This window comes from Miniopterus schreibersii (assembly GCF_964146895.1).
Source record: "Miniopterus schreibersii genome assembly, chromosome: 8".
Classification (NCBI taxonomy): domain Eukaryota; kingdom Metazoa; phylum Chordata; class Mammalia; order Chiroptera; family Miniopteridae; genus Miniopterus; species Miniopterus schreibersii.
Genome location: NC_138109.1, coordinates 8,652,911 through 8,768,029, shown reverse-complemented (window position 1 = coordinate 8,768,029; position 115,119 = coordinate 8,652,911). Strand labels below are relative to the sequence as shown.

At 50.9% G+C, this 115,119-nt stretch overlaps 3 protein-coding genes across 11 annotated transcripts; all 3 read right to left on the bottom strand.

Annotated features, from left to right (window-relative positions):
* Window positions 1–5,068: 5,068 nt before the first annotated feature.
* On the bottom strand, window positions 5,069–36,591 carry TCEA3 (transcription elongation factor A3). Its single transcript, XM_081146049.1, has 11 exons — window positions 36,360–36,591; window positions 31,350–31,412; window positions 30,534–30,639; window positions 29,924–30,068; window positions 26,706–26,771; window positions 17,755–17,921; window positions 17,527–17,583; window positions 14,484–14,638; window positions 10,791–10,937; window positions 9,047–9,118; window positions 5,069–6,834 (listed from the first exon to the last, which is right to left on the bottom strand). The coding sequence occupies exons 1-11, from the start codon at window positions 36,426–36,428 to the stop codon at window positions 6,826–6,828; spliced, it is 1,056 nt and encodes a 351-aa protein (XP_081002175.1). The 5' UTR covers window positions 36,429–36,591; the 3' UTR covers window positions 5,069–6,825.
* A 3,233-nt stretch (window positions 36,592–39,824) lies between these two features.
* Window positions 39,825–82,875, bottom strand: ASAP3 (ArfGAP with SH3 domain, ankyrin repeat and PH domain 3). Of its 9 annotated transcripts, none has more exons than XM_081143976.1 (27): window positions 82,799–82,875; window positions 81,991–82,146; window positions 60,898–60,970; window positions 60,658–60,803; window positions 58,546–58,620; window positions 57,115–57,164; window positions 51,641–51,799; window positions 51,282–51,393; window positions 50,969–51,054; window positions 50,452–50,527; window positions 50,185–50,271; window positions 49,907–50,016; window positions 48,936–49,005; window positions 48,524–48,611; window positions 47,365–47,413; window positions 47,062–47,252; window positions 46,840–46,973; window positions 46,521–46,615; window positions 46,113–46,290; window positions 45,115–45,200; window positions 44,840–44,955; window positions 44,186–44,253; window positions 43,992–44,099; window positions 43,669–43,867; window positions 42,670–42,895; window positions 42,041–42,132; window positions 39,825–41,158 (listed from the first exon to the last, which is right to left on the bottom strand). In XM_081143976.1, exons 2-27 carry the CDS (start codon window positions 82,117–82,119, stop codon window positions 41,154–41,156), a joined length of 2,808 nt encoding a protein of 935 aa, XP_081000102.1. In that variant the 5' UTR covers window positions 82,120–82,146; window positions 82,799–82,875; the 3' UTR covers window positions 39,825–41,153. The 9 variants fall into 9 exon arrangements, with proteins under 9 accessions (XP_081000102.1, XP_081000101.1, XP_081000103.1 ...); XM_081143975.1 differs by lacking the exon at window positions 82,799–82,875 and adding an exon at window positions 82,283–82,356; XM_081143977.1 differs by lacking the exon at window positions 82,799–82,875 and adding an exon at window positions 82,324–82,342.
* Window positions 82,876–91,900: 9,025 nt separating this feature from the next.
* On the bottom strand, window positions 91,901–113,247 carry E2F2 (E2F transcription factor 2). The gene is made up of 7 exons (XM_081145134.1): window positions 112,569–113,247; window positions 107,097–107,202; window positions 104,830–105,049; window positions 103,890–104,048; window positions 102,451–102,565; window positions 100,323–100,515; window positions 91,901–95,442 (listed from the first exon to the last, which is right to left on the bottom strand). Exons 1-7 carry the CDS (start codon window positions 112,818–112,820, stop codon window positions 95,177–95,179), a joined length of 1,311 nt encoding a protein of 436 aa, XP_081001260.1. The 5' UTR covers window positions 112,821–113,247; the 3' UTR covers window positions 91,901–95,176.
* Window positions 113,248–115,119: the final 1,872 nt, after the last annotated feature.

Below are 115,119 nucleotides of genomic sequence, written 5' to 3'. Positions count from 1 at the left end.
TAGGACTCAACCCAGCCATGAGGCAAACTCTCCCACTCCTCACCCCCAACTGTGCGGCTAGGAATTCTTTTAGATATCACAGAATTGTACCATCTTATTCCACCTAAAATTGATATCGGTACCACACACACAAAAAAAAATGGAATCACCGTGGGTCACCAAAAGGCAGTCAAGTTAAACAGACCTGGTTTGAAATCAGGCTGTGTATCCTTTGGAAAGTCATTTAATCTCTCTGGGCCGGTTTCCCTTTCTGTAAAATGGGGTAATCACACCTGAGACAGTGGTGAGCACTAAGTGAGATGACTTAAAGTGACCACCCAGATGATAGCTGTTATTAATCCTGCCTTGGGTGGCTGGGAAGACTTTCAGAAAGGCCTGAGGATATTTTCAGTGGCTCAGAAAATCTGGGAAGTCAGAGTGGCTCCATAGCTGTGCGGATCTGCTGGTGACCTTATCCTCACATAATGTTTCTGCTGGAAATCCAGAGGGAACTGGAAGTTGGACCAGTTTGGTGGGTTCAATCAACTTGGTGAATTGAGCCCAGTAGAGCAGAGGTATCTGGAGCTGCCAAGAACCCAGCAAGTTAAGGCCTCTCCCTTAGAAAACCTCTGGGACAGGAGGAGGGAGATCGGTTCATACTTGGGCTGAATAATTGCAGGTTTCTAACTGGGCCTAATGCGAAGTGAGCTGAGCGCCCAAGCCCTTCAGCCCAGCAGGGCTCCCTTTTCACCCCTGCCCTGACAGATTGCTTTGTAAACTTTCTTAGGCTTTTTCTTCCCCCTGCTCCAGCGCTTTAAACCCTTCTTTGTCCTCTGCTGTTTCTTTTATTCCTAGGCCTGGCTGGGGGCAGGGCGACTCTCTCAGCCCAGCTTGGCTGCTTGCCTCCTGTGAGTAAGTGCTTTTCTCTTTCTTCACCTGGGACCTCCAGAGGGTGGAGAAGAGGCTGAGAGAACTGGGAAGCACCACTGCGTTTGGTGCCCCTGGGGGTGGGGTGGGGGTGGGGAGTGGAAGACCGGAGGAAAGAAAGTGGCTGAGGGGCTTCCTGTTGCACCCTTCAGCTGGACTCTCAGGGCTGGGTCACTGGAGTAGGAGGTGGCTTCCTGCCTCATTGTTCAGGACTTCATTGTTTCTCAGGAATGCTTATAGTGTGTGGGTTTTCAATAACCAATTTGGAAAACTGTATTTGTCCCATCATTCAGCAAACAATGAGCACCTACTGTGTGCAGAGCCAGCAGCACAGCCTATCCCTGGGGAAAGGGGCCAGGAGAACCATTTGTCCAGGGTCTCCAGATGGAGTTATAGGTTATGTCAGATACACTAACCAATTTGATTAAAGACCCTCCTTGTATATCCTTAAGCTTGTTTCTTATTAATAGACCACAGTACTGCCCGGCCAGCGTGGCTCAGCGGTTGAGTGTCGACCTAGGATTCAGGGGACGAAGGTTCGACTTCCGGTCAGGGCAATGCCTGGGTTTTGGGCTCCATTCCCAGTAGGGGGTGTGCAGGATGCAGCCGATCAGTGACTCTCTCATCATTGATGTTTCTATCTCATCTCTCCCTCTCTCCCTTCCTCTCTCTGAAATCAATAAAGACATATTAAAAAAAAATAGACCACAGTGCCTATGGAGCACTGTAAATTATTATGTTTTAATAAATCTATAATTACCTTGTGAGCCGCACAATTATGCTGCAATTTTTTTGTATTAGAAACATTAATTTGTTAAACATTTAAAAATATGCCTCAATATTTGTGATCTTGATTTGCCATCTCTTCCAGAATGGTCAGGATTGGGTATGGCTAGAGGGAAGAGTATGGGGGTGGAGTGGCAGGGGGAGGAAGCATAGCAGGGACAGTCTTATGTCCCCTTGCCTGCCTGCCTGTTTGTCTTTGCCTTTGGCTGTGGATCAGCAAAAGCCAGTGATGAAGTGCAGATGGGGGGCAGATGGGGGCTGGCCTGGGGTGAGAAGAGCAGATTGACCCTGCAGGAAGGGGGGGGAGTGGAGAGGATTGGGAAGCTCTTTATGACCTTCATGCATTTCAGGTGTTTTTCTCCTGAGAGAATCGACATTTTCAAAAAAATATGAACAATTGCATTAAAAATGTACAACAAACTTATTTAGTTTGGTTAGCCTACTTAAAGGGATCAAATAGGCCCATACACACCAAACATGTTTACTGTGTCTATTCTATACCAGACACTGGGCTGGGAGATAGGACACCACCCCCTACAATGACTGCAGGGCTGCTGTGAAGATTAAACGTGAGAGACCCTGGCCAGGTCGCTCAGTCGGTTAGAGCAGGTTTGATCTCAGGCCAGGGCACATACAGGCAGCCGCCAATGAATGCATAAGTAAGTGGAACGACAAATCGATCTCTTTCTTTCCCCCCTTCCTCTCTCTCTAAAGTCAATAATTTTTTTAAAAAGATTAAATGTGAGAATGGCTGCAAAACACATGGGCACAGGCACAGAGGAGGGCCTGGGTACACAGCGGCCATCAGTGTCATGGGGGAAGTAAAATGCGTCATGCGCTGTGCGGTGAAGCCATGTCTCAAAGTGGTATGAATAGGGGCCTGGGTTCAAGTTCAGGTTCTGTCTCCTAAAAGCAGATTACTCTCTGAACCTTGGTTTTCTCAATCTGTAAAAAGTGTATAGTAATGCAATTCATAGAGACAGAAAGTAGAATGGTGCTTGCCAGGGGCTGGGGGAGGGGGAAATGGGGAATTGTTGTTTAATAGGTATAGAGGTTCAGTTTTGCAGGATGGAAAGAGTTCTGGAAATTGCCTGGACAACAATGTGAATGTACTTAACACTACTGAACTGTATGTGCCCTTAAAAATGGTTAAGATAGTAAATTTTATGTATATTTTACAATAAAGAAGTAGTATAATAATAGTAACCTAGCTCATGGGGTCTGAGGGCTGGTTGAGCAATATAAAGGACTCCCCTGTACTCAGAGTAATAACAGCGAATACTTTGTGTCAGGCGTGATTCTAATGAATCCTAAGGAGTCCCCATAACACTCCTTTGAGTTATGTGCTATTACACCATTTTACAGGTGACAAAAGGAGGCATGGAGAAGCTACATATGGTGTCCGAGATACCCAGCTAGCAAATGCTTAAAAACTAATCGATTATCAACAGATACCATCATACAAAGAAACCATCATTGCCATCCTCATGGTAGACTGCAGTGTGATTATTAGAGTTTCACAGAGCTATTGGAGTTCTGAGGAACCATCTCTCGTGGCCAGAAGACTTCATAGATGTGCAGTACACCTGCGACGAGCCTGGGAGGATGGGGAAGATTTGGACAAGGTTTGGGAGAGAGAATCAGAAGACGCAGTCACATTTGGGAAGGTCCATCAGGTTTTCAAGAACAGGGCAATGTCTCCCTTAGGCTGGAGCACATGGGCAGCAGGGGCGGAAGATAAGCCACCAAGGACGGGCAGAGGGCAGGTGGAGGGGAGCTTTGAAGGCCAAGCCAAGGAGTTTGAATTTTCTTTGCTAGCTGGTGGGAATCCACTGAAGGTGATTAGGGAAGTGATGCTCAGAGCCATGCAGGGAAGATGCAGGGACGGCAGGGAGTGCTTTGGATTGGGAGACGAGTAGAAGGTCTTTGTGTAAGTCCAAGAGAAAAGAAAACCTGAAAGACAATGTTGATAGTGATGGCAATGGACAGAAGGGTTGGACAAGTGAGAGACTCTACAATTGGTAGCTGATAAAGTGAAAGGGGCAGGGGAAAGGGTCAAAGATGGTCCTCAGTAATGAGCTAGTAGTTGACAAAGAGGAAAACAAGCAGAAGATGGGACTTAAGAAAGAGTAGATGTGAGCACAATTTCAGATTAATTGTATTGGGAGGGCCAGGGTAGGGATGTGGGGGAGATATCCAGATAGGCACTTGGTGACTTAAGTCTTGAGCTCAAGAAAACTCAGGGCTAAAATTAGAGATTTGGTCGTCTGGATGAGACTAAGAAAGACTTCTCATTCCATATAGTATTTCAGGTTCCTGTAACCTTTGGAAACATCTTCTAAATTTGTCATGGGATCTTGACTATACTGTCTTCAAGGTCTTTTGGCCATAACATTCCTGCTGAGACCCTCGCTCCTCCATCCCAAGCTCGTTGCCTGTTTCACCTCGCCTGACCTGGTCTTTTTCCTCCTGCGAGGCAGCAATCTCCCCTCCCTCAGGAAGCCCTCCTGGGTTGCCCAAGTTAATGCTAACTCCCTTACAGCTCACACCCTCTTCATTTTTTTTTTTTTTTAATATGTCTTTATTGATTTCAGAGAGAGGAAAGGAGGGGGAGAGAGAGAGAGAGAAACATCAATGATGAGAGAGTCATTGATTAGCTGCCTAGCCCGCAACCCTGGCATGTGCCCTGACCCAGAATCGAACCGTGATCTCCTAGATCCTAGGTCGATGCTCAACCGCTGAGCCCCGCCTGGCTGGGCCGCCCTTGTCATCTTTGAGATCGGGCTACTGCGGGATGGTCTAACTCCCTGGAGGCGGCTTCTCGTCATCTTTGAGATGGTGAAGATGGGGTTAAATCGTGTGCTTCAATGAACAGCGTGTGCAAAGACTGTAGGACAAGGGGAGCACAGCATGGCCAGTGTGGCTGGAGCACAGAGTGTGGGCCAAGAGCAGTGGGGGGAAATGGAAGGTTTTAAATGGGGGTGGTAGAGTGAGGGGCTGTAACACGACCAGCTTTGCAATTCTGAAATGTCTATTCTGGCCTGCGCCCTGGAGAGCACGAACCCAAGTGGGTCCGGGGGGATAGAGGAAGACCAGTTGGGAGGGTGTAGACGCCTGCTGGTGAACAGAGTCTGGGGCCTGTTCAGGCTTTTCTGTGTCCTTAGTGAACGTAGATGTGTCCTGTGGAGATGTGCAGACTGGAGCCGACCTGTTCTTTTGCTGTTTAATCTGACTCATCTCCTCTGTAAACAGCAAGGTTATTGAGGGTGGAGATTCAGTTCTGTATTTTCCCCTAGGTTGTAAATCCCTATGACACCAGGAGCACAGTGAATATTTAGACAGTGACTATTGAAAATCGCTTCAGGGTACCACCTTTAAAAAGCCTGAAAGGAACATTTATTGACATCCTTAAATTAAGAGTACTTGCTATTTTGTTCTACTTTTATTTTCTAGACATTTAGATGGAGGATTAGATGATGCAGAAACAAATCTGGGTATCTCAACCCTTATTGCTCAGTGAGGACCAGCAGCATGGGCATCACCTGGGAGCCTGTTGGAAATGAAAAATCTCAGGTCCCACCCCAGACAGGATCCCCAGGGGATTCCCACTCAGATTAAAGCTTAAGGGGCTCCTGGGTGTCTAAGCAACATCCCTCCACACTTCTGTGGGTAATATTCGTACCTCGGGCATGTATTACATCCTGCCTGGTATGGAAGCCTGTGCCTGTGGTTTCTTTCCAGGCTGGGAATTCCTGGAAGGTACACGCCAAGCACTGTGTATGGCCCTGGACCTCTCATTGCATCAGGCACAATGACAGGAGGGACACCTGGGTTTCGGTCCTGGTTCTGCCACTTACAGGCTGTGTGCTGTACCTTCTGTGAGAGGATTCTCAAGCCTTCCAAAGGACCCGCCCCGAATCTGACTTGAAAAATGGAAGATGGTGGCAGATTTCTGTACCCAGTTTACTCACAGGCTTCATCTAGGAGGAGGCACTTGGCGGGTAGGAGGGAGGTGACAACCAAGTCCGAGTGGATGATGCCCGGGGCATATGAAGAACCTGGGCTGATGTTACTCTGAATAGCTGCCCTAAGGGTGCATCAAGGCAGATGGAGGCCCAGCGGCCTCTGCACAGTCACCCTATGAGACAGGCGCTAGTGACACTCCTTTTACAGGTAAGGAAACAGCTCAGAGAGGGTAAGTGACATGCTCTGGCTCCCAAGAGTTCATAGGCTCTTGCATGCTAGCCATTTCAGGAAACAAAGAGCCCAGGAGGCTCAGGCTGGGGCTGCCAGAGGCCAGGGACAATCAGGGACTGAGACTCAGGACAGGCCCACCAGACCTGCTCCCAAGGCTTTTCCAGAAGATTCCAGCTTTGCCTAAAGTTCCTATCAGCTTAAAAAGCAAGCCAATGTCATCATGGGAGAAGCATGACAAGGACTCTCCCTGCAGACATCCTATGAAGCTTGGGCCACAGATGGAGCTGTGAGGACCTCATGGCCAGGGCCCTGGCAGCTTCCGAGACTCAGCACCTTCCGGGGGCCATGGAACTGCGGGGCCACCACCATACCCTTCAGGCAAAAAGACTCAGTTCAAGATAATCTGTTCCCTGGCTCAAAGGCCCCCAAAGGCAGCTATGAACAGGGAAGAGAGTTTGGGAAAAGATGCGGAGTAGGGAAGAAATCTTTCTACGTGGTGTGGAAGTCATATATGCCTGAGCCAAATTGTACGCCAAGTATCCTGCGTGTGTGACTCTGGGTGGGGTAAGATTTGCAACAGTCTGTTATTTTTCAGTCCAGAAAAGGCTGAGAGGTTCGGATGTGGGGGAAGGGACTCAAAGCAAAGGTCTGCCACCTACTGTCAAAGATTTAACACCCGAGTCTCTGAGTTTCTACAAGGTTTGTCAACACAGACTCTTAGCACCGTAGCCCACTTAGGCTCCCTCAGTTAGCCAGTCGTTATTACCAACTGGTGATTAATTTGCAAAAGGATTCTCCCTCTGACCCCTATACCCCAGTCAGAGTTCAGCACTTTTCTTCAGTTGAATTTTTATTTTTTTCTCCAGTTACGGTGGCTTAGTGCTTTCTCTTTGTTCTTCCTCAACTTGTTCACTGAAATCCTGGCTGGCAGTTATATCAGCAGAACTACAAAACCAAAAAGGCAACAGAATTTTAGTGCTGTTTCTGTGTCACCCGAGGAGACTAGGGGCAGGGGGAGGGGACATGGAAAAGAAGGGTCTGGAGCCACATGGAGCAGAGTCCAAATCCCAGCTCTGTCATTGTTAGCTGTGTGACTTTGAACGAATCACTCATCTGTAAAATGGGATCATAATGTCAGCCAATGTGAGGATACTGGGTAATAAATGAATGGAAATTTGATGCCAGACATCCGGTGTGCTCTTAGCTCATGGTCAAAATATCATGATTATCACGAATCACTTGATTAGACTTTAGGCCTTCCACATGGCAGGGGACACTACCCGAAAAAGTGGTCAGAGGCCATGTAGCTGCCACCTCTAAGGGAGGAGGGGCTGGGTTTGCAGCAGGCAGAATGTCCTTTCCCCCACAGTAACAATGACAAGAGCTATCTTTTATTGAGCACTTACTTATTGGGGGCTAGGAGGTATTAACACGTATTAACTCGCTCATCCTCACACCCTACGAGGTAGGCACTGTCACTCCCATTTTCACAGGTAAAGAAGCATCTCGGAGAGGTTAAGTGACTTGCCTAAGCTCTCATAATACTAGTGGGCGACAAACTCGGAATAACGAGAATGGTGGTTCCTAGGCACCAGGAACATACGTGCCCAGGGCTTTTTTGGAGGGTTGTACAGGCTGCTCACTGCACGAGAGAGCCTGGCAGAAGGGGCGAGCTGAGGCTCAAATTCAGCCTCTGCTCTGTTTGCCAAGCTCTGTACCCTGGCGCAAGGCTGTGTCTACTCGGGGGCAGGGACACCATTTCCTAATTTGACAAAGACACCATATGAGCCATCGGAAGCCCTATTAATGCTTCATGTGAATCACCTCTCCTAATTCCCACAGCAGGTCTGTGGGCTAGATAGTAATATCCCCATTTTATAGAGGAGGAAATCCAGGCCTGGAGAGTTCAGGGCACTTCGCTAAGTCATTTTGTGAGCGATAAAACGAGGATTTGAACTTGATGCCGAAGCCCATACTCGAAACCACGAGGCTGCTGTCCTGGCCCGATCCCTAAGTGCTCAACAGATGAATGAAGGGAAAAGACACAATCGTCTGCCTTTCACATTTAAAACTAGGGCAGATCTAACGAGGCCCCAGGGCTATCGAGGCCCCCAGTCAGGTCCAGAAACTCGATGGATCAGGAACTTGGAGCACTGCCTTTCATGCTCCAGACTGTGTGACCTTAAGCCTGGCCGCACTTCGGAAGCTCAGTTTCCTCGTCAGAAAGCGAGAGCAGTAGCATAAAGGAACATTTCTCTAGCTGTTTGCAAAGTGTGGGTGCGTACATAGTCCCCTTCACGTCAGTCACCGGGGAAAGGCATCGACGCTCTTGCTCAGGGAGGGAGTGCGACACTCAGGGTCACCCAGCGAGTGGGGCAGAGCAGAGACCCGAAACCAGGGCTGCTGACTCCCGGCCCCACGCTCAGCCTGGGGCTCCTTGCAAAGAACTTGTGGAGAAGCCGCAGCCTGCCTGGTGGCCCGGACGTCACACGGTGCACGTGCAAGTCCTGTGGGACTGGAAATTGGCCTTAACCACATGCCTGAGCTCCTTCAGAAGACATGGCAGGAAGGAGCACTCTGGACGAGTCTCTGCTTGGCTCCCATGTCTGGAAAGAAAACCTCTGCGTTCGCAGGAGCTGGGGCAGCCCAGGTGACAGCCTTGGGTAATGTAAGCGTTTCCAGAGCTGCCTTGGGAAGGGAGGGTGGCCTGGGAGCCCCTGAGGGCGAGGCCCCTCTGCCGGGCTCAGCCTTCCTCATCGGTGGCTGAGGCCAGGTTCAAAGGAAATAACATCTGTGAAAGCACTTTGTAGAGAGGTGTGGTCCAAGTGCAGTGTATTGTTTTTCCTCTGTGGATCTGGGGGATGGGGTGGGAGTGACTGATTCCCTCTGTGCTCAAATGACGGACTTTCCCAAACTCTGACAAAATGGGGGCCGCTGCTCCCATCCCAGCCGGGTGCCTTCCAAACAAAAACATGCATGCACTCTCCCTGCCTCACCACCACCAACCCGCCACGATCTCCAGCTCTGCTGGCCCACTCTGCACAGGCTGGGGAGCCCTCTGGTGCACGAGACCCCTTCTTGGCTGTGGGCACACTACTCCTTATGTGGGGCAGCACCTGTGGATGACGGGGCGGGGGTAAGGGAGAAAGATACAGACCTTCCAGCGATTGCCACACTCATTGCATAAGACAAAGGTAGTCATGGGCTCATCAGCACTGCGTGTCTGCACCTGAGACAGAAAGACCACTCAGGAAGTCATTCCTCCTGCTCTAGGACCTCCCATAGCTCCCACTGTCTGCAAGAGGAGGTCCAAATCCCAATAGCTTAGCACGGCTTTTCCCACCCCACGCTGGGAATTCCCTTATCGCTGAGAACCCTGTCATGTATACCTTCTCCTCTTGCAGGCCCATCAGCTCACTTCCAGCATCTCACGGCTCAGCCTGGCCTTTGCACTTTCACTCTTGTTGATCTTTCTGAACTGATCTTTCTTTTCTTGCCTCAAGACTCATCTCCTACACCAAGTATTCCCTGACTCACCTCTGAACATGCCCTGTTGGGTGAGCTGGAAGCACCTCTAGAGATCACTTAGTTCATTCTTTATTTTACAGGTAGAAGAACAGAGGCCCGGAGAGGAAAAGAGATTTGAGGATCACTGGGACTATTTAATGTTATGTTTTCTAGTTTCTCATCCCCTTACCCAAACCATTCAGGGGCAGGAACCGGGTTTTCCACAGCAAATCCCGGGCATTTCCAGATCTAACAGTCGCTGTTCTGATTTTCTATAGATGGCCATGACATATAGCGCGTAGTCCCTTTGCTGACACTCAGCTGTGAATGATGTCAGCTGGGAGTCTATGGGGTGGGAGGTAGTCCCGGGCTCATGAGGGAGCCCAGCAGTCGACCAGGAGGACACAGCTTGGTGCAGCCTTGTCACTGGAGAGCAATGACAACTGGAGGAAGGATAACACTGGGGTCCCTCTGTGAGACAAACCTCGCTAGTGGGTGGTTACTTCCAGTGGGAGGAGAGGCACACGAAGCACACCTTCCACACAGAAAGTGCTTGGAGGAGCAGGAGCTTGCACAAGCATCTTAGAATTTATTCCTGAACTGGGATTCTCTGAGGATGCTTCCTGAATCGCAAGGCTGACTATTGTGGCTGCAGCCACAGACCCCCACAAGCAAGGTGCTCTTGACAAACCTTGCTTTCAGAGCAGACGGGAGAATGAACAGAGTTCCAGGATGACTAGGTACCAATCAGAATCCAAGAACACTGGTGCCCCAAGGGCATAATATGTGCCACCCAGAAACAGGAGGTGGTTCTCTGGTTTAAAGTCTTCCAGAGAGGGGCCTGCACAGCCTCGTGTGGCTCCCCAGACAGGGGCAATGGTCTTCTCCCTTAGGACTAGGGATAAACAACCCCTTAGGCTTTACACGCCAAGGTGGCTGGGAGGCAGGCAGGAAGGTCCAGATCTAGATTTATTACTACCTCTGCCACTGACTATCTTTGCCATCCTGGACAAAGCTGCAAAGTTAGTCCCCTGTCTGGGCCTCAGTTTCCCTGTGTGTGAAGTGAGAGAGCTGAGTTTTATATTGCCACGTTCCCTTCGAACCATCTGTGACTCTACAGTTCTGTGCTCTGTGTCTGGTTCCTCTCAGTCCTGCTGCAGGCCCAGCCAGAACATGCCGGCCCAGCCTCACAGACACAAATCTGGGTAATTGTACATGCAGAAGGTTTTCTAGAAGCCACGGGCACATATTGGTGTATCAAGATGTGCCCTTTTCTCTGCAGCCTGGAGTTTTAACCCTGTCCCCCTCTGGCTCTTCCCTGAGCTCTCTCTGGTTCTCCATCTCTCTGCCCCTGTAGCTTCCTCCACCAGGGGCCCCTCCCCTCTTCACCTTACCTGGTTATAGGTACAATTCTTCTTCTTGCATTTCTTGCACTGGAAGAGGCCAGTGGTGGTGCCGCCCGTTTTGGCCATCTGGTGCTCACGGATAGCCTCCTGGGTCATGGCGTTCCTCAATTCCCGAAGCTCGTCACTGGCCATTTCCTGGAGAGAAACAGGTCTGCTCTTCAGGGCGGGCCTTCCCATTCGTTCATTCAAAATCTACTGGACGCCAATTTAGTGGATGCCTTTAACTGCATTGGTATGCTGGTAAACCGATTTTGACCGTAGGGGTGGTTGATTTGTAGTATTTACCACTTTCCATGGTGTAAATATTTCCATCATGGCCAATTTCAAGCTACTAATGTGATATAACTGAATACAGAGTTGGGAATAGCTACACGGAACCATCTCTCTTGAGCTGGTAGGAGCTGGTTTCAGTCTACCGCTGCCTCTAAGCCCTCAGGATTCAGATAAGATTTGGTTCCTGTCCCCCAGGTAATGCTAATCTGGTGTATGAGCCAAGCATTTACACAAGATAGTGCCATAGCCTATGAAGTAGTAAAACAAAGGCATACAAAGTTCAGGGAAAGCCCCCCCTCCAGTGTGGGGCTCCTCACTACTTAGGGGCAGGAAAGGCTCATTAAAGAAGCTGACATTTGAACTGGACTTCAGGGTCCATTCTAGGCACAGAGAATAGTCCATGCAAAAGATCAGAGGACAAGAAAAACATGTTTGGGGAAGGGTAACTGGAGTGGGGCTCAGGGTGAGGAGTGAGGGAGGCATGGCTGGGGGTCAGACTGTGGAAAGATGGCCTTACGTGCTACCTAAGAAATAAAAATAGAACAAAAAATCTATCCACTCACCCACCAACCCATTTATCTATCTCTGCCCTGACTCATTTAGAAGGCGGCAGCACCAGAGACACACGTAGTAAGTGTGGTGATATAGAAAATAAGCTAGAGCCCGGGCGGGCGTGGCTCAGTGGTTGAGCGTCGACCTAGGATCCTAGGCGATCGGGGTTCGATTCCCGGTCAGGGCACATGCCCGGGTTGCGGGCTGCAGCCGATCAATGACTCTCTCATCATTGGTGTTTCTATCTCTCTCTCCCTCTCCTTTCCTCTCTCTGAAATCAATAAAGATATATTTTAAAAAAAGAAGAAGAAAAAAAAGAAAATAAGCTAGAAAAGTGAGGGAGATTAAGGTAGAGAGACACTCCTCACACTGTACACACTGCTAGGGAAGGGCCCAAATATGAATTTGATAAATATTTGTTGAGCACTTATGATGCACCAGGCACTGGTCTCAATGCCGGGTGAACAGTGAGCAGAGAAAATCCCTCTCCGAGGGCGGACAGGACGTCCACTCACCAGCTCTAATGGGTATCTCGGAACCCACTCCATTCTTTGATATGTCTTGGTAGACAGGAAAAGAGAGGAGGAATGAGGGAATCAAGTGGGCAAGGAAAGACACAAAAAGGGAGTTAGGGGACACACAGGGACGCAGAGAGGGATGTCCATCTACATGGGCACCCACTGTCCCAGACCTTCCCTGACAGCAGCCCCTGTCCTCTGAGCCTCACGCAGCAAGCAGCCCAACACAAAGCTGTTATTTTTCTTATTGGAGCAAAAATGGTCCTAAAAGATGACCCCAGGAAGAAAACCTCCTTGACACCCATGTTGACTGGGTTGCTGGCAGGAGCGGTCCTTGGCGGCTGGCCCTGGCAGTCCCTTGTCAAGGGCCTGCTGGATTCCTGGCCTGCTCCCCTCGGCCTGGCCAGCCTCTTCCTGGGCAGGGATTGATCATCCAATTCGCTTGCCCTGTTCTAGCGATCAGTCCTTGGGTGGGGCCCGACTTCATCCACATGTCTGTCTTGGCCAGTTGCTTTGCTGGGACTTCTGGGGCCTGTCTCTGTCCTAATCCAGACACTCAGCTCTGTTCTGACCTCCGGCTTCTGGGAACTTGCTGGGTTTGGCTCAAACCTGTGCCAAGTCTTGCTTCTGGTTCCCCTGGGCTTGGTTTCCCAACATGGCTCTGGAATTGCCTGTAAGACAGTCTCTCAATAGCATTCCCACAGCACACACATAAAGGGAAGCAGAGGGACCCCAGAGCCCCGCAGTGAGGGACAGAGAGAAATAAACACAAGGCTGGCTTTCCATAAAGGTCACAGCTTCACCTTGCAGGGAGGGAGCATACGCTGTAAAGCCAAGCTGCAATGTGTAACTCTGGGCACACACTGCTATTTGCCTAAAAAGATCAGATATTTTAAATTAGGCAGAAAGATAACCCTGATCCACCTGCGCCAAGTTCCCTGTTTTATCCAAAAGCCAAGGATATTATCCTTTTTATTTTGGGTAGTTGAGGAAGTCAGTGAACACTCTCTTCAGAAAAACATACAATACACACACACACACACCACACTTACATACACCACACATACATAGGCTAAACACACACACCACACACACAGAGGCCCACTCTCACCAACAGTTTCAGAGGATTCCCAGACGCCCTGAGGCACACCCAGCCTCCAGATGTCGGGCATTTCCCTTCCCCTTCTCCGGGCCACTTCCCTTTCCCAGTGCTTAGTGGCGCCATCTCCAGATGCTTGCGGGGAATCCCTCCGTCAGCTCTGGCAGCAAAGAGCCCTCATGCCTGAGGGCATGCACAAGGTCTCCCCAAGATGTAGACTCTGAAATAAACAGCTCTGGGTTCACATCCTCCATCTGTCACTTATGAGTTGTATGTGGCCTCAGTTTTCTCATCCACAGAATGGGGATAACATTTCCTCTTTCATCGCATTGTGCTGAGGGTTACATGAAATGGTTGGTGAATGGGCCTATCATTTACTAATTCTGGGGAGGGCTTTTCATATGTTAACCTTCTCAACTCATTTAATGCTTAGGAGATAGGTATTATTGTTGTTCCCATTTTACACATAGGAAAACTGAGGCCCAGAGAGGTTGAGTGGCTTGTCTAAGATCGCACAGCTAAGTGGCAGAGACCGAATTCAAACTCAGGCAGTTTGGCACAGCCCCCCCCCCCCCCGTTTGTAACTTCCTCGAACAGGCTTGACCCCTTTTCCTTCCCTTACTGACCCTCTCAAGCTGGAGGAAGTCTTCCTTCATATAAGTTCCCACGGTGGCTCTATTATGGCACTTATCACCTGTCTTATGCATACTTGTAAAATATACATACTTGTAAGTACATCAGTCTCCCGACCTTGGCCTGTGCTCCATGGAGGCAGAGACTCCTGACCTGGCTGGGGCCCAGAGCTGGGTAATGGGCTATGGGACTGAACAAGGCAGGAGCGGGAGGCTGGGAACAGAGCAGTGAAGAGGGGGTGGTCTGAGAGCCGACAGCTTGCCTCCTGGTTTGAGTATTTTCTAGCTGTGTGATAGGCAAATCAGTTCATTCCTCTGAGCCTCAGTCTCCTCATCTGTAAAATGAGTATAATAAACATTCCCACCTCAGTTGGTGTGAAGACAGAACTGGCCAGTGTGTCTCAAGTGCTCAGCACAGTCCTAATATGTATTAGACGAGTTCACTATCCTGATGGCCCAGAGCCTTCAGAGACAGCGAGTCCAAGATGGTCTGACTGTGAGCCCCCTGGCTCATCCTCACGGAGTCACAAGCCACCGCCTCTCAGACCTGGACAGGGCTGGAGGGGCCTGGCCTCCCAGCCCACCGTGCAGAGGCCCCGGCCCTCACCTCTGCTGTCATCCTGGCTATGAGGCTGGTGGAGATGGCCCCACTGAGCACGTTCCGCCGCAGGCCAGGGTTCCTGGGGTCCTTGAGGTTGCTGATCCGGCTGCGCACGCGATTCCGGTACTTCATATCTGTGCCCTTGAGCTCCTGGTAGATATGTGACATGGTCAAGGGCCAGCCAGCCACTCGAGGAGGGGCCCAGGAGGATGGGGAGCCTCCCTGAAGCCTGAGGAGACCCAGGGCTGACTCTTCCTCAACTTGGACTTGTACAGGGGTCGGGCACTTCTGTGGCACTTGAGGGGATTTCAGTTGGGCATACGGGGTTAGCCACGGATCAGGGACAGGAACAGCCTCCATGGTGAGGTCAGGTCATAGCAAGCTCTGTGGTGTCCGAGGCGCCAGGAATGGGCACCCAGGGTTAGGCTGAGCCTTCTGTATGACCTCGGGTGAGTCACCTGACCTCTTCGTGCCTCAGTTTCCTTGTTTATAAATACAGGGCTGTTGTGAGGATTCTGTGAGCTAAGCTGCATAATGAACTAGTGTGGTGTCTGGGACATAGCAAGAGCTCAGCATTTAGGGGCTAAGATGAAAAGGTGAAGATCACCTCTAGCTACCTAGGGGCTGTGAGTCCAGCTGGCAGAGAAAAACAAGACTGGGAGCCACATGTTTAAGGCTCTAAGAAGTGCTGCAATAAAGACATTGCTGCCCTGGCTGCTGGGCCCAGTGGTTAGAGTATTGGCCCTCCCACCGAAGGATCTCAGGTTCGATTCCCGGCCAAGGGCATGTTCGGGAGACAACCAATCCAGAGACGCATCGATGTTTCTCCCTCCCTCCCTTTCTCCCTCCTTCCCTTCCTCTCTCTCTAAAAATCAATGGAAAGAACATTCTCCAGTGAGGATTGAAAAGAAATGGCTGAGCTCTGTTCAGCCTGGTGCCCCAGTTCTGCAGTGAGAGTCCCCTTTCTCTAGTAACCCTATTACCGTCCCCGGCACCTACTTCGGGACTGGCTGGTCAGAGTTAGGTGTCTCATTAGTAGGTGAGGAAGCTGAGGCTTAGGAGGGGTGCAGGCCCTCGCTCAAGGTCACGGCAAATTCCCGGCAGAGACAGGGCTGGGAGCCAGAGCCCCCCCCCATGCTCTCCGCTCAGGAAGCTGCCCCTGGCTGCGGCCCACAGTGACGTCTGTCCCTGCAGATGCTGCAGCCCCGACGGGCCCCCTCTGCAGGAGCCCCGGGGACAGCATTTGCTCGTCTCCTAAGAGCAAGATGCAGCCCTTGCTGGGAAAAGCCCCAGAGGAGGGAGAGGCTGCGGGCAACGTGGAGAAAGGGAAACAGCTGACTTGCTAGAAGCTGTGGGAAGGGTGGTGGTATAATTTGTTTTTGTTGTTTGTACAATAAAAAAATGTAAAAAGGAAGAATATGCCATAATGCATCTGAAAGCCAAACCACTTGCTTAAAAACCCGTGCTTGGGGTCCCCGGAGGCACCTGCTCACGTGGGGACAGGAGGGCCCGCAGCACTTCCACCAGCTCCTTCCCGGCTCTGTCCCGAGGCCGCAGGGGAAGAGCAGGTGGAGCAGGCCCTGGGTGCCAAGGGCCCCTCAAAGGACACACGCACGCCCCACGGCTGCCAGCCAGTCAGGGCCGCCCTGAAGAGCACAGAGCTGTCGGCCGACAGACACGCAGGCCTCGGCCCGACCTCCCACCCCCAGGAACAGAGCCCAAGGGGCGGCGCAGCTCGGACTCCCCCCTTCAGCGGGGGCAGGAGGCACAGAGAGGCCGCGAGTGGGACGAGGCCCTGGACCACGCGCCTTTGCTTCAAATGGGCTTGAAGGTGGAAGGGACCTGCTTGGAGGGACAGCTGCTCGGGGGAAGACAAAGAGGAAGCCCGGGCTCTGTGTTCGGAATTCGTTAGACATTATGAACCTGTACGTGGTGAGATGCTGGACAGCTCAAGACGTGCTGTTAACAACGGGGTGATGATGCAGACGAACCCCCAGATGTGCTGGAGTGTATTAGAGCGGCCTCAGGCAGCAGCTCGCCCCAACCCCAGCTGAGCTCCCCAGGTAAAGCCCAAGAGGTCACAAAAGGGTCACCTCAGTGTGACACCAGACGCCCTCTCCCCTGGGTGTTCTGTCCCCCTCCCTCCACAGCTCCCTGACATGCAAAGCTTTGCCTCCAGTAAAAGAAACTCCAGCATTCACTCAATGGGGCACAGCGCTGAGGGATTTTTGCCTCCAGGACAAATCTTTTGGGGCCCATATCATGCAGGTGGTCACCTCCTCTGCCCACACCAGGCCCCTTTCAGAGAGTGAGAAAATGGGGCATATGGAGAGAGCTCAGGACGTGGAATCCAAAGACCAAGGTTTTTAGTCTAGCTCTGCCACCAGTAGTTCCTAAGCCTCAGTTTTCTCATCTGTGAAATGGGAACAACAGCCCCTGCCTCACAGAGATTGTTGTGAGAATTAACAGAGGTAGGAAGTGTCAGTTGCCCATCACAGTGCTTGGTACATATCGGGCAATAAAAAAATGGGAGCTGTTATCTTCAGAGGTTGGAAGAAGGGGGAAGGCTGGGCATGAGAAATGATGTCCTCACTGTCTACTCAACTACTTGACGTCGCAAACTAGATATGTTATGACACAGTCCGTCTGGCACAGTGGTTGGGTCTTCAGCCTCGGGAATCCCATTTCCTGGGTTCCAATCCCAGCTATGCCACTACTATTTGCTGCGTGAGCTTTGGCAAGTGACTTAATCTCTCTGAGCCTCAGTTACGTCGCCTGTGAAACGGGATTAATGAGGAAACCTACCTTGTGGGTTGTTCTCAACACTGAATGAGGTACTGTTCATAAAGAGCCTAGCATGAGGCCAGCAGGTACAAGACTTAATAAATGTTAGCTAGAATGAAGAACTCTGGTTCAGAGGCAGAGCCAGAGCAGGGAGCTGTCCCTGGAGCCCTTTTCCTCCCTGCTCACTGTCCTGGGTCCCTTGCACTTGGGAGACCTGCTGCTGGACAGTCCAGGCACCAACAGCCTTGGCAAAGCTCAAGGATATGATCTTCAATTTCTGATGCCATCTTGTCACAGTTGACTCCATAGTCCTTGTAATCATCTAAAAGAGATTGGGAAACACAGGCATCAGCCAGACATGACCTTGGCAGTGAGGCTTGCTGGTACTGGGGGCTGTACAGTGTCCTGTTCCCCCATGGCCCTGAGAAAGACCACGTCTCATCTGCCCTTGGGAAGCCCTTCCCTCCCCCATCCCTGGCCCAGGGCCTCTCACCATCCGCCTTCAGGGCTGCAGAGAGCATCTCTACACACTTGTCCCGGACAGAGTCCCCTGTGAGATAGCAGGGTGCCAGGAGGCAGACGGAGGGGGCAAAGGTGGGGCTCGAGGGGCTGCTGGGTGTTCTGGGGGAGGTCTCCGCTTTCGATTTGCTGCTGTTTGATCTGAGGATGACAATCAGTAATTGACATTCTGACATCAAGCAAACAAAGCAGTTAATGAGCAATGATCTCCTTTAAACTCCTAACAACCCCACGAGGTTGCTACCATTCTTATCTCCAGTTTAGAGTTGTATTTTAAAGTGCATTTTGGAGACAGATGCATTCAAAGATGCATTTTAAATAATGTTACTGAGGTCACATACCTGGAAATCCATAGAACCAGAATCCCAAGCAGTTGAACTCGGGTACCCAGGCTCTTAACCCATCACTGTGCTCTACTGGTTACAGAACAGTGTAACAACGCCCAAAACTATCCACGAGGCGCTGTTTGGTTTCACATGAGGGTTCTCCTTCGTGGTTTGTAGACGGCACCTTCTCACGGTATCCTCACACGGTGGGGAGAGAGCGAGCGAGCTCTCAGCTGTCTCCTCTTATAAGGACACTACTCCTATTGGGCCAGGCTCCACCCATATGACCTCTCCTAACTTTACCTCCATAAAGGCTCTACTTCCAAATTCAGTCACACTGGGAGCCGGGGCTTCAGCATATGAATTTTGGGAGGGAGGGATCAATAACATTCAGACCGGAACACCATAGTAATAGCAATGATCTCTCAGAGATGGGATTATATAGGAGATTTTAATTTTCTTCTGCTTATACATATTTTCTAAATCTTCTATGAAAAAGATATCTACTTTTGTAATGAGGGGCACTTTTTTTTTTTAAACATTTGACAGTTATGAGTGGTAATTGTGTGCTGATGGCTCAGACAGGCTTCCTGTCTTCCCAGTGTCAAGGAGCTGCCAGCAAACAGTGGAAGAAGCCTGACTGTCCACGGATAGATGGATGATATATGAACAAAATGCAGGATATGCATACAGAGGATTATCATTCAGCCACGAAAGGGAATGAAATCCTGAAACACACTACAACATGGATGAACCCTGAAGATACTATAAGTAAATAAGCCAGATACAAAAGGACAAATATTGCATAATTTCACTTATATGAAGCACCTAGAATAGTCAAATTTATAGGGACAGAAAGAACGGTGGTTGCCAGGAGCAGAGGGAGGGGGTGTGGGACGAGGGTTTGATGGGCCCAAAGTTTCAGTCGGGGACGATGGAAGGGTTCTGGAGCTGGATGGGGTGACAGTTGCACAACAATGCGAATGTGCTTGATGCCACTGAACTGTGCACTTAAAACGGTTCAAATGAGAAAATGTTGTTATGTTTATTTCACCACAGTAACAAAACCTATACAGTAACCTCAATGACTGAGAGTAGCCAGAAAACCTGAAACATGCAGTGAAAACCTGTTTTAAATATTTGGTAAATCTTAGTCCCTTTGAAATGATAAAATATCTCTTTTTTTCTCATGTTAAAGAAAAGTTAAATTGGCAAGTTTTGTTACGTATATTTTATCAAAATACTTTTTTTAAAAAAAAGAATGAAGTCCTGATAAATGCAGCCAAAACAAACAAACGAAACAAAAACGCGAAAAAACAGGCCAAGGTTCAGATTCTCAGCTCCGCGCTGGTCCCTTTCGGGTCCTTGCAAAGAGGATGCTGGATGACGCTGGTGGTGGCCGGTGACAATCAGCGTCACGATGCCCGACCTCACCACATGGCTTAAGAAAGGTCACACAGGTCCCAGCGCCATGCAATCTGGTCCAAGAAATTCAGCAAGAGATGGGGAGTAGGGCTGGCCACTGGGGGGCAGGACAAGGCGTTCCTGGCAGAAGCGCAGGGAAGGGCGAAGGGGCACAGTCTGCAGGGGCTGCGCTGAGGGCACAGGGCGGCTGCAGCGCCAGGGGGCGGGGGCTGGAGGGACAGGATCTGGTCAAACCCTTGGGCTTACGGATGGTAACAGCTAAAGCCACCATTTACTGCCTTTTGTTTCCTATTCCTCTCCACGAGCCTGAGAGTCACAGTTACTGGCCCCACTTCACAGATGAGAGGATGGAGTGATAGCTGTCCAACGGCTCCCTTTCAGGCAGGTTTCTGCACTACTCTTGGGAGGGGACAGGCAGGCCGCATGTCTATGCCGTCACCTCTTGGCTCTTCCCATTCTCCTCTTTCGTCACCCATCAGGGGTGCTAGCCAGCCCCCTGCCTCCCAGGGAGAGCTGACTCATCAGAGTTGAAGAAATTAGGGGCCCCTCCTTCCTCCACTCTGGGTTCTGGCTGCACTGAGCCGCGGTGGCCGGTTCTGGAGGGCAGCTGTGTCTCCTACCTCCAGGGGGCGCCATTTACACTGGCGCCCGGGTGCCTCTTGGAGTTGCCCAGGCCACAGCCCTGGAGCTATGGGTGCAGGTTTTCCCTTCGGGAAGATGCTGCTGGGCTTCTGAAAAGTGAGGCCCAAGGAGTTGTGTCTGACAGTGAGGCCGACTGAGTGGCCCAGGCTTCCCCTCGTTAAAAATCTGGGGTTACGAGAGAATCTCATCCAACATCCCGCCAAGCACTGTTCAAGGTGAGTTCTGCCAGCGACCTTTCCGTCCCCTAGACCTTGCTGTTTGGCCTGGTCTTGGACCACTGGGACTGATGTGCTCTCTGGAGCCTTGAGTTCCTCCAGGGTGTCTCAGTGGGGTGTGCTGGGGAGGGAAGGCTCTGTTCTCATAAGGTTTATATTTTAACTTCCCAAAAATGTTGTCCAAAGGGATTTCTAGCTTTTATATTTTTAAAAATGCCGTTTGAACCTTACTGTTTTATGACTAACTTATCCTGGACTCTACCCAGCCCTGCCTGACAACCCGGTGGCCTGGCAGCGGGGCACAGGGATGGGGGAGCTGGGATCCAACCAGCTCTCTCCTGGAGTCAGATTTCAGCAGCAGGGAAAGGTGTGGGTGACAGACAGCTGGGAGGGGTATGAACTGGAGAGTCTAGGGGCTGCCTTCTACCAAAATGAATCTCCCTGCACCCAATTCTGGCCCCAACCACTGGGCTCTCCCCCGCACAGCCACAAGAGCCCCGAAGCCAGTCTCCCTGCATCGTCTTGACCCCCTTACAAAAGTCTACTTGCTATACAACAGCTGGGCAGGGGCGAGGGGGCTTTTAAAAACTCACACCTGACCCCATTACTCCCCTGCTTCTGACATTCTAATGGCTTCTAATTATTTTCAGCATAAAGTCAAACTCCTCACTGTGGCCTCCCATCCCCCCTCATCTGGCCCCTGACCATCCTCTGACATGATCTCATGCTGCACCCCCCTCACCATTCACTGAGGCCTTTACTGCCCTCCAGCTTTCTGTTCCCTAAACACACCTGTCCTCCCACCACAGTGCCTTTGCACAGGTGGCCCCTACTCCCAAAAGGCTCTTCCTCCTCCAGATTCTCCTATGACTGGTTGTTTCCCACCAATCAGGCCTCTGCTCAGATATCACATTCTCAGGGAGGCCTTCCCTCCCCATCCCAGCCCTGCCCTGCAACTCTCTAGCACATGACCTAATTTCTTGCATTCATAGCACTTATCCAAGTCTATAATTAACTTGTTTATGTGTTTACAAACATTGCCTCCATCTCCAGATTACAGGTTCCACAGTATAGGAACCCCACTGGCCTGTTCACCACTGTCTTCCAGCAGCTGTAACAGTGCTCTGGGTAGGAACTCAGTGAACCTTTGTTGATGAATGAATACAGAATGAGTTGAGGGAGCTGAACACAGAGAGTTGAAAGGTACATCCAAGGGCTCTGGACATAGATGAGCTGGGTTGGGGGACAGGCCCTCTTTGGAAGGCCAGTGACTTAAGAGAAGGATCTCTCTCAGCCAGTGTCTGTCAACTCCTATGATCTGGACAACCCATCTCCGACAACTGTGACGGCGCTCTAGATCCTTCCTGGTGCTGCCTCTCACTGACCTGTGTGCCCCATCACCACATCCTCAATGTCTAGGGCTCAGCAGTGGGGAACCACCAGGGGGAGCCTGAGGATGCTGCTTGGGAGAAGATAGCATAGCAAAGAACAGTAATAACATTGTCATTTAGGGAATGCCTACACGGAGGTGCTATAGTTATTAAGAGCCCAGGCTCCAAAGCCAAACTCCCAGGTTCAAGGCCTGACACCACCACTTTGTAGCTATGTGACTTTGGGTGAGTACCTTCTCCTCCAGGTGCCTCAGTTTTGGGGATCATAATAGTACCCATCTTATAGAGTTAGCAGGATTAAAGCACCTAAGAGAATTCTACAAAGTGTTAGGCAATTTGCATAGGTTACCACATTAAGTGTATTATTACTAAGCATTATGTGCTTATTGAGCACTTACATGGGTTGGAACAGTGCTAAACATTTCATGACCTCATTTGATCCTCACAAAAACCTTCAAGGGGGTCATTATCCCCATTTTATAGGTCAGTAGACTGAGGCTCAGAGAGCTGAACTGACTTGTCCAAGGTCAGACTACAAATCTAGGTCTGCCTGCCTTCCAATCCCTTTTAATACTTTTCACTGTGTATCTAAAGGGCAGAGTTTTCCAGAATCCCCTTACCTGGGCGAGACTAGGCTGCTGGCTGCATTTTTTCCCCACCTTCCTGGCAACGCACTCCCAGTCCCAGTGCCTCCTCTTGGCTAGGAGCCCTGGTTGGCTGGAATTCGTTTCTAGGTGGCATTTCAGGCAGCCACCCTCATTTTGCTTTCAATTCACAGAACCGGGAACTGAGTCCAATTGCAGAGAGGGTGGAGGTGGGGGAATGGATTGATCACAGCTTCCTTCTGCTTCCCGGATGTGTCAGCGACAGCACCGGCCTGCGGTCTGATGCCACTAAGCGCTTAGACAACCCTCCCACCCCAGGAGGCCTGCTCGCTGCCCCCGCGCGCCATCTGGAGGGCACTTCAGTTACTGCACCGCCGAGCCCCGAATCTGCTCAGGTGCGAACAGGACCAGTTTCCACAGCTGGGGCCTCGGGCCGCTGAAAAGGGACAACCGTCTTCCCTGACACAGCGGCGCCCTTCGTCTGTCCCTGGTACTCCAGCTACAGTTCGCAGAGCGCCATACTCACTCACACTGCCACACCTCTGCATGAGCCATTCCCTCTGCCTGGGATGCTCTCGGGTTGTCTACCAGGCAAACGCCTGCTCATTCAGCTGTTAATTTTCAGCACAAATACCCTCTTCCATGAAGTCTCCTCTGACTTCTCAGATCATAATGAAACACTCCTCCGATGTTCCCATTGTGTGTTGTATCTTAAAAAAAACACACAAGTATTTTGGTGTCTGTCTCTACACTGGTAATTAGCTATACGAAGGCAGAGATCTGGAGTTTCAATCTTTGCCTGTCTTAGAGGTTGCAAACTGGAGGGCTACAAATATATTTTGTTTGCCTTACTGTGTCCTAGAAAAAGACAAATATGCTGCCAGTGTTTAAATTGGGGGTCTCATATTAAAATCTAGATGTCCAGTTTCTCTTAAAAAGCTGGGAGCCCGGCCGGGCGTGGCTCAGCGGTTGAGCATCGACCTAGGATCCAGGCAATTGGGGTTCGATTCCCGGTCAGGGCACGTGCCCGGGTTGCGGGCTAGGCAGCCGATCAGTGACTCTCATCATTGATGTTTCTCTCTCTCTTTCTCCCTCTCCTTTCCTCTCTCTGAAATCAATAAAGATTAAAAAAAAAAAAAAAGCTGGGAGACATGAAACACTGGGCCTGCATGTCCATAAAGCAACCACCAGCTGGGGTTAGGCAGTGGGCGCCCCCTACAGGTGGGCAGGTACTCCCCCTTTTGCCATAGTCCCCACGAGTCACCCAGGTTGTGCACGTCTTTGACCCCTGAAGGATGTTGCTTGCAAGGAGGTGCTCAACAAATGTGTACACCAGATGTACGGATGGATAGGTGGGTGGGTGGCAGAGAAAAATGAGGCAGAGGTAGAGAGTGCAGGAAACAGTCTGGGTAGTGGATAAAGTGAATTTATAAGACTTGCTCCTGTCCCTTTGGGTTGCCTGCCTGAACCAGCAGGAAATGGCACAACTGCTGAAAGGACAAACATATTCTGATTGACCATCAGAAAAAGAGTTCATTATGCGGAGGAGCCAGGAGACTTTGAGGCCACAGGCAAAGTCAAGAGAGGAGCCTGAAGGTATAAATCCTTCCACAAATGTTGAATGTTTATATTATAGCATCAAATCCAGAACTGGATTAGTGGTGTTTCATTTTGGGATAGGACAATCCTTCACTACGCAGGGCTGCCCTTCACATGCCAGGGTGTTTAGCATCTCTGACCCCTGCCTACTAAATGCCGGAGTGCTCCTCCCCTACTCCTATTAGAGACAGAATATTTGTGTCCTACCAAATCCATATGTTGAAATCCTAACCGCCAATGTGAAAGTATTTGGAGGCAAGGCCTTTGAGAGATAATTAGGTTTAGATGAGGGTGGGGCCCATGATGGGATTATAGTCCTTATAAGAGGAGGAAGAGAGACCAGAGTGTTCTCCCCTCCCCCAGTCATGTGCAGACAGAGCAAGAAACAAGAAGGTGGCCGTCTGCAAGCCAGCAGGAGGGCCCTTCCCAGGAACAGAATCGACTGCACCTTGATCTTGGACTCCCTGCCTCCAGAACTGTGAGAAATAAATGTCTGTTGTTTAAGCCTCGCAGTCCATGGTATTTTGTTATAGCAGCCTGAGCTAAGATACCCCTCAAGTCAACAGTGACAACCAAAAATGCTCCCACAAATTTCTAAATGACCCTCCGTTGAGAACCACTGGTTCAGGACCAGGATGACACTGGGGCCTCCTAGGGCTCCCTCATGGCAGACATTGCTCATGGACCACAGAGCTCTCTTCTTCAGAGACAGGATGAGCCTGACTCCCTCTCCAAGCAGCACTCTGAGAGCCTCCACTCATCAGCTGCCATGTGCGAATCAGGCAAGACGGCCCGTCAACATCTCAGGCCTGTTCCATCCTCATAAAGCCTTCAACGACCTAACTGTTGTGCCTCTTCTTTTCTTTCCAGTGGAAGTCTTATTGGTACATTAGGCCTAAAATAGCTGTACACCTCCCACTCGTACTCGCCTAGAAGCCAACCTACTGTCCTACCTGGTTGTCCCAGCATCCGATATGGCCCCTGGGCCCTTATCCTTTGCCCCGACCCACCTCCAAGCCACTTCCCGGCCTGTGCCTCTCCCTTGGCGCTGCTTCTCCTGCTCTGATCTCTGAGCTCCCTCCTGGACTCCAATTCACACTCACTCCATACCCACAACCTCTCTGCAGTGATCTCATCCAGCTTCAAACGCTAGCCACACGCTAACGACTCTGAAACGTATATTCCCGGCCCTGACTTTCTTCCAGAATTCCAGCCTGGTATAACCTAACTGCCCATTCAGCTTCTCCACCGGAATGACTGGTACACGGCTCAAAGCCCACATATCCAAACCTGGACTCTGGGTCTCCCGCCGCAGCCTGATTCACTCAGTCCTCCCCCCCACCAAACAACGGCAACTCCATCCCTGCAGGTAGATAAAAGACGCTCAGCCGAAAAGTCTTGGAGTCATCCTGACCCTTCCTTTGCTCCTGTGCCCCACATCCAATCTGTCAGGAAGTCCAGTGAGCTCTGCCTTCAAAATCTATCTGGAGAGGAGTCCACCGCTCTCCCCACCTGCTGCCACCTGGAGCCACCGTCACATCTTGAGTCTGAATTATGGAGTCTCCCGGTCTCTCTGCTTCTGCCCTGACAATCCACTCTCGGCACAGCAGCCCAAGGGAGCCTGACAAGCCTGATCATATAATTTACATGCTTAATACCCTCCAGTGGCTCCTGTTTCACTCCACCCTCCAACTGTACCGCCCCCCCCCACTATTCACTTTAGCCCCACTGGCCACCTCACAGCTCCTTAGGTTGGGAATGACCCCAACGTCTCCATGGCTAATTCCCTCATCTGTTTAAGTTTTTGCTCAAAGGTCATGTCCTCAACGAGGGCTCTTCTGACCGCCCAATGACTATGTTTTCCCAGTCCTCTCACCCTGCTGTTTTCCACAGCACGTGTCACCTTCTAAACCGTTGTATAATTTACTGATTATATGTATTTTTGTGTCCCATTAGAATACAGGCCTCGTGGCTGCAGTAATTTTTGTTTCTTTTGTTCACTGCTGTATCCTTAGCACCTAGGGCAGTTCCTGGCACATAGTAGGCCCTCAATAACTATTTGATGAATGAAAGACTTGATGACATATGCTATTCTGAGCTAGATATCCTAACCAGTTCAGCCCCAAACCAGAGTTCCCACTCCAGGCATAGGCTCTCTGTCTTCACTGGGTTCAGCTTGACTTCAAGAATGTTCCCCAGACAGTGATGGGGCAACAGTGACTAGTGAGCCACCCCAGTGAAGGAGCCACACCTCTGATTTAGGGGTCCCCTTAGTTTTTTTTTTTAAATATTTGTTTATTAAAAAAATTTTTTTTCAATTATAGTTTACATTCAATACTATTTTATATTAGTTTCAGGCGTATAGCATATGTAGTGTATGGCATATGTAGTGGTTAGACAATCATATACTTTACAAAGTGTCCCCCTGATATTTCCAGTACCCACCTGGCACCATACATAGATATTACAATATTATTGACTATATTCCCTATGCTGTGCTTTACATCCCCGTGACTGTTTTGTAACTGCCAACCTGCACTTCTGATCTCTTCACCTTTTTCACCAAGGCCCCCAACTTAGTCTCCCTGTGTGGATCCTAGATTTCAGAGGCAACTTATGAGGTTTCCTCCTTCCCCAGCCTCAGGCGTCCTACATTAAAGCAGAGAGGGGTACACATGCTGAACGGGACCTCTGGGGCGGAGAAGTCCACGGCTCCCCTTACCTTTCCATCGATGGTCTTCTTGGAGAGGAGGTGGCCGAAGAAGACTTGGAATCCACAGAGTCTCTCCTGAAAGACGAGAAATCAGAGGTGAGACTCTCCCAGGCCAGCATCAGTACTGATCTAGAGAGAGCAGAGGCGGGGGGAGGCATCCTGGAGCCGGGCCTGCTGGCCTGAGGGTGATCGAGCCCACCTGGGCCATGGCCGCGGGAGAGGAAGCTCCAGGTGGTGCTGGCGGGGCCCCCCGCCTACCCTCGATCCCACGGGTCAGATATGGTACAGGTGTTGTGTCATGTGTTTCTCATTATAAATAACTACTTCTTGGCAGGCCCCTCTCCCGTAAGGCAGGCCTTGGCTAGCTGGAGTCCACAGAGATTGGAATTCCTGGGATTGCCTTGCCTCCCCTGCAGGCACCTTAGGGGGAGGGGAGGAGAAGCACATGGGCCTTGGAGAGAGAAGAGCTGCATTAAAATGACAACTGAAAAATCAGGATACAAAATTAGATGTATACTCTGTCTAAAGCCTTGCAAGAAAATGCCTACGAGGAAGTAAGATCGAAAGACAATACATCCAAATGCTAACTATGGTCATATTAGGATGGTGGGGTTAGAGGTGAAGTTTTTCCCCATTTTCCAAAGTGCATGTAGCTACCTTTTCTTATGGAATATAATTTTCCTTCTTATTGGTTTGATAAAATTAATCAGTTTGTAAATTGCAACCGCCACTCCCTATCTCACTTACTTAGCTCCGCTTTGAATTCAGCACAGGTGTCACCTTCTAACAGACTATGATTTTCTTATTATATGTATTGTCCAACCCCCCCCCCACGTAAATTCCACAAGGGCCGAGTTCGGTGGGTTTTGTTCACTGTGGTGGACACTGTCCTTGCTGAGCCCATATCATCTCCTCGGGCACGCATTTCCCCAGGGCGCTGGGACCCAGGGACTTTCTCCTGCAAGCTCCCCAGGGCTCCAGTTGGGCCGGGCAGCCGGGAGGCTGGAGGCGCCAGGTGGATGGGGGTGTGCCCCACCTTCCTCGGCCCTCAAGTGGGTCAAGCCAGCTGTGCCCTCCACTGTCACACAGAGTTCCCGAGCAGGATTTAAGCCCTGGTCGCCCGCAGCAGTAACCGGCTCACCAACACACCTGCCCTGGCTTCCTTCCCTTCCCTGTCTCACTTCCTCGCTGTCTCTCGGCATTTCCTGAGGTCATTTCCTAAATAGACCCGCTGCACCCGAACCCAAGTCTCAGGGTCTGCTCCCGGGGGAGGCGATCTAATATATTCAGTGACGCATCCAAACAGAGAGGCTAGTGCCCGGCTGGCACAGGGTTGCTGCTCTGTGAATATTTGTTGCTGAATGCTATAAAGTCAAACAGTATAGAAATATAAAAACGAACAAAGTGGGAAAGCAAACCTCCCCAGAGGTAGCAACTATTTAAGTTTAACGTCCTTCCTTCCAGAGCTTTTCTACAGGCACACAAACATACATAACGTTTAGCATTCTAAAAAGGGAGGCCGTGACATGAGTTGTATTCCCAGCTCTGCCCCAGGGCAGGTCATTTTCTCTGAGCCTCCGGTTTCCTCACCTGTCAAATGAGAAGAAAAGAACCTATGTCCTGGGGCTGTCTGGGAGGAAGACATGAGATCATTCATGTCCCTACAGCGGTGCCCAGCACAAATAAGTCCTTATGCTCCATAATCCAGGGCATCTGATTTCTTGTTTTCCAGCCTGTGCAATGTTCCTGAATGGATCTCCAGCCCCCAACTCCCCTGCGAGTGGTCTGGTAGACGGTGGGCGAGGCCGCTTTAGGGGCCAGGCCTAAGTACCCTGGCGACCAGGCCCCTCAGGCTCTGGCCCTTCACTCCAGCTGGAACGAAGGGGAGGCAGAGGGGAAGCTACCAGAAATATTCTGCAGTTACTGTAAATGATCATTATGGGAAGTATTCAGAAACAAGAAAAAATACCTAGAATACAACAGGAAGAGGAGTGAACGGGAACATAGTTGTCAGTACACCCCACGCACAGGAGGGGCAAATTCCCTACGCGAGCAGCCCAGGGCCCGAGGGAAGGCGGAAAATAAAAACCGCTTCATCTGTCAGAGGTGGCACACTGCGGACAAATATTTTCAATCCTTATTTTATTTTTATTTTTTTAATTGATTGGAGAGAGAGAGAGAGACATCAATGCGAGAGAAACACCGATCGGCTGTCTCCCCTAAGCGCCCCGACCACCTTTTGGTGTATGAGATGAAGCTCCAACCAACTACGCCACACCGGCCAGAGTTTAATTCTTATTTTAAATTTCACTAATGTGGTTATAGTGTTTATATAATAAATAATGATAATAAATTATCATTAAGAAAACTGAAAACAAGGGAGGTTCACCAATTTAGCTGAAATGGGACCCTTGCCAACTTGATTCACCCAGCAAGGTGGGGAGACAACCGCCCCAACCCTCTGCTCAGCCACGGTGACATAATGTCTGTGTGATCCTGGGAAAGTCCTGCTCCCCAACCTTCAGTCTCCTTGTCACTAAGTGGGAATTTTGAATAAAGAGCCAGCAAAACACTTCCCTCTCAAGGGGCAAGTAAGTTCCCAGCGCCATTTTCCTGCAGCCCTGACAAAGGTGGAATGTCAGCTGCATTTCCAGGCAACTTGCTCCTAGGACAATGGGCCTTGATTGGTAAATGGTGTCTAGGCAGGAAGGCTGTGAGTGAACTCTAAGTAATTAGTGAAAATCCACAGCTTTTGGGCTGTCCCAAGTGCAGGGAATCTTGTCACTGGTCAGTGCCCTTGTCGGGATCCTGGAAGTTTTGTCTATGGGACTGTTACAAGCTTTGGGACATAGGATGCCTAAGACAGGGAGTTCCCACCCATTGTGGTCGCATTTCCCTGCACCTGGGCTGTTACCTGGGTGGGCTAGAGAACAGCTCTGGATGCTGTGTCGTCCCCTATGAGAACGCTTGCTGATGAGGAAAGGCCTGAGTGTGTCAACAACACCGTTTCCTGTCCCTGCATCCTTCTAGATGAAGCCAGTGCCAGAGATGGCCTATCTGGGTCTTGTGAGTCCCTCTGGTTGAGCTCCAGAGGGGGCCCTGTAGGAGGTAATAATAATAACCACCTCTCGGGTAGTGAGGATTAAGTGAAGTTATATATAAACACAACTGCTGGCAGGGGCCGCGACAAGTGTCAGCCCCCTTCTCTCTATCCCAGAAAAACATACCTGTCTTTGGGCTCTTCCCCTTGTTTTGTCCTTGGTGGAGAAAGGCCTGCGTCTGGCTTCCAACTGGAACAGTCAAGTTCTTTTTCTTTCTTCTTGGCTTTTTCTCTCTCATCTCTTTTTCCAGCTTTGGGGGACCCAGGGGAGTCTGAAAACAAAAGCGTGGCAGCACTGCTCACTCAGCTCTGTCTCAGTTGAGCCCAGCATGGCTTTGCGGAGGAAGGAGCAAAGGGCAGGGACAGGGACAGCTGCACATTCCCCCAACACACACATTCATACACAGATGCACATACAATATGCAAATATGTGTGCAAATCCACACTCACACGTGGGGACAGAAAAATATTTGCACACATACCTATGCACATGTTCATACAACTGTGTATCTACAGACAAGTACAAACACACAAGCAAACAGAAATACGCACATAGGCACACGTGCATGAAAACTTACAGATCTACAAGTCTCACACTTGAGTAGGCAAACACTGACACTCCCCACTAGAGGCCATCTGTCATTTATTAAGTCATTCAACAAACACACACTGAGTGCCTGCTCTGAGGCAGGCGCAGTCTTGTCCCAGGTGCTGGGAGAAAAGCAGCCCCCTCTCACCCAGCAGCCGCTTCCATTTTTTGATGAGGACTTTGGCCAAGGACACCACCTCCTTGTCTGAGCAGTACTTCCGGACCCCGTTAACGGCGACTCCAATCCTGGTTGTCTGCAAAGCAAGAGGGTTAGGGTCTGGCCTGGGAATGGACACACAGGACTGGCTGCCCTAATCGACAAGACCTGGCCTGGTTCAACCACCCCCTTCCCCCAGCCTCAACTTCCCCAGAGCCCCAGCCCTGCCCTGAGGCTGAGATAATAACCCTGATCCTATAACTGAGGCCCTGACCTGCCACCCCTTGCGAGGGCCAGCGCCCCAGGCTCAGCCCCCTGCGCAGATGGGTAACTGAGCTTTGGTGAAAGGCTGAGGTGGTGGTGGGTCCAGCTGGTGATGAGGACCCCTCCCCATTCCCAGCCCCCGGGTGTGGTTTCACCTTAAGATACAGCTCTGGCTACCAAAGCTTGGGTCCGTGCTGATATTTTCAGGGCCAAGAGCGTCTGGTAATGTTTGGGGGCTACATAGGCAACACAGGGAGGATTGAAAAATGGGGGGCTTTTCCCTGGATCATTGGCCTCTTACATCCCACAAGCCCAGGGCCTTAGGAAGTGGGGTAGTCAAGGAAAACACACCATTCTTTCTCCCAGACCCAGAGGGCCCCTGTGCTTGGAAGGTCCCCTGTGCCCATCTAAATGCCTCAGTCCCCACCCTCAGAGCACCTCGGGATCCCCCAGCCCTCTCCCAGAACTTCCCCCCAGGCCCAACCCTTGGAGGTCTCCCCCCACCCGCAGCACTGTCCCCAAGGCTTTCCGCCCCCACCCCACCTGGAGTAGCTGGATGGACATCTGACAGCTGTTCAGCTTCTTCAGAAGGTCGAGGGCCCCTTCCTGTGGGAGGCCACAAGGTGAGGACTGAGGGCCCTGGGCTCTGCCCCAGGCCCCTCTCTGACCACTGTGTGGTCTTGGTAGGAAAGAGGAGGGGAGGAGGGGAGGAGGAGACTGTTCCAGTTACAGGACACAGGCAGACAGGCAGTTGAAGGACAGGCAAGGGACAGAAGGAAGGTGGGAGAAGGAAAAGACTCTGCCCCAGCCCTGCTCTCCGCTTCATCCCTGTCGCCGAGGCTGGGTTCAAACCCCTCCGAGCCAGCTACAGCTCTAACCACGTTCCCTGACCCTTAGCCATTGGCTCTGCAGTTCTTCTACGGGGTACGTTCCCCCTTCCCCATCTCTTCCTCTAAAGTAATTACTTTGCAGCTTATTATTATTGCTTTTGTGTCTTACCCTCCCCTCCTCACTTTCCAACTGTGAGCTTCTGCAGGGCGAGGACTGTGGCTTTTTTTTTTTTTACGACTTACTGATGTCTAACAAACACACAATAAACTGGACATACTGTAGGCTACAATACGATGAGTTTTGACGTATGTATACACCCAATCACCACAATCAAGATAAGAACCTAGCCACCATCCCCCAAAGTTTCCGAGTTCCCCTCTGTAATCCATCCCTCCTTATACCCCCAACCCCATGCCCAGACCACACTATTCTGCTTCCTGTCGTGATAGATGGGCTTGCATTTTTACGGATCGTATATCAAGAGCAACGTAAGAGGCTTCTTTTTATCTGGCCTCTGTCACTCAGCGAACTTGGAGACGCATCCTCGCTGCCGTGCACAGCAGCTCCTGTTCACTGCTGGGTGGCTTCCCACTGCAGGCATGTGCCACACTGTTCATGTGTTCACCGGTGGATGGACTCTCGGTAGCTTCCAGGTTGGGGCCACTACAAATAAGGCCACTAGGAACATTCATGGGCAAGTCTTTGTGGACATACAGTTTCATTCCTCTTGCTTAAAGAGGGCGGTCTGAATCTCTGAGACCTCAGGGTTCAGTACACAGCCATGGCTCCCCGAGCAAATGCATCAAGCAGAAAGCAGAAGGCGGGAGGGGAGGCCAGGAGGGGGAGAAAGGAGACTCAGATTTGAAAATCTGAAAAGAAAAAAAATGGGGGGGAAAAAGCCCGCCGGGCGTGGCTCAGCGGTTCAGCATCGACCTAGGATCCAGGAGATGGGGGTTCGATTCCCGGTCAGGGCACATCCCAGGTTGCGGGCTAGGCAGCCCATCAATGACTCTCTCATCATTGATGTTTCTAGCTCTCTCCCCCTCATTTCCTCTCTCTGAAATCAATAAAGATATGTTTTAAAAAGAAAAAAAAAGAAAATCCGCGGGCTACCAGGCCCTGACACACCCCTGACCCACTTCAGCTATCTCCTTCCTCCCACCTACTTCCTAGAAACCAGCCCCAGCCTCCTGTCCTGAGCTCGGTTCCCTGGGGAGCACCAGCCGACTGTGTCCTGTCTGCCCCTGCCAGGCTGGCTTCCTGGGCGATGGCCCAAGGACGGCCAGGCCTCAGCCTCCCTTCGAGCTTGGGTTCACGGTATGTTTTCAGAGGTGTGACCCACAGGTTCGTGTGAGCGTGGAAACTTGTGGGCGTATAACTCTGTGTGTAACATTGATTAGAGGCTTACTATGTGCTGGCCAGTGTTCTAAGTATTTTATGTGTTTAACTTTTACGATGACCCTGTGAGGTAGGTACTATTCCTCTCCTCATTTTCACAGACCATTCCATCTTCACAGAAGAGGAATCCAAGAAAGAGAGGTTCAGTAATTTGCCCAAAGTTACTAGGAACAGAGCTAGGATTCAAATTTAGGCATTTCAGGCCCAAACCTCTATACTGCTGTGTAGGTACGGACATAGATCTGTCCAGGCTTGTACAGTCATGGAATATCAACAGAGGTATGCTGGTCAATGTCAATGTTTAACAACCAGTTCTCAAGGGGAAAAAACCCTGATTTGTATTGTTTGCCAATTTCTGTGTAAATACTCCTCCCATTGCCAATTTCAAGTTACCAACATGCTGTCATTGGACTGAAGGCGGTATTGGGGAGTAACACCCTTATATTGTATTTCCATCATATTGATGTAATAGAAGCAAATAACCTCTAGACCACAGATGATGGAAAATGTAGTAAAATAATTAGGAAGTGATGATTTTGGAGTATTTATTACCTTTGTTTTAAACATTTATTTAATTGTAAGCTTACAATTTAATTTTTAAACTAATGACTGTATTTAACAACAGGCTTGCAAAATTCCTCAAAGTTCAACCACCAGTGTTAAGCCGGTTCCATTTCACCACTGGGCATGTGTCTCTGTCTGTCACACTGTATAGCTGGCTCATGTTGAAGGATAGCCAAGAGCCCTGCTCGTAGCTGGGCTCACAAAGCCTTGTGCAAGTGTCGCAACGCTGAGTGTGTCTCTCTGCACGCATGTATGGGACGTGCAGCCAGCAGTATCTCTGGTCCAGGAGTGGCGCTGTGGGCATGCAGCTCAAAGTGCAATGTGTTTATTTGTCTTTGTGGGATGTTGCCTGTGTTATAACGTCTGAATGTGTGAGTGTGGCTGTTTGTTAAGTTTGTAGTTTCCCACGTCTGGGCATCACTATTGTCCACATGCATATGTGTAACCCATGTGTGGAGTTGTTTTTGTGTATCTTTCTGTAAATATAACGGTCGGTGTATGTGTCAGGGTCAGTAGCCATGTCCCATATACAATTATGTACATAGTTGCTTGTTTAGTTATTGTTGTGTGTGGCTGTGTGTGTAGTTATACTTGCTGTGTGTAATTGTGCGTGTGTAGCTGTGACTTGGTACTTGTATGTTCAAAGCTGTTTCAATGGGTGCACACTGACAGCATTTGACAAAAGCCCTAAGTTGCTGGGACTTCGGTAACTGGCTGTAGACCCTGGGCCTGAGTTGCAACGTGGAGGATCCATCTTATTACAGGAAGTGTGTCCTCTCCCTAACCACCCCTGGCCAGGCCTATTTTCACTCCCGGAGCAGGCCCCACCTTTCTTGATCACATGCCCAGAGCTTGTGCCCACTCAGACGCTGGGAAAAGCCTAGGCACAGACGTGGCTGCAGACTGGCTCTGAGCTACAGGGACCCTGTGGCCAGACTTGCATCTTTCCTGGGCAGAGTTCTGAATACTTCCCCAGGCATGCATTCCAAGGAATACCATTTCTCTTCCCTTTTCATAGAAGAGAGAAGCCAGGCCCAGAGAGGGGAGCCTATGAGTGGTGGGCCTATGGCCATAGAGGAGTGAGGGGAAGCCAGGGCCAGCCCCTTCCTTCTCAGCCAGAACCCTACTCCTAACCAAGCTGCTTTTCTCAGGTCTCCTAAGCATCCCTACCCTACCACCCACCCTCTATCCCTCTCACCTAGAGGCCCAGAATCTCCTGGCCCAAACCTGAGTCAACAAGGAGCAGGGCTGGGATAACCTGTCGACTTTCTGTGGGATTTAGCTCAGAAGACCGGGTTTGGGCTGTGCTGCCCCCCAGCTGAAAAAAGTGCACCCCTCCCCCATCAATTGTGGCTCAGTTTCTCCAATTTTGGAGATCCAGGAATGAGGGCGGGTGCAGGCTGGGATGTAAGGGTGAGAAGCTGCCAGCACCCCGCAGGTTTCTGTTTCTCTGGCTGTGCAGAAGCAGATCTCATCCTCTAACTCTTAGCGAGCACCGTCCCAAGTCCTACTAAGGGTTTCACATCTCCTCCACCCTCGCCACAGCCAGCAGAGACAAAAATCCAGTGACACTCCTTCCCAGCAGGCATGTAATCTCCGCTCCTTACCGATGAAGAAACTGAGACTCTGGCCTTTATATCAACATCAAGTCCTTACTCTAGGGCTTCCTGACATGCGGTGGTTCCAGCAACGCCTCTCTTTTCTCTGCTTCAAAACCTCTCAGGCTCCATCCCTCTCGCAAGTTCCCAGGGTCTCAGAGGCCCTGGAAACGCCAGTCCCGCTCCAACACAAGGCTATGAATGGGAAGAGGAGGGCCCCGGGACGGGGCGGGATGGGAGGGGGCATGCCCGCCGGGCCACCCTCCCCCCTTTCCCTCCCCGGGTGTGCCCAGATCCTCCCGGAACGAAGGCCAAGTTTGCTCTGGCCGGGCAATCCCGAGGCGCCAGCCTGAGGCAAAGATCACGGGAAGGGTCAAACATTAACTCCCAGGCGGCTTGGGCTCGGGGAGCGGGGTATCCGCGGGCAGGACCGCCAGCCCTGCCGGGCTCCCCTCAACCTCCGGGCCCGTGCGCAAAGCCCAGGCCTCCGGCGCGCCCCCGCCCCCACCGCGCGGGCCCGGAGGGCCGCGGCTGCCCCGCACCTGTTCGCCCCCACCCGCGCAGCCCCACCCCGCGGCCGAGGGAAAACTGCAAACAGAGCCGCTCCTGGCGCCCGAAACTGTGAGGTCTCGGGATCCGGGCCCTTCGCTGGTCACCCCCAGAACCACGCCGGGCGCGGGGGCAGCCGCGGCTCAGCACCCCTCATCGGCTCAAGTTTCTTTGACACTTCTGGGGCCACCAGGATTTTGTTCCGTCCACCCCGCCGTCGCCGCCACTCCCCTGGCTTTGCACACTTAGTCGGTCCCCGGACTCCGAAAGTCCCTTTTCCAGGTCCCGAGGTCTTCCCTCGCTTTCCCGGACCTTACACGAGCTACCCCGGGGCGCCTGAACCCTTCACGTCCAGAGGGACACGCACAAGCCTCGCCTTCGGGGCCCGCACGATCCCCACCCCCGGCGCCCCGAACAATGCACACGCCCACTCGGAGGTGCCCAGCAGTCCCCAAAGGGGCGCTGAGCCCTGCACGGGCCGCGCCTCCCTGGGGTCCCGCGTCCCGCACGCGCCGCCGCGGCGCCCGGCCAGCACGCGCCCCCGGGACTCCCGGGCTCGCGCGGGCCGCGCCTCCCGGGGCGGGACGCTGCGGCCCGAACTCCGCAGCCTCACCGTGTTCTTCCTGGCTACCATCTTCTCCAGCTTCTTGGCGATTCTCAGCAGCTCCTCTTCCTGGCCCATGTTGGCCCGCGACGCCGGGCCGGGCGAGGGGCGCAGGGGCGGCAGCCGGGCCTCGGGGGCGGGAGGCGCGGAGGCGGAGGGAGGGCGCGCAACCCGCGCGGGACGCAAACACACACGACACTCACGCCGGGCGGGGGCGGGGTCCCCCTCCCCGCCCGCCGGCCTCGCCGTGGGGGAGGGGCGGCGTGCACTAAATATAGATTTCAAGGACTCGCCGGGGCAAAGATTGCCCGCGCCGGCCCGTCTGGCCTCCCGAGCGGGACGAGGCTGCGAGAGGGGGCGCGTCTCCTCCGGCCCTTCCCGGGGTGGGGCTCGGGGGGAGCTGAAGGGAGGTCTGGGGCGGACGGCTCTCTGGCGAGTGGGGAGGCTGTTGTCCCGGGACAAAAAGGCTGTCGCGGTGAGAAGGGTGCCCGCGTGTCCCCCGGGAGCTCCGGCGTCTCTGCACCGTTACAGTTCAAGGCGGGCGGCCCGAGCTCGGTGCCTGCGCCCAGGTGGAGGCGGCTTGGTGCGCTCGGGTCACACTTTTGGGCGTGAAGCCCAGCGGGGCCCGACGCCGTGCTCGCTCACAGCCTGGGGCACGCGGGGCCAGGCCCTCTGTCTCCCACTGTTTGTAGCCGTGAGGTTTTCGCATTTCTAACAAGGTCCTGCAGACCCGTCGGGTGCTGCTGGTCCCAGGACCGCGCCGAGGACGCGGGCGCGGGTTTCCCCAGCGCGCCAGGCTCAGGGCAGTGCCGACCCGGGTGCACGGGTGCCCTCCGTCAGTCAGGGCACTGCCTCCCGGGGGCATGGAGTCTGGAAGGGTCATCTTGGGCGGAGAGGAGGAAACCGCATTGTGCCGCACAGCTGTGCACACATCTGTGTTTCTGAGGAAGGACCTTCCAAGGGTCCCCAGCAGAGCCAGGTCTCTTCCTAAACAAGTGAGTTTAATTGACAGGAAGTTATCTTTGGGGAGGGTGGGGGTATTTAGGGACCTGGAGGGGAAGCATGAAAAGTGGTCCACAGTGTGTGCCCCGTGGGGAGCTGTGGTTTGGGATGTTCAGTGAAATCCCCAGACTCTCCTGACAGAACCTTTGAGAATCCCACCCCAGCCCAGGCCCGGATAGTGTGGTGTGGACTCCTGTGCTTCTAGCTGCTGCTGTGTGTCCTGGGGTGGAGATGGGAAGGGGTGAGGTTTTTCATTCATTCAGCAAATGTATTGAGCATTTGAACAAGACGGACCCAGTCCCAGCAAGCCTGAGATTGGGTCTGTGGACAAGAGAAACGTTCCACCAGTAAGGACACAATCAATTCTGTATTATCACAGCTGGGTGAGGGGCAGGAGGAAGGGGAGGGTACCTTAAGGACACATATGAGGGGGTGTCATCTCTGAAGAAACAAAATTTAAACTGGGCAGAAGTGCACAGTGGGAGTTGGAGGGAGAAGGAAGGGAGTGTTCACATAAGAGAAGAAGAAACATTCATTCGTATATACTTATTGCGCACCTACTATGTGCCAGGCAGTTCTAGCTGTGGGCATTCAGAGGGGAACAAAGCAGTCCTCCTGGAGTTTCAAATGTGCAAAACTTAGGGATGGGAGGGCACTTGGCGTGTCAGGGTTGCAGGAACTGAAAAATTGGCTTGACTTCAGCAGAGGTGAGAGGAGTCTGGGGAGAAATGAGGCAGAAAATTAGGAGGGGTGGGGCCAGACTCTGTAAAGCACTGTAGGCTACTTCCAGGAGGGTAGACTAATGGCTTGGAATTTGGGGAGGTCTCTTGGCCAACCCCCAAACAAGCCCCTCTAGGGTGAAGGGACAGCTGTCTGCAGTTACTCAGGATTGCCTTTTAAAAAAGAAAAAAATATTTGCTTTCGGCCCTCAGCTTGGAGGAGACCTAGGTGCAGCTGTCTTTAGTTGTCCCTAATCTGGGTTCATCAGCTACCAGTTGCCTCCACCATGCACCAGTGGGGAAGTTGGTGCCACATCTGCCCTCGCTGCCAGGATCGGGCCCCTGGGTCCGTCTCCAAAATAGGTTGGTAATGACATCGCCAAAGCAACTGGTGTTTGGAAGGGTCTGCAGAGTACAGTGAAACTGACCGTTCAGAAGACAGGCCCAGATTGAGGCAGTGCCTTCTGCTTCTGCCTGATCATTAAAGCCCTCGAAGAACTGCCAGAGACAGAAAGAAGCCAAACGTTAAGCACAGTGGAAATATCACTTTTGATGAGATTGTCAACATTGCCCAACAGATGTGCCACTGATCTTTAGCTAGAGAGCTTTCTGGAACCATCAAGGAGATCCTGGGGACTGCCCAGTCTGTGGGCTACAGTCCTGATGGCCGCCAACCTCATGACATCATAGGTGACATCAACAGTGGTGCAGTGGAAGCCCAGCTAGTCAAGAACTACAAAGAAAATATTTCAATTAAAGATCATTTGATAACAAACAAACAAGTTTGATTTTCCTCAAACTTCCACCCAGTTCCCACTCTGAGTTGTACTAAAACAAAAGAAGCCAAGACTCCTACATCAGGGCTCAAAGGACTCTGAGAAAACGAGTCCAACCCCTTCATTGTACTGATGGGGAGACTGAGGCCCAGGCTTGCATTGTTCAACTGTTTCAGACAGTATTGGCACCCTTATTCCCTCTGCCTGCCTGTCCTCCCTGGAGGTCACCTGCAGGCAATTCCTGGACATACTTCTGACATCTTCCCACATCTCTCTGACCGAGGGCTTCGGGGTGCCTGGAAGAGCTTGGGAATTGACACCCCGAGTAAGCACCCTCCCAATAACAAGAGACTGGAGGGGGTGGTAAAACATCGATTTCTTCACTCAGTGGGACAACTCGAAGGCATCTTCTAATCTATATGGTCTGTCAAAGGTCCCAACAAAGTAAGCCTGGATACTCTCCGCGACAGCCCCTCATTAACACACCCTTTATTGCTTCTTGACCTTCTCTCTTTCACTTCCCTACTCCCTCCTTATGCTCTCTGGGATCACCTCACAATTAAACTACTTGCCCCCAAATACCTGTCTCAGGGGAAATCAAACTGAGACGAGAACTGGGCAGAGCTAAACTGCAGGTCTCCTCACCCCTAGTGCAGTGCTCTTTCCTCCACACCAGTGCTCCTCAACCACAGCTTTTAACATTTGGGCAGGACAATTCATCGTGTGGGGGGCTGACCTGTATATTGTAGTATGTTTAGCAGCATCCCTGACCTCTAGCCACTAGATGCCAGTAGCACCATCCCACTGGGAACAATTAAAATCTCTGCATCATCAAATGTCCCTTGGGGCAAAACTGCCCCTGGTTGCAAACCACTGCTCTATACCAGGCAGTCTCCCAGAGAAAGAACTTCAAGCTCTAAGATTCCCTCCCCTTCCCCACTGCTCTTCAGATCACATAAATAAAACCACTGGGATTTACTAAAAAAATCTTTTATTAGAGATGAACGAAAGAACAAGTCAGAGATGAAAACCAGACACTGGGGCTCAGAGGACAATTCTGTTCCTGTGGGATCACAGGGCAGCTAGGTCTCCAGGGTACACGGCCTAGCCTCCGGGCCAGGCTGCTGCGTTGGCCACTGGCACCCTCTGGCGTCCCACCAGCGACTGTGACGCTGAGGTGTTGGAGACTGGCGATGGCTTAGGTGGATCTGTCTTCTGTGGGGCTGGAAGCCAGGGTGGAGTTTCTGGCGCTGGGAAGCAGAACCGTTAAGCCTCTGCCCCCCCATTTCTATCACTCGCCTTCCTCCTTGTGACCCTTTCCTTCCCTGAGATTGGAAGGCTCCTGAGTTGACCAAAAGAAAGAAGAAAGAAGCGAGGACCCATCTTCTAGGACCTTCTCTTTCTTTCCTGCTAAGTCAAGGAGAGTGGACAATTGCAGGGGGATTCCTACTCTGCTTCTTGACTGGGAATGTAGAAGAGGTCCCCCAGGAAGGCTGTGCTGTCCCTCAAAAGGACTGACATTCAGACTATTTAGTTAACAGGGAGTCCAGCATGGACACTGGCCACTCAGAATGGATATGGGCTGTAGACAACTGCAGTGTCATACAGATGACTGTCAGTCTGCCCCTGGTCCCAGAGTCATCTGCCCAGCCCATTCCCAAGCTCAACCCTTGGGATCAGCTTCCCAGCAAGGGGCCACGTCTGCAGGACCCTTGTCTTTTTCACAAGGCATCTGCAGTGCCTCGTACAGGTCTGGGCATAGAGCCAGATCTCAGTAGAGAAATACTAGTGAATGAATGAGGAGACAGTCCCTAGCCTGGCAGAATCCCTGGTCTGGTGAATAATGAGGGCTTGCTGGTCCTACTCTCGTGGGGCCCCCAGACTGATGGAAGAAACAGTCCTGGTCTGATGAGAGACTGAGGCTTCTGCAACTGAAACTAGCTCAGGAGCACTCAGATCCAGACAAAGGGCTCCCTGGTGCTGGGGGGTAATGAGATAGAGGGGAAAGAACCACCACCAGCCCCAACGTGGAAGGGCCCAGCGTCCTTGGCAGGGGCTGGGGCAAGGGCAGGGGCCCATGGCAGGGAGGAAGGCAGCCACAGAGGCACAGGGACAGAGAGAGCAAGGCCCACGGAAATGAACACCTCAGCTCCCCAGTGCTGTGGGCTCAAGTCCTAGCTCAGAATGTCGGGGTCCAGCACGAGGGTGGTCCAGGCATGCAAGTGCCAGCAAGGAGCCAGTCTTGCAAATGTTGCACAGAACCTGCCAGAAGAACCCCGATTCCTGAGCCCTCTTGCTCACTGAAGTCAACCTGGGGAGAAGGGTGAAAACGGACATTTCTAAGCACTTATTATATACCAGCTGTTCATCTTACTTAGTTTCACAACTGCCCTATGGTGATGAAATTATATCATAGTATGCGGGTAGGTGAAAGTATCCCCATTTCACAGACGATGAAACTGAGGCTTAAAGAAGTGAAGCCACTTGCCCAGGTCTCCTCGCTCTAAAGCTGGGGCTCTTCATGCTTCAACAACAGGCATCAACTAAATGCTGGGTGATGGATACCTGGTTATGGACACAGATTTGTGTCTGGTGCCTGATTTTGATAGACTGGGGATGACAATTCCCTAGAGAGACCCAGCCCCTGCCCTCACCTTCCTCCACTCCTGACACAGACAGCCAATGCCATCCCTGAGGAACTCCCAGGGGGCCAAGGAAGAGAGGAGGCTTCCTTTCCAGGTTCCTCAACTAAATGTATGCACATCCTCTGTGCCTGGGAGCCGGCAGCCTCGGCAGGCTCCAGGGGACTCCTGTACAGGCGGAGAGTTAGGCAAACCGAGGGCTGTACACAGCCACCCGAACCCGGCCTTGACTGAAGGGCAGCGACCCCCCTGAGCAACCGGCTTGGCTGACACAGCTGTGCTCATCCTCTCCTGGGGAGCAGCCAGGGGTTGGGCCTCATCACCTCTGCCATCTCTCAAGGCCTGGGCGCTCCCCAGCTTCACCCGTCCTCGTCTGGGGTGGGGAAGGAGGAGACCAGGACAGGGAATGGCCAAACTGTTGCCACTTAGGGCCATATGTACCCCGATCATGGGGAGAGGTGTCCCACCCCAATACACCTACTCTTGACCAACTCTGCCTCCCAGGTACTCTGCCATCTCCCCGCAAACCACAGTCCCAAGCTCCTACCTACCGGCATGTTCCTTCTGTGTAGAGGCTGCCTGGCTGAGGGACAGTCTTCCAGGTTCTGGGGCGCCCCGCCGGTAGGAGCGAGTGCTCTCAGAGCTGGAAAGCAGGGAAAGGCCAATGTGACCCCCATGCCAGAGAGCCCCCCAAGTAGAGAGAAAGGGCTCAGGTGTAGAGCAAGGCTGAGGGCTTAGGATGGGTGGGGAGAGTCCACAAGCCCCCCATGCTGGGTCCATCACAGGTGTCAGAGGCCTGGAATTGACTTGGGAGAGCTCTGGAGATTCCCCTATGACTACTCCCCAAACTCCAAACTGAAAGGGTTTGCAAGGAAGAGAGGACTGGCTCCTGGGTTGAAGGTGGGGACAGAGCAAAGACATCCTCTGGACTAAGCCTCCTCTGCTCCAGCTAGCGGTCTGGGTCCTGGATTCTTAATCAGCATTCCAGGCCAGACTTGGGGCAGGTGTGTAAAGGAGAGAGCAGTCCACTCTAACGCTAGCATTTCTGCATTAGCCATGGGCCACAGAGCTGCAAGGTAGCCCAGCCTTCAGGCAGATACAGCTTAGAGGCGGGGAAATAAATGGATGCTCAGAGAGGTCAGGGCACTTGCCCGGGTTGCACAGCTGGGCTCTCACCAACCTGAACCTGACGGGGGGATACAGCTCTGCAGGAGTGGTTCCAGATGTCAGGATGGGTCGGGAGGTGCCCGGGGACTCCCAGAGACCCTCTTCAGAGCTGGGTGGGCTTTGGTTGGTACCCCCATGTTCCACAGGACTCGTAAGGCTAGACAAGGAGGACGTTGGGCTGCTCTGGCTCTCAGGGGCTGCAGGAGGCTCTGAGCTCAGGCTGGCCACTTCGGAATGATCTGGAATCAGAAGTGATAAAGCCTGTCTTTATCTCTTGCTCTGCTCAATTTCAAAGTGAACTTTGGCTTCTAGGATCTCCCCATGCCCCAGTCCCTGTCTGTCCAGTACTCCTTCACCCACGACATTCATTCACAACAGCCAGGGCCACCGTGATACACAGTTTTGCTTCTGCCTACACCTTCTCCTCGGTCTGGGCTCTCCTGCTCATCCTCAGGCTCAGCTCAGAGGTGATCCCACCAGGATCCTTCCTAAACCACCCTCGAGTCCCAACAGGATGTGCTCTCTCCCTCCCCTGAACTCCCAGAACAAACCTGTTCGTTCATTCAACAAATAGCTCTTGAGAACAGCCGGGCACCGTGCTAGGTGCTGGAGAAATAGAAGTCAGCAAAACACTCAAAGTCCCTGTCCTTTCGGGATTTACATTCCACATGACATTATGCCTTGTACTATAAGGGATTGCATTCCAGTTTTTATATCCCCTAAAGGCCTCAAGACATGGCGGGTGCTCAATGAATGCTTCTCTCTCTTTTTATTTAAGTGAAGCATTGACAGATTTGGAATAAAACAGACCTGAGTCTGAATCCCACATAAGGGGCTTTATTAGTTGTGGGATCTTGGGTAAGTCACTTAACATCTCCGTTCCTGCACTTACAAGGCGGAGATGATACTCCCAACCTGTCAGATGATTGTGATGACATGGACTAACACATGTAACTCTGAGCTCAATGCCCTTGCACACAGTAGGCCCTCAATGAATGGCAGCCAACCATACCTCCACTGGAATGTCCTGCACGGCCTTGGACCATGGTCCGAGAAGGGTTTTTGACCGGTAAGGGTGGGGGGCAATCCTCACTCTGGCTCTGAGGGGCTGCTGATCCCAGGCTGGTGACGGTCTCATAGGTCTTGTTGCTGATGTCCACCCTCCCGCTGGCCCAGCGGACCTGGGCCGGGGGCTTCGGAGGGCAGCGCTGCTGGGGCAGAAGGTGGGAGGGAGGACCTGGTTTCTCCAGCTCACCCCGCCCTCCCCCACCCCAGGCCAAGCTGCTTCTTTCCTTCTACTGTCTACAGGCCTGACAGCCAGGGGCCGGGCCACACCTTCTCTTCGTCATCCTCCTCGCTGTCAGAGCCTGGCTCCGCGGAAACTCCCCAGGGGTAGTCCAAGTGCAGTGGGGAGGCCAGGGTCCCAGCCTGTGCCTGTTCCAGCTGCCGAAAACAAAGCCTTGCCAGTTCAGAGGGTAGGGCTCAGAGAGAGAGAAGGGGTCAGGGTCCCCTCCTTCCCTAGACCTCACCAGCTCCTCGCACTCCTTGTGCTGCTTCTTCCTGGCTATGTCCAGAGCTGTCTCTCCTTCCTCATTCACTGTGAGGGGTAAAGTCAGGGGTCACGGTCAGGGTCAAAGTCGCACGATAGCTTAGAGGTTAAGATGGGCCACTGGAATCAAATTGTCTGGGTTTGAATCCTGGCTCTGTTACTTCCTGGCTGTGTGACCTTGGGCCTTAATTTTCTCATCTATTAAATGAGTATGATACTTGTAACTACCCAACCAGGTTGTCGTGAAAATTAGAAGAGTTAATATGCACAGAGCACTTGGCACATTACCAGGCACATGTTAAACGGTAAACGGTAGCTATTATGATCACTATAATTCAGGTTCAATTCATATTTATTTGGCTAGGTACTTTCAGAAACAATCTTTGATTTTACCCTCTTAACAGGCCTACTAGGTCGGTTCCCATTTTACAGGGGAGGAAGCTGAGGCTCAAGAGCTGAATGGACAAACCCCACAGTCACACAGGTGACCAGAGGCAAGCCAGGATTAGGACCCAAGTCGGATTGCAAAGTCCATGCTTGTGACCAGTGCTCTCTGTCTGGGAAAAAGGCAGGGGCTCCCACATGAGGGGTAGTCAGGGATGGGAGTCTGATGGAGGAGGTGTCTGAGCCCCACCTGTGCCAACAGAAGCTCTCCCTCTCAGCAGCAGCTTGAGGCAGTCGCGCTGGTTGTAGAGAGCAGCATAGTGCAGAGCACTGTTCCCATCAGCAGCCTTGGCATCCAGGTGACCGCTGGGGAGGTGTGGTCAGGGAGGAAGGAAAGGGAGTGGACAGGTGAGGGGTCAATGTCAGGAGGAAAAAGAGGAAGAGGAGAGGAGGGAGGAGAGTGGGAGAAGAGCAAGGCAGGGGGGCGACGTGCGGACATGGACGGACGGGCAGGGAGGTTCTCACCCATTCTGAATGATGAAATCCACCAGGGGCAGGGAGGCCTGGGTGGCGACTCTGACAGCCAAGTGCAGGGGGAGCTCTCCAGGTGCCTGAATACATACCCACACCTCTGAGTTTCCCCCAGCTCACCTGCCCCCACCCAATATTACCCTCCTGAACTCCTGCTGCACCAACACCTCTAGATAAGAAGCTGCCAGAACCCCTGCGAGATGAGACTGAATGGACAGGCCTCATGTTTGAGAGGAGGGTGGGAGATCATTCCTTCATCTCTTCCTTCAATGGTTCTGGCTCCTCTTAACCCCAATAGAAGATGTTTCTCAAATTTGGTTCTTGGCCCCAGGCTCCTCTCTGTTCCTCTCACTGCCACCCAGGACTTCAGCTAACGTCATGCTTTCAGCTGTCACTCATGCAGGCTGTTCCAAGCTCTTACCTCCCTTTCACACTGCACTTCCACTGCCCCCTGGACAGCCCCACAAAGACATCAGACAGCTCAAAGACATGCCACTCAGTTTCCCATGTTCAGCAACTCCTGGTGATTTAATCTTTCAAATATCTCTGATATCCTCCCCCACTCCCCATTTCACATGGTGTTTGCTACTGGGAAAGCCACACAATGGCCTTTCTTGCTCTAACCTGACCCACCTTTATCCACTTCTAAGGGTACTCAAGAGAAAAAAAAAGATACTAACAATTTATTGCACACATATGCACTAGGCCCTTTACTCACATGACTTAATTCTCATTTCAAAGCTGTGGGTGCTACCATAAATCTGTTTTACAGATGAGAAAATGAGACTCAGAGAAGTTAAGTAACCTGCTCTGGATCACACAGCCAGGAAAAAACAGAACCAGGATTCTGGCTCCGGTCTGCTTGACTGAACTTGTGCTCTTTCCTATTTATCCCTCTGATGGGTGGGGTTTCAGCAGATGTCAGAGGTGGGCAGAGGCGAGTAATAGCTGGTCCTAGAGGGCGATAAGTGGTCCCTGGAGGGGGTTCTCACCTGCCCCTCAGGCCCTGGCAGTGGCTGTCCGAAGTCCTGCCCATTAGCAAAGGCCTCCAGGATGAACAGGAGGTCCTGGTTACAAATGGCCATCCAGAGTCTCTGAGGATCGGGTGTGGACCGCCGAGCAAACCTGTGTTCCACATACTTGGCCACGATATAGTCCCTGCGGGCACTCCTGCCAAAGACAACCACAGCATCTCAGAGCAAAACCCGTTTCTATCCAGTAGACCCCTGGAGCCATCCCATAGGAGAGACGGATCTCCTTTTCCCCAGAACTTGTCCTGGACTCTTCCAGATCTGAGGCTCCCCTCTCCCCAGACTCTTGGTCCAAGGTCCTTCTGAGACCTCGGGAACTGGGGAAGCAGAATTCCCAGCCAGGACCCCTCCATCTGAGAATCTCCTTACATGTCACTGTCAGCGGAGGGTTTAGGGCAGCCACGTGAGGGCAACTGGGCCTCCATGACTTCATTGAACCGAGTGTTTCCGATGTTCAAGGCCAGCTAGAGTCACAGGAAAGTGAGACGAGGTGGTTAAGACAGCGCCCCCTGGAGGACTGAGCCCCCAGAGACCCCGCCCCGAAAGTCTCCTTTTCTGTTGGGTCTGGATCTTGCCTCACCTCAGCCAAGCCCCTCAACCCCACGAGCTCAGGCAGAGCCACTCTGCCCAAACCCGCCTCCTGATCAAACCACACCCCGAATCCCCTCTGGCACCGCTTCACCCTCACCAACAACTCGGAAGGGCCCAGCAGGTCCAAGGTGAGGGACTGTATGCGGGAGAAGCGCACACCCAGCTCGCGGTGGACGCCAGAGCACTGGATGCAGGTGAGCACGCCCAGGTTGGTGCTGAGCCACGTGGGGTCTGCAGAGGACAGCAGCTAGTTCCCGGAGGTGCAGGGCCCTGTGCTCCACTGCCACCTCCCTCCCTGCCGTGGCCCCACCGCGCAGACCTGCAGCCCCGCAGTCGCAGCACTGGCCGTTCCCGGGCCTGCTCTTCACCTCCGCGATGAGGAGCTTGGTGAGGTCCTGGAGCTCCCCGTCCAGCCCAGCAGCCCCCCAGGGCCCCAGGCTGCCGCTGGGCTCCCCAAGGAAGGCACTGCTCAAAGCTTCATCCTTGCTGTTCTGCAGCACTGACACCCACCTGCGGAGAGTGCGTAGGCCGCAGCGCAGGGTGGGGATGACACCCAGGGCCCGGGGCCCGCCCTTCAGGCTGCCCTGCTCCCACCCCGGGCTGGTTGTGAGGGAGCACTCACGCCTCACACTCAGGTTCGTCCTCCGCCTGGAAGTGGTATGTCCTGTTGTCTGTTGGGAGAGGAGGAGATTCTGGCCCACAGCAGTCCTGTGGGCCTTCCCTGGGCCCAGGGAGCCCTCACCCAAACCTCTGGGTGCAGACAGAGCTTTTGTCCCTGAGGCCAGGCTCTGCCAAGCCAGCAGTGGGCGGGTAATGGCAGTGGCCAGCAGAGGGGGCCGTTTCTCACAAGTCACCTACAAAGTAGGATACCAGCAAGGCTCACTGACACAAGCCGGGTTCCAGGGTCAGGGGAGGTATTCTAGGGCACAGGACCCCACCCAGCTCAGAGGCAGTGTCTCCTCTGAACCCACTGCCACACCCCACCTGGTCCCACAGCCCCCTATTTGGTCTCCCTGCTCCCCATCTCTTCCCCTTCCCTCAGCCTGTACCAACTGCCAGATTGCTGTTGCCTAAGGTCCTGCTCTAACCACACCACTCCCCTGCTCCAAGACCCTCCTTGGCTCCCTACTGCCAGGAAATGAGGTCCAGACCTTTAAGAGGCACTCCGAGGCCTCATCTACTACTATTCCTGTGTGAACCCTACACTCTGGCCAAACTGGCCAGACCCACTCCTGTTTTCATGCCTTTCCTCATACCAATTCTGTCCCTGAAATGCCCTCCCCAAATTCCACCTCCTGCGTCCTTCAAGAGTAAGGTCAAATGCTCTCTCCTCCAAGCAGCATTTTCAATTCCCCACAGCAGGGCAGGCCTTCCTCTCTTTAATCTTTGACAGTGCTCAATCTGCCCCCGTCCTCCGGACACTCCCCCTCATCTTACAGTCCTGGGTCCCCAGTCACACCCCTGCCAGAGAGGGCCCCCTAAGGATGAGACGTAGGCCTTTCTCAGACTACAGCTGCCCCTGGGAAAGCCTGGCATCAAAGGCTCCAAAGGGTGAAAAGTGAACATTTTAAAGTAATAATAATTCCAAAAGCCAAATTACACAAATTCATTCAAACATGTTTTACAGAGTGCCCAGGGCCTAAGGAGTCCTCTGCCTGCAGTAGCAGATGTTTGATAAACATGTGGAATTGGACCCAGGCCCCTAATTGCAGTCCCTGGTTGCTGACAGGTCACTTAGAGAAGCCTTGGGCAGTTGTGGGGAAGAGGCAGGGACTACTCACGAGTCACCAGGTCAAAGCACTTTTTCTCCTCGGGGTTTGGCCTCACTTGGCACGTCAGCAGGGTCAGCTTCACTGGGGGCCGGTTTATCTGTGGGAAGTCGGAGCGGAAAATGCACGTTACCCTCTGGGCCTCCCAAACTCTTAGGCCTCTGTTTCTCACTCTGTTAAATGGGCATAATCCTGCTCCTGTTTATGTCTCTCCTCCCCCAGCACATTAAGGTTGTGGAGTGTGGGCCAAGACAAGGCTGGGAGCTTTGGGTCTCATCCTTCCCTCCACAAGTGGTCTCCAGTAACCCGGATCCAGGTTTGGGGGTCAGTGTTGGAGGGGAAGGCTTGACACTTGTCTGCTCAGAACACCAGGAGGGGAAAGGACCCATGAGGCTCCGAGACCCCCCACCCCTCCAGGCCTCACCATGCTGTGTGAGATGGTCAGGCAGCCATACTTGACTCCACACTTCCTTTTCTGCCAGACTCTTCGAATTCTAGGGCCCAGAGGGATAGAGAGATAGTGACCCAAGGCTCACACCTAATTCCCCTGTATCAGAAAAACAGTCCTGGACCAGGTCTCCAGCCCCACCAAATGACCTCCAGCCACACACCTCTTCACCTCTCTGACCCCTGACCCCTAGATCCCTCACTTTCTGGGGCTCCCTTCTGAAGGAGGAGACCCAGCTCTGCCCATAAGAAGTTCCCAGTCTGATGGGGGAAACAGCCTCACTCTCTGGGAATCCTTATTCTAAAGGGGACCACGTGACCTTAACTGTCTGAGAGCTTCTAGTCTGATGGAGGAGACACAGCTCCCAACCTCAGGGGGTTCCTTATCTGACAGGAGGAACAGGCTCATGACCACAACAGATGAATTATGGTTAAAGACAAAGCAACATAAATATCGAGACTCCAAAAATACAATTAGCAAATCCACGCTCCAAAGCTACCTAACACTTCTGTTCTCCTGTAAATATTAATTGGTTTAACAGTTATCTTCTCTGAAAAAACTGATTAGAAAGTAGAAACATGAACACGTCCCATAAGGGTGTTTGCATTCCCCAGACTGAATTTTTTACACCAGGGAGCAAGGCGCAGGCAACCCTTTCATTTCCAGGCATATTCAGTACACTGTAGAGGCTGAGAGGGCATGGAGACTGTTTAGGGCATATGGGCGCTCAAAGTGCTAGCTGCTGCCATTCTTCAAGTTAAGAGCCACCAGTGACTTTCAGAAGCCTGTGTGCCCCGGACTGTGATTTTGCATCGCCACAGTGGAGCGTACGGGAACCCTCAGGTTTACACAGATGATGAGAATGGCCTCTTTGGTCAGCAACTCCAGCCCTGACATTTACTGGCTGTGTGGCTTAGGGAAGTTGCTTAGGCTCTCCAGTCACTTACCCGTCACTTTTCTTGTATAGAAAGCCCACCTTCTCTGTCCCAAACTGCTTGTTGCCTTGATGCTGGTGGATGCTGTAGCCACCTCCCGAGTTCTTCCGGCTCATGCTCTCCTGTTCCTCAGACGTGCAAAGGAGACCTCAGGTTGGGAAGAGCCCCATTCTGCAGGGGTCTCCCGCAAGGAGACTTAAGGGGCCCTGAGAAGCCTTCCTTCTCCGCCCACCCCCCACATGGTGTGCCTTGGGGGAAGGCATTCCTTTTGGGATGAATCAGGGGCTGACCTCTCTGTTGTCAAGCTGCAGCGTCCCTCGCAGGGAGTCCCGGAGCTGGGCCAGCTTCTGGAGCTCCTCCTCCTGGGCCTGACGCAGCTATGGGACAGAGGGCAGGACACCATCATCCGTCCGCAGATGTGCCTGGTGCAGAGCCCAACACCAGAGCGGCAGGGCAGGAGCCTCACTCTCTGGGCAGGGACCAGCTCTCCCACCCCCACAGGTTCTCCGGAAGGACAGGGGCCTTGAGCACATGCCAAAGGGTGAGGCCCCACTTACTGCATGTACCGAGGCCGCCAGCTTCTCGATGAAGGGGGACAGGCTCTGAGCAGCCTTCCAGCCATCTTGGAAAAAGCTAAGAGGTGTGAGGCCAAACAAGGAACCAGAGAGAAATGAAAATGAGCAATGAGGCACGAAGTATCGGCGAAGGTGCTTGAAGGATCACCGGGCAGTATAGTCTGATGGTCAAGAACAGGCACTCTGGAGTTAAAGTGTCTGGGTCCAGAGCCCACTTACTAGTAAATCTGAGCCTCAGTTTTTGCATCTGTAAAATGGGGATAACAGTACCTGCTCACAGGGGTGTTGGGGGATTGAGATAAAGTGAGTCAAGCACTTAGTGCCTGACAAATGGAGAGTGCTCAACAAAGAGCTGAAAAAACATTACAAGGTACAGACATACAGAGTCCTTGAGGGTCTGCCAGACCTGGCCACCGGCTGTGTTCTCTGTTGCCTGATGGGCTAAGGGGCAAGGTGTGGGGGTAGGTTGGGGACTTTGGGGATGTGGGGAGGAACCTACTTGTGCTGGGCGTGGAAGAACTTAATGAGGCTCTGCAGGAAGTCAGGACCTTGCTTCATCTGGCTCTCCCCGGCTTTGAGCAGGTACTGGGGGGAGGGCAGGGCAAGATGTACCACGTGAGCAGAAGCTATATCTTAGTGACAAGGATCGTCTCCATCCCAGGGTAATCCTCTTGGCCATGACTGAAGCTTGGTGACATCCCAAAGGCCATCTGACCAGGACCTGAGCTGAGCCTGTGACTGGGCCCATGGAGGATCAGGAGAGGCAAACAGGAAGACACATCCCACCCACCCTCCTCCAGAGCCCCCGTTACCTCGCACATGTGCAGCTGGAAGACGCGCCGCTCCCTCTGCGTGTCCTGGGCCACCTCCCCAGGGCTCCCTCCTGTCACTCTGGCCCGGTCCCTCTCCTTCTCCAGCCTGGCCCTAGACCCAAGGAGAGACAGGCCTGAACATCTCTCGCCAGTCCCCTTCGCGTCCCACCATCCCTACATCCTGCTCTCTGCCATGGGCACATGAGAGTGAGGGGGCCCTCCTGTGTGCCGGCTGTGTCGTAGGGCTGGGGTACATGGTGAACACGGCAGATTCAGGGAGGCCACAGGCTCGTGGGGGAGAGACATGGATCAAATCACAGCCGCGAGAAGAGAGGTGGGAGAGAAATGAGGGACTCAACCTTTTGCGGCTGCTCAGGAATTGATGTTTGAGCTGGGATCTGAAGTCTGAGAAGTTGCCTTGGAGGAATCTAGGGCTGGGTAGGAGGAGCAGAGCATGTGACGGCTGGAGGCAGGAGGGATCAGGAGCCCAGATGGAGAGGGAGGTGGTTCCAGGTGAGCTAAAGAGGGGCCAGACCATGCAGAGCCTAATTCAGAGCCTGTCAAGGTTCTGGCCTTTATCCCAAAAGCAATGGGAAGGACTAAGGGTTTTTATACAGGTGACAGGCTCAGATAAGGACCAGCTGGGAATTGGGGTGACCACTTCTGATTTTGCTGGAAGGGATTTAGAACCATGTGGGTTAGACGACCACTCAGCACCTTGTCTTCTGAGCTGTGGAGCTTCCCATTAAAGCTTAGAAAACCTTTGTTCTTTTCTTTGTAAGTGAAGATAGAAAGCACTTCCCATCCCTGTAACCGAAAGTAACCTGGGCCTTCTCCCTGCAGATTTTAAGGGTCGTCTGTTTTTCTCTTTGGGATGGGTGGAACTGTGTGTGAATCCCACACCCATTGGATCACCCACTCCCGCCAGGAGAGTATTTTCATATTGGAGGCTGAATACATGTGACCACAAATCTTGTATAAAGGAAACACCTCACTTAACAGTTCTGCTCCCAAGTGGGTTCCAGTCCTGAGCAGAGCAGACAGACATCGATACATTAGGAGCTGCATTACTTCCCCTCTTTGAGCCTATCTTCTCATCTGGAAAATGGGGACCCTTATCTGCACCCAGATAAGATCAAGTATGCAAAAGACTTAGCACATAGAAGACTATAGGCCCCTCTACGCCTCAATTTCCCATCTGTAAAATGAGGGAGCAATGGCCTAGAATGGTCCCTTCTGGCACTAAGGCGCCAGGCCTTACTGAGGTGAGACCTCTAGGACAGTGTTTACATGCAGAATCTACCTGGAGCAGTTTCTCAACCTTGGAACTAAAGACATTTGTTGTGGGTGCTGCCTTGTGGGTGTAGGATGCTTAGCAGCATCCATGACCTCTTAGATGCCAATCTCCCCAGTTGTGAAAACCAGAAATGTCTCCTGGGGGTGAGGGTGGAGGTGCAAAAGTATCCCTGGGTGAGAACCACTGCTCTAGAGTGGGGTTCTGCAGGCTTTTAAAGTTTATTTAAATTTTCTCACAAGTGGTTGTTTTTCATTCTGAGTGGGAGTTTGTGGCAGGGTGCTGTTAGGGGTAAGTACCGGATCTGTGAACTGGGCCTGAGGATCAGGGCAGATGCCTCATTTTGGATCTGAAGATAAGCAGTAGAGAGGCAATGGCTAGGCCTGCAGTGTTAGCAATGATGAGCCTGGCAGCTTGCTAAGTAGGGCAGGAGACTGAGTGGGCAGAGCAGCTGGGAGGGGGCAGGGGACTCTCCCAAGTATATATCGTTACTATATCTCTCAATAGTGAAAAAAGCAAACTAGGTGTGTACCAACAGGAAGTGGTTAAATCAATTATGCTATGTCCCTGTATAGGGACATTAGGCAGCTCTTAAAAAGGATGTGGAGGCTCTGTATACATGGTGGCATGGAAGGCTGTCTGCTGCAGAGTAAATGGACAGAAAGGAAGTGACAATACAGTACAGTGGCTAGAAACGTGGATTCTGGAACTGACTGGCAGCTCCCTCACTTACTTAACCTTTATAAACCTTTCTAAGCCTCAGTTCCTCCATTTCAAAAATGATACTAATACTGTCTAGTTCTCAGGTGATGTGATTACATGGGAAACATTTAGTACAGTCCCTGGCATATGGTAAGCCTTCAATAAATGGCAGGATTATGGTGATGATAATGATACTAATGATTAAATAAGAACTATTAGTGATTCCTTTAGATACTCTTTCCAGTATAGGGTACTTCCTTAGTTATTTATTCAATATTTTAAATACAGAGTCCAGTGGAGATTAAAGGACAGAGCAAGTTAGCCCAGGATGAAGATAAACTGTAAGGTACATACATGACTTTGTGAATTACCATGGCTCTGTCCCTCAGCCTCAGCTCTGGTAATTTACAGAGATTTACCCTACGAAGTCTGACATCAGATGACCTGAGACACCTCAAACTAATAGCTGGGGAGTGCTTTTTATTCCATCACACCCCCCCCCCCCCCATATAACAGCAACTCCCATTCCTTCCCTGTCCTCAAGGATCACCAACATTTATAAACATTTCAACCATTAGGAAGGCTCTTAGTTCCTCTGAATGGAGCGGCAGCAGGAGTGAAATGAAATGGCGAGTGAAACATGCTGAAATGCTGGTTACTAAGGAGGAGGTGGCTGGAGAGGGGATGGCAGCGCAACACTCGGGAGACGGGAAACACAGAGGGGAGGAGAGGAGAGGAAACAAAGTGGGTCAGGCACCCACCAGCCTGGCCTGGAACCACCTCTCCTGTGATGCCTGTTCCGACCACCCTCCCCTCCACCCAAACAAAACGACTTGCTTTTTCTGCTACATGTGTGCTGATTATGGCCTTATTGCTTATTTACTGAGCCACTTCTCTTCTTGCTTACAAACCAGTGGGACCCACTAAGGCGGGGAATGTGGTGGTTTTTCCCCTCACTACTTACCTACAGATTGGAGGTAATAATGGCACCTTTCCCTGCCAAGGGGAATAAATCAGGTAACAGATGTAAAGGGCTTATCACAGTGTCTGGTACAAAGGAAGCTCTTAATTAAGTATAAGTATTAGCTGCTATTATTACTAATTATTATTTTTAGGCACTAAAGCAATAACCCCATTTTATAGCTGAGGGGCCTGAGATGATAAGTCACTTGTTCAAGTCACACAGCTGTTAACTGGTAGAGCAGGATTTGAACCCAGGTCTACCTGGCCAACACTGTGCTCAGATTTGTTCCATCCCTCTTTTCATTCCTGGCTCCCACAGCTGGTGACAGTCATGGTGTCTTTTTCAATAGATCATGGTCAGGGATTATTTTGCAAATGATGAAGCTGAGACCCAGACAAGGGAAATGATTGCCCACGATCCCAAGCTGACTAGGGGAAATGTTGGGAGCAGAGGTCTGGGCTCCCACCTCTCAGCCCCTTGCTGTGTTACTGTGGTCCCAGCTCTGGCTCAGAAAGATGGCCAATACATACTTGTTGAAATGCAGTGCCAGGAGCTTCACATGCACTACACTTACTTCATCCCCATAGCAATGCTGCAAGGTATCACTGGCCCCATTTTGCGGATGAGGAAACAGACCTGCACATGGAACATCCTAGATAAACTTGGCCCCTGCACGGGGCCTGAGATGCCTTTTCAACAGTGCCAGGTGGAGCGGGAACCCTCCTCCTATATGAACAATCCACGGATGAGACTCCTCGTGTTTTCAGACAGATGCTATCAGGGCCCTGGGCCCTTCCAGCTGCTGCCCAGACTGGTTTGACTCATGGCTCATCAATATCTAGCTGTACCTGGAGCGCTCATAAAAAGAAATGTACAAATCACCTATGCCAGGACATGTAGCTCAACCTATGTAACATGCATGTCAGAAGCCAGGAGACCACGTAGCAAGGCAGGAAGAACACTGGACTCAGAAGCTTTGGGTTTTAGGCCAGGCCCTATCGATAACTCACTAAATCATCTCAGCCAAGCCCCTTTCCCCATCAGTTACACAGAATCTTTTCTTTAAATGGAACCTCGCCCGGCCGGGCGTGGCTCAGCGGTTGAGCATCAACCTAGGATCCAGGCGATCGGAGTTCGATTCCCGGTCAGGGCACATGCCCGGGTTGCGGGCTTGATCAATGACTCTCTCATCATTGATGTTTCTATCTCTCTCTCCTTCTTCCTTCCTCTCTCTCTGAAGTCAATAAAGATATATTAAAAAAAATAAAATAAAATAAAAAAATAAATGGACCCTCATAGGCAAGCTCAATATATAAACCTGGTACAAGCAGAGCTCCTTGGGGAAGGTCAGCAGGGTAAGGTTTATTCTTCCCATTTGGTAGACAATGCCCTGAGAGGCTAAGGGCTTTTTCAAGGTAACTCAGGAAAGCCATGTGACCCACATCCATAAAGCAAAAGATAGCTTGTGTGTCCACACCCCTCCCTAGGCCTTTAATGAGGGCAGATGGCAACACCCATCATAGCTCCCACACCCACCACTGCAGGATCTACACCCATAGCTGGAGTGCAGATGGAGATGCTGGTGGTGGAGGGAGAAGTCATAACCTTCATGGTAGAGGGAGAGGTTCCTCCCCGTGGCTCCGGGAGTTGGAACAATAAAGCTCCAGGATCTACTTCTTGGAATTGAACCTACAGAAATATTTATGAGTGGGAGCAAAGATTTAGTTCCAAGGATGCTTCCCCAATGACAGGGGCAGATAAAATACACTGTGGACATGCAGACATCGGCACACCTTGCACCATTTAAGTGACACTGTATATGAACATGTAATGATGTAGAGATTTATACAAATATTTATATATAGAAAAATAGCTACAAAGATGTTAATACTTTAGCCTTGGAAATGAAGGATTTTCCTCTTAGTTTTTGTTAGTTCCTTCTTCCCTCACCCTTTTTAAGTGATAAAATTACTGTGCTACCCACACCATGTAAAAGAAACCCTCAAACAACAGAGAAGTACTAGATACTCCCCGCATGACCCTAATCCTCTCCTCAGGATGATTAAAATGTTTCTTCTTTTACTTCAGAGCTTCTAAGTTATTCATAATGAACATGTATAGCTTTTGCAAAATGCAAGCGAAAAAATTTTATAAAGGGGTACAGTGGGCCTGGCTGGGCCCTGGTAGAGGGTTGAGGTAGGACCTGCAGAGTCCAGAAGTCAGAGCCTGAGGTGTCTCCACTCACAGGGAGTTGGTCACTGGGTGCCTGAGGCTCCTTCATCCCCACGATGTCATCGGTGGTGCACACAAGAGGCCAGGGTATGCCATCAACTCCCTTTCCTCCTCTATGTCCAACTGCTTATAGATACCACCTGGTGGTGCAGAAGGAGGATCAAGGTGCACAAACCCAAGCTCTGCCTCTGCTGTGTGGCCTTGGGAAAGTGACTTAATCTCTCTGAGCCTCCAATTCCCTCTCTGCCAATTGGGATACTAATATCTCCCTCACAGGGCTGGGTGATTGTGAGGGTTAAATGACCAGCATATAGAGGTGTCCAGTAAACAGTAGCTCCTCTGTCTCTGGCACACCAAGCACCACAAAGTAGCTGGGTCTCTGAGAGCAGCGTTCTGCAATCCCTTCGCAATAGCTCCCCTGTGGTGGTCTTGTGGTCCAGCCCCCAGACTCTAGTTAGGCCTGTTCATAAACCACCCCCACCACGACCACTCCCACCCCCCATAAATGCAACTAGAGAGCAAGATGTCATGCACTTTTGGGTGGCATATCCTGGCAGTGTTTAGGTTCTTCCCGAATCCAGTCTCCTGCTACAACACAAACATCACTTTCCTGGACAAACCACCTGGCCGCGGACACTTACATTTTGGCTTCATAGTCCTTCCACGCCTTCTCCAGCTGTTTTTTGGAATCCTGTGGTTTAAAAAGAACAATTTTCCCAAAGGGGCACTTGGAGTGTGGAATCAACAGTAGACTTTACTATCTATAGGGAACCCTGCACTTTTGTGCTCCCCTATGCCATTCGAGCCATACTCCAACCAGCCCTGCCCCCATAGTCCTGACTGCAAACCTTCTCCCCAGTAGAAACTGACCCTATTAATCAGGGCTGAGCCTTTTCTCCCACCTGACCTCTTCCCACACTTGCCAAGAATCAGTAGGGTTTAGTGGGCCCAGGCCAGGGGGTGGGGAGATTTTGGGGGTCTTCCCTGAATTCCCTCCATTGGAAATGGAGATCACTGCCTGGCCGGTGTTGCTCAGTGGTTGAGTGTCAACCTATGAACCAGGAGGTCATGGTTCAATTCCAGGTCAGGACACATGCCTGGGTTTCAGGCTCGAACTCCAGTACGGGGTGTGCAGGAGGCAGCTGATCGATGATTTTATCTCGTCATTGATGTTTTTAGCTCTCTCTCCCTCTCCCTTCCTCTCTCTGAAAGCAATACAAACATATTTAAAAAAAAAAAAAGAAATGGAGCTCACCATGAGGATGAGGAGGGGGGATGAAGGTCAGACCCCCCCTCAACTTTATCCTATCAGCTTCTTCTGCCTGGCACTAGCTCATCCTCTCACCAGGAAGGGTCCAGGTAGAGGAACAAGCACTGAGAGGCTAAGAAGTGGTCCCCTATGGTCTCCTACCCAAAGCCAGACAGCAAGCTAGTGAGACCTGGCTCATCCCTGCCCTAGTTTGCCTGGGCCCAGCTGTTCACACCCTCAGAACAGCCCTGACTTCCGGATGCCCCAGTCGGCCAGGTGAAAAGCTGCCTGTCTGGTTTGGGTGGTTCCCAATCTGGTGTCTAGCCTGGGGCGAGGAGGGAAGCCTCTAGGGGGAGGACAGCTCCTGCCCAGGACCTTCTGGGGCAGCCTTTCCAGGGAGATTATTGTCACCTTCTTTGAGCTCCACTCTGCCTCAAGCCAGGAGCTGCCAGGTGCAGAGAGAGCAGCCAAGCAGAGTCCTGATCCCACACTGGCTCCTCCACTGACTAGCTGTGTAAACTGTAAGCAGATTGCCAAACTCCCTGGGCCTCGATTTCCTCAACTGCAAAGTGGGGATGACAGTACCTACAGAACCCACCTCATAGGGTTATAAGAATTCCGTGAGCTATTTCACATAGGGCTTTGGCAGACAGCAGGCCAGCCATCCTAGGCTGACCCTGGAGCCAGGTCCTCCTGTCCTTCCGAGAGTCAGTAATATGGGGCCAGTACTTCCACTGTGACAGCCTCACTTGGCCTCCGCTATGGTCTCCTGCCCACCCCTGACTTGCTCCATCCCACCACCTCTCCCCACCTGGAAACTCACCTGTCGCCCGTCCCTTAGTTGCCCCTTCAACAGACTGTCCAGTGGGAAAGAGACAATGTTGTTCAGGTTCTGAACCTGGAAAAGCAGAGACCCCCATACCCACCTTGGGTGATCATCTGTCCAGCCCCAAGGGGCTCAAGTATAGAGAGGCAAAGGCTATCACTGGGGGGCAAGGAAAGCAGGGGAGAGAAAGATGAGAAAGGGGGAGGGTAGAAGGGGTGGCACAGTCGGCCTCCCATAAAAGCTGTTCCACTTCCCCTGACTAACCGTCCTCAGCACCTCACTGTCCCAGGCATGTCCATGATCCGTCCCATCTCTGTTCTTTTGCCAGGAGCACCTCCCCTCCCCTCTCTGTCCCCCTATCGTGCCCATCTGTTGTTTTTGTTCTCACTAGTTCCTTGTCTCCCCTTTAATGTGGGGAACCCCTTCCCTGTGGTCACCAGGGGAGAACACAGCAGTCAGAGCTGACCAGAGCTGACCATTTTTAGGCCATAGGGGTTGGATCAGGAACAGGCATGTGGCCCAAGCCAGCCAATCAGATCCTTTCTGGGACTTTACTGCCACAGTCACGGGAGAAATACTGTATCTTTCTTCAGGCAAGATATGAACCTGGGCCTGCTGGGCCATCTTGCCCACTGAGCAGAGACAAAAAGAAACTATCTAAGAGAAAGAAGGAGCCTAAACCCAGTTACACTCCTAGACTTTCCATTACAGGGGCTAATGAATTCCCCCTTTAAAAATTAACCTAGTTTGGGTTGAATTTCTGTCATTTGGCAACCTCAAATGGCCTGTATAATATTTCAGTCCACCTTTCAAGATATAGCCCACGCCTCTCGTTCTCCAGGGAGCCTTCCTGACCACTCCTGCCCGTGACCTATGCTGACTTCCCCTTTTCTGAACCATGGCAGCACTACTCTGACCCAACCTGCTAAGTCCTTGAGTTTGTGCCACACTGCTGGTATTGCTTGGTATCACCCTACATCTCAGCTCCTGTCTCTCCCACTAGACTGTGGCTCTCTGAGGCAGAGCCTGACTCCTGTGTCACCAGCCCCTGGTACAATGCCTATGATAGACTAGACCCTCAGCAAACACCGGCTTGAGTGACACAAGGGAAAGAGAGGTAGAGACAAAGGAGATCACTATGCAGCTCATCTCAAACACTGTGAAAGGCCTCTGTGTAGGCCAGGGTGAGAGGCAACACTACACAAAGAGCTATAATGACAGATGGCAATATTAGCTAACACTCAGCGCTTACTCTGGAGTAGGCACTCAACTTGTGTGATCCTCATTACAACTGTGAGGCGGGTACCACTGCTACCCCAGTTTTACAGATGAGAGACCTGGGGCTCAGGCACATTGAGTGACTCACCTAGGGTCACACACCTAGTGAGCAGCAAAGCAGGCATCTGAGACCCCAGTCTAAGCCTGAGGTCCGGGTACTGAATCACTGAGCAAACTGCTCGTCAGAGATGCGGCCCTGCCAGCCCTGGAGTGCACTACTGGGACGAGCCACGAGGTCCAAGAGCCAGCCTAAGGAAGCCTGGAAGGAGAGGGGCTTTACTGGGAAGGGATATGGCCAGTCTTGTGTTCAGACACTCGAGCCAGACATCCTGGGTTCAATCCAGCTATCTGACCTTAGGAAATTGCTTAACCTTATGTCCTAGTTTCCTAGCCTGTGAAGTGGGGAAAGCAGTAAAACCAACGCCACCGAGCTGTGCTCCTGGATTAATGAGTTAACACGTAAGGTACTGAGAACCAGGCCTGCACAGGGAAGAGATTCTATCTCAGGTGGCCTCAAGGCAGGGACCCAAGGACAGGGGAGGAGGCAGTCTCAGAAAGGAACCTGAGGCCTCTGGGACGCATGCAGGGCTGAGAGGCTTATTGAGACAAGGCAGGTTCTAGGCTTTGAGGATGAAGGGAGGAAGAAGGCAAAGGTAGTCAGAACTAGAAAGGGACCTCAGGTCATGGGTCAGAGGTCAAGGGAGACTAGAGATCAATGACAACCTGGGAGAAGGGTGGAACCCAACCCTTTCCGGCCAGGTGCCTAAGCCCACTAGAGCTACCCTGAGCCTGGGCGGGGGGGGCTGGCTGAGAAAGGATCAAGGGCCTCACCAGGTTCTTGAAGAGTGCGGCCACCTCGCGGGTGAACACGGCCAAGTTCAGGAAGCCAGTGGACAGCTCGTGACTGTTCTGGGACAGGTGGCTATTGCCTAAAGACTCCACGGCCTCTCGGTACTGCTCTTCATTCTCCACGTGGCCTGCGGAGATAGGGAAGGTGCTCAGAGGTAGCTCCAGGCTGGGGCTGGGGAAGGGGCTGCCTGGCCAGGCTGGGCATCGAGCGGGCTCACTCACCAAGGCCAGAGCTGTGGATTGCCCGCACAGCCTTCTTTATTCTCTGCAGGATGGCCTGGTCTCCTTCCAGCATCTGGAAGCAAGAGTGGACAGAGGTTCAGGGATGCCCAGCTGGGACGGGTGCCTGACTCCACGATCCCACCCTCCAAACACACAAATAGAGTTTCCTCCATAGTGACCCCCTGCACCCCCCACCAAACATAAACAGACCACCCTCTTCTACCCAGGCCACACAGGAAACCACAGGCCAGTCGCAACACAGACTCCTGCCTGATTCCAGTGCAGGCTGAGCGAATGTAGCGATTCCGAGGCGTGTGGTGTAGAGGGATGTGCCAGGCCTGGCTTGAATCTCAGCTCTGGCACTAACTAGTGTGTCACCTAGACAAACCTGATAACTTCTCTGAACTTGTCTGCAAAATAGGCTTGATACTGTAGACTCCAGGAATTGCTGAGGGAATTAACGATTCTGCGAATATGTACAAAATGCTTAGCCAAGGACCAGGAGAGAACATGGACATCTCTACATTCTCAAAAGACATGGATGGGGGAATGCTTGTTCCCCAAATCCCAGGCTCAATAAGCTGCCATGTGAGGGCGAGGAGGCAGAGCCGGGATACTGTGGGTGGGCAGTGAGATCAGAGAGGGCAGAGGGGACACATTCAACATGCCCCTGGAGAGAACTGGTGGGACGACACCAGGCAACCTCAAAGTCAAGGCATTGCAGAACAAACAGCAGACAGGGGAATGCCAGGAGGTATGGTGGCGAGAAGCAGGCCTCACATGCCCCAGGTGGGTTCATGCCATGTGGAAACCACCCCTCTTTCAGTGGGGTGTGGAAGCTGCCAACCTCATGAAACCCTTATGAAATACATAGTTAAGTTGGAATGTTAGGGCTGCAAAGGGCCCACAGAGCCACACATGAGGAATCTGAGGCCGGGGGGGGGGGGGGCATGCCCAGGGTCAAACAGTGGGCAGGCAGCAGAGCTGTCCAGGGGTGCCCCAGGACAGTGCTCTAACCACAGCCCCTCCCTGACCCCAGCCCCACCTGTTTTGTCCAGTGACTAAAATGCGATCTGAGTTTCATCTCCAAAGAGTTACTGCAATGTGACAAGAGTTAGCAAACACACTGGAATGGTATCTCCAAAGAGTCTAAATAATGCTCACAGAAGGACATACACAGGGCAGAGCTTAGAGGCCATGTGGGGTATTCTTGGAAGCTTCTGGCATGTGGGAAGCCTCTGGAAGGAGAGTGTCTGGTTTTGAAGCCCAGCTCCACTGCCCAGATGCTGTGTGACCTTGGGGAAGTTACCTATCCTCTCTGAGCTCCCTGATCAGCTATCTGTAAAAGGGGAAAGAATGCCTACCTCTCAGCTGCCTTGTTTGTTCTATCCAGAGTTAACTGGACCAGGGTGGACACTTGACCCAAGGTAGACCAATCAGATTCTCTCCCCAAGGCATTATGAGGATGATTTTGGAGGAGGTGATGCACATAAAAGGTTTGCATGGTGCCAAGCAGAGTGTGTCCTCGATGAATAGTACCTATGATCATTAGCAGCAGCTGCTGATAGTGATAAAAAGGCCAATTACATTCTGTATACTTTTCCTATATAGATTAGAAACCTAATATTCTCCTCCCTGGGTATGAACTTGAGATACTTTCATTCGGGACCAGTGGAGGCCCATCACAGGGCTGAAGAAAGAACGAAAGTCAAGAACTTAAGAGAGACTGGGGAGAGGGGGTCATAATGGAATCAGCTAAAGAACTAAGACACTTCTTACTAGAGAGACAAAGACAAGAGGAGAGAACACAGACATCACTATAGTTCCTAAAGACCAGGATGGGGAGACACATGTCCACCAAAGCCCTTGATCCCCACCTTGAGACCTGAAAAGGGAAAGCTAAGAGGTGATCAACTTAAGGAGCTATGACTTCACCCTAAAATTCAGTACAAGGTAAAGATATGAACAAATTCCAAAGAGATTTAGAAAACTCCCTAGAAGGTAGATCTGTGTGCATAGCATACAGAAGGTTCTCAAAATTGTCTACCTAAATGAATGACAGTTTGCAAAGTCCTGGACACGGACCTGAGAGGTCTACTATGTCCATGCTCTAGATGCCTTCTGGGGAGTCTTCCCACCCCATGATACCCATTCTCTGAAAACTGCCTTCCTCCCCTCTAGAAGTGAACCCTTGCTGCCTTGTTTGTTCCAGCCACAGTTGACTGGACCAGGGTGGACACTTGACCCAAGGGAGGCCAATCAGATTCTCTCCCCAAGGAATTTGGAACTGGGCTCTGGGAAGCTAGCTAACTGATTGGAAGTGCCTAAGCTGGGACATCTTGCCCACCACGTGCAATGAACAAAGAACAAAGCAGACATGTAGAAAGAAACATGAGACCCAGGCTGCCACAGAAAGGCCGAAGGAATGAGCTGCCCTGGTTTCTGATAACTTCCAGCTCTTGTTATGTTGGATATTCTGTCCCTGCACAGGCAGGTAAGTCACCCTAATCGCCCACAAACTGTCCCTTGATAGCTTTGCCAGACGCATAGCAGGACATGGCTTCCCAGAAATATACTATTCCTGTCCCTACTGCTCTTAACAACCAAGGTTCACACAGCTATTCATTCATTCATTCATTCATTCATTCATTCATTCATTCATTCATTCAACTAGTTACTGAGTGCCTGCTATGCATTCATACCCTGTTTAAAAGACACAATCTCAGCTCTCAGGACATCATCATCTAAGGGGAGAAAGAGCCAAGTAAATAGATACTTGTAAAGCAATGTTATTAGGGCCACCATGTTAGATGGATAAGGTACCTGGGCGCCCAGGGGAAGCAGAGCCCTGTCTGCTTAGGAAGAACAGGGAAGCTTCCATAAGCTATGATGCTTGACTCTAGGGCTGAACAGGAAGAAAAGAAACTAGGAGACTGTGCTGTGAGGCAGCGTGGGGAACACTGAGTATAAGGCAGGACTGCTAGAGGGAGGCTTGCTCTGGGAAGAAAGGGCAAGGAGATTAACATAGTTGCTCACTCGCTCATTCATTCATCCCAACAAGCATCTATTGGTGCCTCTTCAGCCGGGATGGCCCTTTCTTCAGGAGGCTCTCAGACATAAACACACAAGTGCCTGAAGGGGGCACAAGAGGGGAGAATTCTAATCACCCTCTTCTCAAGAAAATATCTGAAAATCATTCACACTGGGGTGTAAATGATAATACCTACCCTCTATGATACATGGGCAAAGATTTAAGCTAAAGAAATATAATTTTAAGGAGGAAATTCTGATCATAGCCTGGGGATGGGAAGGTATTTGGGGAAAAACACAGAGGTGTCCAGAACCCTGCACTGATGTGTCACAAGCCGAGATGCTGGCCCCAGTCTCCCCAAAATGATCTCCCAGGGAGATACTAGCCCAGCCAGTTCTCCAAACTGCGTCTTCTTTAAAATGGGAGAAAAGTAATATAACATGGAGGGAAATCCATTTTCCACTTAACTCAGAGTTACTGTGAGACTTACATGAGATCGCAGACACTTGCCAACAAGGCTTGAGGCATTTGGAAAATATGAGCATGATTCTTACTGTGGTTTGTTTTCTGCCTCTGTGTGAGGCCAACCCTTATTTCCCATGTGTGAGCCTGGATAGGTTAGGGGAAAAACTCACGTCTAGATTTAGGTGGGTCCATTTAACCCCCAATAGTCGGTCATTCTCAGAGTGGGGCCCCTGAACCAGCAGCATCAGCATCACCTGGGAACATGTTAGAAATGCAAATTCTCTGGCTGGATCAGAAAATCTGGGTGGGGCCCAGGGATTTGTGTTTTAACAAGTCCTCCAGGTGATTCCGATGTACACTAAAGCTTGGGAATCACCGGTCTAATTCTACCCTTCTGAGATGCAGTAAATCATCATTGTTAAAAGTATGGAGCTGGCCCCAAACTACCTGGTTTTGAATATATTAGCTCCTTAGGTACTCGCTCTGTGACCTCTCTGTGCCTCAACTTCCCCATTCACAAAATAGGGTTAATAGGGTTGTTGGGGAGGTTAAATGAATTCACATAGGTAAAGTGCTTATAACACTATAATGTGATAGCTAACACTGTTATCTATTTCAAAATTCAACTTCATTTAGGGATTTCTTAACTTTCCCTGAGCTAATTAAAGATGATCCCAATGATCCTGCTCAGCAAGATGTGGGACCACAGGTGCAGAGGGGCCACGTGCAACCTCTGCCACTGGGCAGCCACAGAGTGCAAGATGTTACATGTCGCGGGTGCAGGCTCTGTGCCAGGAACGTTACTTGTCACTCTCCCAGCCACCCTTTGAGGTAGGCATTGCCATTCGCATTTTAGAGATGGAGCTGCCAGGGGAAGGAACATGTCCAGGTATTTCCAGGTCACAGAATGCTGAACAATGGCAGAGACCATTTAAACCGAGGTCTGGCCAATTTAGGGCCAATGTTCTTTCCATTTCAACCAGCTGCCCCACAAAGGTTAGGGGACACGACTTCTTTGATCCTCGGACTAGATCTGCCTCTGAACCTGAACCCCAACTCCACACCTCTACCATAACCTCTCACCAGCCTCTCAAACTTCAAGGAGAGAGGAAAGAGGGAGAGAGAGGGAGACCCCTCCAAAGAAAGCAAGGTTAACAACAGTGGTGGGGCCCCAACTACAAATACTCTGACTGTGCTACCGAAAACAGGTTAGTTCAGGCGGACCCTGGAGAGGGTCCCCAGGGCTGTGAGGCAGACATTAGAGATTAAAACGGATTTGAGCTCGAGCAGAGGAAGAGCCCCTAAGGAAAAATTAAGGGCCGTGGGAATGAGCAGGCTTCCCAGCACTTGAGGAGCCTAAGGATTTCAGGGGCTGGACAGTGATTCAGGCCCTGGGTTTGGGCTTAGCACTGATTACCACATAGATTTCTCTCAAAGCTAAGAGTCAATGGCTCCATGCAAGAGCCTGGGCAGGCACTGGACAAAGTCAGGTAAAACAGAACATCAGGGACATGTCTGAACTTGAAAAACCAATTGGAGGCCTTCAGATAGCCTTGCCTGGCTGGTCCTAGACAAAGCCTGAATTCCAGCTGGTGGCACTGCCCCACCCCACCCAAACCACACACACACACCGTGCTCTGGCTCTCTGGTTTGTCTTCTCTGCAGTCAGATGACCACAGATGGCAGCACCAGGGCCATGCCCAGCTGTCCTGCTTGGAAAGGCCTTCTTCATGGCCCCCTCCTGGGTCAGGATTCCTCAATAGGGCCCATTCTTCATTCCTGTGATCTCTCAGAGCCAGCTGTGGTTACTATGGCAACTCAGCCAAGGGGGCAGAGCTGCTAAAGCTAAAGCCTTGGGAGCTGCAGATTAAATTCCACCATTAGACATTCACTCCTTTGGACTATTATAAGACATAGGCACCATGTTTGTGGCATCCCATGCCCATTACAGCCATCATGAATCAATCACAGTATTTTTTCCACTGACCCTGGGTTTGGTTCATCATTCTGCTAAGACAGTTCTACCAGTTAAACTGAAATTGGCACAGGAGATGAAACCTTTATCTTTGCTTTGGACCATGATGTTGTCCCTTTAAAAACAAAGTCACAGAACATTAGAGATAATCTAACATTACCTCTTCATTTTACAGACTGAAAACCAAAGTCTCAGATGAGGTATCATTGGAAACTCAAACTAAAAAAGAATACATACCAAATCTTGTACAGGGCTTTACAGTTTCTAAAGCAGCCTGACACCCACCCTTTAAGACTCAGCATCCCAATGAGGCTGTCATTGCTTTTGATCCTATCTGGCTGATGAATCAGTGAGGCCCAGAGAGGTAAAGAAAGTTGCCTGAGCTCACACAGACAGAAAGCAGCGGAGATGGACCCAGGACCTAAACTGTTAGAGTGTAACTCCCTTGTTCACTTCCAGTCTGTGGGCCCTAGGCACTGGAGATGCATGGAGTTGCTACCAGGGCCCTAAGAAGCTGCACTTATAGTGAACACTAATGACCAATAAAATAAGTCTTGCCCTAGCCAGTTTTGCTCAGTGGTTAGAGCATTGGCCCACGGACTGAAGGGTCTTGGGTTTGATTCCGGCCAAGGGCACATACCTTGGTTGCAGCCCAGATCAGGGCGTCTGTGGAAGGCAACCAATCAATGTGTCTCTCACATCCATGTTTCTTTCTCTCTCTCTCTCCCTTCCACTCTCTCTGAGAAGCAATGGGAAAAATATTCTCAGGTGAAGATTAAAAAAAAAAAAAGTAAAAAAAATAATAATGGTATTATAGTTATGTAAACAAAAAAAGAAGTCCTACTGTTTACAGATTCATGTGAAATATTTAAGGATGAAGCTATATGATGTTTGGAATTTGCTTGAAAATAAGATGAGAGTCAGGGAAGCAGGTGGGGATGTGGAGAGGGCAGGACAGGGTTACGGGTAAATGGGGGGGTCATCATTCTGTTCTGTTCATTCTGTTATGAATATTCTATATTCTCCATTACCAGAAAAAAAGTTAGGGATGCTAGATGGAAAGGACTGGCAAAATATTAATCGCTGAAACTGGGTGAGTATACTTTTGTGGATGTTTGAAAATTTTTACAATACTAAGTTAATAAAGAAAACAAGAGATTCTTATATTCAGAAAAGTTGGGAACCACTGCACTAAGTTACCTGAAACTATCTGGCCCCTTTCAATGGACAGCGGTCTGGGCCTGGCTTCTCGCAGAGGGATGGGATGGGAGAGTGGGATTTGGAGAAGTCAGCCTGAGAGCTGGGGGCCCATGACCAATGGAGGGCAAGGAACAGGTGGAGGGTCCTTGAGGGGGAGGCAGGAAGGGGTTAAGGCGGATCGGCTGGCTAAAGGTGGCTGCCAAGCTCCATGGAGTAAATATATAAAGAGGACACATAGTAGAAAGAGCACAGGACACAGGATGTAGATCTGGGTTCTATTCCAGCCCCAATTCCTTACTACCTCTGAGACACTGAGCTGAGCAAGTCCCTGCCTCTCCAGGCGAATTTGCACCTGCAAAATGGGAATGATAGTCGCTGCTGCTCCAGCCCCCTCCCACTGAGAATCACATCACATAAAGACTGGGGATATTCGTAGCCCATGCAAACAGGTGTCCTAGTCATGTCATGCTCTAAGTTTGCTTTTTCTCACCCACTGGCCCAATCACCAGATCCAGAGAAAGGCAGGGAGCCCCAAAGGGCCTTCCTGGGTGGCCAGCAAGGAGGGGAAAGGGTGGGACTGAGAAGTATTTGCTAGCATCCCACCTCCGGCCAATCCCAGCTCAGCTCCACTCCCTTAATAGTGTCCAGAATCTCAAATTTGCAAACCTGCCCCTCTCCGCCCAGTGGGCCACAGAGGGAGCGGCTGGGGTAAAGTCTCTAACAGAGACTGGCACACAGTAGGAGCTCATTCACACATACTGAGTGCCTGGCTGTGCCCAGGCCCTGTGCAGGTCCTGGGGAGAGGGATGTGAGGTTCGGGCACTGCCCTGAAGGTGCTCACAAGGAGACAAGGATAGGCTTGCTAAGGACTGAGGAGGCCTTGGCGAGCCTGGAGCAGGAGAGAAACCTGTGCGGGGGCACAGACAAGGAGCACCCACCCTAACCTGGGATGAAGTGATGTTCCACCAGAGCCTTGAAAAATGAGGAGACACTGATGAGGCAAAGTAGGGCGGGGAAGATGACTCTAAGAGAGGAGAGGCACCTCTGTGAAGTCCCTGGGTAGGAGCATTCAGCACATTCTGGAACAGCCAGGGCCGGGGGGAAACGGGGGCCCCGAGTGACCCGCTAGGAGACCATGCTCACAAAGAGAGCTGCACAGATGCTCCTATTTCATTACTACTACGTGCCAGGCTTTTTCTAAGTACATGACATACTTTATAGTATTGCATGCAATCCTGTCAACAACCCCAGGAGGCTTCACAGATGAGGAAACTGAGGCCCAGGGAAGTTATGGCATTTGCCCAGGCTCACACAACTAGTAAGTAGTGAGACCTAGACTCAAACCCAGGGCATCGGGCTCCAGAGTCCATGGTTTACCAAAACCTCTAAGTTACCCTACAAGTGATGGGGAGCTCTGGGAGGGTTCTAGACGACAGACAGCAGTGACTTGATCCATTCCCGTGGTAAGAAGTTCAACTCTGGGACTCGGCTGCAGACTCTTGGCCAAGTGGGAGAAAGGGGGTACACCTTACCTCCCGGGCATGGCAGGGCGATGGGGAGCACAGCCCAGCCCGGCCCAAAGCACATCACCCAACAGGAAAGACTCCATTCCAAGCTCTCAGGGTGTCCACTTACTAACAGGAATCCAACCTCCGCCCACTTACCGCGTGCTGGCTCTGGGGCAGGCACCTTGTTTGTTCCTCCCAAGAGCCCTGTGAGGTAGTTACTATCCTCCCCCTTTTACAGAGGAGGAAACTGAGGCTGGGGCAGGTTAGGCAACTGGCTCAAGGTCATGAAGATAGCTCTAGGAAGTATAGAGCCCTCTGTCTCCAGAGCCCTCTCTCGCTGTCACGCTAGAGCAAACCATGAGGTCAATCCCACCTCACTGAGCCCGGGTTACCTCTGTGACGTGGCTGTGAAGATTAAATTAGGTTACATTTAGTCTAATGGCGGATGTTGGCATCTTGAGAGGCAATGCAGAAAAACACTGTGAGAGAAGAGGGGTGCTGAATTTTAGGCTTGCCTCTGCCATTAGCCCCTATGAGCAAGTTCATTTCTCCTGTGCCTCAGTTTCTCCACCTGTACAATTTAGAGCTGATGAACATGAACTCTAAATACCCTTCAAGGTCAAGGCTCTGGGACTCAGAGTCAAGGTTAATCATACCTACAGGGCTGCTCCACCCTCAGCCACCAGCAGCAGGATCAAGTCTCCAAATGATTTTCAGGTGGATAAGCCCCGGCCCCCACCTGAGAGTCCAGGTTGGGCAAGTCAGGAGGTGCCAGAGGAGAGTAGGGCTCTTCCAGCTGCCCTTTGCATCACCCACGTGGTGTTCCTGCCTGCCTGCTACACTTCAAGGCCTGGGAGCCAGGACGAGTGGCCAGCCCCAGCCTCTGGTGTGACCTCGAGAAGTCTCCTTCCCTCCCTTGCCTGGCTCCTTGTCTGGAACTAAGAGGTGGGGCGGTGCTGTGAAAGGCTTCTGCCAGCCCTGACATTTATTATTTCATAATAATAAATAATTATTATTCTCTCGCTGTTTTCCTTCCTGCTGCTAGAGCCCGTGACTGGCCATGTGCCCCTTGGTGGGGTTACCACAGACTGCTCCCCAGCTCGGGAACCTGTCCAGTCCTGCCAGCTCAGCCTCACCAGCTGCCCAGTGCAGGGTGGTGGGAAGCGGGGAGGAAGAGGGGTTGCAGGAAGGGAGCCTCACCCTCACCATATGCTGAGGCCTCTGCAAACCCCAAATTTCCTGGCTGGGACTTTCCTCAGGAGACTGCTCAGCAGAGATGAGCTAAGAGAGCAAGAACTCTGCAGGCAGACTGCCGAAGATTCTGGTCCGACCCCAGCCTGGCCCCAAGCCCTGAATTCCACCCAACCCTGGCGAGATCCTAGCCTGCCCTCCCAGACAAACTGTCACAGGGTCTCATGCATTCCCATCCTCTGGGCCCCCTTGGAGGCCTGGATGAATCCCTCCCTGCCCCCCACTTAGACTTGATAACCACCACTAACCCCAGGCCTTAAACCCCAGGCCTGTCCAGTTTTTTGCAATTTCCTCAGTTTGCCAGACCTTTGCTCATGTTGCTCCCGTTGCCTGGAGAGCCCTATCCCATTCTGCCTAGTAAACACTTCATCCTTCCTGACTCAGCTTACAGATCACCCCCATCCCTACCACACAGAACGGACCCCTCTAGAACTCACCCCTCCTGCCTTTATGCCACCCCGTGCCCACTTTTATCAGGGCACTCATGGCCCTTATTTACCTCTCATGCCTGACTTCTGAAAACTCCAAAAGGGCAGGATTGGCTCATGTGCTTTTGCACCCACAGCATCCAGCACAGAGACCGGCACATGAGTAGCAATAAATGTTTGTGGAATGAACAAATGAATAAATGAATGAATGGATATTAGCAAGGCCCTATGGAAATGCAGAAAAGACAGCAGGAGTTAAGGACTCCAGCTTTTACATCACACTGTTTTCTGAGGTCCAAATTCTGGTTCCAATACTCTTAGCTGTGTGACCTGGGGCAAATGACTTAGTTTCCCTGAGCCTCCATTTCCCCATCTGTCAAATGGCATAATAACAGCACCTGTCTTAAAAGACTGAATGTGAGCAAGCATTTAAGCACCTAGCCCAGTGCCGGGCATACAGGCGGTACTTCATGGCAGCTATCCTCCCAGCAGAGATCTCTGTAGTCCCCAGACCTGAGTCACACATCCCCAGGCTGCCCAGTGGAATCACCTGGAGCGCTTAAAAAAGTAAGGATGCCAGAGTCTCACTTCAGACCATTAAATCAAAGTCTCTGGGGATGGGGGTGGAGTGGGGGAAGACATCACTAGTGGAGGTCCCAGATTTAGCAAAAATAAATATAAGACATGCATTTAAGATCATCAATGAATACGTTTTTAGTATAAGTATGCCCCACATGTTGCACCGGCATCCTGTGAGTTATTTGACAACCCTGCTTACCAAGTTCTTTTTTCTCTTTTTGTTTTTTTCCTGCCTTTGTTTCCTTATGCGGATTATATGAATCAATCTATGGGAAATGCTTACAATGCTGCCTGGGGTTTGCCATACCTATTCTTATTGCTTTTAAAACAACCCAGATGCCATGGAAGAACCTTGAAAACATCACACTAACTGAAAGAAGCCAGATGGATAAGGCCACCTATTGCAGGACTCCATTGATATGACATAGGGAAGGGAAGTTGCCAGGGGCTGGGGGAGTGGGAATGGCGAGTAACTGCTAATGAACACAGGTTTTCAGTGGAAATGGTCTGGAATTAGACAATGGTGACGACTGCACAACACTGAAAAAGACCACTGAACTGTACACTTTAAAACAGTTTAAATGGCTAATTTTTCTCAATTTTTGAAAATCTACCTAAAAGCAACCCAGGGGATTATAATATCCAGCTGGGACTGAGAACTGGGTAGGCTCTCAACAAATGTTCAATGAAGAAATGAATGGAGCCTGGCCGGGCGTGGCTCAGCGGTTGAGCGTCGACCTAGGATCCAGGCGATTGGGGTTTGATTCCCGGTCAGGGCACATGCTGGGTTGTGGGCTCTATCAATGACTCTCTCATCATTGATGTTTCTCTCTCTCTTTCCCTCTCCTTCCCTCTCTCTGAAATCAATAAAGATATATTTTTTAAAAATTAAAAAAAAAAAAAAAGAACAAATGGATGGAGAGAGCGAGGGCAGAGAACCTGCCTCGTCCATAACTAGGTGCAGCTACTAGTTCCTGGGCACCTCCAAGGTACACACGATTTCTTTTTGAGCTGGTGCCAGGACTGCACAGACAATTTAGCACTCACTCAAGTAATTACCTCGTCCCTGTTGCAATTATCTCCTTTTCTCTGTGTGGTTCCTGATTTACAGATGGAGAAACTGAGACTCAGAAAGGTTGAGTCATTTGCCCAAGGTCACACAACCAGTAGGAATTCAAACCCAGTCTGTCTATTTCGGTTATTGTACTGTCCCCACAGGCCTCAGGCACGAGCCTCTGTGTTGTGGGTTGTCAATCACCTATCTTTTCATGGACATGAGTCCTTCTCCTTCCCAGATGGGGACCTTATCTTGTCATCTTCTTGCCCTCAGAACCTACCATGCCGCCTTTGAACACAGGGGGTGTTCAATAAATAGACTTTAATGGATAACTAACCTTAAGTGGGCATGAAATGGCTCACCACAATAGTTTTCACCCTGACTGCTCACCAGAATCGCCTGGGGAACTTCTGAACTGCTCTTTCGTCCAGGCATCACCGCCAGGAGATTTAGATTCAGTAGGTCTGGGTGGAGCCTGAAGTGCTTAAAAGCACAGTCAGGTGAAAAACCAGCTGAGCTAGAGAACTTTTAGCAGCTATTCCCACTCCGCCTCCCATACCTTCCACAATCACAAAGTTCCCCGGACAAACAGAGCCCAGAGTCCTGCCCTAGAGTCTCGGGAACTCACTGTGCCTCCGTGGGCCTCACTGCCCCACGTGCTCTGGGCCCAAGCACTGAGCCCATCAAAGGAAACTTTTAGCAAGAACTCTGAGGACTATACAGGCAGGTGTCGTTTGATTGTGCTTCACTTTACTGTGCTTCACAGATGTTGCATTTTTTACAAATTGAAGGCAAGACCCTCCACCAGCAAAAAAGATTATAACTCACTTCAGTGCCATACTTACTTTACTGCAGTGGCCCGGAACGGAACCCTGACTATGTCTGAGGTCTGCCTGTACTACCGAATTGCCTTTAGGGAAAAGCATCTTCCTTCTACTCTGACCTCAAGCTCTCAAACCTGCCTATGTCACCTCGTCGGCCAGAAACAGCTCAACACCAGGCAAGGAATTAAACACCGAAGACTGAAATTTGAGGAGGGGAGGAGGCTTTGGGAGACTGGGCTCAAGGCTGACAACTCCAGGGAGACAGCCTGGTGTGGGAAGAGCCTGGGCTCAGCAGAGCTGAGTCTAAGTCCACCCTGGAAAACCTCCTTGGCCCAGGTCCCTGGTCACCATCCATGTCTCTGCATCCCTACACAGGGGAGAACTTCTCATCTGCCCCCTCCTGAAATCAGTCCGGGCCAGTGTGGAGGGGAAAATAGCACTAAATCTGTTCTTAAGGTCATCGATGACCTCCATGTTGTGAAAGCCAGGGGTCATGTCTGTCATTTTCTTATTTTATTTCTGGACATGCAGGCAGCATGTGACAGAGCTCCCTCATCAAAACATTCCTCTCCTGGCTTCCAAGGCACTGTACTCTCTCGATTTCCCTCCCTCCTCACTGGCAGCTCCTTCTCAGTCTCCTTTATTAACTTTCATCTTCCCATCCTCAACTCTCAACACTGGAGCTCCCCAGAGCTTGGGCCTGGGCCCTCTTCATTCCTCTCCCTGGGTGACCTCATCCATTCCCACGGCTTTAAACACCAGCTAATTCAACGTACGCATATGTGGCTCATGGACTGCCTGCATGAGTATCTCCTGGGGTTCTGGTTAAAATGCAGATTCCCAGATACCCTCCTGCATGCTGGCAAACCTGCCAAGGACATTTGGCTTTTTTTTTTCAATCCTCACTCAAAGATATTTTTTCCAGAGAGAGTAGAATGGAGAGAGAGAGAGAAAGAGAGAGAGAGAGACATCAATGTGAGAGAGACATGGATTGGTTGCCTCTCACACATGTCTGGACCGGGACCAGGGACTGAGCCTGCAACTGAGGTATGTGCCCTTGACCAGAATTGAACCTGACACCCTTCAGTCACAGGCCAACACTCTAACCATTGAGCCAAACTGGCTAGGCCGGCTTTTTTTTTTGCTTTTTTTTTTGCCAGGCTGGGAAATTACTTGCTGCACAAGTCTTGGCAGAGTTTGCCTACTATAAAAGCTGATAAAACCAAATTCTTACTTTTCCAGCCTCTCTTGCAGCTAGGGTACAGGTGTATGCGCTAGGCTTGGACAATCAGAGGCACTCACTGCAAACTTTGAATCAGAAGCAGAGAGAGTAGAAGATCCAATCTTATGCTGATGGCAACAGCAGTGAAGGTGCCCAGTCCCCAGGGGATGGTGGCAGTGCAAGCTGTGACATTTAGTGTATGATAGCAGTGTCCTCACCAAACTGGCTCAGTGAAGTGATTGTGGCTGAGATCTTGCCTAATGCCTTACCCCAGTCTCCAGCTTCCCAGAAATTCTGCAAACTGCTGAATATTCCCTTTTAATGGACTCCTTTTCTATTTAAATCAGCTCAGGTTGGTTTCTATTACTTGCAATAAGAAGTCCAAGTAAGATACAGCTACTGAATTGGACTCTCTGGGAATCATGCCAGGTGATTCTTACACAGAGTTTGAAACCCAGTATCTCAATGCTGACAACTCTCAAATGTGTATCTCCAGCCCACTCCTTTGATCTCCAAACTCATATATCCAAATGCCTTCTTGACATCTCTATTTGGATGTCTCAAAGGCCTATAAGATGTACAAACAGAATTCTTGACTTTCCCTGAAACCTGTCCCTCTCCCAGATTCCCCCTTCCTAAGAAGAGTAAATGGCACCACCACCCCTGTTAGAAATCTGGGAACCATTCTTGACCACTTCCCACATGTACTCCATCAATAAATCTTGATGTTACTACAGTCATGTCATTTAACAATGGGTATACATTCTGAGAAATTCATTGTTAGATGATTCTATCATTGTGCAAATATCATAGAGGGCACTTACACAAACCTAGATGGTATAGCCTACTACACACCTAGGCTATATGGTCTAGCTTATTGCTCCTAAGCTATAGGCCTATACAGCATGTAAATCTACTGACTACTATAGGCAATTGTGAATGCACTAAGCTGCAATGTTACAATGGCTATGGTATCACTAGGAAATAGGAATTTTTCAGCTGCATTATAATCTTATGGAACCACCATTATACACATAGTCTGTGATTGACCAAAACGCTGTTATGCGGTGCATGACTGTCTAGTTGACTTTTGAACAACATGGGGGTTAGGGGACACTGATCCCCATATACCTGCACAGTTGAAAATCCACACATAACTTTTGACTCCCCCAAAATGTAACTACTGATAGCCTGCTGTTGACTAGAGCCTTACTGATAACATAAACAATCAATTAACACACTTTTATATATGTATTATGTACTATATTCTTATAATAAACTAAGCTAGAAAAAATGTTATTAAGAAAATCATAAGGAAGAAAAAATACATTTATAGTATTTATTGAAAAAAAGATCCATGTAAAAGTGTACCCAGGCAGTTCAAACTCACGTTGTTCAAGGTCAACTGTACTTCTAAAGCACCTGTAGAACCTGCCCGCTTCTCCCCTCCACCGCTCACGGCCCCACCCCGCCACCATCATCTCCTCCAGGAGCAACCGCAACGCCTCCCTCAGCCCTCTCCTCCCTGACTCCAGCTTCCACACAGCAGCTACCGCGTCTTCCTAAAATTTGAGATGGGTCATGCTGCTTGCCTGCTCCTTTTCTATTTTTCTTTTTTATATTTTATTCAACCAACGTTTTCTGAGCACCTACCATGGTGCGCGAACACCAGGGATACAATGGTGAGATACATTCTGTCTCTTGGAAGTCAAATAACTAGTGGAAAACCAGATTTTAATAAAGGAATTATGCAAATAAATGTAAACTTTATCTATGATGTCTGCTGCGAAGGAGAGAGAGACACAGTGCTATCAGGGAGAACTGAGCTACAGTAAAAGTACAGAGACAAGTTAGGAGGCCACACAGTGGTCCAGGGGAGATGATGGTGGCTTGGACTAGGGCAGAAATACAGAGAAATGGGTAGACTTCAGAGATGCTTAGGATGTAAAACTGATGCCTCCTGATGGTGAAGTGTGCATGTGGGGGTGAGAGACTTCTGTCTGGTGTAACAGAATACAGGGAGGTACCACTCACTGAGAAGGGAACACTGGAAGGGCCAGCCTAGAGGGACAGTCAAGAGTGTGGTTTTAGCCATGGCGAGTGAGGCTCAGTGGTTAGAGTGTCAGCCTGCATACCAGAGTGTCTCAGGTTCGATTCCGTCAAGGGCACGCTCCTGAGTTTCAGGGTTGCCCTCCTGCCCTGGTCAGAGCGCATGTAGGAGGCAACCAGTTGATGTTATCTCTCTCACATCGATGTTTTTCTCCCTCTCTTCTCTCTCTCCTGCCTCCCTTCCACTCTAAAAATCAATGGAGGGAATATCCTTGGGTAATGATTAACAAAACAAAAAAGAGTGTGGTTTTGGATATGTTTCAACATCTAAGTGAAATAGCCAAATGAGCAGTTGGACATGAAGGTCTAGGCTGGAGGTACAAATGTGTGAGTCACCTAAAGACGGGAGACAACTAAAGCCATGGGTGTGGGTGAGACTCCCTGGGGACAGAGGCTAGCACGAGGAGAGATGAAGACACGGCCAAACCTCAAGGGAGGCCTTGACCAGGAGCATGAGCCTTCATGCCACTTATCACAACGTGCAATTACTGACTTGTTTGTTTACCACACAGAAAACTGTAAGCTCAATGGAGCAAAGACGGCATCTCCTTTAACGAGCTGTGTGTTACCCGGTGCCTAATACAGGGCCTGGCACAAACAGTCCCCAGGCAGTATGCTGGCTGCTATGTCCCTCGGCAGGACTGGCCTCATCCATTCCAACATGATTGGGTCCACTGGTCCCTACTGCCCAGCAAAAACCCCAAATGCCTAATTGGCATTCAAGACCCTCCAAGTCGTGCTGTATCCCCTGAGATCTCCAATACATCTTTTTAATTCCCTTACACCTAAGCTTTCCAAATTGAGGTTCATCTACACCAGGATAACTAGGTAGGCACAAAACACAACGAGCACAGTGCCTCTCCCCGGATCCTAGGTTGTGGCAGATGAAGCAGAATTGCCATGGACACGTGAGAGAGAACTTTCTGGGCCCTGCCCCTCTTCTCTGAGAAGTGCACCCCTCCACAGTGTAGATCTCTGTGCCATGTTTACCCTGCCCAAGCCTATCCTCCATGAACTCTGTTGATGAAACCAGGGTGGAGATCGGGCTTCTGGAACCAATCCAGAACAGGGCCAGGCCATTAACCTCTCCGCCAAGAACTTGGATGTGGCACACAAAACTGGCTTGATAACCTTTAGATGCTGGGCCAGTGAGGTCACGTGAATGTCTTCCCCAGAAGATTGCGTTATGCCCTTTGAGGCCTGTGTGATGACAAGTGATCAAAAGCAGTGTTTAGATATGCAGAAAGAAACAGAGGCAGAAGACAGAGAGGAGCACGAAGCGGCTGCCTTTGTTCCTGATGACTTCCCAGCCTCCACGGAGGCCCCGGGGAGTTTCCAGCCTCCACGGAGGCCTGGTGAGGTCTCCTTTTCCTGACTGCTCTTCAGTCCCAAGAGGCACCTCTAATTCCTTAAAACAAATTTCCCTTCAGTGTAAACAGGCTTGAGAGGGCTTATGTTTCTTACAAACAATGTCTAAGATTATGTAATATTATGATTTTTTTGGTAAAATAAATGTAGACAAAGTAGAATGTAAAATTCACAAGCATATTAAGAATTAAGAATGAAATCCTTTCTGAACAAAATATAAAAAAGCAAAAGTTGGCCCTGGCTGGGTAGCTCAGCTGGTTAGAACATTGCCTCAATGTACTACAGTTGTGGGTTCGATCCCCGGTCAGGGCACATACAAGAATCAAGCAATGAATGCATAAATAAATGGAACCACAAATCGATGTTTCTCTCTCCCTCCTCTCTCTCTAAAAACAATAAATTAAACACAGAGACACACACAAAAGCAAAAGTCACAAAGGAAAAGATAAATTTGACTCCAGTAAAATTTAAAACTGTGCATTATAAGACATGATACCAATTTAGGCAAATAAGCTCCCTACCAACCCTTTCCGGGTAATATAATTTCTCTGAGGATACACATTGGGAAACATGCACACTTCCATAGCAATTACCTCTGGGGAGAGTATAGGGATTGTGAGACACAGTCAGAGGTGACTTTAGACTTTTCAGTTATGTTTTTAGATTTTTTAATTAAAACTTATTATGTCCTTTGTACAACTAAAACTTCATCAAATCTCTCTCTCTTTCTCTCTATATATATATATACATATCACAAGCTTTTGAGTATCTATATGTGGTGGACTGCTTCATTTGAGACCCAGTAGGAGATAAAACTTCACTAGTAGCTTGAGATGTGTTATCTAGCATGAATTCTCAGCACTTGTCAAAATGGCTTACTTGGTTCCTACATATGCTCTCTTCCTACCAGTCTCAAAATTCACTCTTGTCTTCCTCACTTAATGGAGTTCTTCCATCTTTCAATACCCACCTGGAAGTGTCACCTCCTCCAGGAAGCTCTCCCTGATTATACCAGTCCTCACTGCTCTCTCCCTGCCCTACTTTACCAGCCTCTATGGCACTAACTGAACTTTCTCTGGGCACTCAGGACAGACTCCTAGGTTCCTACTTATCTCCCTAAGATATCCAGCAAACGAGAGCCAGCAAACGAGAGCAGAATCTTAATGTCCTTGGTGCTTAGCACAGAAATGGCATGAAGAACTGGACAGGCCTTAGAGTCAGACAGACCTACTATGTGACACAAGGCAACTGCCTTAACCTCCCTGGGCCCATTTTCACCTGTGTTATTGTGATTATCAATGAGATGATGGATGTAAAGGGGTCCAGGACCAAAGAAGGTGGTTGACATAATGATGATCTGTCTTACTCCCTGTATTTCAGTATTTCACAGTTAAAATCCAAAAACTTTAACAACCCAGAGAGGGATGATTAGACCCATTTTAAGGGTAAAATAAAAGGTTCAGAGAAGTTACAAAGGGAGGACAGGCAGTTGGACTTTAGAAGGAAAGAGAATAGGACCAGAGGTTAGAACATTTCAGTAGAAATGTCAATTTGTCCCTTACCCAACTGTGGGAGCTTGGAATTGTCTTGCACTCTCAGGACATTAGTTTCCCCATCTCAGATAAGAGCCTCCCTAGATGATCTCTATCTTAAAGTGTCCCTCAACGCTGATATTCTAGATTCCTGTGACCTACCCAGGGTCCTTCCCAGAAGGACTGCAAAAAAGGGCTGCAAGTCCTAGAGTAACTGCAAGTAACAGAGTCCCTAGTTACTCCCAGGAAACCAGCTGGGACTGGAAGACTTGATTTAAGAATCAGTTGCACCCTGGCCAGTGTGGCTCAGTTGGTTGGAGCGTAGTCCCATGCACCAAAAGGTCATGGGTTTGAGTCCCAGTCAAGGCACATAGCCAGGTTTCAGTTGGATCGCCCTTCAGGGGGTGCAACTGATCAATGTCTCTCTCACATTGATGTTTCTCTCTCTTTCTTCCTCTCTCTCTAAAATCAATAACAACATATCCTTTGGTGAGGATTAAATTTAAAAAAAGAATCTGTTACATTCTGATTCATCCAAATTCACCCAGCTTCAAGTGTGGGGGGGGTGCCAGTTTCAAATTACATGTAAATACAAACACGAATGCAAAACCAAACAGGAAACCTCTGGAAAGTCCAATCCAAAGGTCAGATTCTAACTTTTGGGGCAGTGAAATGCTGATGAGGAAAGTCATGTTTGGGTGCCACAGGCTTTCTGCTGTAAAAATGAACCTTGTGTACACCAAACCAGTCTCAAAGGCAAAGGAGACCTGGTTTTGCCAGGCCTGAATTGAGGCAAAACGGAGCCCTGACCACAGCCTGCTTCAGCCTCCAGACCCATTCCAAGGGCTCCCCCATCCCCTCCAGGCACACACAAGTGCTCACACACACCAAGCCAGGCAAGGCCAGATGCACAGGCATAAATGGGCATTTCTGTCCCTGGAGAAGGGTTCATAGTACAGCCCCTTCTCCTGCTCTGGCTCTGATTTAACATTTTAATGAACAACCCAGAGAGGAGGGTGAACTGTGACAGAACTAAGGGTGCTGATGGCACTGAATTCTTCCAGGTCATGAAATGTGAGACTATAAAGACAAACCTCAGGAAGCTCTCTCCTCGGGATGAGGCACTGTGGCAGTTTCCCTATGAGCCTCCCAGTAAAATACAATTCATATTCCTAGGTGGTGGAAGCTACTGGTTCTGCCCAAGGAAGGAGGCCAAAGGATCATTGGCTGCTTCTTATTTTAATTAAAACCTATATCCCTATTAGGCTGGGCTCTGTGAGAGAAATGGACAAAAGAGACCCAGCCACTGTCTAAAGAGGCCCGTCAATTAACCTGATCTTCATTCCATTTATCAAGGTGCATGCCTTACACGCATTGCCTCATGAAATACCATAGCCCTGTAGGGTAAATATTATTATCTCCATTTTACAGATGCCAAAAGTGGGGCTCAAACAAATCAGGTCACATGCCCAAGTTCATACAGCTAGCAAGCTGCAGAGCCAGAATTTGAACAGTCTGCCTCCCCCAAAGTTAGTGCTCCTTTCACAAACCTCTATCATCCCGCTACAAAGTGACAGACACAGACTCTGAGAAGGGGTTCAGCCTGCCAGAGGACAGAAGGAAAAGAACTTTCCCAAGACACTGATCCGGGATATTATGAACTATTGAGCTTTGTATCAGCCACGTAGTAGGTGCTCAATACTCTTATGGTGAAGGATGGATGGTGAGGGCAAGGGCTGAGGTCCTAAATGTCACCCAAATTCAGGGCATCCTCTGAAAGGGAGCTGCGAACACACATTATTCCCCGTTGGCCCAAAGCTGCAGGGTGTCTGCCCTAGAATATTCCCTGCAGGGGAGGCCCGGCAAAGCGCTGCAGGTCCGAGAAGAGCAATGAACTCCAGAAGAGGAATGAACTCCAAAGAGTAGGGGAATGGGGTGGGGCAGCCTGCAGGGGTAAAAGAAAAGGCCTGGGACTCGTTTCTGGGAAAGACAAAGAGGAGAGGGGAGGGGGAGGAGACTAGAAACTTGCCAACAGCCTGGCCAAGGTGAACCCCGGCTCCTGGCGCCTCCTCATTCGCATTCATTCCACAGCCACCAGAGCCAGCAGCCAGGGGGAGGGGGCCTCCCTGCAGCCAGGGAGAAGCAAGTTCTTGACTGAGGCGGGAAGGCCTGCTGGCCAGAAGAGGAGTGACTTTGGGGCCAAACTTGTGGGGGCTCCAAAGATGAAAACCCAAACAGATGCAGTGAGGAGCTGAGCAAACACAAGCGACGGTGCAGGTCACCAAGAACCCGGGGTATGTTCCCCGACCTGTGAAGTCTGTCATCGAGGTGACCTCGAGACCTCCCACAAACGGTCCCTCCGGCCCTCCCCAAGGCCTCGACGGTGAGGACGCGGATGTTTGAGATGCACTCGGTTCTCACAGATCTAGGGGGGGAGCAGGTTCCTGGGGAGCGGTAAGGGCCAACACAGCTCCGGTCACGCCTGTGAACGTCAAGGCGAGGCCCTGCCGCGACCCCGGACCCTTCCCGCCTCGGCCCCCTCACCTCCTCCCGCGCCAGTGCCGCCCCCCGGCACCGGGGCATCTTGGCGGCGAAGGCTGCGGCCCCGGTCGGGGAGTTGAGGTCCTCCGCTGTAACGGCGAGGAACTCCGCGATGCTGAGCTGCTCCGGCATGGTGGGCGCGGGCCGGCGGCTCCGGGGCTGCGGGAGCGGAGCGCGGGGCGCGCTAGTCACACAGCACTGGGCTGGCCTCACAGCTCCCCGCGGGCGCCGTCGGGACCTCCGAAGGCCCCGCCCCCTGCGCCCCGACCCGCCCCCGACTGCCTCCGCTGCCTACCGCCAAGTCCCCTCGGGTCCCGGAGCCCGGGGCTTCCTCACCCCGTCCTCTCCTCGGCCCCGCCCCGGCCTTCCAGCCTCTCCCCTCAGCTTAGCCTCCACGGCCCTCGCGGCCCCTCTCCCGGCTCCTCGGCCCCGCCCCCTGGCCGCCCAGCCCCTGAGAGCTCCGCCCCTGGCTCACCGCCCCGCCCCCTGCCTCTCCCTGGGCTCCTAGGTCCCGCCCCTTGTCTCGCTGCCCCGCCCCCGGCCTCCCCTGAAGCGCCTCCGGCCCCCCGCCGCCCTCCCGGCGCCTCCAGGTTCCACTCGCTTTCCTCCCGCTGCCCGGTTCTCCTCCCTCCCACCGGCCGCCCTTCGTTCCCAGCCCTCATGCCCTCGCCCCTTCAGCCTCGCCCCCGCCCCCAAGCCCTGCCGGTCTCCGCGGCCCGCTCCGCCCGGAATCACCCCGCATCGCCCTTGCTCCCCGCTCCCCGCTCCCTGCTGTCCGCCCCCGGTCCGGCGCGCTGCTGGGGCCGCCCACCTGCCCCTCGGCCCCGCCCCCAGCCGGGGGCCCGGCGTCCCCGGGAAACTGATCTGGGAAAAGTTACATCCCTGCTTGAAACCCGTTTCCTCCCCTGCAAAATGGGAGGTCTGACGCCCGCTCGGTGATGATGTTTCGAGGAAAGACGCCAACGTGCGGGTGCCCGGGAGGCGCTAGCGCTCCCGCTCGCCCTTCCCCTCCCTGCGCTTAGCCTGGCGCCCTTCGCCCCTCGCCCTCGCCCCGCTCGCCCCCGCCAGGCTGCGGAGGGCCGCCCCTCGCCGCGCACTCACTCTCTCCTCTCGGGAGCCACCCATGTCTTTGGGTGGATGACGGATGGGGTTCAGAATACAAATCGACTTTGATGTAGTTCTGGAAAAGATTCCTTCAAGTACAATATCAGGGAAGCACCGAGGTGAAAAGCATTGGCTGTGGGTCTGATGGATGAAGTCCCAGGCCTGGTGCTGCTGTTGGCCAGCTGCGTGCAGCTGGGGGAATGGCTTGCTTCTCTAAGGCTGAATTTCTTCCTCTTGAAGTTGCCTGATGGTCTCTTACCCCATAAGGTGCCTGAGAGAATGACAGAGCTTGCGTAGAAAAAAAAAACTTGAAGAGCTATACACTAAAATATTACCGTCTGAGGACATTATGAGTAATTTTTTTTTTCTTTTGGCTAATTTGTGTATCTTAACTTTTCTGTAAGGAACATATACTGCTTGTGTAATAGAATTAAACGTTGAAAAAAAAATATGTACAGTCTGGTGGAGGTGAAAGGACAAATGTGCTGTGAAATACAACTCTGCTTCACCCCTCAGGCACCTTTCAACCCACTCCAGTTTGTTTTCAGCCCCAAGCATCCAGAGTTATTTCAAGGTCGACTAGGATCTCCTCTTAAAACGCAACAGGCACTTACTTGTCTTGCTTGATTGACTTCTAGGAGCATCTGTCAGTGTTACCCACTCCCTCTTTCTTGAAACACACTTTCCCTAGCATTCTGGGACAACCATTTTCCTTGGTGGTCCTCTTGCCTCTTTGACTGCTCCTTCTCAGGGACCTTTCTGAGATGTTTCTCTGCACGGATCTTAGATGCAGGAGTCACTGGGAGCCCTCTGCTGGACTCCTTGCTCTTCTCACTGTACCCAGGCTTCTTGGACACCTTCATGCAACATCACCAGATTCCTTTACACCATCAATGTTGATGTTTCCTGTTTAGTTTCCTATTGCTGCTGTAACAAATTACCGCAAATATGGTGGCATAAAACAACACACATTTATTCTCTTACGGTTCTGGGGGTCAGAAGTCTGAAATGCATTTCACTGGACTGAAATCAAGGTATCAGCAGGGCCACACTCCCTCGAGAGGCTCTAGGGGAGCATCCGTTTCCTTAACCTTTGTCAGCTTCTAGAACTGCATACCTTGCATTCTTTGGCCCCTGGCCAACTTCCTCTATCTGCAAGGGCATCTCGTGTTTGCAAAGGCACCACACTGCCTTCTTTTCTGTGGCCAACTCTCCCTCAGTCTTATAAGCACATTTGTTATTACATTTAGGGTCCACCTGGATAATCCAGGATAATCTCCCCATCTCAAGATCCTTAAGTGAATCACATCTGCAAGATTCCACAACTTGAAATAATAATGAAAATAATAAGTTATCAGACTTGCTTTGTGTAGGTACTCTTCTCAGCCCATTACATACAATAATTCAGAATTCTCTCAAAGGTAGGTGCTATTACTATCTCCATTTTACAGAATAGGAAACTAAGACAGGGAGCCCTAAGGAGCTTGCCCAAGTTTACTAGCAAGTGATCGATGGAACCAGGAGACAACGCAGGCAATTTGGCTGTGAGCTGGTGCCTGATGTCTGGGCTTCTATTTCCCTTGGCCTAGGTGAAAGCAGATCCAAGCCAGGGAGGAACACAGAAAAATTCAAGTTTGTCTTCACTGGCTTCCTCATTAGAGGCAGAGGATCACCAGGGTGCTCTACCCTCTGCCCCTGCTCTAGCCAAGAAAGACCTCCAGCAACTTTGGGTGAAGCCTATCCAGGCAACCTCAAGTGGAGGATGCCATGGGTGGTCTAAAGTCTTTTCTTGAGCCTAGTGGGGACAAGCTTTGGAGTCAGGTCTAGCTTTCAGTGCTGGCTCTGCTCCTTATTAGCTTGGGCAAGCCTCAGTTTCCTCATATGGAAAATGGAGATAATAATGCCTGACTCGTGGGACTATTGTGAGGATTAAAGTACATAACACTGTAAGCACTCAGAAAATGGCGATTGATATTGTTATTTATCTTTGATGGAAGAAAAAAAAAACTCCTTATAGTTTTCTGGAGGTCTGTCTTATAGCTCTGAAGTCAAAAGTCTGAAATGGGTCTTACTGGGCTAAAATCAAGGTGTTGGCAGGGCTGTGTTCCTTCAGAGCAAAGAATCCATTTCCTTGCCTTTCAAACTTCTAGAAGCTGTTTGCCTTCCTGGCTCATGGCCTCTTCCTCCACCTTCAAAGCCAGTAGTGCAGTATCTTGAAATCTCTCCCTGACTCTGACACCAACTCTCCTGCCTCTTTCACTTATAAGGACCCTTGTGATTGCACTGGGCCCACCTGAATAATCCAGGATCTCCCCATCTCAAGATCAGCTGATTGGCAGCCTTAATTCCATCTGCAGTCCTAATTGCCCCTTGCCATGTGACATAACATATTCACAGGCTCTGGGGATTAGAATATTATTCTGCCTACCACAGTGGGTAAGTATGGAAGCGCTGTTGTTGGGCAGTGACATACCTGGACTTTGAGCTATCAGCACACCTGTGCTCAAAAACCTGCCATGGCTCCCTGCTACCTCCAGGATAAGTGCAGACCTCTCAGCCCGGCAGGCAAGGCCTTTCATAAGGCTACTTATGAACAGGCACTTTCTGGCCTCCTTGCCTCTGCTCTACCTGAAAGGCTTTTTTTCCCACTTAATGATCTTTAAAGTCCTTCCATTCATCATGGCCAAGTTCAGATGTCATCTCTTCCATGAAACCTTTTCAGAACCCTCAAAACCACTCTCCCTCCTCTAGCACTATTAGAGAAGGTCTTGACGAGTTATTTGTGTGTGTCCTGGTTTGAGTTGGTCCCCATCTGACTGTGGGCAGTTGAAGCACGGGGACTACTATAGGCCTATGGTTCTCACACTTGAGAACTGCACAGAATCACCTGGAGGGCTTGTTAAAACACAGGCTTCTGGATCTAACACCTGAAATCTTTGATTCAGTAGATCTGCAGTGGGACCTGGTATCTGCATTTCTAACAGGTGATCCTGATGCTTCTGGTCCAGGGAACACACTTTGAGGACCACAGGCACAGAAGTGGAGGTGTTGGCATGAGGCTAGACTTGGGCTCAAATCTCAGCTCTGCCTGTCACTGTGTGACTGGCTACATCCTTGCCCTCTCTGAGCTGCTTTCTCGTCTCTGTAAGGATTCATCCCCCTCCCCCACAGTAGGCAGATGTAAGGAGTAACAGGCTCAGGACAGTGCCATGTACCTTGATGGTGCTGAATAAATGGCACAATGCTCTACCTCTATGATTTCCCTCTCCCTGTGTTTGGACTTTTTAGTTGGTGCTCAATAAAAACTTGTGAATTGGTTTTAGGGAAAACTACTGACTCGGACCCTGATGAAAAATGCTGGCAAAATGAGAAGAGCTGAAATAGCCAAACTGTACATGCCTGGGTGAAAGGAATGCTAATTACCTTCACACTGGTGAGCGTTTTCCTTCTATGCCTCGTGACACACAGCATGGTGACAATCATGTGTATCATCACAACGGGCAGCAGATCAACTATGTCATGAGTTCAGGGTCATTTACCCAGCACCTCCAAGGAGCTTGCCTCAGGGGATGCACTGCCTGGGGAAGGAGACTCCCTGTGGCTGGGACACTGCCTGCAGACTTCCCTGAGACCTGTTGTCTTAGGACACCGAGCACGCACACACATAAGGCTTCCTTTGCTGCTCCTGGAGCAAGGTGTCGTCTCACAATTTACATTTGCAGGACATAAGCATGCTTTTCATGGGTAAAGGGCTGTGTCTTTGTCACCCTGGCATCTAGCATTGTACGCACAAAGGAAATGTCCAAGGTCAGAATGAAACCCCTTCAATGCAAATTAGGAGGCTGGGCCACATGGTGGTTAAGACCATGAGTCTTGCTCTGGCCGGTTTTGCTTAGTGGCTAGAGCGTCAGCCTGAGGACTGAAGGGGTCCCAGGTTCAATTCCAGCCAAGGGCACGTACCTCGGTTGCAGGTTCCATCCCCGGCCCTGGTTGGGGTGTGTGCAGGAGGCAACCAGTCGATGTGTCTCTTTCACATCGATGTTTCAATCTCTCTATCCCTTCCACTCTCTCTGAAATAAAAAATAAAAATAAAAAAAGACCATGAGTCTTAGAGTTTGGCTGGCCCAACTCCAGCCCTGTTCTATCACCAGGGCTGGGACTAGAACTAGGCAGGTGAGGTGTCCTTCTTGTCTCACCCTACTGCCCCACCCTGCCCCTGGTCCTGTCCACTACTTCCAGCTGTGTGTCCTTAGGAAAGTAATTTCACCTCTCTGAGCCTCACTGAAAACAATAATTCCTATTCAATAAAGTTTTGGGGAGTTTAAAAAGTAACACCTGATCCTTAATGATCCTTAACAGTTTTTATAAAGGGTATTTTTTTTCTCCCCAATTTCAGCTTTTGTCAGAGTGGCCACCAGAGGGCAGTGGTCTCCATGCTGGGAAAATAATCTGCCTGGTGATCTGGGATCCCTTTGAAGGAACACACACACACACACACACACACACAGACACACACACACACACACACACACACAGACAGACACACACACACAGACACACACACACACAGAGACAGACACACACAGACACACACACACAGAGACAGACACAGACACACACAGACACACACACACACAGAGACAGACACACACACACACACAGACACACACACACATACACACACACACACACAGAGACAGACACACACACACACACACACAGACAGACACAGACACACACACACACAGACACAGACACACACAGACACACACACACAGAGACAGACACACACACACACAGAGACAGACAGACACACACACACACACACACACACACACACGTGCTCACCCATGCCAGGAGGGGTGTATGGCCTTGATTGGATGGACACAGCAACCGGCCAGCAGATACACTGGGCATCCTATCCTGCTGGTCACGTTCCCACTCTCTGCTATAGTCACTTGAGGAGTGGCAGGAGCCTGAGACCCTTGAACTGGGATTTACTGGGACGCTGTTCTATATACTCTCACCATGGAGACAACTGGTCTTTTCTCAAGCCTATTGGGAACAAGCTTTGGAGACAGGTCTGGCTTTCAACGCTTCTGTTGTCATATCTAAGAAACCATTGCCTAATCCAGGGTCATGAAGATCTATGTCTATGCTTTTTCTGAGAGTTTTATAGTTTTAGTGCTTATATTTTGGTCTTTGATCCATTTTGAGTTAAATTTTGTATATGGTGTTTTGTTAGGGGTCCAACTTCATTCTTTTGCATGTGAATATCCAGTTGTCCCAGACTATCTGTTGAAAAAAAATTTTTTTGAATTGTCTTGGCACCTTGTTAAAAAAATCGATTGACTGTAAATGTAAGGGCTTATTTCTGGACACTCAGTTCTAATCCATTGAGCTATGTCTATCCTTATTTTTGTCTTGACTACTGTAGCTTTGTAATCAGTTTTGAAATCTGGGCGTGTGAATCTTCCAACTTTTTTTCTTTTTTGAGATTATTTTGGCTATTCTGGGTAACCTTGGGTTTCCACATGAATTTTAGGATCAGCTTGTCAATATTCTGCAAAGAAGCCAGCTAGAATTTTGATGGAGACTGCATTGAATTTGTAAATCAATTTGGGGAGTATTGGCCTCTTAACACTATTAAGTCTTTCAATCCATGAACATGAGATGTCTTTTTATTTATTTAGGTATTCTTTCATTTCTTTCAGTGATGCTTTGTAGTTTCCAGAAAGCAAGTTTTGCATTTGTTAAATTTATTTCTAAGTATCTTACTCTTTTTGATGCTATTATAAATTAATTCTTCTTAATTTCATTTATTGGATTGTTCATTGCTAGAGTATAGAAACACAACTGATTTTTGCACGTTGAGCTTGTATTCTACAACCTCACTGAACTCACTTGTTAGTTTTATATATTTTAATGGCTTCTTCAGGATTTCCTATATATGAGGATCATGCTATCTACAAATAGAGCTAGTTTTCATTCCTTCCCATCTGATGCCTTTTATTTCATTTTCTTGCCTAACTGCCCTGGCTAGAGCCTCCAGCACAGTGGCGAACAGAATGGAGGGAGTAGACATTCTTGTCTTTTTTCGGATCTGGTGGGGGAAAGAAAGCATTTGGTATTTCACAATTAAGTATGATGCCAGCTGTGGGTTTTTCACAGATGCTCTTTATCAGGTTGAGAAAGTTCCCTTCTATTCCTACTTTGTTGAGGGTTTTTTTTTAAATCCTGAAGGGGTGTTGAATTTTGTTACTTACTTTTTCTGCACCTATTGAGATGATCAAGTGGTTCTCATCCTTTATTTTACTGATATGGTGCATTGCATTAACTGATTTTCAGATTTTAAACTAACCTTGCATTCTCAGGAGAAATCTCCTGGTGTCTAATTCTCATTTATGTTGCTGAATTTGGTTTGCTAGTGTTTTGTTGAGAATTTTTGCATCTCTGCGCAGAATAGACCTCATGCCCATTTACAGTTAACTTCATTCTTACCTCTAGTCTCAGGCAAGCACTAATTTATTTTTTGTCTTTATAGATTTTCCTATTCTGGACTTTTCATATAAATGGAATAAATGTTATCTTTGGGGACTAGCTTCTTTCACTTAGCATAATGTTTTTGAGCATCCATATTGTATCCTTTTATGGCTGAATAGTGTGAATCCTCCACTATATGGATCTAACATTTGTCTCTGTTTACCAGTTGATGGATATTTAGCTGTTTCCAGTTTGGGGCTATTATGAATAATGCTGCTATGAACATTCATGTGCAAGTCTTGTCTTCGCATAGACATGTTTTCATATCTCTGGAGTAGACACCTAGGAGTGGAATTACTGGGTCCTATGGTAGTTTTATGTTTATCATTTTGAGGAACTGCCAAACTGTTTTCCAAAATAGCTGTACCATTTTACATTCCCACCAGCAAAGTGTGAGGGCTACCTGGGAATATATTTAAAATATATGAGTGTTTCCTCATCTATAAAGTGCCAATAATAATACTGACTTCATTAAGTGAATATTAAATGAGATTATATGTGAAGGACTTAGCACAGTGCTGGGCCCAGACACCCATAAAAACTTAACAAATGGCATTTTTTAATGTTCCCTTGTCTATACTAATGTCCCAAATTCGACCTTGCTTTGCTTACCTGTTAGAGATTGTCTTCATGCCTTCCACGTAAACTGACACATTGGTGTTAAGTTCCAGACCCTTCTCATTAGTCCCCTATGGTCTCACAGGACCCCCCCCCCCCCGACCTTGTCCCCCATCCCACTGCCCTCAAGGTCTGTGTTGACTTCTTTGACTCAGCGGGCTTTCCTAGGACAAGAGCTCCGAATTGGCAGATTGGGGCAGCCAGCAGTGCTCTGTGGCACCCACCTTGGTCTGCTGGACCACAGGACAGAGCGTATTGATTGCTCTGCAGAGCGTATTGATTGCTCTCGTCCCCCAGATGCCCAACTCCAGGCTTCTCCTGTTTATCCTTAAAGACATAGTTCGGACATGACCTCCTCCAGGAAGCCTTCCCTAATGACCCCTCAACTCCTATAATGTATATTACTGCAACCGTCACATCATTTGTAATTATACTTTTGTGTCTGTGTCTTGTGCGCGTCCTGAGCCTATTCTTACTCGCTTCTATCTCCCCAGTGGCTAGCATAAATAACACATAGCCATATCCATGCACAAAGTATTGAAGGTCACGTGTTAGTGTCCAGGAAAACTATGAGACTCTTGCACTGGACCCTGAAGAATAAAACAGGAGTCTGTTCAGCTGAAATGGGGAGCAGGGCGCGCCAGGAGGAGCGCACAGCATGTAAAGGCCAAGAAGAGAGAAAACATGTTGTTTTCAGGAACTAGTAAGTCGTGTGGCTGAGTGACGGGGAGTGGCCAGTGAGGCTGGAAAGTTAGGGTAAGCCAGCTGGAAGGCTGTAAATGGGCATTCATGCCAAGCCAAGGGGGAAACTTAACCCTAAGGGCAGAGAGGAGCCATCCACGACGTAGGGGAGCGTCGTAACCAGAACTGTTTTAGGAGGATCTCTCTGGGGGAGCAGAGGACATGGTTCTCAAACTTCAGCTGCAATCACCCGGAGGGCTTACTAAGATACGGTTCCCGGTCCTACCCCGTTTCTTCTTCAGAAGGTGTCGAGTGGGGCCCAAGAATATGCATTTCTCACAAGCTCCCAGGTAATGCTGGTCTGAGGACACTGTGAAAAGCACTGCTAGAAGGGATGAGATAAAGCCTGGGCCGCAGAGAGAATATTAGGGCAGCTGCTGAATTCGCCCAGGTCAGAGGTGATGCCGGCAGGGCAGGGCAGGTGCTCACATTTTAGATGTGGTTGCTGCCAACTTTTCAGTGTGTGTTTTTTTAAGTTAGAGTTTTTATTTTTTTTTATTTTTAATCCTTACCTGAGGATATTTTTTCCATTGCTTTTCAGAGAGTGGAAAGGAGAGAGAGGGAGAGAGAGAAACATTGATGTGAAAAAGACACATCCCTTGGTTACCTCCAGCAGGCGCCCCATCTGGGGCCAGGGATGGAGCCTACAACTGAGGTATGTGCCCTTGACTGGAATCGAACCCGGGACCCTTCAGTCTGCAGGCCGATGCTCTAACCACTGAGCAAAACCAGCTAGGGCTTCAGTGTCTTAATGGTGAGATTTCAGGCATGGTAATAAACCAGTGTGGAAAAGGGAGGCTGTTTCTGGGAAGAAATCAACCAGTTGGTTAGGATAGTCTCCATGCCCGACCTGGGAGGACCAGATCCCCCCTGGTAATGATCTTCAGAAAGCACAACAGAGACAAGGTGCCCAGAGTTGCTGTTTAATGCCTGATGATCACAACACAAGGAGGTTTACATGGTGCTCATCAAAGTAGGACCCAGGGTGAAACCAGGCCGGAGTAAGTGACCCGTACAGAGTCCCAGCACAGAGACCAGGTTCCCTCGGATTTGCTCCCCCTCGAGATACACGTGCCACATACAAGGCTCCTTCACTCACCCAGGCTGGCCGGGCTTCTGGTTACTGAGGGTCCTCATGGGAGAACAGGGTACTGGGATGAGGTGGGGACTCAGGACACAATGAGAACCAGAAAGCTGCTTGCAAACAACCCCCAAAGGCTTTCACTTCAGATGCATAAACCACACAAGGCTTGGACACAGAACATCCAAACTCTGTCACTAAAATCTCTAAACACTGTGCAGAACTGATGCTGAGAACACTTGGAAAGAAAAAGTAAAGCCCAAACTATCTTAGAGCCAGCTTCAGGAGCTTCCCCATCGCTGCAGTGAAGGGACACCACCCTGGTCTAGCTGACACTTTCAACGGGAAGGGACGTGGGAGCATGTCCCTGGTTTTCAGAAATCTCTTAGACTCTACTCAACAATTTAATACTACTGGGTTCCCCGGAGCCCGGAGCCTTTGATGTCCCTGGGGATACAGGTGACTTAGGAGCTGACAGTGAGGCTGGGGAATTTCCTGGCAGAAATAATATACCTTAGAAAGAAACTGGTTTTTCTTCTGCCCTAGTTTTAAAGCTTACCTGGCCTCTAAAGGGAATACCCCTCAAAATGCGCTCTTAAAGCACTTGTGTGAACTTGGGAGGTTTCCAAGTGTCACTGGTAAGAAAGAGGCTTGAACTTGTTTCCTACCCTGAGCCTGAGGCTTCGCCTGGGTGGTCCAGCCTCTGGGCCGGGCAGGGAACAACACAGGAGGGGGCAGGAGCAACTGCTCAGAATATAGGCCATGGGCCCACGGGGCAGCCCCAGTCCACCCCTACGGCTGGGGCTTTGGAGAATGAACTTGAATTCTGGCCAGACTTCACCATGAAACTCATTCCCGGAGGGTCCTACAGGCCTCTTCTTCCTTTTCTCTGATTTAATTCTAGGAGAAAGCTATAGAGCAGGGGCGGGGAACGTCTGGCCCATGGTCTGGCCCTGGCAAGGCCGCACCAAAGAGAGGCAGTTCCAGCCATCACGTTAGGAGCGAGTTAATTAAACGTTCGACCAAATACAGCAGGCTGATTTTCCAGTTGATAATTTTTTGTCTGACCTGCGAATGATGCTATAAAGACCCAAATGGCCCTTGGCAGAAAAATGTTTCCCCACCCCTGCTCTAGAGAGAGCCCAAGGCATGGAAGGCAAACATCCCCATCCTCAGAGATGGCAAGTGGCTGACAGCAGCCTAGCAAAGAACCCTGAACAGCATGGCCACCTCCAGCCCCACATGCCCAAACCCTCCATGCGGCCCCGCCTGCCCGCACGGGCCAAAGTGGGCCCTTGGCCCTGGGCATGCTGGGCTTCAAAATAGGCTTTTGATGAGAGCCCTGTGGAGCTGTGGAGGAGGAAAGACCAAAAGCACTTCTGTAAATCATACAAAATTAGCCCTGTTTATAGAACTGGGCATCTTTGACCTGCAAATGGCAAGGCACAACTGTCATCAGCTGGGCATTAGCTCACATTGGACCCCAGCCCCAAAGAAGCCCACCTCCAAAACTTCAGATACCCATTGGTCAGCTCAAGAGCAATCCCACAAGGCCAAATTCATATTTTAAAACAACTTAATGCTACAAACTTAAAAAAAAGAAAAGTGCTGCCCAGCTGAGCCTCTAAGGAGACCTAGCTCCCTGAGGGTAGGTGGGTAGTGGGCCTCTCAGACCACTGCCCCTGGCTGTCTATGTCTAGAAGGTACAGCCTTGGTTCAGCCCAGAGCACCCCAACCCCAGGCTGGGTGGGAGAGGAGAGCTGACTGTCCACCCCACCCCCCTACAGGGACAATGGGGGATGGTCAAACCTCTGGGGGGGGCAGGGTGAGGCCAAAAGACCTTCTCAGAACCCCAGGTCTGAAGAGGTAACATAAGCCCATCTCTCCATTAGCTGCCCAGGTCTGATGTGCAGTGAAGACCCCTCTCTGCCACCTCTCCTGCATTCTTGTGACAAAAGGAGTCAACATGCCATCAAGCCCTGGTCACCTCTGTCCCTGGGAGTTTGTGAGAGCTGGGGGGAGGATGTCCTTAAAGAATCACCCCTTCAACAAACAAAGCAAAAAAAACATCCTTCCAGAAAGGGGGAGGATACCGGTGGCTACAGAAGGGGGTGAGTGCTGGCAGTTTCCTGTTTAATCTCACCCTTCTCCACGGTGCACTGGCCTCTGCCTCCGCCTCCGCCTCCCAGGTCCTCAGTGTAAAACAGCCCATCCCAGCAAGAGGCAAAAACGGAGAGGTGCCTGGGGCAGCCACTGCAGCCGCCTCCACTCTCCTGTCCCTGCTTCCTCAGGGGCGTCCGGGTCTCCCTGAAGGATCATCTTTTACATTCTAAGGGAGGGAAATAAGGAATTCCACAGGGAGGGAGGCTCCTGAACTGGTTGGTTCTGTTTCCTCAGGAGTTTCAATTCACCTGCGCTGGGATGGCTCCTTGGAACCATCTGGAGAACAGAGACCAGGAAGCCAGGGCTGGGGCCTCAGCTACCGCTTACTAGAACTAGGAGCCGAAGTGCAGTGATCTGGCCAGCAGACTGGATGGCCCCTCAGAGACCCTGTCCCCACCGTGGTGGGAAAATCAGGGGGCCGGCCTGGGTCCCTGGAAGCCCAGGGCTGCCCTTGGACAGCAGACAGTGCTGGGCCTGTCTGAGAAGTCTTACTAGATCTAGAACAATGTCCCTGCTAAAACTCAGGGAAAACATACAAACAAAACTCAACCTGAAATAAATACCAATGCAGTAAGTGCTCTTCAATAAATTGAGGGTTCAATTTACCCCTCAAAAGGCAGTGGCAGGGCCTTTCCCTGGACCTGGTCATCTCATCTGTGGCCCTTCATGTTAGAGGTCAGAAGGCTAAATGGGCCTTCCCAGGCCCAGCTTCCACTACGAAAGACAGGACCCAAACCCTGATATGATCCTCACCCATACCCTCCACAAACCCCCCTGACAGCTTCGGCTGGCAGGAAGGGGGAGCAGGAAGGAGAGGAGACCCCCATACCCCAAGGGTAGCATCTTGTGTCCAATGTCCCCGTGCAGGCAGAGGGCCTGTCAGTCTGTCTGTGAGGAGGTAGAGACAGTGGCAGAGCTGCTGGGGGCAGGCAGGGTGACTCAATTAATCAGCAGGTCCCCAAAGTCATAGGAGTCAAAGAGGTCACTGATGCCTTCGCCCCCATCCAGGCCCCACAGGTAGTCATCCTGGTCCAAGGGCGGAGAGAAACTGATCAGAGGGGAGCTGTCTGTCAGGGTTGGGGACAGGAACTGGTCCTCGGTCTGCTGCAGAAGAGGGTGTGGCAGTTCCAGCATGCTGTCAGTGGCCTCCAGAGGGACAAGGGATGCTGGTGGCAGCAGGACCTGCTGGGAAGTCAGCAGTGGCGCTGGAGACAAAAAGACAAGGGTTATGACTGGCCCGGGTGCCAGAGCCTCTGGTCAGACCTCGGAGCACAAGAACAGCCTTCCGGTTCTCTGGATAACTGAGTACCCTTCTCTGCTCTCCCACCCTGCCCCACACCCAGTGGCACAGGGTTACCCTCCCTTTCCCGGCACCAGCTCTAACACCTGCCCTCACTCTCCTGCACTATCCTCTCTTGTCTCACAGTGGCTGGGGTCTCCTGCTCTCAAAACCCACCCTCCTTCACCATCAAGGCGCTTGTCCCGGAAATCTTTTTTTCCCCCCTGCACCATCAATTTCTCTCACTCTTCTAGATCATTCCCATCAACACAGAGACATACTCCAATAACTCCTGTATTTAAAAAAGCATCCTCCCATTACCTAGCCGGTTTGGCTCAGTGGCTAGAGTGTCGACCCAAGGACTGAGGGGTCCCAGGCTCGATTCCAGCCAAGGGCACATATACTCAAGTAGGCTCGATCCCTGGCCCTGGTGAGGGCGCCCTGGAGGCAACCAATTGATGTATCTCTCGCATCTGCGTTTCTCTCTCTCTCTCCCTTCCACGATCTCTGACAAGCAATGGGAAAAAAATATCCTAGGGTGAAGATTAAAGAAAAAAAAAAGGCACCCTCTCGCCCTGGCTGAATAGCTCAGTTGGTTAGAGCATTGTTCCAATATGCCAAGGTTGTGGGTTCTGTCCCCAGCCAGGGCACATGCAAGAGTCAACCAATGAATGCATAAATGAGTGGGACAACAAATCGATGTTTCTCTCTCTTTCTCTAAAAATCAACATCAAAAAAAGCATCCGTCTCTGACCTCATGACTCTCCCGTTACCAGCCCATGTTACCACTCCCCTTCAGAGTAAAATTCCTCGAGTTGCCTGTGCTCACTCACAATGAACGAACCACCACCCACTCATTCGCCCAGGCCAAAAGGCCCAAGGATCCTGTAATCCTGCCACTTCCCCTGCATCCGATCCAGCAGCAAGTTCGTCTCCACAACCGCACGAATTCCCCAGGCTGTCCATTTCTCTTCAGTTCCACTGCTTGGATCCCTGTCCCAGCCCCTTCCTCTCCCGCCAGGGCCACTGCAGGAGCCTCCTGGCAGTCACCTTGCTTCGACTCTTGCCCCTTGCAGTCTATGCTCTGATATAAAGAGAACTTAAAATAAAATGCAAGTTCCTACCAGGGCTGAGAAGGTTCTGCATGATCTGGCCCCTGCCTACCGCCCTCCCACAGCTCACACTCAACCGCTCTAGCGCACTGGCCATCAGCTACTCTTCAGACACCAAGTTCAACTCCATGTAGAGGAAAGAAGGTGATTTCCTATACAGAGATGTGGAGTAGGGCACAGAAATACAGAAACCCACTGCCAAATATATCCCAATGCCTAGAATCTCACCGTTTGGGTCATTCCTTAAAGCCCAACCAAGCATTGCTTGGAACACTGACTCCTTGGCCTCACTAGCTGCGTGACTGTGGGCAAGTGACTTTACGTTTATGAGCCTGTGTTTCCTCACCTCTAAAACGGGGATGACTGTACCAACTTCAGAGGGTTGCTGAGAGGATTAGGTGGTAAGTGCAGGTAAAGAACGGCGGGTGTGCAGAAGCCCCGCATCAGGTCTGCACGCTGCCCCTTGTCAATAACTACAAAGGCTCCCATTTCCTGAGGGCTCGCTGGGCCCAGCTCTGCTCTCAGGCAGAGGCACGTTTCACCTCCTAGTACACTCAAGCGTCAGTGTTGTTACCCCTACTTACAGATGAGGAAACTGAGGCTCAAAGAAGTCAATTAAATGTATTAAAATGAAAAAACAAAACCCCACCCCAAATGTTTGTTTATCTCGTTGCAGGAGCCTGCAGGTATTATAGTAAGAGGCCTGGTTCGGGACTGGGAAGGACTTGGGCTCAGACCCCACATCACCAGCTGTAGGACCCGGCACCTCAGTTTTATCACAAGAAAAAATAAGGATCCACCTCAGTGAGTTGCTGGAAGCAGTAGCTGGGGTAACACGTGTGAGAGCCTCTGCTACCGGCAGGACCTTGCTCTCTCTCGGGGTTTATCAGATCCGGAAGAGAATTACTCTTTGTCACATCTGTGCCTTCACCTCACTCTGAATGGCTTGTATTCACTTCCGTATCTCCCAAACCGCACACAGTAGGTGCTCAGTTCGCATAGCTTTTTACTTTTTTATTTTGTTTAAAAAAAATTTTTAAAGAATAGTTTATTGAATTTTTAGAGCAAGAGGGAGGGAGAGGGAGAGAGAGAAACATCAATGTGAGAGCTTAACATCGATCACCTGCCTCCTGCATGCCCCACACCAGGGATCGAGCCTGCAAGCTGGGCATGAGCCCTGACGGGGAATATAACTGGCAGCCTTTTGGTGCACAGGATGACACCCAATCAACTGAGCAACACTGGCCAGGGCTCACATAAGCTTTTTAAAAAAATCACATTCCAAAAGGGGACATCTGTAATACTTTCAACAATAAAGATAATTTAAAAAAAGAAAAATCACATGCACACTGTAACCCACCCAATGATCATGAGGGAGTTTCCAGTGTCCTCATTTTAGAGATGTGGGAACAGAGGCTCAGAGAGGTTAAAGCGACTTGCCCACTGTCACCAAGTCACAGGAGGTAAGGTACAGACTCAAACCCGAGTCTCCCAATTTTAACTCCTGTGCCATCAGCCACATTTAGGTTTAGCTCAGAACATCAGAGCCTGGAAGGATATTAGAGATGACTCCCGTTCAAACCCCTTTCATTACAGATGACAGAATCTGAGGCCCCAAATGGATTAGCGATTCCCCTGGGATGCCAAACTAGAGCCAGAACCTGGGCCCAAGACCACAGTGTCCTCTGTGGGCGAGACCCCAGGCACTCAGGCCTCACAATGACCCTGCTCCAGGCCAGAACATGGAGTGTGTGCATGTGCGTACACCATCCAGAAAGATCCCCCTGCTCCCTTCAGCAGGGATAACACTAAGGGGCCACATAGCAAAGGTAGTCAGAGCTGGCTTCTGGGCTGGTCCCACCACCAACTGCTCTTTATAAGCCTCTACTCCTTTTGAGCCTCAGCCTCTCAAGCTATACAACTGAAGCAAAAACCTTGCCCTTGCTTACTTCGTAATTCCCCCCCCTCCCCCGTGCCCAAGGTCTCAGAGGACAACTGAAGTGAAAGTAGTTGTAACTTTAGACAGCAGTGCACTTGTTGACAGTGGAGTGAGAAGGCAGACGAAGCAGGAGGGAGAACAGGGCGGGGCACAGGTCTGGAGTTGGAGATAGGCACTGGGAGGTGCCCTGAGGGACAGATGGCTGGTGAAGGGAGAAGCCCTGGTCCCCCGACCAGGCCAGGACACGGGAGAGATCACTAGAGAAGAGTTGGGAGTCTGGGTTGTTGCCCAAGTTCTATCACCAACTTGCTGTGTGACCTTAGGGAAGTGACTTGTCTTCCCTGGGCTTGTTGTGTTCATATGAAAACTGAAGGGTTGAGTTAGATCAGGGGTCAGCAAACTTCTGTAAAGGGCTGATAGTATTTTATGTTTTGTAGGAAACTTACAGTCTCTGTCACAGTCACTTTATTTTCTTTTTTCCCTTACAACTCTTTAACAATATTGAAACCATTCTTAGCTCATGAACTATATAAAAACAGGCCACATTTGACCTGCAGACAATAGTTTATCAATCCTTGAGTTAAATAAAGACGTGGAATCCAACCTGTGTTCTATAGACCCTCCCAAACATGTCTCTTCTATCAGATCAGTTCTCGCTTTGCATTTGTTTAAACACTAGGGCTCTACTTAGGGAAATTCTGCTGCTAAGAACACAAAAGGTGGATCACCAGCCTACACAGCCTTGAAGAATCCTGCCAGTCTGCCCTGATACGTGATCCCAGGAAAGGGCAAAAACCATTCCAGTAGAGGGGCCTTCACAGGTTCCCATTTCTACTCTTTCCGGACTCCTGCCCTCCCTGGGAAACCCTTGGGGACCTCTCCAACCTCTTTACTCCCTGGCAGCTGCCTCATTCTAGCTGCTGAGTGTAGCAGCTTTCAGCTGTGCCGTCCACCTCCCAGCCAAGGCTGAGCCAGGATCCCCTGCCCTGATTTGTTCTGTGCCTCGAGACAGCACTTGGGCTAGGATGTAGACACTAAGCTTCAAGACACAACTCTGTTGTCTCCCAGCTCGGAGACCTGGGGCAAGTCACATCACCTCTCTGCCTCAGTTTACTATCTGTAAACTGGGAGTAATAAAACTTACCTCAAGAACTGCTGTGAGAAGTAATGTGGAAATGGGTGTACCTGGTATGGTCATGGTTCAAAAAATCTGTTATTATTGACCAAGAAAGTGTTGAGCCTTCCCCAGAAAACGTATAGTTTCCATTTACTGTGGGCTTATAGAGAGCCAGGAGCTTTGCTGTTAGTAGCTGTCACAGCAGTAGTGATGGCCGTGGCAGTAATAATGACAATAACAGCTAACATTTATTGCTAGGCACAGTTCTAAGTGCTTTACTTGTATTAAACTCACTTAATTCTCACAACAACCTAGGAAGTAGAAACTATTAACAACTAGGCCCAACTTACAGATGAGGAAACTGAGGCAAAGAGAGGTTAAATAACTTATCCAAGGTCACAGAGCTGGTAAGTAGAAGAGCTGGGCTTCAAATCCAAGCCCCTTGGCTCCCCCTCCCTGAAGCAGGATCTGCCTGCCAATGAGACGAGGAATGCGCGTGCTTTAGAGCGCAGAGAGCAACGCGCACGCACAAGGCAGGACCAGACCTCCAGCCACTACCCAACAGATGTTGACATGAAAGAGGAAACTAAGGCCAGCTGCACGCCCCACCTCCTGTCCCTCTGGACAGAGGGCCCTACCTGGGGATGCCGTGGGTTCCAGGATCCCAGGGTTGGTGCTGCTGCTGGGCTGGGCAGAGTCAGGAGTGGGGCTGAGGGTGGACGTGGAGGGGACGGGCTCCTTGGCAGGGCTGTCTGGTTCCTGCATCTCCTCCGGGCACAGGTAGACTTCGATGGGCCCCTGCGTGCTCTTCAGATGTATCTGCAGGTTCTCCTGGAGAAGGAAGAGAAGCCAGGTCATGGCTCTGGGCAGCTGCACACTTACTCATGGATCAGTGCATATGGACGGACACACGTGGCTTCCACCACTCATGAGAACAAGCTCAACTCCTGTGCTGGGCACTCGGGCTTGCTCCGTCTGGCCTGTGGTGAACATCTGCTGCTCTGCCTGTCTGGCCCCAGGCCCCTTCTTTTAGGGAGGATGCCTGGATTTTCCTTTGGGAAATCAGTCTTGCCCCTCTCTCAAGTCATGTAATTGGGAGGGGAGGCGGCATTCTCCCCCAGCTCCACTGGGTGAGCCTGGGATGCGAGATGAGAGAGTCAGAGTGACGGTGACTGGTGCAGGGTGGCACATAACTTGGGTTGGTCCAACCAGCATCAGGCCCAGGACCTGGAAATGGAAGCTCCCCTCCCGTTGGGGTTGCTGAGCTGGGGTCATGAAAGCTATCTTTGCCACAGGGGAGAGCCCGCCTGGGAACAGAGTCAGCACAGAGAAGGGCACAGTGAGAGATGGAGAGCGCGGTGAACTTGGCCATAATGTGAGCCCCCGCATCCAGCTCTGCCTGCGACCCTCATGTTCCCCCTGGGCCTTTCTGGTGCTTGTAACCACGAGTCCTGATTCTTGGCTTTCCCACCCCTGCCTCTGTCTACCACACACCAGCAGCGTAGTGTGGTGATCACACTGTAAGGTATATAATTGCCAAGTCATTATACTGTACACTTGAAACTAACACAATATTGTGTACAACTACATGTGAATAAATAAGACTTAATTTAAAAACAAAACCCTATTCATTCTTTAGGACCTAGTTTAACTGTCACCATTTTCGGGTGCTTCCTCCAACCCGCCTTCCTCCCCGCCCGCAAAGCACAGCATCACTGCTGGCTTGGGTCTTTTCCCCTCTCAGCTCGGAGCTCCCCCAAGGTGGTGGGGGTAGGGCCTTATTTATCTTACTGTTCTTCCATTAAACAAATTATTTCTTGAGCCTTAATGCTGCTCTGGGTTGGGGGTACCAGATGAGAGGACATACTTTTGTGGAGTCTGCACTCTAATGGACAAAACAGAATAACGTCACATAAGCACCAAATACTCCGGCGAATGGAGGCTAAGTGTGGTGGGAAAGCACAGGTGGTTGTGAAGCCTGGGGGTGATCAGGGAAGGCTTCCTTGTGGAAGTGATGTTCTATAGGATCAATAGCAGTAAACCAGGCAGAGAGAGGGAAGAGCATTTCAGCTGGAGGGAACAGCATGTGTGAAGGTCCTGTACTGGGGACAAGCTTAGTGTGGCGGGGAAACTGTAGGTAGGTCTGTGGCTAAAGCAAAGACAGAGAAGAAGGGAAGCATGTGAGAGGAGATTGGAGAGGTCAGAGCACAGAAAGCCTCACAGGGAGTGTTAATTTTGGCCTTGGCCCTAGCTGGTGTGGCTCAGTTGATTGAGCAACGCCCTGAGTGCCGAGAGGTCACCGGTTTGATTCCGCGTCAGGGCACATGCCCGGGTTTGCGGGCTCAATACCCACCCAGTAATGGGAGTGCAGGAGGCAGCCGATCTTTGATTCTCTCTCTCTCCCTTCCTCTCTAAAATCAATCTAAAAAAGAAGAATTTTGATCTTTAATCCAGGACAGCATGGTCGACATGAAAGTATTGTTGTGAGCACTAACACTGCTGTGTGTGGGCACACACATGAATGTGTGCAGGAATGCAGGGGCTGGTGGGATGCAGAAAGAAACCAGAAACAGAGGTTTTCCTCAGGTCAGAATCTGTTACCCTTTCCAGCTTGTCATTTCTGCCCCAAGTCAGAGACCATCAATCTTGCTGTGGGCACCAGCATGAACTGGGGTAGCTTGGAGCTGGACAGTGCTGGGGACAGAGCCTGCAGAGCTGCCCGGGACCCTCTTAACCCTGCTCTCCACCAAATGCTTCCCCTCTCACCTCGCTCTTGTCGGGCACTTCCAGTCTTGTCTGTGGAGGAGCCTTGACAGCGATCACTGTCTGCTCCTTAAAGGTGCCAATAGCACGGATGTCCTGGTAAGTCACATAGGCCAGTGTAGGGGGCAGGAAAGTCAAGGAAAGTCAGAATTCACACCCCCAGCCGTCCAAACATGGATCCAACCCACCTCGCCCAGGCCTCTGAACATTTCTTCTCACTGCTTATTTAGCTTAGAAATAACCCCAAACTGCAACCTGTCCTTTTAATATCATAAGCTACTTTGGATCCCTTTAGAAAGCAAATGAGGATATAAATCATTTTTTTAATGCTGCCTTTTATCAGAATTTACATAAAAGGCTTCATTTCTCAAACTAGAGAAGACAGGAAGACATGTCTCTTTTTTTGTTTGTAATTCTGTCTTTATTGCACTTGCTGATTTTCAGTAAGGAAGACATGTCTTATTTCTTTAAATTTCTCACAATGCCTAGCATCCTTCTAAAAATACAAGGTCCTATCTCAAAACCAATTAGATGATGAAACTATTTGGAAAAAATATATGAAAAACCTTAGCAAAGTCTATGCTCTGTGATCTGATCATTTTAATCTTAAGACCTAGGGAAATAAGTTAAAACATAGGAAAATGTTCTATATACGAAGGGATTCATTGTTGTGTCACTTCATAAAAGCAGAAATCCAGAACAGATCTAAATGTTGATTTCAGGCCTTATCAACAAACCAGAGTGTAGTCTGAGTAAGACATTCTCAAACTATTTTAAATATTAGGTAAACCACATGAGATTGCTGTTTTTATAGATAAAAAATGGTTCAAGGCCCGGCCAGTGTGGCTCAATGGATGAGCGTCAACCCATGAACCTGGAGGTCAGGGTTCGATTCCTGGTAGGGGCTCATGCCCGGGTTGTGGGCTTGATCCCCAGTAGGGGGCGTGTGGGAGGCAGTAGGTCAATGATTGTCTCTCATCTCTCTCTCCCTTCCTCTCTCTCAAATCAATAAAAAGATATTTTTAAAAAAAGGTTCAATATCAACCATTTCATATGGCTCAACCAAATAGTGAGGAAGGATTTGTAACCACGTAAACTGTCTATGGTAATATGCAAAGCACAGAAAAGCAGGATATAAAATGTTACATACAGCAGTCACAGGCTATATTTAAATAATAGTCTGTGTATGGTTAAAGGACAATGGCTATGTTATGGTAGCAGCTATTCCTCTTTTCTCCACTTTGCAGGTTTAAAGAAATGCACTTGTCTTGCTTTTACTATGAGAAAATAACTTCAATAGTCAGGAGGAATAGCTCCCCAGAAAGGATAAAGCAGATATGCAGATGTGCCAGACCCTGAGGGAGGCACTGTATCAACTCTGGGTAGATATGAGCATGAAGCAGGCCCCAGCTCCCTGACAACCTCCCATCCAAAGAGGATATTTCTTGTTGGCTTTGTCCTCGGTCAGGTGCTTGAAGTTCTGAGAGCAGCTCTGGATGAGCTGGTCCAAGGCCTGCTCTGTACTCATCAGCTCCTTCAGCTCCTGCCCCAGCTGCTGCTGCTTCCCAGGCCGGGTGGGGTCTTCAAAAGCTCCCCTGCCCCTGTAACAGAGCAGCCCTTCAGCGTCAGTCTTGGTCCACAACCAGGGACCCCAACCCAAGGACTGCTGTGCAGAGCTGCACAGATGGTGTAACACCCCAGGATGAGGCCATTCACATGGTCCCCAAGGGTGCTCCTGGGTTGTGCAAATCAGCAGTCCTGTCTAGCTTCCAGGGAGCTGCCAGGAACTGAACACTGAGGTTTGGGGGGTTGAGCTAGGAAAAAGAAACAAATCAGGGCATGACCCCACTTGTGGCGGGCTTTCAACTCTGTCCACCCTGTCCCAGCCTCCCCCCAAATGGCAGGGAGCTAGAATGACCTCAGTCCTGACCCCCTGCTTGGGTTATCTTAGGGTTCATGCCAGGGGCTGCAGGGCTGCTCTTTAAGACCTTGTAGAAGTGAGGAGAGGAGCCTGGAGCACTCATATCTCTGAGCTGGAAGGAGTCTGGGTTATTACTTCTCAGCTCCCAGGGCACTTCCCTAAACTAGAAGAGGGAAATCTTGGGATCCCTGACTCGAGGATGCAGTCCTCTTTGGCTTTACACATACTAGAAAGCATTCCCCACCCTGCCCCTGCCCTGCCCTCCTACTATTGCTCCTCCATATACACCTGCTCTTCCGCAGCGCTCTGAGCACCGCCCTAGGGTCCAGGAGATCGTGTTAGATACACTGGCTCCAGCCCTAGCACGTGTGCCTATTGGATGCTGCTCTCAGCCCTCACTCCTGGCTCCACCGCCAGCACGTGCACCCATTGGTGTCACCAGCCCCAGCCCTGGCACTCACACCCACTGGATGTTGTTCTTGGCCTTCTTGCGGATGAGCTGGATGCCCTCCAGCACGTTGGTGATGTCATAGATGCGCCGCTTCTGCACGTCCAGCACCTCAGCAGCCCAATTCAAGTCCAGGACCCCATCCTTGGACTCACTCAGGAGGTAAATGAACTTCTTGGTGAGCAGCCCCAGTGATGTGTCATACCGAGTCTTCTCCCCAGGGGACTTGGGTGCTGAGGAGGAAAGGGACCCAGTCACTGCTGAGAGGCCAGACTAAGGAGCATCCTTCATTGACCTGGACCCATTCAGTACCACCCTTCACATGGGCACCCACTTTCCAGTTACAGAGCACTGTGAGGCAGGGGGTCATTCACTACCATTGTCCAAACAGGGAGCCTGATACCTAGAGAGGGAAAGTGATTTGCTTAAGGTCTCACAGTCAAGGGCAATGTCAGGGCTGGAAACCAGTGTCCTAATTCCTGGTTCAGAGGACCTTTCCACCACAGTTTAGGGCCGCCATATCACCACCATCAACAACAAGAGCGTCTGGCCAGGCGTGGCTCAGAGGTTGAGCATCGACCTAGAATCCAGGAGATCGCGGTTTGATTACTGGTCAGGGCACATGCCTGGGTTGCGGGCCTGATCCCCAGTCTGGGGAATGCAGGAGGCAGCCGATTAATGACTCTCATCATTGATGTTTCTCTCTCTCTCTCCCTCTCCCTTCCTCTCTCAGAAATCAATAAAGATATATTTAAAAAAAAACAACAAAACACCAGCAAATACTTACTGAATGTAGGTCACTGTTCTAAGCACTTTCCATATACAACACATTTAATCCTTACAGCATTCTATAAATTTGGTGTATAACCATCCCCATTTTATAAATGAGAATACTGAGGCACAGACAGGTTAAGTAACTTGCTCAGCTCACTCGGCTAGAAAGTGGCAAAGCTGGAATTAAAATCCAAGCAGTCTGGCTCCAAGTCTTCCTTCTTAACCATTACCCTATCCTGCCAGTTACGTCAGGAATTTGGAATTAGATTAGGGAGGGAATGATGAGCTTGGATTTGAGAACATTCTTATAGACTTGCCTTTTCTTTCTATATGCAGCCCAAGGTTATCTGAGATGAATCCTACAATATCAAATGGGACAGGTTCATGAAAAGGTCCCTTTCTTAATGAAGTTGATGTCACAAGACCACATCTCAGCTGCAACATCTTAAACCACAAGAGAGCTTTTGCAATCAAGTCACTTGCAAGTCATAGAGCAAGTTAATGTCCAAACTAGTTCAGGAAACTGAGTTTTAGAGAGTCTCAGATTCCTCAAGAAGGAGACTTTAAGAACCCTTAACATACAGATGACAAGTATTTGGCACATGGGCTATTTTTTCAATTTTTGCACCCATGGCAGACATTACTAATTGATAACTGCACTTAGTACCCTTTGATAAAGAGCTCTGGACAGCTTCCACCAATCAATTGGAAAGGAAACTTTCGTGCTATTCCTGATCTAGCTGTACCTCGTTTTACAGATGAGACAACTAGGGTTCACAGAAGAGGAGTGGCCACAGCCCTGCCAGGTCCCCAAATGCCTGACCCTCATGCTTCCCACCCAGTCACATACCTTCTTCATTAGGCCTCTGACCCCCCAAAATTAGTGTTCCTCCCTATCACAGGTGCTGAATCCCACTCTAACCAGAATATTAATTGCAAATATTGAGGCAGAAAATCCCTCCACCTTAGTTTTAGGGAGTCACTACCTGGGCAGCCTCTGAATCTTAAAAAACTCTGAGGTAGCATGGGCTGGATTGACCCAAGCTTCACTTCCCTGAATCCCTTATTTAGCTCTCTGTCTGAATGTGGGAGGAAGACTCTGCTCCTCTCTGCACTGGATTCTCTCTTTAGAAAAGGCCAGGTTGAACAAAAATAGTAAGTTCCCAAACAAATCGCTGGTCATCACATTTAGAATCCAGGAGCAGGGTATAGTGTGAGAGAAGCAATACAAGACTAGGTTGTAGTCTGGACTCCACTTACCAGCAGAGTGACCTTGGGCAAAACACTCAAGCTCTGAGTCCCAAGTTGCTTCATCAGTAAAAGAGGGGTAATCCTGCCTACCTGGCAGGATCCAGAGGGAACATACAGGAAACTGTTTTATACACCAGGAAGTGTGCTACAAATATTACTCCTGATGATTTGGGTAGGGCTGCTGCCCTCTGCCCCTGCCCACCCCACCCCCAGTCTCCTGAGTCTGTCCCCAGATGCCCCATCAGCACAACTTACTTTTAGGGCTGGGGAAGCCATCCACTCTAATGTACTTCCCCTTGGGAGTCTGGAATCCCAGGATCGCAGGCCTCCCGATCCCCTCCAGGTCCAGCTTCCTTTTGGCCTTGGAGAGAGAGGCAGAGTTTGAGAATCATTTGTCCTTCAGCCTTTCCCCAATGTACAGCCAAAGCACTGAGGCCACCAGCAGACACTTCCTGCCTCAGTTTACCACTAGTCCTGGTGAAACATCACTATACTTGGTAAGGAAATATCAATGACCTGAAAAGTGACCTGTGAGGGGAAGGAAGTCCTATTTTCTGAGAGGCACACAATACTCCCATCCTCTGAGGCCCAGGCACTTGAGATCCTACCAAAGCCAGTCCGGCCAAGAGCTCAGAGCTCCTTAGTAACAGGCCACAAGGTCACTTCTACATTTGCCCCCTCCCCTCCATGTACAGAGGATGATGCAGGAAGGAGTGGGTGGGGCCTAAACCACATCAGACTGGGGAGAGGCCCCCCCCTGCAGAAGCAGCTGGCCCAGCCAGACTGGGTGCCCATCACAGCCCCACAGCTGGCCCTTATCAGGGTGGAGCCGGGCATCCGCCCAGGCCCAGGGGACTTCCTGGATCGGTGCCACACCTCAGGGAGGTGCCCACATTGGGAAGCAGTGCAAACATCCCCCACCCCCATGTTTGGGCTCCAGCTCAAGGGCCCCAGAGCCTCCTGAATAGACTCCATTTGCCATTCTTTCTTTGTGGAGAGGGACAGACAATGAATCCTTCCCCTGTCTTAAGGACAAGCAGCTGAGGTCCCCCTGCTCCCCCTCCCTGTTCCCGCCAAGCTTGGGAAACACCTGCTGGGGAAATCAAACCACAGACCCATCTGCTCCTCTACACCCCAGTGCCACCCGCCCCATTAGGACCAGAAGCTGCACTGGCCCGGAAGGGGCCTCTCTCCTAGTTAGGGTTGGGCAGGGGCAGGGCTAGGGCACTGGGGCACTGCAGCACTGGGGTCAGGGACCTGGGCTTGCATCTCCCAGCTCACTGTGTGATTTGGGGAAATGCTCCACTTCTAGGAGCCTCAGTTTCCTCTTCGGTAAAATGGGGCAGAAAGTGCTCAGCCAGAAAGTGGCTCAGCATGCATTAGATGCTCAGGAAACGCAGTCCTTTCTCTAAAACCCAATCTCAGCCTCTTTCTTGACACACTCTTCTGGGGGTTGCTGAGTCTATTTTCTTCCTCTCCCCCTCCCCCAGTCAGCCTTACCCTGGTTGGGACAGAGAGGCCTATTTTAACCTTTGGCGGTGAGGTCATGCTCGGCAGGGCTGATGCTTCTAACCGCTGCTGAGCACAGCTGGGCTGACAGGTGTGGGAAGTGATGACAATTCTTCTTGCTCTACGGTCCCCTCTGCACCCCCCCCCCCAGGAAGTCTTCCTGGATTGATCTGAGCAGCCTAAATATGATATTTCTCTCCTCCATACCTACTCAGACCTGGACATAATGCAAATGCCTGTCTGCTCATTCCTCTTTAAGTTTCTCTGGAATATTCCTTTTCTAACCTCCCAGCTGATCATATCCTAGATTCCAGGGAAGGCGACCTGCTCTGGCCCCATCTTGTCTCTAGAAAATGGCCCAATCATTCACCAAGATCATCCACATGCCCTGGTCCATGCCCCAACATTCATCACCTCACTGAATCTTCCCAACACCACTAACCCCCATTTTACGGCTCAAGTAACTGAGACTTGGTGAGCTCCAAGGCCTTTATCAATCCAGATCAAGGTTATTGATCCCAGAATCCTTCATCCAATCCTTCAAAAGGAATGCCAAGAGCAGAGAACAGAAGGGAAGTCAGGCTGAGTTCTATCTGAGACAGAGGTAGGGCAACCCAGAATCTCTCCAACCCCAATGACCTCCCCTACCCAACAGAAGCCAGCCCCTGCTGAATTCATAGAATGTACCAGGAAGAACCTCACTACCTGCACACTGGAGAGAAGGGACGACCTGAACAGAGTACCTGTGCTGGGCCTATCATGTGTTCATCAGTCCTGCAACATCAGTATTGGCAATCTCTCTTGGCAGAGAAGTAGAGGCTCAGAGAGGTTAAGCCATGTGCCCAAGGTCACACAGACAAAGGGCAGAGCCAGAGTGTGAACCCAGGTCTGATTCCAAAGCCATGTACCAGCCTGCCTCAGCTCCATCCACACACATTCCCTCAGAATCTGCTGGAATTTGGGCCAAGGCCTAGCTATACCCATCTGCTCCCATCACTTTACTTTACACACACACACACACACACACCAGCCCTCTCCCTTTTGTTCACTCTCTCTCGCCCTTATCCTGCACTCTCACAGTCCCCAAGCAGCAAAGTGTCCCTCACCCAAGGACATCTGACACCTTTGTGCACTGCCCAGAGAAAGGTCAGCTCATGCCTGAGCCTGCAGAACACAAGTAGCAGAGGACAAGCCCAGGACGTGAGGACCAAGGAGAGGCTGAGCACAAGCCTTGGAGTCAGACCCACCTGGGTTCCATCTAGCTCTCCCACCCCACTTCTTAGCTGGGTGAACTGGCCCAGGCAGTTGACTTCTTGAGTCCCACCTGTAGAATGGGGATAAGCTGCTAGGCCTCTGCTGAGGATTTAGTGAGACAGTCAACAAAGCACTTTGCTCACGCAGGGGAGCTGTTATCACTAAAGCCCCAGGGGCACCAGGAGGGGGAAAGTTCAGAGGTACACTGAAAAGACAGGGATGTGCCAAGAGCAAAAGTCTGGGACCACACCCAGGGGCCAGCTTGGATCTATCCTACACCCTCTTAGGTAGCCCCGTTGGCTGTTTCTTAAAGGCCAGGTTAAGATTCCAAGCCACCCAGCCAATCCCAAGGGAGATGAGCAGAGCTCCTTTCTTAGGCTGCCCCAGAGGAGAAGGCCAGAGCCCACCAGACACTACCCCTCTACAGGCAGCAAGGTGAGGAAAGTGGGGCTTGGAGGGGAAGTGACTCGCCCAAGGTCACACAGGGAGTAGAGCCAGGCCTCTCCTAGGCCCAAGTCCTAGGTGAGATAATGGGGGCAGGAGCAAGTGTAAGGCCTTGGTGGGGAGCCTCACTTCCAGATCCCAGCTTGGGATCCACTACCTCACCCCTCTAAGCCCACATTTCCTCAACCGACCCACCTTGTAGGGTTGTTCATTAAGATTTTCTTTCATGATTCTCAGAGGAAATTTGGAAAACATAGCGACACTAAAAGGAAGGGAGAGCAGTGCAGAATCCCACCCTTTTCACAGATTCTTGCAGGTATGAAAGACAATGGTGCAGTGTGCCAGGCTGGTTAGGGACTCAACAGATAATCATCCCAAGCCTTCTCCAGAGAGTGGTGGAAAAAGCACTCCACAGGGAGTACAGAGGCCTGGGCTCTGGCCCTCATTCTGCCATTGAACTTGGTTGCCATCCCTGGGCAGTGCCTGAGGTCCCTTTAAACAGCAGCTCACTGACAAATCCTGCTCACCCTGCACTTTGCAGCCAGGCCACAAAGCAAGTGGCCACACCCAGGGTTGGGTTTGGAGCTGCTCCAGGTCACACCCTAGTAAAATGAGTAAGCAGGGGGCCAAGGCCTGCACACAGGGCTGGGGGCACCATGCATCTGAGGACTGACAGGAGAGGGACTCTGGGCCTGGTAGGCCTTTAGGGTGGTATGATGCAAGGAGACTCTCCCACCTCTTGGCTTGTTACTCGGACAAGTGACTTCACATCTCTGCTCAGTTTCCTCATCTGTAAGATGCCTCATCCCAGGAATCTTGACCAAGATAACCAATGAAGAGTGACAAGCAGTGCCTGGCACACAACAGGCTTTCAGAAAAAGAGAGCCATTCTTGCTGTGATTACTGAGCCCCTCTGGGGGGGAGGTACAAACAGATGCACTTGGCTCCTCTGGGAGGGCAGCAGTTCAAAACCACAGCTGTTGCTGAAACTCCGCCTGGGTGCCTGAAAGCAGCTGGCCAGAGGAACCAGGGCCAGCCACTGAGCCCAGCCCTGGGGAGTGCCCAGCTCCCAAGCTAAGCCATACTGGGGAAGGTCAAGGCTGCAGAGAAGAGACTAATGATCACCTGCCTGTGGGTCATACGTCTCCCTACATGGCCTTGGACAGGTGACATCCTCTCTCTGAGCCTCAGTTCTCCCCTGCGACATGGAGCTATTAATGCCATCTACTTCACAGGGTTCAAAACTGTTTTTGGCTGTAAAATGCTGAACACAAGATAGATACCCAGTTCTAGTTATCCTTGGCTGCTTGACCTGTAAAATGGGAGCAGCTCTCCTTCCAAGTTGGAAATGATATGCAGGAAGGGGCTCTGGAAAGGTCAAAGCCTTGAATATGGGCAAAGCACGATTCTGGTAGCAGGGAGTTGGGGCTCTACCTGCACCCAGAAATGGCTGGGGGTCTGTGCCTGCTGACACAGGTCTGACCAGATGCCTCTGAAGGGCGTGACCTTGTTCCTGTACCTGAAGTTATTCACTCACAACTAAGAAACCTACAATACCTCTTCCTGGAGCCTGCTTCCAAAACCCGGGCCCTGGAGCTGGAAGTGACCTGAGATGAGTTAGCCCCACAGCTACTCCAGTGCACACACACATTTTCAAGAAAATAAAACTGAAGCCCAGACTTGTCCAAGGACACACAGTGAATTGGTGGAAATTAAGACCAGAAACCAGGCTCTCCAACTACCACCCCCATTCCCCTAGGGCTTTTCCCACTCCACCCTCACCCTATGGTTGTTTAGATTCACATGGACTCCATCCAGGAATTCCGCTCCCACAAAACACACCCTGTAGTGCCACCACACTTTGAGCCCTCCCTGGCAGCAGGATTGGGGGCTTGAGGAGGGAACAGGGAGCTGCCCCCAACTTGCACCTGCTACTGGCTGGCTGGGAGGGAAGACTGGGCCTGGGGGAGGGCCCAGGGCAAATAATTGGGAGAGAGTTGGCTGGATGGAAAATTTGGAGTCTCTCCAAGCCATACTGGACCTGAAAGACCCCACCCCCCCCACCCCCAACACACACACACACACACACACACACTTTAAAGTCCCTACAGTATCTGCAGGCCTAGCTCTGTGCCAGCACAATAGCAGGTGCCCAGTACCGGTTACTGGGCCAAACAATGAATGAAGAATGAATGAATGACAGCAAAGTTGGCTCCCTGAACTTCCCCAAGGTTACACAGGGTGCCCTAGGGATAGTGGGTTGGGTCTCCACACTCCCAATTCAGGTTCATTCCACTCCATTCCAATGGATGAGTTTATTTCATCCCAAATCTGAAAATGAAGGGCTCTTCTCCATTGGGGGTATTGGATTATTCTGGAAACTGAAAGCTCCCCTTCTTCCTCCCCAAACTCTACCTGCTTCACTCAAACTGGATCCCAGGCGCCCCTCCCTCCTTTCCCACACCCCGAAAGCATAGGGGGAAGAGGTGGAGTGGGGGTGGAAGGGGTCCCCAGAATTACCGGCAGCCGGCCAGCCGGCACGCACCGCACAGCTTGGCCCTCCGGTCCGTGGGGGGTGGCGTCGAGGCAGGTGCGGGACACCGCAGCGGGAGGCACAGCCTGCGGGTACAGCGAGGTGTAGTAGGTGGTGGTGACCGGGCAGAGCTGGGGGCTGCCGAGGCCAGGCGCCCACAGTTCGGTGGGGCTCACCGCGGGCAGCGCCTTCAGGGGCGGCCCGGAGGCCGGCGCCTGGGCCCCGGGCCCTCGCAGCATGGCGAGCGCGGCGCCCCCTCCCCTGGCGCGCCCGCGGGCACCGGCGCGCTGCGGAGCCGGTGGCGGCTCACACGGCCCGCGGCATGGTGCGGAGGCCAGGGGAAGCCGCCAATGGACGCCTGCGGGGCAAGGCCGGACCCTCCCCTCCTGGCCCGCGGCCCAGCGGAGCGGCGCTTGGAGATCCCGGCTAGGAGACCGCACCGCGGCTGCGACTGCGGCGGCCGCGCAGCCAGGGGCCGCCCCGCCCCGAGGGCTGCGGCGACCCGGGCCGGCGCCGCGCCCCTGAGGGCCTGGGCGCCTGGGGTCCTGCGGCTCTGGGGAGGGGTCTCTGGCGTGCCCGCGGGGCTCGACCCGGACGCGAGGCGCTCGGACGGGGGAGGGGGACCGACGGCACGGACTCCTTCTTGCCTCACTCCGTAGTCCCCGAGCTTTTCTCTGCCTCCTTTTTTTTTTTCTTTCTTTTTTTTTTTTTTTAGCGCCAAACTGCGTGCCGCGAAATTCGGATCTCCCGCGGAAAATGCCGCGCTGCAATTGGTTGCTGCAACAAGCGCAGGCTCCGCCCTCCGGAAAGGACCGGTCCCCCTGGCGGCGATTGCAACAGGAGTTGCGCCGCTTAAAGGGACAGGCGCACCTGCGGTCGCGGGCCCAGCGGGGCGGGAGGGCGGTTCCGGGGCAGAGCAGGAGCCGCCGCGCGGCGCGGGGCGCTCGGGACGGCGGCCCCGAATCCCCGGGGGCGGGGCGGCGACAGCCCAGCCCCGAGCCCGGACCCAACCGTACCTCACCCACGCTGGAGGGCCTTTTGTTACTGGGCATGGTCGCTCAGCGGGCATATATGCATTTCCACCCTTTTTCTCACTAAAATGAAAGCCAGGAACCTGTTCTCTTTCCTGGCAGGTGAGGGGTGGGGGAGGGGCGGGGGCGAGGAACGGAGCCTAACACACCTCTTAGCAGGGGGACACTAGCATCTACTGAGCGCCCTGCCAGATGGTTACAAGTGTTGTTTTATTTTATTTAATCCAACAATCCCTGGGAAGAGGAATGAGGATCTTCCTGCGGAAGATGGAGCGTCTGCGAGGCTGGGTAACTTGGTCACATGGGGAGATTTGCTGATTTGAGAGCTAGCAGTCTAATCTGGGACAGGCCAGCTCCTGAGCCCTTGTTTGTTCCAGTAAAAGGTTCCTCCCCAGCTCTCCCAGGCTGTGCCCTGCCCCTGGTAGGCATGGGTGGGGGTGGAGGGGGGTGTCTAGAGTGCAGAGCTCTGTCTTGTTCACAGTCCTATTCCCAGAGCCCAACACTCAGTAAATATTTGAATATCTGCAGGTTTCTCCTAAGCAATCCCTTTTGTCACAAGAGCCTCCCTCCCTCATTCAAAACCTTTGTCGATAATCCATTTACATTCCTCTTCTCTTCAATTTAGAGATACTGAGGCGCAGAGGAGTGACCTCGGCTAGCGAATGGCAAAGCTGCTGGAAGCTGCTGTTAAATTCCAGGTCTGCCGGTTCCTGCCCGGTGCCGCGTGATGTTTTGCACGTCTGAGCCTGGCGTTTGTAGCCCTTCAGGGTCAGTACCCAGCTTAATACCTAGACCTCATCCTCAGATAGTGAGGCTGAGGTGGCAGTAACATGGTGATTAAGAGCCCAGACTTTGTAGTAGACAAGTAGACAGCCTCGGGTTTAAACCCAGGCCCTGTCACTTTACTAGCTGTGTGACCACAGGCAAGTTTTGTAAAGTCTCGGAGCCTAGGTTTTCTCAGCCCTAGTAACAACCACCTTATAGGATTCTGGGGAAATTTTATGAGATAATGCATGTAAAGCCCTCGGCATAGAGCCTGGTTCATAAGGAACGTCAAGAAATGGCAGCTGTAGTTACATCTCTGCCATCTCCAGTACCAGACCCCTTCACTCCGTTCTACATGTTTCCCTGGTCCGTCAAGGCCCAGCTTAAGCGTCAACTCCTCCAGGAAGCATTCCTTGCCTGCCTCCCCTTTACCAGAGCATCTCTTCCACTTTCAACCCTTCTGCCTCAAAGGATGTAGTAGGAACTCCCTCTGAATGCCCCTTACCATCTAGAGCCTGGTTTTACATGCAGAAGGTAGGTAATAAATATTGACTATATGATTGATCCACTCCTCTTCCCAGTAAAGAGTGGCAAGTCCCAAAGAGTGGATTCAAGTCCCACTCTCCACTTCCTAGCTGAGTGACCTTGGACGAACTGCTGCTTTCACCTCTCAACCATCGGACAGGGATAATGCCTATTTCACAGGACTTCAGAGACACTATTAAAATGGTGGTGGTAAAAA

Excerpts from the sequence above, each read along its gene's own strand:
- TCEA3 (XM_081146049.1), bottom strand. The coding sequence starts at position 36,428 with ATGGGCCAGGAAGAGGAGCTGCTGAGAATCGCCAAGAAGCTGGAGAAG. Across the intron at positions 30,640-31,349 it reads TGTCCATCCAGCTACTCCAG|ACAACCAGGATTGGAGTCGC; the intron begins GTGGGGTGGGGG and ends CTTGCTTTGCAG. Across the intron at positions 17,922-26,705 it reads AGAAGACCATCGATGGAAAG|ATCAAACAGCAGCAAATCGA; the intron begins GTAAGGGGAGCC and ends TGTCATCCTCAG.
- ASAP3 (XM_081143976.1), bottom strand. The coding sequence starts at position 82,119 with ATGCCGGAGCAGCTCAGCATCGCGGAGTTCCTCGCCGTTACAGCGGAG. Across the intron at positions 45,201-46,112 it reads TGCCAGGGCCTGAGGGGCAG|GCACCTGGAGAGCTCCCCCT; the intron begins GTGAGAACCCCC and ends GTATGTATTCAG. Across the intron at positions 44,100-44,185 it reads ACAAGGAGTGCGAGGAGCTG|CTGGAACAGGCACAGGCTGG; the intron begins GTGAGGTCTAGG and ends TGTTTTCGGCAG.
- E2F2 (XM_081145134.1), bottom strand. The coding sequence starts at position 112,820 with ATGCTGCGAGGGCCCGGGGCCCAGGCGCCGGCCTCCGGGCCGCCCCTG. Across the intron at positions 107,203-112,568 it reads TGCCGGCTGGCCGGCTGCCG|GCCAAAAGGAAGCTGGACCT; the intron begins GTAATTCTGGGG and ends TCTCTCTCCAAG. Across the intron at positions 100,516-102,450 it reads AAGTGCCCGACAAGAGCGAG|GAGAACCTGCAGATACATCT; the intron begins GTGAGAGGGGAA and ends TTCCTTCTCCAG.